The 144,179-nt window shown below is 32.8% G+C and overlaps 14 protein-coding genes and 2 long non-coding RNA genes across 23 annotated transcripts; 9 read left to right on the plus strand and 7 right to left on the minus strand.

The window, feature by feature from the left end:
* Positions 1–245: 245 nt before the first annotated feature.
* Positions 246–3,068, plus strand: LOC123699304 (putative neugrin-like protein DDB_G0288135). The gene is made up of 4 exons (XM_045646230.1): positions 246–328; positions 419–494; positions 918–1,028; positions 1,100–3,068. The coding sequence occupies exons 1-4, from the start codon at positions 246–248 to the stop codon at positions 2,999–3,001; spliced, it is 2,172 nt and encodes a 723-aa protein (XP_045502186.1). The 3' UTR covers positions 3,002–3,068.
* A 1,074-nt stretch (positions 3,069–4,142) lies between these two features.
* Positions 4,143–29,780, minus strand: LOC123699137 (titin-like). 2 transcript variants are annotated; one of them, XM_045646014.1, is made up of 5 exons: positions 26,669–29,780; positions 26,335–26,591; positions 11,644–15,032; positions 10,539–11,486; positions 4,143–10,364 (listed from the first exon to the last, which is right to left on the minus strand). In XM_045646014.1, the coding sequence occupies exons 1-5, from the start codon at positions 29,555–29,557 to the stop codon at positions 4,366–4,368; spliced, it is 13,482 nt and encodes a 4,493-aa protein (XP_045501970.1). In that variant the 5' UTR covers positions 29,558–29,780; the 3' UTR covers positions 4,143–4,365. The 2 variants fall into 2 exon arrangements, with proteins under 2 accessions (XP_045501970.1, XP_045501969.1); XM_045646013.1 differs by having other exon boundaries at positions 4,143–11,486.
* A 6,287-nt stretch (positions 29,781–36,067) lies between these two features.
* On the plus strand, positions 36,068–38,419 carry LOC123699305. Its single transcript, XM_045646232.1, has one exon. It carries the CDS (start codon positions 36,068–36,070, stop codon positions 38,417–38,419), a length of 2,352 nt encoding a protein of 783 aa, XP_045502188.1.
* A 1,722-nt stretch (positions 38,420–40,141) lies between these two features.
* Positions 40,142–56,055, plus strand: LOC123698968 (ubiquitin-conjugating enzyme E2 R2). Its single transcript, XM_045645806.1, has 5 exons — positions 40,142–40,746; positions 42,749–42,835; positions 54,577–54,809; positions 55,365–55,479; positions 55,666–56,055. Exons 1-5 carry the CDS (start codon positions 40,567–40,569, stop codon positions 55,774–55,776), a joined length of 726 nt encoding a protein of 241 aa, XP_045501762.1. The 5' UTR covers positions 40,142–40,566; the 3' UTR covers positions 55,777–56,055.
* Positions 56,056–59,081: 3,026 nt separating this feature from the next.
* Positions 59,082–63,589, plus strand: LOC123699136 (maspardin-like). The gene is made up of 5 exons (XM_045646011.1): positions 59,082–59,360; positions 59,438–59,678; positions 59,783–60,012; positions 62,694–62,942; positions 63,222–63,589. The coding sequence occupies exons 1-5, from the start codon at positions 59,262–59,264 to the stop codon at positions 63,363–63,365; spliced, it is 963 nt and encodes a 320-aa protein (XP_045501967.1). The 5' UTR covers positions 59,082–59,261; the 3' UTR covers positions 63,366–63,589.
* Positions 63,590–64,065: 476 nt separating this feature from the next.
* LOC123699135 (stomatin-like protein 2, mitochondrial) lies at positions 64,066–68,335 on the minus strand. Its single transcript, XM_045646010.1, has 8 exons — positions 68,179–68,335; positions 67,982–68,098; positions 67,261–67,468; positions 66,631–66,819; positions 66,178–66,333; positions 65,684–65,799; positions 64,623–64,751; positions 64,066–64,385 (listed from the first exon to the last, which is right to left on the minus strand). The coding sequence occupies exons 1-8, from the start codon at positions 68,224–68,226 to the stop codon at positions 64,116–64,118; spliced, it is 1,233 nt and encodes a 410-aa protein (XP_045501966.1). The 5' UTR covers positions 68,227–68,335; the 3' UTR covers positions 64,066–64,115.
* Positions 68,336–68,685: 350 nt separating this feature from the next.
* LOC123699186 (coiled-coil domain-containing protein 112-like) lies at positions 68,686–73,217 on the plus strand. The gene is made up of 9 exons (XM_045646080.1): positions 68,686–68,963; positions 69,414–69,532; positions 70,338–70,463; positions 70,808–70,997; positions 71,093–71,229; positions 71,484–71,580; positions 71,857–71,896; positions 72,131–72,307; positions 72,656–73,217. Exons 1-9 carry the CDS (start codon positions 68,846–68,848, stop codon positions 72,687–72,689), a joined length of 1,038 nt encoding a protein of 345 aa, XP_045502036.1. The 5' UTR covers positions 68,686–68,845; the 3' UTR covers positions 72,690–73,217.
* Positions 73,112–78,611, minus strand: LOC123699185 (zinc finger protein 93-like). The gene is made up of 5 exons (XM_045646079.1): positions 78,284–78,611; positions 77,719–77,830; positions 77,010–77,138; positions 76,015–76,251; positions 73,112–75,848 (listed from the first exon to the last, which is right to left on the minus strand). The coding sequence occupies exons 1-5, from the start codon at positions 78,440–78,442 to the stop codon at positions 74,797–74,799; spliced, it is 1,689 nt and encodes a 562-aa protein (XP_045502035.1). The 5' UTR covers positions 78,443–78,611; the 3' UTR covers positions 73,112–74,796.
* A 2,966-nt stretch (positions 78,612–81,577) lies between these two features.
* Positions 81,578–82,650, minus strand: LOC123699123. Its single transcript, XR_006752487.1, has 2 exons — positions 82,441–82,650; positions 81,578–81,732 (listed from the first exon to the last, which is right to left on the minus strand). It is a non-coding gene; the product is annotated as an uncharacterized LOC123699123 (long non-coding RNA).
* Positions 82,651–84,855: 2,205 nt separating this feature from the next.
* Positions 84,856–86,466, plus strand: LOC123699120 (tetratricopeptide repeat protein 19 homolog, mitochondrial). Its single transcript, XM_045645996.1, has one exon. It carries the CDS (start codon positions 85,418–85,420, stop codon positions 86,396–86,398), a length of 981 nt encoding a protein of 326 aa, XP_045501952.1. The 5' UTR covers positions 84,856–85,417; the 3' UTR covers positions 86,399–86,466.
* Positions 86,396–89,827, minus strand: LOC123699121 (peptidyl-prolyl cis-trans isomerase 5). Its single transcript, XM_045645997.1, has 4 exons — positions 89,557–89,827; positions 88,989–89,196; positions 88,391–88,575; positions 86,396–86,722 (listed from the first exon to the last, which is right to left on the minus strand). The coding sequence occupies exons 1-4, from the start codon at positions 89,647–89,649 to the stop codon at positions 86,591–86,593; spliced, it is 618 nt and encodes a 205-aa protein (XP_045501953.1). The 5' UTR covers positions 89,650–89,827; the 3' UTR covers positions 86,396–86,590.
* A 176-nt stretch (positions 89,828–90,003) lies between these two features.
* Positions 90,004–96,035, plus strand: LOC123699112 (transmembrane protein adipocyte-associated 1 homolog). Of its 2 annotated transcripts, none has more exons than XM_045645989.1 (6): positions 90,004–90,347; positions 90,425–90,720; positions 90,974–91,231; positions 93,053–93,239; positions 93,496–93,625; positions 93,833–96,035. In XM_045645989.1, the coding sequence occupies exons 1-6, from the start codon at positions 90,259–90,261 to the stop codon at positions 93,989–93,991; spliced, it is 1,119 nt and encodes a 372-aa protein (XP_045501945.1). In that variant the 5' UTR covers positions 90,004–90,258; the 3' UTR covers positions 93,992–96,035. The 2 variants fall into 2 exon arrangements, with proteins under 2 accessions (XP_045501945.1, XP_045501944.1); XM_045645988.1 differs by having other exon boundaries at positions 90,006–90,347; positions 93,830–96,035.
* Positions 96,036–96,310: 275 nt separating this feature from the next.
* LOC123699157 (serine/threonine-protein kinase PRP4 homolog) lies at positions 96,311–99,350 on the minus strand. Of its 6 annotated transcripts, XM_045646044.1 has the most exons (4): positions 99,030–99,350; positions 98,580–98,923; positions 98,323–98,461; positions 96,311–98,089 (listed from the first exon to the last, which is right to left on the minus strand). In XM_045646044.1, the coding sequence occupies exon 4, from the start codon at positions 98,035–98,037 to the stop codon at positions 96,349–96,351; it is 1,689 nt and encodes a 562-aa protein (XP_045502000.1). In that variant the 5' UTR covers positions 98,038–98,089; positions 98,323–98,461; positions 98,580–98,923; positions 99,030–99,350; the 3' UTR covers positions 96,311–96,348. The 6 variants fall into 6 exon arrangements, with proteins under 6 accessions (XP_045502000.1, XP_045502002.1, XP_045502001.1 ...); XM_045646046.1 differs by lacking the exon at positions 98,580–98,923 and having other exon boundaries at positions 99,179–99,350; XM_045646045.1 differs by lacking the exon at positions 98,580–98,923.
* A 1,041-nt stretch (positions 99,351–100,391) lies between these two features.
* LOC123699193 lies at positions 100,392–101,669 on the plus strand. The gene is made up of 3 exons (XR_006752497.1): positions 100,392–100,432; positions 100,867–101,061; positions 101,509–101,669. It is a non-coding gene; the product is annotated as an uncharacterized LOC123699193 (long non-coding RNA).
* A 3,247-nt stretch (positions 101,670–104,916) lies between these two features.
* Positions 104,917–109,548, plus strand: LOC123699219 (pentatricopeptide repeat-containing protein 2, mitochondrial-like). Its single transcript, XM_045646116.1, has 9 exons — positions 104,917–105,151; positions 105,235–105,454; positions 105,615–105,717; positions 106,464–106,658; positions 106,935–107,031; positions 107,348–107,436; positions 108,008–108,118; positions 108,412–108,519; positions 109,056–109,548. The coding sequence occupies exons 1-9, from the start codon at positions 105,073–105,075 to the stop codon at positions 109,167–109,169; spliced, it is 1,116 nt and encodes a 371-aa protein (XP_045502072.1). The 5' UTR covers positions 104,917–105,072; the 3' UTR covers positions 109,170–109,548.
* Positions 109,549–120,137: 10,589 nt separating this feature from the next.
* Positions 120,138–131,541, minus strand: LOC123698950 (diuretic hormone receptor). Its single transcript, XM_045645785.1, has 9 exons — positions 131,431–131,541; positions 130,773–130,866; positions 129,940–130,042; positions 128,648–128,728; positions 126,944–127,023; positions 124,466–124,591; positions 123,908–124,096; positions 120,805–120,971; positions 120,138–120,307 (listed from the first exon to the last, which is right to left on the minus strand). The coding sequence occupies exons 2-9, from the start codon at positions 130,824–130,826 to the stop codon at positions 120,295–120,297; spliced, it is 813 nt and encodes a 270-aa protein (XP_045501741.1). The 5' UTR covers positions 130,827–130,866; positions 131,431–131,541; the 3' UTR covers positions 120,138–120,294.
* Positions 131,542–144,179: the final 12,638 nt, after the last annotated feature.

The raw sequence follows: 144,179 nt of genomic DNA on the forward strand, positions 1-144,179 counted from the left end.
ATAGAATTATGAAAAACGATCTAAGTACCTATAACACAGAAGCCCGTTTTATCCATACATAATCGCGAGCATATAGTACCTATAATATAGAATCGGTGTTAAGTATTAAAACTCACTATCAGCTCACTAGTTAGGTAATGCAACCTTTATTACCATACTTACATATTAATAGAAAAAATTAAATAAGTAAAAAATCTAATTTTGACATTGTCACTTGCAAATATCTATCGAATGCTTAAAATAAAATGCGTCTGTTTATTTTGTTGCTCGCTTTTGGAGGATTTGTTTTTGAAATAATCTGCAGACCTCAGCCACTAGAAAACGAAGGGTTATAAAAATAATACCTATGCCTATATTTTTCATAAACATAGTTTCTTTATCACTATAATTTCCATTTTTTGTTTGTTTTTTTTTGTAGCGATGTAGAAAAAGCTGAGTATGAAGGCAACGAGGAGGCATCTAAAGATTATTTAAATGATAAGTCAGCGGTAGAGGTACTTACCTAAAACTAATCCTGATTCTTTTGTAATTTTAGAGTAGTCGACAAAAACTGACGTATTTGACTATACTTAAAAATTTTGATTTGTGTTTTAATTTTGAATAGATTGATTCCATAAAATAAAAAAAAATGTTGTGTGCTTTTATGAAACCACGGTAAAAGTGAAACTTTTTTTCACACTATAGACATTTAACTAAAAATTATCGTATTTGTACGATAATTATCGTACGTATCGTGCGTCACGCGACATGCGCTATACAGACCAAAAAGTTTGAGACGATGTAATAAAAGTTTCACTTTAAAAACAATTGAAGTATGTGGGGTGTAATCTACCTACTAAGTAGGTATATGGCACCTAGACTAAATTCATTGGGTGGTTTAAAATATAAACTTTTAGATGATTCAACGTTATTTCCAGGCTCCACGAGAGATAAATGAAGAAGCTGCTCAATGTAACAGAAAACCCACATTGGAACATGACGATTCAAGGGCTTCATATCTGTATTTACCTGAGAATAACAACGAAAATGTAAGAATTACTTGTTATAGGTAAACCAAGTTTTATAAAACAAAACTAAAACTTCATCCAATTCTCTATAGCTTTTAGATCATGAACCAAGTGGTAGACGTAGTCAAGAAAATGTCAATCATAATTCGGAGAGGGAAATTCCATCATTGACCGACCGGCGTGAAATACAACTAAATAACGATAACGAGGAAGATGACAGTGAAGAAGAAAATATTTCACAGCCACAAAAAGATAGTTCCACTAATTATAACAAAAGAAATGATGAATTAGCACTAAAATCTAATGAACCTATTTTAAATTCCAATGAAGATAGCAATTTTTATGAAGATGGTCATCAACAAATAAATTATAGGAATGAATATAATGATGAACCTTTAGACGTAAACAGGCAATCTTTAATAAATAAACATAAATCGTTTTATAAAAAAGACGATTTCTTTATAAAACCCAAGCCTAACATTAAACGTATGGGAAATAGAGACAGAAGGCAAACTGCCATAGACAATCGTGAAAAAGATAACATATTTGACAATAAAAACAATATGGATAAAAAAGATGAATCCGAGATCAGCGATGAAGATAATGAATCCGCGATAAAGCGAAATATTAAAAAACTTTCTAGGGAAGAACTAGAGGATCTCTTAAATTCTTTATCCGACGATAAAAAAGCACTATTGAAAAAAATTATCGACAGTAAGTTAGAGGGAATAAATAAACGAGAAATAACAAAAAAAGCGGGAGCAGTTGAAGAAAATAATATTTGCGAAAGTGGGCAAGCTGATTTAAGTAAGATAGATGCTGGCAGAACTATGGACTCGACACTATCTTCAGCTTCATTATCTTCAGGTGATACAACCGAAACTACAAAACATGCTGAAGTTTCTAGCCCCAAAAACCCAGAATCAGATAATGATTCTGATAAGACCGATAACAAAAATGAATTAAACAATTCAAACTTATCATTAAAGAAAGAGCCATCCGTGGACGATGAAGTACACATTAAAGAGTCTAAAAATGATATTAACGTTAAAGAAGCTCCGAAAAACGAAAATAAAAGAGAAACAAATTCTGATGATATGGTGGAAGATAAATTGGAAATGGGGAATGATTATCTATTAGCAGATAGTCAATATGCTCCTTTAGGACATGAGGAGGAGTGTGCAAGAGATGACAGTTGGTCTGAATTAATGAAGGATGAGTCAGAATTGCACAAGGCATACAACAATTTTAATAAAAGAGACGTTGATAATTATGCTAATTCAGCTGAAATTCAATCTTTAGAAGAGTCTTTCCCTAATTACGATTTGGTGGATTCTAAAAATTCTGAATCAGAAATGGCGCCTCTTGTCAGAGTAAAAAGAACCAATGGCAATTTGAACAAAAGAGTAACTGACCATTGTATGAACATGAAAGTTCCATTTTTCCCTAGAGCTCTCAATGATGACAATGATGATAATGAAAAAAGTGAATTTGACGATGGAGGCATTTTTGAAAGGGCTTCGCATTATGAAAACATGGAAAAAGATCACATTTTTAAAGCAGAGCTAGAAAAAAATAATGAACGCATACAACGTTCAAACAACAACGAAAAAAAATGTAAAACACAATTCAAGAACTACTCAAAAATTAAAACCGAGAATGATAATACAAAAATAGGTTCGGATACAGATAATATATTGTCCAATGTTGAAGGTGTTGATGATAATTTAATGTTAAATAATGGTTTACGTAAAAAACGTATTGCCGATGATACTTATTTGAACGACGAGTTAGTCAATATTGAAAATAACGAATTAACACCAAAATCTGTACCCGATTTTATAAGCATTGAAAAAAGTAATGATTTAACACATAATTCTTTTAATGCGGCTAACTGTCAAGAAAACGAAGCCTTTGGGCCTGTTTCACACAGCCCCGAGGGAGAGCTCAGTCGATTTAAAAGAGTGAGGCGATTAAAACTATCGTCGCAATGAAGATTAAATTAGAGGAAATTGTTTAATTGAAATGTCCTAAATTCACTTGATGATACTTTTTTAATAATATTATTTGTTGTGATATAGTTTGTAGCTTTTTCTTTTAGTCATATTTAAGATGAATAAAGTTATATTATGTGTAATAATGTTTATGGATATTATTGCTTTTTTTAACAACTGTATGAAAATAACTAATTTGCTAATCCAGGTGGAGAAAACTCCAACCAAAAAATCATTAAAATCTTTTCAGTCGTTCTTGACTTCAATATATTAAGTAACTAATCACATAATCGCATCGCAAGCCTGTTTCCTGTTTCATACTTCTTCTACAATCTACATGTCATAAGGTTCACTTTAATGCAAATTATTATTTATAATATTGTACCTACGTATAATATTTTAGGGCAATAAGGTTAATGTTAAATTTAACAATAGTAGTAACGGTAACTTATTCAGTGACCTAGCGAAATGGATTGCACCAGCTGGCACCAGCAAATTTTTTAGCGTAGATAGTTAGATTTTAACGGATTTTAACGCAATTTATTTATTATTTCAAAACGTCGTGATATATAATGAGTAATTCCCGTTAAAATCAATAATTTCTAAATGTAAACTCGCGTAAAATCAAACACTAGAAAATACTATAGGTAGATATAAAGTTATCAGTCTCGAGTCATTTTGTATTGGACGCCTCTGACAGTTACTTAACGTTAACAATAGATTTAATTAGTGTTAAAATTATGACGTCTTCTGTAAAATTGTCATTAATATTTTCCCTAACCGTTACTTTAACATGTTTGTTATTGGTAAAATAACATGGTGCAACCCTATGGTGCAACCCAGCCTAAAATTATTCTTTATCAAGACCACATCAAGACCGACTAGGTAGTATAAGCATGATCCATTTCAAAATTTATCGGTTTTTAAAGTTAACAAACATACATATTAGTATACCTAAGTACCTAGTTCCATAAAAGTAGGTTTTTAAATATATTTTCATGAATTCTAAATTCATTATATTATGCCAAACTACTAACCAGTTACACAAAAAAAGAAAACTGCCTATTTGCAGAAAAATAAAAAGGTACTTTTAATTTGTAATTTACGTAGGTAGGTACCTATGTTAAAAATAAAACATCGATATTTTTTATAAAAATTTATTACATGGCAAAGTTTGATAAACACAAAAATAAAATATATTAATAAGGTATAAATCATTAAAATTGCAACATTTTCTTAAGAAGGCACGTATTATCTTAGGACTAGTAGTGTTAGTTTGCGTATAAAAATTAAAGTTAAGCATCGAAATACAAAAATAATAAGGAATGATATTTTAAAAAGTAAATAGTTAGATCGACGCTTGATTATTTAGTTTTCTGTTCTGTTATTTTAGAAGCATAGAATTTATGCTCGCGAGAATCACGAGTATGTTTAAAAGGAGTGCGCGAAGATTCTAAAAGGGTTGCAGGACATGTTCCATGAACGTGGGCCCTAAATTCTTGCTTGTAACTTGTTGCACTCCCGTCGCCTAACACAAAATGAGAAGTATTCCCGTGTTGTGCATGACGTTCCACTTTTTCCACACGCTCCGTTCTTTCTATTTTCTGTGAATGATCTGAGCGTGAGAAACTTCCATAAGATCGCGCTTCAGATTGTCCGTAGAATTCACCACCAATGCGGAGATTATCCTTTACAACTGCACGAGGTTGTCTCTCGGTTATTAGTGTGGATTGACCATCTCTGCGTTGTTGACGGCGGTAATCATCATTTTCGGTGTGATGAGTTATAACAGAGGAACCATCTCGAGCAGAGCGATGCATTGAGCTAATGCTCTTCCTATCTGCGCTATGAGTGGAGTTGCTTATGTAATCCCCACGTTCAGATAAATTAGAAATACTTTTACGTTGGGCTGCTGCAGTGGAACTCGTAGAATGGTATGCTTCTGTGTTTGATGTAACTCCCTTACGATGAAGAACTGCATTGCTAGTATTAGCATCCGTTATAAAGTCTGATGTGCGTTTGTGATACCCGGTACGATTCGAATAATCCTGAGATGAAGTTGCAGTGTCTCCGCCATGCATGGCTCTTTGGAACTCTACACTTGTTTTTGTTACACTGTCACTTAACTGATTTCTATTAGACGTATGAGTTTGGTGAGACACATTAGTATTCACAGTGCTTTGTTCGTGTCTTTCAGTCGAAATGTTCATGTTATTCGATTTTCGTTGAATATTTGATGTTTGCACATTGTTGCGAGAATCATGACTAATATTATCACCAATAATATTACGTGATGTAATTGTATGGTCTTTTGTCCTGCCTCTGTTTATTTGATCGCTGTGTATACGACTATCAGTCACACGTTGGGATGTCTGAGATGTACTATTATCTGACACATGAGAAGTCTTATAATGCTGTGTGGAACTAGATACTTGACTTGTAGATTCTCTCCCAAGATTTTGATTGATATTATCATTTTCTTTAATTATAATATTCTTTTGATTGCGTCCGCTGTCAGTCACATCATGCGAGCCTTTAACCGTGAACGTAGTGTTAAGTGTATCGTGTTGGTGTTGATTTTGTAGTTGGTGATGGTGTTGGTGGAGGTGTTGTTGTTGTTTTAAATGTTGGTATTGTTGCTGGTGCTGGTTTTGCTGTTGGTTTTCAGACATATTATACTGACTCTTATGTGATTGATGATTTTCACTTGATGACGATTTAGTTTGATTTGTAGATATAACATTTCTAGACTGTTGATTAAGCGAATCTGTTGAGGAATTTGGTTGATCAACATGAGTAATTCCTTTATTATTTGGTTTACCAGAACCTTCGCCTACGGTGGTATTTACTTCAACATTCCTAGTTACAGTCACCCACTTTCCTGCAATCAACTTCTTTTCGGTAACTTGTTTTATCGTCTTCGTGGAATTTGTTATGGTAGATGAAATATTTTTTACGTTCCTTGAATCAACACTGTTTACCGTAGTTTTGTTATTCGTGTTTCGCGTCATACTATTAGATGTTCGATTCACTTTGTTTGTTTGGTCATTTGTATTTCCTGAAGACGTGCGTTCGACACTACCTTGACGTACTGTATTGTCAGTTTTGCTGATGAAACCAGTTTGATTTACGACACCTGTTTTTTGTACAGATTCGTTAACTTGGTTAACAGAATGGTCGTAATTTGTTGAAGATTTTTGGTAATCATGTTGATGAGGATGGTTTTGTGGATGACCATACGTAGGGCTATGTACATCTGTTTGATTTCTCTGGATGTTTGTTTTCTCATCGTGAGTAGTTTGTGAATTTGTAACTAAAACTTTATTAACTGTGTGGTGCTGCACATCATGTCTCACAATATTATTAGAATCTTGATTGTGGTATGTTGTCACATCTGATGAAACGACTTGCCTCGTTTGAGAAGGATCTCGCCTCATAGGACTCCATTTTTCTTGATCTTCTGGAGTCTTATATTTTGATGGCAAAGGTGACTGACCAGGTCTATCAGGACGATCTTGACCTTGGTTTCTAATTGTATAATCAGTTTGCGGTCTTCCATCAGCTGGTCGCCTATTTGTGCTATCATCGCTCTCCACGGGCTTATTCCATCTTGGTCTAGGTGATTTATCGCTGACCTCATCATCCCGTGCCGGAGAGTGAGTATGGGATGGGTGTTTACTTGGACCTTTAGCATCGACAAATATCTCTTGTATGACATTTGGTTGATCAACATGAGTTATTCCTTTATTATTTGGTTTACCAGAACCTTCGCCTACTGTGGTATTTACTTCAACATTTCTAGTTACGGTCACCCACTTTCCTGCAATCAACTTCTTTTCGGTTACTTTTTTTATCGTCTTCGTGGAATTTGTTGTTGTAGATGAAATATTTTTTACGTTCCTTGAATCAACTCTGTTTACCGTATTTTTGTCATTAGTGTTTCGCGTCATACTATTAGATGTTCGATTCACTTTGTTTGTTTGGTCATTTGTATGTCCTGAAGACGTGCGTTCGACGCTACCTTGACGTACTGTATTGTCAGTTTTGCTGATGAAACCAGTTTGATTTACGACACCGGTTTTTTGTACAGATTGGTTAACTTGGTTAACAGAATGGTCGTAATTTGTTGAAGATTTTTGGTAATCATGTTGATGAGGATGGTTTTGTGGATGACCATACGTAGGGCTATGTACATCTGTTTGATTTCTCTGGATGTTTGTTTTCTCATCGTGAGTAGTTTGTGAATTTGTAACTAAAACTTTATTAACTGTGTGGTGCTGCACATCATGTCTCACAATATTATTAAAATCTTGATTGTGGTATGTTGTCTCATCTGATGAAACGACTTGCCTCGTTTGAGAAGTACCTCGCCTCATAGGACTCCATTTTTCTTGATCTTCTGGAGTCTTATATTTTGATGGCAAAGGTGACTGACCAGGTCTATCAGGACGATCTTGATCTTGGTTTCTAATTGTATCATCAGTTTGCGGTTTTCCATCAGCTGGTCGCCTATTTGTGCTATCATCGTTCTCCACGGGTTTATTCCATCTTGGTCTTGGTGATTTATCGCTGACTTCATCATCCCGTGCCGGAGAGTGAGTATGGGATGGGTGTTTACTTGGACCTTTAGCATCGACAAATGTCTCTTGTATGACTCTGTCTGTGTAATTTTGAGTGTGATACTTAGAATCTTCTTCCGTTCGTTGAGTCGACTTGGAATACACTTCTGAAGTAACGTGATTACTCTTTTGCGGCCCTTGCTTTTGTTTATTCTTTACATCTTCTTCGTTTGGTTTTCTTTGAATTTGTTTCGGTTCATTTTCTTTTATGGCAGGTTTTCCTTCCTTAGTAGTAATATTGAAATCAGTTTTACGATTGAGGTCTTCAAACACACCTTCAATTTTTAAGTTGTCTTCGCGACGCGTTAATTTTACCCTTTGACCTTTGACTAGACGATATGTATCCGACGATCGAATATTTTCCATATTACCTTCCATTTTTAAGTTATCTTCATGTTTGACAATAGCAGTTCTTTCACCAGTCACAACTTTATAATCATTCTTTTGCTTCATGTCTATGAATTCGCCTTCAATTTTTAAATTATCTTCACGTCGGATGATATCGACTCTATCAACCTTCTGTCTAACATCAAAGTCATGTTCAATTTGTATATTATCAACGTGTCTAAATGGCTTCCTTTTTTCAGCAGGTTGAGATGGAACAACTTCAGGTTTATAAAACTTGCCATCAGGTTTCAAATTATCTTGCGGTTTAACCACAGGAGCTCTTTCTCCTTTTGTAGCACTGTAATCATTACGGGTGTGTAGATCAATGAATTCACCTTCTGTACGTAAGTTATCTTCATGTTTTTGGATAACAATTTTTTCTGTCTTGTCAATTCGTTTATAATCATCTCTCGTACGATGAACATCTATCACACCTTCCATTTTGAGATGATCTTCATGCTTAACTACATTCACACGTTCTCCACGAGTAGCAGTATAATCAGTCCGTCGCACGATGTCCATTTCACCCTCTGGTTTTAAGTTATCTTCTGGTTTCTTTTGCACAGGTCTTTCTCCAAGCGGAACTGGTTTTGGCTTTTCTGGCCTCTCAAATTTGCCTTCAGTTTTAAGATTGTCCTGTGGCTTCTTAGGCGTTGGTCTTTCACCTGGTTGCCATTTTTCTGCTGTTGGCTTTTCAAAATCACCTTCGGGTCTTAAATTATCTTGAGGTTTTTTCGGTGTTTGTCTTTCAGCAGGTTTCCATTGTTCTTGTTTTGGTTTTTCAAATTCTCCCTCAGTATGCAAATTGTCTTTTGGTTTTGTTGGAGTTGGTCGCTCTGCAGGTTGCCATTCTTTTTGTTTTGGTTGCTCAAAATCACCTTCTGGTTTGAGATTATCTTGTGGCCTCTTTTGAACAGGTCGTTCAGCTGGTCGCCATTTTTGTTTATCAGGTGTCGTGAATTCACCTTCAGGCTTAAGATTATCTTTAGGCTTTTTAGCAGTCTGCTTTTCTGCAGGCCGCCATTGGTCTTGTTTTGGTTGCTCAAAGTCACCCTCTGGTTTTAAGTTATCTTCGGGTCGCGTTTGTTCCCGACGTTCAGCTGGTTGCCATTGTTGTTTATCAGGTGTAGTGAATTCACCTTCAGGCTTAAGATTATCTTTAGGCTTTTTAGGAGTCTGTTTTTCTGCAGGTCGCCATTGCTCTTGTTTAGGTTGCTCAAAGTCACCCTCTGGTTTTAAGTTATCTTGGGGTCGCTTTTGTTCCGGTCGTTCAGCTGGTCGCCATTGTTGTTTATCAGGTGTAGTGAATTCACCTTCAGGCTTAAGATTATCTTTAGGCTTTTTAGGAGTCTGTTTTTCTGCAGGTCGCCATTGCTCTTGTTTAGGTTGCTCAAAGTCACCCTCTGGTTTTAAGTTATCTTGGGGTCGCTTTTGTTCCGGTCGTTCAGCTGGTCGCCATTGTTGTTTATCAGGTGTAGTGAATTCACCTTCAGGCTTAAGATTATCTTTGGGCTTATTAGCAGTCTGCTTTTCTGCAGGCCGCCATTGGTCTTGTTTTGGTTGCTCAAAGTCACCCTCTGGTTTTAAGTTATCTTGGGGTCGCGTTTGTTCCCGACGTTCAGCTGGTCGCCAATGTTGTTTATCAGGTGTAGTGAATTCACCTTCAGGCTTAAGATTATCTTTAGGCTTTTTAGGAGTCTGTTTTTCTGCAGGTCGCCATTGCTCTTGTTTAGGTTGCTCAAAGTCACCCTCTGGTTTTAAGTTATCTTGGGGTCGCTTTTGTTCCGGTCGTTCAGCTGGTCGCCATTGTTGTTTATCAGGTGTAGTGAATTCACCTTCAGGCTTAAGATTATCTTTGGGCTTTTTAGCAGTCTGCTTTTCTGCAGGCCGCCATTGGTCTTGTTTTGGTTGCTCAAAGTCACCCTCTGGTTTTAAGTTATCTTGGGGTCGCGTTTGTTCCCGACGTTCAGCTGGTCGCCAATGTTGTTTATCAGGTGTAGTGAATTCACCTTCAGGCTTAAGATTATCTTTAGGCTTTTTAGGAGTCTGTTTTTCTGCAGGTCGCCATTGCTCTTGTTTAGGTTGCTCAAAGTCACCCTCTGGTTTTAAGTTATCTTGGGGTCGCTTTTGTTCCGGTCGTTCAGCTGGTCGCCATTGTTGTTTATCAGGTGTAGTGAATTCACCTTCAGGCTTAAGATTATCTTTGGGCTTTTTAGCAGTCTGCTTTTCTGCAGGCCGCCATTGGTCTTGTTTTGGTTGCTCAAAGTCACCCTCTGGTTTTAAGTTATCTTGGGGTCGCGTTTGTTCCCGACGTTCAGCTGGTCGCCATTGTTGTTTATCTGGTGTCGTGAATTCACCTTCAGGCTTAAGATTATCTTTAGGCTTTTTAGGAGTCTGTTTTTCTGCAGGTCGCCATTGCTCTTGTTTTGGTTGCTCAAAGTCACCCTCTGGTTTTAAGTTATCTTGGGGTCGCGTTTGTTCCCGACGTTCAGCTGGTCGCCATTGTTGTTTATCTGGTGTCGTGAATTCACCTTCAGGTTTTAAATTATCAGAAGGACGACGGACTGGAGCCCTATCTCCAGGTTGCCACTCTTCTGGCTTCCTCCTTTCAAATTCTCCTTCCGGGCGTAAATTATCCTCTGGTTTTTTAGCTATAGGCCTCTCTGATGGTCGCCATTCTTCATGTTTAGGAGTTTCAAAATCACCCTCAGGCTTGAGATTATCTTTTGGTTTCTTGGGAGTTTGTCTCTCAGCTGGTCGCCATTCATCTTGTTTTGGCTTTTCGAATTCACCTTCTGGTTTGAGATTATCCGTAGGTTTCTTCTGTATTGGACGCTCAGCTGGTTGCCATTTCTCCTTTTCTGGAGTTGTAAACTCACCTTCTGGGAATAAATTGTCCGAAGGTTTTTTAGGCTTTTGTCGTTCAGCTGGGCGCCAATCTTCCTTTTTCGGTGTCTCAAATGCACCTTCTGGAACTAAATTATCTTTAGGTTTCTGTGCAGTTTGCCTTTCGGCAGGACGCCACACATCTTGTTTTGGTTTTTCCATTTCACCTTCAGGCTTAAGATTATCCTCCGGTTTTTTAGCTAAGGGTCTTCTTCCGGTCCACTTCTCTTCATGGATTTTATATTCTTCTTGACTGGTGGTTATATTCTCTGTATTTTCTGTGGAGTAAAACTTTTCAATGTCTTCTTTAGTCCATGTACGACGCCTCTGTGGTCGTTCTATGATAGTATTCTTTTCAGTATAGTCTTTTTGATTAGATGTTACAAACTCAATCTCCCCCTCATGAATTAAATTATCCGTTCTTTTAGTTACTAACGTAGTCCTTTCAACTGTATCAGTATAGTCAATAAATTCAGACTGTGATGTAGTTTCTGTGACCATATCCCCTTCCAATTTTGTCCAAGTATTTCTTCTAACAGGCTTAGGTCTTTCTGTTGGTTTTATTGTGTATTCACTTCGAGAAGTTGTTGTATCTGAAAATAATAGATCTTATTATTCATCTAATATTTTAAAAAATACTAAGATGTATCAATTTAATTAATATTATATTGCAAAATACTGCATAAAGAAAATACATTAATTTTATTTATTTATTTAAAGGAGCAGCAATAAAAGTAAATTTGTAATTACCTGTGAATTCGCCCTCGGTAATAATATTATCAGTACGCCTAATAATTTCAGCTCTTTCACCAGTAACGACTTTGTAGTCTTCAATTCTTCTCGTTGTAAATTCTCCTTCAGGTTTCAAATTGTCAACTGGTTTCTTTTGTATTGTTCTTTCAGCGGGACGCCATTTTTCTTTTTCCGGTGTAGTAAATTCTCCTTCTGGTTTCAAATTGTCCTCAGGTCTTTTCATTGGTTCTCTTTCTCCTGGTTGCCATTTTTCTGGTTTTTTACGTTCAAACTCTCCTTCAGGTTTAAGATTATCCTCTGGTTTCTTTTGTTTCGGTCGCTCAGCAGGACGCCACTCATCAGGTGTCTGTCTTTCAAACTCTCCTTCAGGTTTAAGATTATCCTCTGGTTTCTTTTGTTTCGGTCGCCCAGCAGGACGCCACTCATCAGGTTTCTGTCTTTCAAATTCACCTTCAGGTTTGAGATTATCTTCTGGCTTTTTAGGCTGTGTTTTTTCAGCAGGTCTCCAAGGCGTTTTTTCAGGAGTTGTAAACTCTCCTTCTGGTTTCAAGTTATCCTCTGGCTTTTTAGGTTTTTGACGTTCAGCCGGTTGCCACCTGTCTTTTTGAGGTGTTGTAAATTCTCCTTCTGGTTTTAAGTTATCTACAGGTTTCCGTGTTGGTGCTCGATCTCCGGGTTGCCACTCATCAGGTTGACGTTTTTCAAAGTCACCTTCTGGTTTTAAGTTGTCTTCTGGCTTTGTAGGTTTTTGACGTTCAGCTGGTTGCCAGCGTTGTTTATCTGGTGTTGTAAATTCACCTTCAGGTCTAAGATTATCTTCTGGCTTGCGAATTTGAGCCCTATCAGCAGGTTTCCACTGCTCTGGTCTCCTATCTTCAAAGTCTCCTTCCGGATATAAATTATCTTCAGGCTTAATGGGCTTTGGTCGTTCAGCTGGTTTCCATTCCTCCTTTTTAGGAGACGTAAATTCTCCTTCAGGTTTAAGATTGTCCTCAGGGCGGCGAGTAGGTGCTCTATCACCTGGTTGCCATTTTTCAGGGCGTCGTTTTTCAAATTCTCCTTCAGGTTTCAAGTTATCTTCCGGACGTTTTACTGGCGCACGATCACCTGGGCGCCATTCTTCTGGTTTTCTGCCTTCAAAATCTCCTTCAGGTTTCAGATTGTCTTCTGGTTTCTTTGGCTTTTGTCGCTCAGCTGGACGCCATGTTTCTTTATCAGGTGTCGTAAATTCTCCTTCAGGTTTTAAATTATCTTCAGGTTTCTTCTGCTTTTGTCGTTCAGCAGGCTGCCAAGGTTGTTTTTCAGGAGATGTGAATTCACCTTCAGGTTTAAGATTATCTTCAGGTTTACGGACTGGAGCTCTATCACCTGGACGCCACTCGTCAGGTTTTCGTTTTGTAAATTCTCCTTCAGGATATAAATTATCTTCAGGTTTTTTAGGTTTTTGACGCTCGGCTGGTCGCCATGCTTCTTTTTCTGGTGTTGTAAATTCACCTTCGGGCTTAAGATTGTCTTCCGGTCGACGCGTAGGAGCTCTATCCCCGGGTTTCCATTCTTCAGGACGTCTTTTTTCAAAATCGCCTTCAGGTCTAAGGTTATCTTCGGGTCGTTTAACAGTTGCTCTCTCGCCAGGTTGCCACTTATCTGGTTTTCTATCTTCAAATTCTCCTTCAGGAAACAGATTATCCTCAGGTCGTTTTGGCTGCTGCCTTTCAGCTGGTAGCCAAGGTTCTTTTTCGGGTGTTGTAAATTCACCTTCGGGCTTAAGGTTATCTTCTGGTCGTCGAGCAGGAGCTCTATCTCCAGGTTGCCACTTCTCCGGTTTTCTGACTTCAAAGTCTCCCTCAGGTTTAAGATTATCTTCGGGTTTTTTCGGCTTTTGGCGTTCAGCTGGCTGCCAAGGCTGCTTTTCAGGAGAGGTGAATTCACCTTCAGGCTTAAGATTATCCTCTGGCTTACGGACTGGAGCTCTATCACCTGGACGCCACTCGTCAGGTTTTCGTTTTGTAAATTCTCCTTCAGGATATAAATTATCTTCAGGTTTTTTAGGTTTTTGACGCTCGGCTGGTCGCCATGCTTCTTTTTCTGGTGTTGTAAATTCACCTTCGGGCTTAAGATTGTCTTCCGGTCGACGCGTAGGAGCTCTATCCCCGGGTTTCCATTCTTCAGGACGTCTTTTTTCAAAATCACCTTCAGGTTTAAGATTGTCTTCGGGTCGTTTAACAGGGGCTCTCTCACCAGGCTGCCATTTTTCAGGTTTTCTGTCTTCGAAATCTCCTTCAGGTTTAAGATTGTCTTCAGGTTTACGGACTGGAGCTCTGTCTCCTGGACGCCACTCTTCGGGCTTTCGTCTTGTAAATTCACCTTCAGGATATAAATTATCTTCAGGTTTTTTGGCTTTTGGACGTTCAGCAGGTCGCCATTGTTCTTTTTCTGGAGAAGTGAATTCACCTTCAGGTTTTAGATTGTCTTGAGGGCGACGTGTAGGAGCTCGGTCACCAGGTTGCCATTCCTCTGGTCGTCTTTTTTCAAAATCACCTTCAGGCCTAAGATTGTCTTCAGGTCGTTTAACGGGTGCTCTTTCACCTGGTTGCCACTTTTCAGGTTTTCTATCTTCGAAATCACCTTCAGGTCTAAGATTGTCTTCTGGACGACGTACTGGAGCTCTGTCACCTGGACGCCATTCATCTGGTTTGCGCTTCTCAAATTCACCCTCTGGGAATAAGTTGTCTTCCGGTTTTTTGGGTTTTTGACGATCTGCTGGCCGCCATTGTTCTTTTTGTGGCGTAGTAAATTCCCCTTCTGGTCTAAGATTATCTTCTGGCCGGCGTGTTGGAGCTCTATCCCCAGGCCTCCATTCCTCTGGACGTCTCTTTTCAAATTCACCCTCTGGTTTCAAATTATCTTCTGGCCGCTTCACCGGGGCTCGATCACCGGGTCGCCATTCTCCTGGTCTGGTATAATCAACATCACCTTCTGGTTTTAAGTTATCCTCAGGTTTGCGTGGACGCTGGCGCTCTGCTGGACGCCACTGATCTTTTTCAGGCGTAGTAAATTCACCTTCTGGTTTCAAATTATCTTCAGGCCGTCTGGTTGGTGCTCTATCACCTGGGCGCCATTCCTCAGGTTGCCTCTTTTCAAATTCTCCTTCAGGTTTAAGATTATCTTCCGGCTTAGTTGCTTTAGGGCGTTCGACGGGCTGCCAACGGGGACGTTCTGGCTCCTGAAAATCACCTTCCAGATACAAGTTATCTTCATGAATAACTGCTGTGGTTCGACTGACATGTTTTTCATCATAATCTTGTTTGTACGCGGAAACCACGCTCGTGGTATGCTCCACATCGAACAATGGCTCCGGGACATCGTTGTGTGGGCAACGGTGATGCCTGAAAAAAAAACAAACACATATGTTAGTGGGTTAAATAACAAATAAAAATTAAATTGAATATCTGCAATTAACTGCAAATAGGTTTAGATTTTGAGAACTTTGTTAGAGAGAGAAATTTGTTAGTTCTCAAAATCTAAATTGTAAATAAATATTTTATAATTTTTTTGTAATAAATCGAATCAATCATTAGATTTTATACTAACTGCAAGATTTATTATTGAATAAAAAATAATTTATACGGAATTACATTAAGTGTGCCATAAATATTAATTCTAAAACCGCTAACATAGTATTCAGTCACCTTTTTATTCGATAAGGATGCAAATGTAAAGGGAAACGACGTTGAAATGTCAAAGGCGGTAGCGTAAGCAATTTAGCCATCACACGCGTCCATCGCGCTCCCTACATAAAGACTTTTGATCACTACACAACTTATAACTCAATTTACATTAGACCTTACTATGTAAACCGAAATCAAAAAATTATCGTTCATGATGTGTGAAATATATCAAAGAACGAACATATTCACGTTGTATCAATTATCACTAAAGCTTAAATATTTATTGAATAATAAGTGAAGCGAGTGAAATGTCGTATCGCGCCCTCACAACTGCCGTACGTAGAAGCGTTTCAGTATGAAAAAAGACCATCCTTCAGTATTGAACCCTATGTAGTGACCAATTTCTATTAAAATACTAAGTCAATATTTAGCATGAATTAAATATATACAAGAGACTAAAATAATAACTTTATCATTGTTTAATATTAATTTTCGTTACAAAATAAACAGAATATTAAAATTTAATCAATTTGATAATCGTAAAAACGGATTTCACACGTACAGGTGTTTGGCCTCGTGCCCTGTAATAACAGTTAGTTACCATAGAAACCGCCTTGTATCGAAGGGACCTTGAAGGGACTAAACCAGCTGAAATTTCTGAGTGTCGATGAATAACGTGCGAATTTATACTTATATTAACACTGATGTTACTCATAAAGAATCGATGGAACACAAGTGGGTGTTTATTCACAAGTCTCGATTTAGCGCTGACTAAGTACCTATAAGTCCTAAATTCATGAAAGGAGATCCATCTCACTTGCTACAGACGGTCCTTAATTGACCATAATTTGTCGGACTTTCATCATTATTCGTGAAATTAAGTATGCAGATTTTAAATAATTTTTAATTACTTTCTGCATATTCTTAATATCACGTCTACATAGATTTTAGGTAAATGTTAGCAAACTTATTCGTATATTTTTAATAGCTAGACCTGTCCACCTACTTTCTACACTTATCTATAACTAACAAAAATGAATAACTTTTTATCAATATGTGTTGAATTACACTATTTGATAAAATTAATTTATTTATTGTTTACTTTTCAGGTGAAAATGTTATTGATACAGTTGAATAGCCTAGTAATTGTTTTTATGAAGATATCAATCTCGCAATCCCATTTATTATCTTATCGAGTAAAACCTAGATTAGTTTAATCTTTCCGTGTCATATTATATACAAGGGGCAAAGTATTAAGTAGATATATTTCTAACAATTTTTTTGTTAATGCTTCATTTGAACTCGAAACGTTTTCTTCTTTACTGTTGATAACGTATACCTATGTAATGTAGGTAATAAATAATAAGGAAACAATGTACATAATTATATTTGTACGTAAATAGTAAAGTGTTGGCAGAATAATCCACATAGGTAGCTAGGTACTTATTTTCCTATATTCATAATAGGTAGGTACTTAATAATAAATAATATCTTGGTAATTTTTGAATTAAAGACTGCTTCTCAGATACCACACGTTAATTAAAAGCGTGTAAATGATAAAATAAATAATTATGCATCAATCATAAAACTATTTCGGTTACACAACTACTGAATAAGGATTCCCGTACATAACATGATGCAACGTCTCAGAAGCCATACATTCATGCATTATCCAATTTCTCTACTACTATTAGAATGCACTTTATTATTAAGAAATTGACGCTGAATAACTACCAAGCATAAGTAAAAGTTAGTATGACTATTTAAATAATAATTCCTATGAAGAAATTGCTCGAAAATAAAGAAAATAAAAATAAAGAACTTTAGCACACTTTACACCTTAGAAACCTTTTTTTTAGATTTTATACAAAAATACTGTAATGCCCGGAATACGTATGCATAAATTTATAATATACCTGGTCATATGTCCATTATATGTATCAGCACGACAACTTTATTTTATGATTGCAGTCAAAAACACTGTCTTTTTAGTTTTTAGGATACGTTAGGTAGTTAAAAAAGGCTAAGATTTAATTAAATAAGTGTAAAATTTTGTATTCTCATCATATAGTCACGACCTTTCTGATTATTTCTGGAAACAGATGACTTAATTTAGCGCAAAGTACGAAAACCACAACCGAGATAGGTCATACTGAATGAGCAACGAGGGTAGACGACCATGACATAAATATTTATAAATAATTTCTTATTTTCCTCAAAATCTCCTTGGTGGCAAAAAATATTTATTGTGTGTCAATACAACAAGCCACCTGTTGGTTGAATGCTTAAATTGTTATTTTAAACCTGAATAACGATACTTTTTTCGTTTATTGTGAATAAGAAACATATAAAGGAGAGATGTTCCCAATGATGCGTATTTTCCAAACCAAAGCAGAGGTTTATCTTATAATATGATAGCACAGAGTGTACGTTACCTTCTAAGGAAATCATACAAATGATTTGACAAATAATACAAAAGATAATGATAGCATTAGATACTACGGCTACATAATATTATGTTATACCACTTTCAATTATCCTAATCATATGTTGCGATGCACTCAAAATATTTATTTATAGGCATAATTCTGCAAAATGCAAATAAACAGAGAAGGTAATGGAAACTTGAGCCCTAGCTCGGTTTTCATAAGAAGCCAGATGCACATCTGCTTCAATGCCTGACTCACAAGATGGTGACGAGATTCAATGTTTACTATATTGGGAGGATTGCTCAACACAGATTGAAGTAATGACGATGAGTAACAAAGAAACACAAATTTGGTAAAATTTCTATAGGTGTACTTTTTTAAACAGCAGGCGTGATCTATAAACGTTCTATGGGTACCTAATATATTTTTCTACATTTGATAAGCCATACCAATTAATAGCGATTACCTATAAAGCAAGGCCTATCTTACCTCCCTACCTAGTCCCTATTAATTTCTATTTAGTCACCATAGTTAGTTTCTACATTGCATGTAATCTTTCGATAATCTATAAGAATGACCGAATCAAAAAGCATTATCGTTTTATCTCCATTCCTAAATTTATACATTATCAAGTTATATAAGCGTGTACCGACTATCAAGGTCACCTTTGTTGATTCCAAGTTCGAAATAATCAACGCCCGGAAACAATTTAGCAAGTGTAGCTAAGAACATTCAATCATAGACACATAAAAATAATAATATTACAGATTTGCGCTACGTGATTTTAACACAGACAGACCATATGGTCGACGACCTTCTATAGCTGTGTTGATTAAGAACTAGCTGTGTAACTCCTACACAGAGTATACAAATAGGTATCCTACTTTAACTGACATCTGTCTTGGATTATACTGTCCAATAGATATTTAATGCAAAAAAATATATGTATATGATACAACTAATTTTTGTTACAGTGTATAAAATTTTAAAATGTTTCGGTCAAGTTATTGAACAGTACCTGTAACTTACTTAGTAAAAGTGGTAAAAGTAAAATATATTTGGTACATTCATCATACTGAAAATCTCCAATGACAACACAAGAAATGCCTACAAATTACAATGTATCGATGTAAAAGTTGTAACTGTTGTTCAACTTTCTTGCACTTCTTTTAAAATGTATGTCCACCATTTTCAGAACTGTATCCGATAGCATTGCAATTATAAGAATACATTAAAAAAAATCTCTGAGTCTCTCCATTTTTGGGTAGCAACTAAAGACAACTTTCCATGCAGAGCGCATTGGGGTCGATCTTTTTTCGAGCCTTATACGAGAATGGGCCGATATCTTGTCGGCTTAATGGATATACAATCGGATTTCTCGAATTGATTTGTATTTAAATAGCACCCACGGCTGTAGCGAAAAATGAGACCAGAGACAGAAGACACTATTCGAAAAGCATTATATTTGCTTGTAAAATACCTACCTAATTTTCTGGAATTTTTCAATCTATCTTATCAGTCAGTAAACGAAAAAGTCGACAAAATTTGCGATAAATGCACATATCAAAGAAAGCGTTAAACAGTTTTTCACGACTTAGCACCTACATAAAATGTAGGTATGTTTATGTATAGCTATAAAATTAATTTTGTTACCACAGTGTTTATAACTCTCTTAGATATAGAAAATACCGTACCTATATTGCTTGTTTTTGTCAATTTGATTGAACTTTACTAAATGTATGAAATCTTTGCTCATTAACTAGATAACGCAAAGAATGTCTGTTTACGACATTACTAATTAAAGACGAGATAAATCTCTCACTCATGTGCAACAAAGATAACATTGAAAAGAAAGTAGACGACGTTCCCGCCGATCTTCACTGTGAACACATCATTATTTTATTTAACGCTTCATTAACTGCGCTGTTTAATGTCTAGACTCTAGACTAATAGACTAGTCTCATGTTAGCAGTTTAGCACATCCAAAAGAAATGTTCAAGATACAAGCCGAAATGAAATTCGAAAGTACAAAACTGGAATATGAGGTGACGTAAGATATCGTCCTGAACTAAGTTCTTACATCGAACCAAGTAAACAAGTAAGAAACGAGTTTGAGCGAGGACGTGGGCTCCGAGCGTCGAGCGGTGAGATCATCGACGCGAATAACTCCTACCAGCCTGAGGTCGTAGCCTGCACCATTTCGCGTCGCGTCTTTCTAATTGCCATACAAATTTGTGTACCGACCGATTCATTTTGTTACCATATTTTTAAAAATGAACCGAATATTTTAAACATATTGAATTTTATAACTACTTCCTTTATAATATTACAAATTACTATATCATTTATGATTTATTATTATCTACCTTTTTTATAACAAATAAAATTCTAAGTTGATATAAATATGTATAAAATTTATAGTTTTGAGTTAATCACTAACATTTTATTGTGTATAAATTATACATAACTATATATTTGTATTTTTCTTATCATTATAATTTTTCTTTTTTTTTATTTGTGAATTAGATGCATTTGATGTTACTCTACAATTTTGACATAATTATGGTAGCGTTATAACCAGTATATTTACAAACATATTATACAATCAAGCATATTGTAAAGATTGTAAGGTCAAGTCAGTACCATCGTTTATAACTCAATTGAGGAACTGAGTTGTGGGCGAGAGTGCTCGTGCAACCACTTTACTTATTATTAGCTATTACTCCAATAGTTTGGAATGATGCTATCACAATGTAGGGCTCGTTAAAATGCAATGAAGCTTGTTACAAAGTCTCTGCTGCATACGCTCCACGGATATGCATAATTGCGTTATCCGTTACAAGTAATTAGACTAACATCATTTAGAGTTGTGGACAACTATGTGCTTCATAAATTAACTAATTTATGGCCCGTCAATTGTTTAAAATTGATCAGTTTGAGAAAAAAAAATATAAAAGGTAAAAAACGCGAAAGAAATGTATGTAAATTCTCATATTATTGTATAGTCATGTAGAGAAAAGCAACTTAATAATATAGTTTTCACTTGACATTCTAATATTCAACGAAACAATTTTCTACAACGCAATTATTCATAATTTAACATAGTGTGCACTATAGATTGTGAAATGTAAACATTTAAATGCACGTATCGCTTATTGCCATAAGAGAGGTATTGGAAATCCGTTCATGTACCGCGAATGTGAGTCCCAATGCTAAATTAACATACAATAACATGTATGTCGGAATAATTTTCTGGGAACGATTCGTGATCATAATATAACACGAAATCCACGACAGTGACGGAGGCTTATGTAAAAATATAATAATAGAGACTTTCTTTCAAATGGTGTAGAAATGTTTTATTCTTCTATAAACTAAACTTTTCAATGTTATTTTTATTTACCTATAAATAATTTGTTGTTTGCAGGTGAATTTGAAACCACTCAGAACATCAAAAGTATTGAAGGCACAAAATCCATATTGTTTCTTTATTTTCGGAAATAAATAAAAATCTTATTATTTTTGATGTTGTTTTTTTTTCAATTTGTTCCTTAATTAAGAACCTACATAGAATTTTAACTATACATTAATATACATTATAAGTGTTCATATAAAAGGTATCGGAAAACAACTATTGACAAGTGAATAAATAGGTCGACAAGTGATTCCGTTGATAGTGATAGACTTGACACCGTATAACTACTGTATCTACAACTTCTACTCAAAATCTTTAATCCTATAAAAAAGAAAATAGGTATATGAATTAAATATTAAGTAATTGATTTAAAATATTTCTTTGATTTTAATGAGTTTCTCAGGAAGATGGTCAAATGGAAAAAAATGCGTAGAAAGACTCCCACTCCCATACCTAACTTTTAAGTGTTAAATAGCGACATATTATTTGCAATTATGTACATCGCATAAATAATAAGTGTTCGAATCGCATACATGAATACAACTTGAACGTTTAAATAATAATAATTCAACGCACAGATACAAAATATCGTCCACACCTTATTCGACGAGTGAAAACATAGGTTCCCTAGAGGCTATCTAGCTTGTCGAATCAGTTCGCACACAGACATGTTGTGAATACTCATTTGGTATGTACGTGGATTTTATCGTTAATTCCACACAAGTCACGTTCGTATACTTGTTACTTAATTATTTATTGTAATGAGACATATTACTGTCTGTTTATTTTAATAAGATGCCTAGAACTCGTAAACATTAAATAAGTACTGACTTTACTTTCTTCTCACTTTTATCAATTTTAACCGTATTTAGATGTTATTCTCTAATCTAATAAATTCAAAAAGTACGTACAACCATCATTTTTTTACCAAACATCCTGTATAAGGTATTTACTCCATTAAATCGATTTTAAATTGGGTAAAACAAAGCAGAATAGATTAGTAGTACCATGTAGTACTTAGTACGATTCAAGAAAAAAAATTAAAAGTTAAAGGTTCGTAATGTAGTATAATATTATCTGTGGTAATGGCGTATAAGCCACAAGAATTAATATCGTGCCCACGTAGAAGTTAATAGAACTAGTTTAAGTTGAAATCATTAAGATATACCTAGGTACCAATACACATACATATAGATAGTAATATTCACCTACGCAAAAATATTATAATAGAGTATATAGGCCTTTGCAAGAAACGGTACTCGAGACGATTCTTCATTTTAATTTACATACTAAAATATAGAGACGAAAGAATTGAATAAATGACTTATAACTCTACATATTTGAAGGCGATTTTAGCTCTTGATTTTCTGTTGCAAAACACAATAACGGACTGTAACGCGACAATTTTATCGATTGTCAATATGATTGCCATGGTATTTGGAACAGCAGACCTACCTATGTACATATAATGTAGCACCACCTTTCATACAAGCAACGGTTGTTACAATGGCCGCACATGATAATCTTTGTTACAATCTAACTTTGTACTTGCAGGGGACTCATGTAGAGTTTTTTTGGATTAACAACTCTATTATGAAAAGGCGATAGCATGACAATGTAGAGTTTTATATCTGAAAATACATTTCATACCGCCTTTTAACCCTTTTTCCGAAAAAGAACTATCCTTAAGTATTTTCCTGGTATAAATATGGCTCTAAGGAATGAAGAAGTCGTTACAAATTATTATTAATGGTTCTCACGTGTGGCCCCTTTTAACAGGTGGATGTATCTTTTTGCGATGCGACAGCAGATATAAGACAGAACAGAGGATATGATTTATATAATAATATTTTAATATAGAGTTATGTATTTAGTTGATACAAAGATTTCTAGTACAATTTCTTTTCAGTTCATAATTATTCCTTCTACTTAATAGGTACAAAAATAATCTACGTATTTAATAAAACTATTGTGTTCCTATATTGTTCTATTCGAGTTTATCTCTAATTTTATTTTCATATCAACATTATCGTAAGATATTATAATACCAATGTAGGTAAAGATAAGTTTTTAAAATCTAAAACTCATGTAAGAATAGAAAAAAAAATTTAGTAAGTAGGTAGGTACCTTCCTATTCAAATTGAAATACATATGATTTAGTTAATTTCGATTATCGATATTTAATTGTTTCTTAACATTTCCCACATTTAAATACTTAACTTCAAAAATTAAACTTCCAAGTAATCTTAGGTATAATATGACGTTATGTACTTATGTATGTTACACATAACGTCATCACCATACATAAAAGGAAATATCCGCTGCTGGCCTTAGTGAGGACAGACGAAGGTTTTTATTTTTAAATATCTATATAATATCCTTTGCAGCATAATTAAACATTTTTACTTTATTTGCAGATAATGCAACCCAGATAATTAATTGAAATATAAAAAGACACGTAACAGCTAATATCGCTTTTTTTAAATAATTTAACAAGCATTTTATTTCATTATTCTACTGTAATGTTGATAATTAACCAAGTCGAGTAACTGATATCTGCTATAATGAAGCAAGTCTGTGGTCAGGGTTTATCGACGGACAAATATAGGTAACCTATCGGGCATGCATGACATATACCTATCGTCTGTCGAGTTCCTCGTTTTGCTAGCTCTAAATATAATAATATAAGATCTATTCAGCTCTTAAAGTAAATGACAGTAATAAAATCGAAGAAACTTTTAATACCAAATTGAAAAAGGTGCCTGATTGAGTATTTAAATCATAAATTTTTACATTATATTAGCACAGATAATATAGAATACTTCTCTTTACATATACCTATTTTAGTATAACAAGTGATTAATTAATATAGTCTTATTAGCTTTTGCTTTTGCTTATCATTTTATAGCAAGTAATAATAAACCAGTTCAAGGTCATGATCATTGCACGATCAAGTCATACACAAGTAAATACAGTTTACAATCCTAGGAGCGCGTAATTGGTCATCGATGTGGAATAAACTGTACAATATTACTGCATATTTATTTATAGACGGTCATTCCGCGTAAGGTTAATATATCGCTATTATAATAAAATTATTGTATACATATAGGTATGTTCACCTGAAATTTACTAATGATTAATCCATACTAATATTATAATTGCGAAAACTCAATCACGCCTAAACTATAACTGAATCAATTTTCATGAAATTTGGTATGGAGATATTTTGATACCCGAGAAAGGACATCTAGCTACTTTTTATCCCGCGAAAATTTCGACGCAACCCGGAAATCCCACGAGAACGGGAACTATGCGGGTTTTTCTATGACTGCGCGGGCAAAGCCGCGGGTGGAACTGTAAACCTAGTGATAACTGATAAATAAGAACAACAATGAACTAATAGTAAAATTCTGCAAAGGTGGCCTTTTAATTTCTTCGAAAAAACTGTTTAAATTTCTATTAATAATCATGAATTACCTAATATGATGTCACAATAATCTATTATTAATTACTCATTACTCATAGTCACACTATCAAGTCCTATACACATTAAAACCCGGAACCACTAGGTAAGGTACACTAGCTACCAATTTGCTCTAAAAACTTGAACAAAAATTGTTGAAGTCCGCTTTCCAGTTTACTTCTAAACTCGTTTGCGATTTCTTATGGGTCCTAATTAGAGACTGGATCTCGCCAGGAACTTTAACCACGTCTAAATTTAAAACTAAAAATCTAGAATCTCCTCTTATGACTTTTCAAATCTACTTATTTTAAAATGGCTTAAGTAATGATACATTCAGATAGCAATAGATGTTTATTGTATAAGTTATTGTGGTTTTCAATTATGTATCATTGTAGAATAAGGAATATTTTTCAATCTTTACGATAATATTCTACCTAGACGCGTCATAATACATACCTACACATTTTAAAATGTGATGTGCATAATCATTGTAAATATATAAATTTGTCCTTGTTACGTATGTATTGTTGTGCATGCTGTAATTAGGTGACTCATAATAATAAGAAAAATGTATAATATATCCGTAAAATACGTATCGAATTTGCTTCATTTTCATCACAATAAACGAATAAATGTCGCAAATGCATGTTTTTATATGAAAAAAGTTATTATCTGTGCAAAAAAATCCCGTAAAGCATTACATTGAGCAATAAACAATCTATCTAACATTAAATATCGCGTGAAGGTCACAACCACGTCACAACGCTATGCTAGTCAATTACCTATTTCAGAATTATTAGTTTAATACATTCACTGGGAAAAAATAGTTTTATTAATCATCTGTTTTATTCATTCACAAAATTGGAATGATGTCACGGAATACACACAAATAAGGATACATCGATAGTCATAACTAGTGGCTCTACATTATATACAATCATTAATTGGACTCTACATACTTATGGACAATATAATATTGTCCTCCTACGTAAATTTACTTTTAAATTTACTTCAATACTCATGTACATTATGATGAAGTTTTCATAATATAAATATTATGTATAATAAATTCCTATGTAACAGGTACGCGGAACGATCATGTAACAAGGTTAACCATGCTTTTTGGGCATTGAGGGCACCCACTTTGCATTGTCTTCAATAGCTTAGTAAAATTATGACGAGCCCAAATATAGCATTACATTTAGCTATGTTATTTTACAATTATACAAAATTAAAAAAAAAAAACATAAAATTTCGCATGTTGTTTATTGTTTACACTCATTATAATAGTAATTTTATGTATGATGCACAATTGTATTGTACATATTATAAATAGGTCTACATGGGCACATAGCCAATTGGTATTGAGGAATTGTTTCTCATCAGTGTTTGTAATAAACGAAGTATTTAAATAATGCACATTTTTCAACTTCAAAAGTGACATAAAATGTCAATGGTCAATGGTTACCTATAGATAAAATACTTTAAAGAAACAATAAACGACTTAACATTTTAAGATATACTAAAAGGTTATTAAACCTATCGGGAATGTCACGATAATACGTTTTCGAAAGAATTTTACTTAAATTATTACAGAAATGGTTTGTACCATAATATTATTTTTTATTAATTTTTATAATTATTTCCTGAGAACCATAGCTGGGCTAACAGATACAATAAATAAGAAATAAGAAAATGAGTTAGACTTACCCACAAGTACAGATTTCACAAATGCATTGTTCCTTTACTATCTTCTCTGGCTTCCTAGGGCCACCAGGCCTTGGCCTAGTTTCATCTATGTAGACAGTCTCTTCGATTGTTGTTTTGTCATCTCGCACGGTTTTTCTATCGTCTATGACAGTCTCATCATAGACGGAGCTGATGACTGTATCCTGCCTTGTGGTATCTGTAATAGCGTGATCAACCACGTCGTATTCGTGTATGTCTTTCGTTGTGCGGACATCCTTCTATAAATAAAAAAAAAGATAAGCAAGACAAAACATTCAGGTTATTTATGAAAAGATAAAATTTAAAATTTACTAACCAAATTTCTGATGTCTAACGAACTGTTATCCACAAAAACGTCGGTGATAACTTTTTCATCTTCCTTTGCATCTTCATATGTTGTTTCTTTTCTGGTAATACCATTTTCAGTATAGTACCGCGTCACTTCTATTTGACTTCTTGTTTTATCAATTTCAAATGATTTCTTTACTTTATCACCCGTTTTAGTACTTAAAACGGTGGTTTCCTCAGTGTCAATGCCTTCATAAAGGTCTTTAACATCTTCATTAATTTTTGTACCGAAAGTTACCTTATCTATTCTTTTGAATGGGTATTTTTTAACCGTATCTATAATCTCTTTCAAAACTCGATCATCAATATTTCTCCGAATAACAATATTTTTATTACTTACGGTAACATCTTTGTTTGATTGAGATGTCTCTATAATTTTTCGTAAATCACTGATAGATGTAAAGTCTTTAATATCTCTCGATGACAATATGATGTTTTCTTCAGTATCTTGACGTTTTAAATGGTGTCGTGGTTGTTCAGGTTTACCAAATGGAGACATTTGTTTTGGTCGTTTAGGTCTGTCGTCATCATTTTCATATGTGAATTTTCCATTCCACGTTCCCGTACTCCTTTCATAAGTAGTCAATGTATCTTTTGTTTCAGAACTTTTCTTTGATGTTGTTTCCTTAGATATGTTTTGTTTTTCACTTGTTATTAATTCACTAGTTTTCCTGACATCATCAGATTCTTGAGTATATGATTGCACATCATTTAGAGTACTATGTTTATCTGTGTAAACATTAGTGCTTTGATCGACTACCCTTTGTTTTCGTAAATCATCTGTGTCTGTTGTATGTTCAGTTATAGCTGGTTTTACTGGTTTTGTTAAGTCACTTGAAAATTTGTTTCTTGTAGAAGCAACTTCAATACCATTCTTATACAGAGCTGATTCCTCTTCCACATGAGTGGCACTTTTAGGAACACCATCTTTTCCAGTATCATAATATGATTCTTTATCAAGTACATGTCTAGAATATTCATGTTCTGGTTTTATTCCCGTGCCACTGATATTGTGACTTTTTTCATACGTGGCGTGTTCTTTACTATCTCCCCATTCTCTATGCTTACTATCCACTACTCTCTGTTTGCCGTCAACAACTTCAAATACATAAGACGATGTAGATGCTTGTTGGGCACTACTTGTGTTACTTTTCATTATCTTCGTTGAATAGTTAATATTTTCAGTATTTGGAACCTGAAGTATATCTCCAACTTTTCTAATCTGATCCTGAATGGTTGCATCATATCCGTAAAAATTAGAAGAATCGGTTTGATTTATATCGCGTCTACGCGTTATTTGGTTGGATGTAGTTTCATTCCTTGACGTTATATTTTCTCTTACATCCCTTTGCTCTGTGTTACTTGTGTTGCTGTAGTTACTTTGATTTGACTGCAATTTATGGTCGTTAATTGTGCTTGTATTTTGATCAACAGTTGATTGATATTGAATATTTTGATTGATATTTTCATGAACATTTTGGTTGATGTTTTGATGCACATTTTGATTAATGTTCTGATGAACATTTTGATTTACGTTCCGGTGAACGTTTTGGTTACTGTTCTGATCAAAATTATCAGCATCGTAACGAACAGTTCGAATGTTGTCTGACATATTTCTCATACGTGAGTAATCTTCATTTGTTATTTGCTCTTGAGTAGATGAAAATTCTTGCTGGATTGAATTATCTTTTTGACTAATCACGCTCGTATGACTGGTTAACTGGTTACCATCCTTAACAAATTTAGAATCTTCTTTGATTGTCATTTCATTAAGAGGCTTTGCTCCATCTTTTCCGGTATCATATTTTGATTTCATGTCATAATTTTGAGAACTATAAATTGACTGAGGCTTAATATCAGTGCCACTCACACTTGCATATTCTTCATTTGTAGAAAGTTCTTTAGCATCCCCCCACTCCCTTTTAGAGCTGTCAATAATTCTTTCCTTACCATCTACAATTTCAACAACATATGAAGATGAAGATGATTTTGCTATACTGCTGCTTTTAGATTGGCTCGACTGTGAAGTACTACTGTATTCTTTTGTTTTTGTATTTTTATCAAGTGTCCCTTCACCTCCGTAGAAATTGTTAGGATCTGATCCAACTGTATCCACTCTGTTAGAATTACCAGAAACATTTTGATGGCGTTCGTCATTACGACTACTCATACGATTTTTATTGGAATCATGGCTCGAAAATTGGCTTGAATGAGTTTGTGCTAAATTTTGACGTTCAGATTGTATGAATGAATCTGTTGCATTAGCGCCCTGAGATCTTGTCAAAAATGCATTCTGGGTACCGGAAGTACTATGTGCTGTATTATCAATAAAACCAGTATTTAGCGATTGATTTGTAGAAGAATCATATATTTGACTATGACTGGAACCCGAATGCTGAATAGATGATGATGATGATTGATAGGTTTCGCTTTTAGATGTTTTTTGTTCTGATGTTGAGGAAGATTGCTGTAATACAGAGCTTGAAACAAACTCACCAGTGGTTGACTGAGCCATATCACTTACTTGATGTTCTTGCAGGGATCGAGCTTGTGATAGGTCGGACACAGAAGGTGCTTCTGTTATGATATAATGTGGATGGCTATTATAATGCTCAGATACAACAGAACCACTGATAGATGCATGGTCGGATATGTCTGTTATCATAAGAGGGTCGTCCTCTTCGACCTTTACATCAATATATCGAACCTTCTTACCAGATGAGCTGACCTTCTGCAAGGTATTGCTACTTTTTTGCACAGACGTCGATGTGCTTGTTTTTTGTACACTAGTCGAGGCACTTTTAGATGACGTCACCTCGGAAGTATTCGATTTAGTCTTTTTATTTTTTATAGTCATTTTGGTCGCACTTCGTTTACTATTCAATTAAAATAACTATGTTTATATTGAGATTCTTAAATAATAAAACGTAAATAATTGATTAAATATTCTTAAACACGATTCTTATCACATAATTTAAAATAAAAACTTTGCCATGTAAATAAGTAAATAAATAACTGTTCGCGAGTATCGTTCGTTTTCGTTTATCACTGCGTGCGCGCGCGCTGCTTGCGACCGGCTCGCGGAGTCTGAGAGCTGGCGCCGCTGCCCCCCTTACACCTTGACGTGTGTTACGTCGCCCACCAGGCCTTCGCGACACGTAAGCGTTCACATCTCACTGCTGAAGTCATACCAAAAAAGGCACACAATTATTTAATCATTATGATTCGTGTAAATAATTCTAGTTATTGGTACTAAAAGTTACTTCAAATGTGACACATACTAAGAAATGAATAACAAACCTATATACCTAATATATAATAATACTAGCTTACCGCCCGCGGCTTCGCCCGCTTTCTCTAAAACGATTTGAAATTTAAACTATCCTATCTCTCAAGTTGGATCGAACTGCACATGGTGTGCAAATTTTATTATAATCGGTTATGTTGTTTAGGAGTCCATTGAAGACAAACATTGTGACACGAGATTTATATATATAAAAAATATGTAAATTTTAAACTTGATAGATACACAGAATATTAATAAACATATATTATTAACCAAGAGATAAGTATACCTTAATCTTGAATATTGATAATGTGGGGATAAGTACCTACCCTAATCATATACCTAGGTACTTATACCTACTTTAGTAATACAAAATTTTCATAAATTTTAAAAAATATTAAATAATTTTAACCAGTGATTTTTTTATATTTTAAAGTGAAAACGGCACAAATCTACCAAACAAAATAAAATGTATCGCCGTTCAATAAATAAGTAGATACGTATATCAGGCACAATTTTGCATAACAGGCCTTTTTTGCATAAGGAAAGTAAGTAATTAGTTTTGTTGCATATCAAATGATCTGATAATTTGTGAAAATAATTGTTTTCATACTAACCCTTTAGTTTCTGTGATCTGTGGTTCATACTTATTTATATGGCACATTCCTTGATATCAGATGCAAGTTGTTCAAATGTGGATTATTTTCAATGATAAATTAGGTAGGTACCTACTATAAAAAGAATAATCATGATAAGATAATGAAAATATGTACCTACGAAAATGTAAAGGAGGAACAGGATGGAGAAAATGTATTTTATTATGTTAATTTTACTCGTATTGCAACTTATTTTATGGAAAATGGAAATTACTAATGGAAGGTTAATATTAGATGTTGTTATTTTTTTTCAGACCGACGCGCCCGCGTCAGCAAATATTTTGCACTTTGATTCTGAAAATATCTTTCTTTATCTATAAGTACACCTACTTATTACTAAAGTATGCATATGCAAATCCTACTGTAGCGACTATCAATACAGTGCTTTGAAACTGAAAGTAATTAATAATTATTATTTCTCAATTCGACCGTACGGTCTATATACTTTTTGTCATTAACTATTATTGTCGTCGTTAAAAATATTTAACGAAAAATTATGAGAGAAATAACTCTCATTATAATTTTTGAGATAAAAGAATATTAAACACAATTATTATTTGCGAAGGATCTATGTGGGAGAGCACTATTGCTCTCCCTCTATAAGTATTTTGCACTAATTTCTTTATTAAAAATATAACATGAACACAACCTATGCCTTATAAAATATTGCATTAACTTCATTCTGCCATATTTGGTATTGACTGATTTAAGTTTTACCTAGGTCCTAGATACCTATACCTTGACTGCTTGTGTTTTAATAATAATTAACATAACTCTTTGGAAAGAAATGCAGCGAACAGCCTATAAGTTACTCTGTCAATATGTGCATATCGTGTTGACCCAATTTAACTTTTTCCTCACAACTTCACAGTATTTCTTGGTAGAATATAATTAATACGAATAAAGAAAACATGACCATGGCTGCTTCTTAGTAAATACGTTGGTATCTTTAGTAGTAAATATATTAGTTTCTACTTTATAAATTGGTCCTACAATGAATTTACAAAAATAATGTTTATTAATGTACTTAGGTAAGTATTAAGTATTTTTAATTTAATAAAAGTTTGTAGAGCTACCAAAATAACACTTTTGTGTTACTTACTACACAACTTTTTTGTTTTGTACTAACTACAAAGCAAAAGCTCTGCTACTGCTCTACAAAGCAAAAAAGTTTAAATACAGGTACTAATAATAACAACAGACAATAATATATTATTAACAATAATATATTATTAATGACGTTTGAAAAAAGGCAAAAATTGAAACTCTTATCTATTCGTGCAATCGAATAAAACTAAATCATACACACCTAAATAATGACTTACTTTTATATTTTTGGATGTAATTGTAACTACATTAATCATAAAAAGGAATTTTATGGTTGAGGTACTTTAACTAGTATTATATTATCTGTGCTTTAACTAAACCTCCTGATCCGATTATGATAATTTTAAGCGGTAGAAAGCTACGGTTGAGCAGGCTGTATTTTATTATATTAGTTGCGTAACTCAGGACCTCTCAGGACGCATTAAGAAGAGCTTTCGTTAATAATTTTTAGATAGGAATTTTTATCTACTTACCTACCTACATGAAAAATCGAAATAGGTACCTACCTATCTAATTTTATGTTTTACCATCTATTTTGCTTAAGTTTTATCCAAATAAATATTTTATTTGGACATTTATTTGGATGAATTCAGATTTAATAAATAGTTAGTAGGTAGGTACCTACCTAACTACTAACTATTACTTTTTCAATACATTCGAACTCTTTCTGTTCAAAATGGATTCCTACATCATCGATGCCTACAACTAAGTACGTACAATTTAATTTAAATCCTAAATTAAACCACGTCTTCACTCCGATAAATTAAAACCCATTTGAAAGTAATTGTGAGGCGTATATTTATTGTTCTTAATGATCAAATTAATAACAGTAAGATTACTTAGCATATTTTGTACCGTTGCGATATAAGTACAAGTGAATGGAAATATAACCTTTTTATTAATGAAACAATATGGTGCATGTACAAAAACCTTCGAAACCACAGACATTACTCGAAGCCAGACGTGGGTTGCACAAGACTCGCTCATTGCCTTTTAGAGATTTCGCGTAGGCGAATCGCTTTTTGAATCATGCACCCACGATCGATTGCATACAAAAATAATACCGCATATCCGACGATTAATCTCCAAATTTTCGATAAAAGCCTCTACAAAAATTAAAAGTTACATGAACAAGCAATTTCTGGCAGAATTGTAAGGGTCAATATTGAAATCTTAATTTTTTTAATATTGCACAAGTTACCATTCATTTTTTGCAACATATCGAAGGAAAGCCAAAGGTCACCGTTTTATAAATAACCAATTTTGTCACTCGATTAAATTTGAAGCATAATAATATTATTTAATTAGCTTTAAAATACCTTACGAAGGTAATAGCTAAGCCTAAGGCTAATAACTAATAAGCTAATTATCCTATCTATGTATTTTATATTAAACAAGCTCTGTGTTATTTATTATTACTACGTATCCTATAGTCTATATATTATATATTATATAGTTAGGTCTTAGTTAGGTAGTTAGTTAATTTTGGAGAATTTATAACGTATCAGTTATCACAGATAAAATAAAATTGTAAACAATTATGCTAAGGTTCTATATTTGAACACAATCTCATTTGAATATCACTCTATACCTATATTAGATTATTATTATTATTGTTAGATTTATAGAAGAATTTCGGTAAAGTGCATAAGTCTGAGTAGGTACATTAAACAATTAATTTTTTTCACAGTGTTAATGAATAAGTTTTCATTTCAAAATTTTCTATTCCTAAATAGATTTTCATGTAGCACAATCTGTATACATATGTACCGCAAATATAGTAGAAATTACGTAGGCTGGCTGTAAAAATCCTTCTATGCAATATTTATTTTATATTTAAGTATGTTACACCTGTATATATTATGTATATCCTCGGTATGTATTCGTTGTGTGCGCGATGACAGCTCCCCTAGTGGCCGCAACTATTCAGGACTTGTCATCTGTTAAATCATGTCAAATAAATGATAATATATTTTTATTATTATTGATTGAATTTCGACTAGTTTTTCAACGAAATTGAAAAAAAATAGTGTAAAAAGTGATTGTTTATAAGTATTATACCTAGCGATTTTCTTCCTCGTGAAAAATATGGATATTATAATACGTACGGGATTTTTTCTCTTCACAGCAGCTATCCATTTTTGTCTTTGCTGTAATGTCCACTTTGATGTTGGAAACGAATAAAACTTGCACGAACTGTTTTTCCCATTGTTTTTACAATTTAAGACACAGCATGTACTATGACCCATACCGCATATTTTTACGTTTTTACTTAAAATTATAAAGGAAGTTATGAAAATAAAGCAATTTGACACATAAAAGCCCAGAATTAATTCACATTTCTGCCACGTCGTGCGCTACGATCGATTTGCCGTTCCCCACCATCCACTTCGCACATAGCCAATACGAAAAAAAATTGCATTTAGTTTTCAAAATAGGTCTTTGAAGATGTCAGTAAGCGCGAGGTATGGGGGACTTTGAATGTAATAATTTATCAGTTCAAGAAAAGTAATTTTTAAATAAATTGATGACTGAATAATATACCCCATTAAATAAACTTTTTATCCTCATATTTCGAATTTCGAATTTATATATAAATTCCTTAGAAAAATAATAAAATATTTTTCTTTGTCATTTTTTACAATTTTGCGTATTTTGATTTTTTTGTTAAGATCATTAAATAAATGGCCTATATTATGCTTAAACTTCATGGAAAGTTCTAGAGTGGTCATCGCAGTACTTTAGAATCTACATCTATGTATGTCGTGGTCATATCGTAGATTTGATCATTTCATGATATGAGTGGCCATTTCACGAAATGGTCGCATATCGTGAAATGGCCAATTTAGTTTGGCCACATCATGATGTGGTTTGGGCAGATCAATGATAAGAAATCGTTTCACGATATGGCCAATTAACGCACGGTTTTTTCATGAAATGATCAAAATTATTTGATCATATCGTAAAATAGTAACATTAATCGTTGGTAGAGGCGCTGCAAGCTCTGTGTTTATGTGATAAGATGGCGGCCGCTGGCGAAAATTAAATTATTCGCAGTTAAAAACTTCATAATTCGTTTATATAATAACAATATTATGAAGAAAGTCAAAGCAAAGAATTTATGACGAAGAGGTACGAGTACTATGGAAAATGTGGATATCTTATATGTATTTAAGAAAAAATGCGACTTAAATAAAATAATTTAAGAAACTACTACTATATTATTATAATTGTTTTTAAAAAGCGATCCGCTTCTGGCACTCGCCGGCCGCTGCCGCGGCACGCTCGCTTTGCTCGCTCGGCTCGTGCGTTGTTTATCAAAGTCTAACCTAACCTAACCTAACTGTTTTCTATTGCAAAAACGATTCGCTTCTGGCATTCGCCGGCCGCTGCCGCGGCACTAACTTAAATGACATTAAACAAGTTTTTAGAATATAGTTATTCTGAAATTTTTTAATATTTTATTGACTCTTTATATTTTATACGATCTGGCCAAATGTGGATGACCAAATCGTGAAACGTTGACGATTTAACGATCTGATCAAACTATGTTGGCCATTTCACGATATGCGACCATTTCGTGAAATGGCCACTCATATCATGAAATGATCAAATCTACGATATGACCACGACATATATATGTAGTATAGCGCAAGGCAATGCGGCAACCCCGCGCGCCTCAAGGATTCGAAAACCGCCCGTTAGATATCGGGATGCGTCGTAGAGGTATTTAAAATAGAAAGTTAGTTAGTTACAATCTCGCCAGCGTCCAGCCATGTCTCTGCGCTTTTAAAATTATTCATTGTAACGGTTTTGATCTGATCCTTGTAGTATTTTGTGTTTTTTTAATATTAATAAATGTTCTTTTATCAGTAATAGTGTATAATTCCAATAAACCCATTAACTAACGAACCCAAACTATATGTGGCGTCCCAACGTTAGGCTGTGCAGTATTTAAGTTTAAAAGACAGTTAGCAAGTATTAAAAACTTTTGTATATAATATTATGAATATTATCGTGTGTTTTGAACATAAGTGAATAGTGAACGTCGTATTAAACGTATAGTGATCGTTTTAATTGTAAGTTTAAAGGATATTTGAAAGACTTGTGAATATTAAATGTTAGTTAATAATATTTGCTATAGTTTGGTTATTTTAAATACGTTTGACTTTTATAATTTTACATAGTAAGTGTTAATTACAATAGATACTACATATGAATGACTATTGTTATAGATTGGGTTTTTATATACGTTAGACTTTTTATAATTTACACTTTACTTAGAACATTTGTGTTTGCATAACTTTTATTATTAACCATGGTGCTTACTCGGTCACGTGCGAATAGTATCGGACACAGTGAACAGCGACCTAACACACACCCTGTTGTTGCGGAGCAGTATGACGGTTCGTTACCGTCTACTTCACATGGCAGCGCCGTACCTGTCGATGTTCGTACATCGACACCGCCGCTGGCTGGACCTATGTCCGCCGGCGTCTCGGCCCCATCACCTCCGCCGCTATACGGGCGTGAGTCGCCCGACTACTTACCGCGATCGCAGCATGGGCGTGCTCCGCCTGTCGCCTCACCTCAGCCGCCGGCTTCAGCACCTGTGCTTTTATCAGATCAGCAGTTTGTATACTTACTTCAGGCATTACGGCAGCCGCCTTACCAGGCCGCGCCGCCGCCGTCATCAACTGTAAGTAATCTTTCAAATTGCTCATCAAGATTTAACGGCGAAGGAGACATTATGGCATTCATAGACGCTGTTCAAATATACAAGGACTGCTTAGGAGTCAGCAATGACATGGCGTTGAGAGGATTACCGATGCTACTACAAGGTTTTGCTGCCACATGGTGGCAAGGCGTGAAGCACTCCATTTCTAGTTGGGATGAGGCTTTACATCTATTGCGTCAGACATTTGGACCGCGCTTGCCACCACATAAAGTATATAGAGAAGTGTTCAGCCGCGAACAAACAGATGAAAAAACAGATGTATTTGTGTGTCGAATACGATCGTTGTTTGCACAACTCCCACCAAATACACTGCCAGAAAATCCAGTGCAGCTTGACATGGTTTACGGCCTGCTTCATAGAAGGATTCGTGAAAGAGTACCGAGAACTATATTTGCGTCGTTCTCCGAGTTGTTACAACACGCCCGAGTGGTGGAAGATATTTTTGATGAAGTGCGCGCTACCGCGCCCGTCAAGGAAAATACTTATATACCCGTTACACCGGCACTTGTTGTACAATCTCCGTTAATACAAACACCTTCTACCTCTACATCGATACCTTCGTCTAGCAATACACCACCTAACAATAGACAAAGATTGAGGTGCTCATATTGCAAAACTTATGGACACAATATAGGCGACTGTAGGAAGTTATCGCAAAGGAGACTCGCTTCAGAACCTGTAAAAAAAGAAACCGCACTTTCACCAGAGTTATTGGAACCGCGCCCGGCAATCACTTGTTTTGGATGTGGTGCACCGGGGGTGGTTCGATCAAATTGTGAAGTGTGTAAAGAAAGACGAAGCGCACCTATGCCTTCCACATCTTCATTTCAATCAATAGTAGCTGACATTTCAGTATTTAAACCGTGTGTGCGACCAATTTTCAGTGTGGAAGTGTACAATACCATCGGTACCGCTTTATTGGATACCGGTGCTAAACAATCCGTTGCTAGTGTCAGTTTAACGAGATGTTTGCGTGCCAATGGGCAAGTGTTCAAATCCATAGAAACCGAATTGAAATTTGCCGATGGTACTAGGCGCGTAGAAATAGTAGAAACCGCTTTAGTCAATGTAAAGGTTCACGGAGTTGCCATAACTACGCTTTTTATAGTTTTACCAGGCGCCACCGATTCATTATTGGGGATGAATTTTATCCGGGACGCTGGCATGGTACTAGATTTTTTTAACAACAAATATTCAATGCGCTCCACCACTTTTTTTGAACTCAAATACGAACGAGACGACCACGTTGTGGCTCGTTCTGCTATGGTTCTCCGCGAGTGCGAGACAACTCTCTTAACAGATGTTGATAAGAATAAATTAACAACTATACTAGAAGATAATAGTGGTATCTTCAGTTCAGGGGGAGGACCTACTTCCATCGCTGTGAATAAGATTGAACCTAATCAAGGAATGGGTCGTTCGGGGGCAATAATCTCTGATACAAATTATTTGCCCAATAAAACGCCCTACCTTCAAGTAAAAGGGCGAATTGATCATCCACAGGATTTTAGAGAGCGTGCTGCTGATAAAGACCGTCGTCTAAGTCCTACCTATAAGGAGGGTGCTCTCGTACTCGTGGAGACCCATCGCCCAAATAAAGCTTTTAGGGGATTCACCAGTAAATTTGCTCCCAAACGCGAAGGTCCATCCAAAATTTCCAAATGCGTATCTTCCACGACCTATGAAGTCGTGGACAATAACAATACCTTCCGAGGCAAGTACCATGTCAGTCTTCTGAACCCTTATACCGGTGTTTCCACCCCAATTGTTCATGGTCGTAGAAGAGGTAGACCAAAGCAGAAACAAAGTCCCAAGCCAGCACCAGATATTGCTACTGACTTGGAGGGGGAGGATATAGCGCAAGGCAATGCGGCAACCCCGCGCGCCTCAAGGATTCGAAAACCGCCCGTTAGATATCGGGATGCGTCGTAGAGGTATTTAAAATAGAAAGTTAGTTAGTTACAATCTCGCCAGCGTCCAGCCATGTCTCTGCGCTTTTAAAATTATTCATTGTAACGGTTTTGATCTGATCCTTGTAGTATTTTGTGTTTTTTTAATATTAATAAATGTTCTTTTATCAGTAATAGTGTATAATTCCAATAAACCCATTAACTAACGAACCCAAACTATAGTAGATACTTTATGTATTGAAGCTTTTGTGTGTGGCGGCAAAAGAAAACTACAAACTCTATAGCAGGCAAATGTGCATTAGTTTTCCTGAAGCTTTCATGATACCTTCCAATTTCACTGCTGATTCTTATTATCTATGTGGATCCTTGGAAGCAAGGATTTTCAACACTATCAGCTCACTTCCATTTCTCTTAGATATTTAGAAACGTTTATCAACTCGTAAACATGCTTCAAGTGTGCTTCAAGTTTTAAACTCGAATGACAACCAATATTTACTTACTTCTTGTTGCCAGACACTGCTGCGCCTGTGCAATATAATCTTTCTACGTAGCACCTGGTACCACATGAATTATGTAGTCAATAGTCATTAAGGTGTCCTTCATAGTGTACCTTCATGGTAGGCACCTTCTAGTTAAATATAGTGACCTCGTACCAAATGTCTACCTACAAAGAAAATTATAAAAAAAATCAATAAATGTATTTAATATTTTGGTTTAATGGCATTCAAATGCTTTATAAATATAAGGGTTCGAGTCCCGCCTCGTGATCGAATTTTTTCTATTCTTTATAAATTTATAAATCAATAGATGTCAATTGGAATACAAGGAAACAAACCAAACAAAGTACCTATCATAGAGAAGTCACGAGCTGAAAGCTAAAAAATATGTAAAACTACATAATATTATCTAATCTACATATTATCATCATCATACATGGCATACAATGATTTCTATAATGAATAATATATTTATATTAATTATTATTAAGAACAGCATCAATTATCAATTATTATCTATAATATAAAAATGAATCCCAAAATGTGTTGGTAAGCGCATAACTTGAGAACGGCCGATTTCGTTAATCCTTTTTTTATAATATTCCTTGAAGTTCGAGGATGGTTCTTATGTAGAGAAAACGTGAATATGTACCACGGGCAAAGCCGGGGTGGACCGCTAGTTTTTAATAAAAATTGAGTTACGTACCTAATACTTGAACGCTCCCAAAGGCCAAAAAAAGGTCTAAGTTTATAAATTACTAGCTTCCTCGATTCCTCGATGAATGAACTATCTAACCCCGAAATAATTTTTCAAATCGGACCAGTATCTTACCAGTTTTTAGTTGTTCCTGATATTAGCGCGTTCAAACAAACAAACTCTTCAGTTTTATAATATTAGTATAGAATGATTATAATATATTTTTTATATTTTAAATTGAATTAAAACTAAACAAGTTACAATATTATATTATAGTATAAATATTTAAAACCTTCCATTTTTAATTTTTTGAAATCAATGAAATCCAATTTGTACACAATAAAATGTTGACAACGCCATCTGTGTTGATAATATTATTTAAATAACCGCCATCTGTAGAAACTTAAGAGATCTAAAACATGTACAGTTTGCGTTTAGTAAAATATATGGATGTGTATATGGAACTACAATTTTTCTGGTAAATACTACAAGATGGCGCTGTACGCTCCTGGAGTCAATAATGGCCGCGTGCGTCACATCACTGCGCAATCAAGCACGGAAATAACTACCTAACAGCTGTTCTACAATATTCGTTCGGGCAACTCAGGTAGCAGCTGTATTCGGACCAAGACGCAGCCGTTTTCCTTGGAATTGCGATTGTTTGGGCACAGAATAGTGGCTTTCTCATTGTTTAATGCTTCTTTGTATGGAACGAAGTATTTCAATTTTCAAAGTTTATTGTGATATTGTTTAATGCGATAACGGTGTTGCAAGTGCGTGAATTATTAAAAGCGTAAGGCATTGGTGATGTTTACTAAAATTCGTTCGTTGTTATTGTGAGTCTTGATTAGTTGAAATGCCTCGCGAATACGTGGACCGCGAGGAGAGCAGAGTGTTATGTCAATAGAATCTCGACGCGTAGATAGCAATATTAGTTTTATATTTGATAAGCCTAGGACGAAAAGTTTATAAAAAATGTCTAGTACGGTACCAACCAGTTCTGCTTTGAGGGCTTTGGCCTTAGAATATAAAAGCCTGCAAGAAGAACCTGTCGAAGGTTTCAGAGTGAAATTATTGGGAGAGGACAATCTATTCGAGTGGGAAGTTGCAATATTCGGACCGCCAGATACATTATACCAAGGCGGGTACTTCAAGGTATGAACACATTATATATATTTTTATTACCTTCAAGTGAATTTTGTTGGGTTATGGTTTCTCAACTGATTTTCTGTGTGAACAATTGGTTTCACACATATCACAAATCAGATCCTGCTGACTCATTGCATCTATCATACAAAGCAATTTATTAATATTCTTGTAAGTTTATCTTAGAAAAAATGCAAAAAAATGTAGCCAATAACCTCATTTAATACTATCATCGCTATGAAATATTTTAATTATGTAAAATGCTTTATTGATTGTTGTTAGCAAAGATTTTAAGTTTGCGTAATAATAAAAATAAATCAACAAATATCCCAATTTAACTGTCCTATTTAAAACTAAGTATTTACCTATTACTTTACTGTTTATATAATTTAATGAAATAAAGCATTTATTCAATCAAAAATGCAGCAGCCCGCACTTCATACAAAGCAATTTTTTTTGTTACACATATTCAAGTAATGTATCCCTAATATTTGGGTTAATCTTACTCAGTACTTTATAATTTAATTATATTTTTATGAAAACAGAAAAATATAAACTTGCTTACTTGCTATTTTTCAACTTGTCAGTCCACTTAGACCTGATGACCTCATTTTTTTTAGAAAACAAAACACCCAACACATTTTAAGACAAAATAAACCATCAAACTAACTAGCTGACTAGTTCTATTATTCTTGTATTCAGAAGTACATTATTTTGCTTAAAAGTAAAAGTAATGCATCACTTTCATAGCACTAGAAAATTTGTGTTGGCGCTTCTCACTATGTTTAATGGTATGTTTCCATTAAATTGAAAATTGAGTCATGTATTATTATTCACTATTTTCATCATGAAAAATCAATCATCAATTTGTCTGTATCAATTGGTAAGGGAAATGAAAGTAATGATGAAAATTTATTTGGTTGCATTCAGCATTGCAGCATGTATCATCCTGGCATTGGATTACTCAATGACAGTGTACTGGTTGACATTATCTAAGAAAATGACATCCAGCCTATAACTATATCTGTAAAAAATAAAGGAACAGAATATAAAAAAGTTATATGAATACAGGATCTATTTCATCTATTCATATAACATTTTTTTAATAATAATAAATAACAAATAAATAAATTATTTATTTTCCTCAAAAAAAAACTTCTAACTACATTAACAAAAGTACAAGTAAACATAAAATAAGAGGACTGGTGTCTGCAATAGGCAGTTCAACAGTAAAACGGCTTATTAATGTTGATACAGTAGTTGGTCACCGCAAGATCAGCATTATTTCAATCTAAATACAATGTTTTCACTTAAGACATAAATGGGCCAGTTCTCTGGCATCATTGTTATTGTAAATATAAAATTTTCTTGTATTGATATGATTTTATTTTCTTGTATTCATAAAAGAAACCGTTTCTTGGTCCTGAATAATTTATTTCTGTATTATGAAAATTCAAAAGTAAACAATTCAAGATTAATTACTACAAGTTTGATATTTAAGATGTTACAATCCAGTCCATTATCCACTGTTGACGATGCAGTATTGGATCATTCACTTATTTGATTCCCTATCTATGTTTTAATTTTATACAACACTGATCCAACACCAGAATTTTTGATGCTGCCGCCTGCCACAAACTACTGTAGGTATCAAATTATTATTAGTCTTATGTTTTTTGACAATTCAAAAGTGCTTCAAATGAAGTCTAATTGAACAAATAAATGTTACTTTGATCAAATCTTACATAAAGTAAAAATTACCATTAATGAAAGTTAATCAGCCATAAGTAATAAGGCATTTTATGCCTTTACAGTTCAAACTTTTCATACGATGGCATATCAGATAGCACAAGTTTTAAAAATTCCGATAAATGTTTTTAGCATATACATAATATATTATGTATTTTATTGGTATATTTACCACCACCAAACCAAACCACCAATTTTTAATAGCCAAAAAATAGAATCAAAATTTAAAACAATTTTTAACAATATCTCTTCTTGTTTGCAGGCACATATGAAATTCCCTCCAGACTACCCATATTCACCACCATCAATTAGATTTTTAACAAAAGTTTGGCATCCAAATGTATATGAGGTAAGTGCTATAGTAAAATATCATCACAATATTCTTAGCTATAAGTAATCAAAATCCTTGGGGCCTACTTAACACCCCTTCCGAAAATCTGACAAGCTCGAGTAATTTTTTTTTTGTGCATTTTTGACTAATTTATATGCCTAGCCCCACCACGCAAACCGGCAGATTAGTATAAGCAAAAACTATACTAGATTTAATTATTTGTCTTGCATTAAAAAATAATATGAGCATCCATAATTTTTCGAAGTGTAACTTATTTAGAAATTAGACGCGTTGAGAGTAAAATTTCAAGGCTACGATTTTGGTATCTTTGAATCTTGCCCAAGAAGTCTCATTTCTGACACGTGTGCTCGGTACACACGCTCTAGGTTTTAGTATATAATTTATTAGGTATTAGACAAACCGGGCGAAGCCGCGGGCGAAAAGCTAGACTACCTATATAATCTTTTATTGGTTAGACTGTTCTTTGATGGACTAATTTTAATTATATAAATGAGTTTCCGTTGTCATTGTAGGTACCTACTCGTAGTATGTTTAATAGGGTAGTGTCCGTCTTTACTTCACGTAGGCTGACGTTATCTGACAAGGTAACCACAGACCCCTTTGTAAAAATCCGGTTGAGGACCGTCAGAATAGCTCTACAAATATAAAACCTACAGGAAACAGTATACAATGGCAATTGTTGTCAACAATTCGTAAATAGTCGTGACAGCTTATTCGCTTTTCCTGGCTGGCTTTCATTTATATTAATTACTAGCGACCCGCCCTGTTTTCCTCGGCTTTAAGCAAAATATTTTTAAGTCAAAATTCTTTGTTGCTGATTCCTTCTACCCCTAACACTTCCCGTCCGTGCGTTAATTTAATCAGAAAATAAAGTTTAACCTCCTAATAAGAAAAATTTTGTCTTAAATCATCACCGTAAAATGAAAGTACTGATTAATTATTTATTATCATACACGAGATGCCTTCTACACTTACCATAATAAAACTATAATTATTCCAATTGTTTTCAATATAATATAGGTACTTTTGGTTTAATATAGTCAAACAAGAAGTCTATTGTATGAAAGTGTTGTAACTACTGTATTTTTTTAAAGAAAAAGTGACTACCGATAGATAGTGTAGCGCTGAGCGGTCTACTAAAGACAATAGTTTGGGGCCAAGTGCTGAGCGCCCTACAGTGAAGTAGATCAAGGTTCCCGATCACGACATAGACCCTTTTGTACTATAATTTTCGATCTCATGGAGGATAAAAAGATATTTAAAAGTCAAATTAAGGCCACATTTCTATGTATAAACGTCTTTAAACTGACCTCAGACCTGTTAGTAACACAGGCAATTTTAACGAATCAATGTCAAATATTCGCGGTGATGGTTTTAAAAAGAAATTTTTATATAGTCGCTTTCTATTCCCACGAGGCGGGTCATGTCTGAGTGATTCCTCCAACGTAGAGGGAGGATCCTCGACCGTACGAAACTATGAGTGACCCACCGTTAGGCCTGATAGGCTGATGATGGTGTGAATTTGTATCTGTTGCATGTCGAAGAAATTTTTTTTTGCAGCGAATATGAATATAATTTCCTCCCGTATCCGTTCTCAATGACATGGATTTCAAACCCATCCCACTTAGATACTTTGGCAGATGCATAGTGTAAGATGTTTGCAACATACAAATGTAAACGTAAAATTCTTGCATTTATACATATAAAATATGTCCTCATTCTGCAGTCTGCTAAAAAGAATGCATAGGTTTATTTCAGAATTTGTGTAATTATTAGATAGGAATATCTATGAATGTTATTGTTAGTATCATGTGTAACAAACTTAACTAGGGCAGTTTCATCGTTGCGTATATCGTATTGTTTGACAATCGAGGTTAAGCGTTTTACGTTATATCTAGTTTTAAACGCATACGGGAAGAACACGATTTCTTATTTTTGAATCAATAATTGTGAAAAGTGAAACATAAGTATCTCCAAGAATATCTGACTGAGAAGTGATGACTAATATTCTAGACTAGATTGACTAATGCATTTCCAGACGCTTCCTATTTTTTAGGATTCTTTCTTTTTTTTCAGTATATTTTGTCAACTACTAAATGGGTTCTAGAAGAAATGTTCTTGATATTATTCCTCACGAGTGTATCAAATTTATAAAGAACTACCTAATCTCAAGACCTAGCTGTACAGTTTGTTGTCTGGAAAATCCTCAATCCATATGCATATAACCATCTCTTTAAATATTAGAAATTCAAACAAGTGTTCTCGTAAAATCTTCTAAATAGGCTTTATTCCTAAACTAGGTTTCCACCCGCGGCTTCGCCCGCGCAGTCAAAGAAAAACCCGCATAGTTCCCGTTCCCGTGGGATTTCCGGGATTACGTCATTTTCCCGGGATAAAAAGTAGCCTATGTCCTTTCTCGGGTATCAAAATATCTCCATACCAAATTTCATGAAAATTGGTTCAGTAGTTTAGGCATGATTGAGTAACAGACAGACAGACAGAGTTACTTTCGCATTTATAATATTAATATGGATTGCTTAGACTACAATTTTATTTTTATGTGTAGTTAACGGGACATACATATTTACAGCGAAACAGCTGAAAACAGACGACTTCTTATCATGACGATATTTTTTTACATTACAAGAAGCTTGATAATGTAAAAACAACAATTATTTATATTGTCCCTTTCGTTAAATTGCGACACAATCTTAGCGACTTTGACCCGAACCACTGAACAGTGTGCTAGATCGTGATTTGACCTACATTAGAGCTTGATTTTAAGACTGTGCAATCTAAGTATATAATATTTACCTTAGTGTCTGTAATATATTGAATTCAGTAGTTATTTCTCTTAATCTCTACGAAGTACATACGTAGTCAAGTCAATAGATAAAGAAATAAGTAGTACAGTCATAATATATAAAGGATGGTTCAGGAATAAATCGTTTTCGTAATTCTCACGAAAGAATCCATACTCTCTCTGGTAACCTACTTTTTAACATAGTTTGCAGATCTCTTTTCGTAAAAAATAGGGTTTGGCTCAATTTCGCAGTAGAATCACGCTTGCTTTTAAAAAATTTGTTTTGAAAACCTTCAGAGAAATATTTTCTGAAAGTACATAAACAGTACAGTGTATATTCAGGTCTTCTTCGAAGCTAGTCTTGTTCAGTCTTAATAAATAATATGCAAAATTTAGGTACAAAAGAGCCACTATAATCAATAAAATAGAATTAGTGGGCAAGGCACGATTGCAAAGCGTATTTTCGTGGTAGTCGCGGATTACCGTTAACTCTGTAGAAATTCAAGCGAACAGTAATATTATCGGGTCATCAACCAACCTGCCAAGCATGATTCACGTGACACGATGTATCGAATCTCTAAATGAATAAGTATAAATAGTTATTTGCTTTTATAATGTTTACATTCCTAAACGTGTTTAAGTAATACCTACTCTATTATAATTTGTCCTACTTTTAGAATAGCTGTTCTTCTAAACCGTTTTTTAAATACATAGGTATTTGCTTCTTTCATTCAGATCTATTTATTCCACTTTTAATAACAATGCAAATGGGTGGATTGAAGTATCACAATTTGAAATTCTTTATTTCGAAATGACTATTATCTAGATGTTTCTATTCTCTATGTGTAATCTAATTCATAAAACATTTCATTGCTACAATGAACGTAACATTTGAGTCATAAGTTTGTTCCAACACCTAGGTGGAAATGCAATCAATGGCTTACCTACGGTTAATGACGGTTGCGTAAACAATAAACATTTATACAGCAATGTATCAAAATCAAATTAATCAGGACCAATATTTTCGGTAAAACCTAAAGGCATCTCTGATCATAAAACCATGAAAGTGGCAATAATTTAGATATTCAATTTCAATATATTATTGGAAAAATCTATATCAGACCTACAGAAGCTATGAAATAATTTTAAATTATACAGATGGTTCCGGCTTTGAGCCCGGAGGTGGAGTAAACGTAATAAATGTTAATACGGAAGACAAAACTTGGTTTACTTGGCTACGTAAGCATTATGTCTCGAACCATACATTAATTATTTACGCTAAAATTGCAAACGCCAACTGAAAATAATTAGAAATTAAAAGGAAAAAATAATATGATAAATTGCCTACATCTTATATTTTACGTAACGATTTTTTTTTAATAATCAAGAATGTTTATGCCACTTTGCCTGGAGCTTCCGGAAAAAGGAAATAAAAATTTAAAATAATAATATTTTTTGCCCCGTAGTCTCGGCCTCGCAAGCCACAACCATCACCATTGTTTTTATTTAATTTCAGCCACTTGCAAAAGATCTCATATGTAAATATGGTTTGTTTTGCACTTCACGCATGATGAATAAGTACCGATGACATTGAATACATCTATGAGGAGCAAGTCGCATCAAACAGGATATAGCATCGGTTGAATGACCTTTACCATGAAGGCATTGCGGTGGTTACTAACATACTTAATTTTCAAAACGTGAATCACGTTTCAGTCAATGAACTATCCTCACCACTTAACAGTATAATTGCAAGCGCTTAATGAGTAATGACGAAAAACAACGGTTTCAACTTTCAATACATAAATAAATGTACCTACCTAATCAACAGACGTTTCTTTTGAATATAATGCAATAGGAAATGGCAATGTAAAACCAAAATAGGTATGTGTCCACTTTACTAAAGATAACAATATTAAACAAAGCTTTTGCGTGCATTAAAATTCAAAAATAGACAAGGAAGCCACAGCGAAATTAAAAATGATGTCAGAAAACATGAAGCACGATATATCAAAAGTTGTACGAATTAAAATCTCATAAAGAAACCTTGATGAGATGGTGATCTAGGAATATGTATTATTTATCATAGGCTATACAGGATAAATTAAATGTAACTATGTAATAGCGACATGACAAAAGTAAGCGTTCCGCAATATGGGTTAATCTCATGGATAATAGTTCAGGATACATCGCCCATTTTTGCAAGTGACTACTATCAAGCTAATTTTCCGTTGGTAGCTTTATTTTGATGAGACGCCCAATAATTTCGTGTACGAAAGTCTCGATTGTGGTAGCTAACAGAGATAACAAGGATAAAAATTTTTGATTTGATGGTTCTCAAATATTTATTACTACTTAACTGAATTTTTTTTTGTTCAATCTCAAGATAATTACCTAAATTATTCGAAAACATATTTGTCCTACAAAATCTATGGTTGGTTCAAAGAGTCCCCCTTTCCAAAGTGTATCGATAACGAGGTCATCATAAATGATTACTAACAAGCTGTTTGTTTTGTTTTCACTTAGTTAATGTTTATATAATTCAACAGACATATTGTCCTACAAATTGCGTAATAAATATTTTGAGAACCATCAAATCAAAATTTTTTATCCTTGTTATCTCTGTTAGCTACCACAATCGAGAGTTTCGTACACGAAATTATTCGGTGTCTCATCAAAATAAAGCTACAAACGGAAAATCAGCTTGATAGTAGTCACTTGCAAAAATGGGCGATGTATCCTGAACTATAAAGTAAAATTCAATTTTTCCTTGACAATGTCCCAACGCTGGCACGACTCGGCCTTGAGGTAATTAACCTTATTCCTGACGGCCCGTACCGCAGTGGCAGCACTGAACTTGGCTTCAGCTCTAAATAGTCCCCAAGAGACGCAACATCATCACGACGCATCGACCCGTGCCAACCATTCAATTGCACGCCTATACAAGCCACGTGGTTATAAAAACGCTGAGTGACGTACATTTTGTACCGTAATATACAATGGAACTATGAATACTGACGAACTGACTGAAGTGCTGGAATATCCATCCTATAAGTTACTAGCTGCGCTCCGCGGTTTCACCCGCGTGGCTCCGCGCCTGTTGGTCTTAGCGTAATGACATAAATATATAGCCTTCCTCGATAAATGGACTATCTAACAAATCGGACTCGTAATTGCTGACATTAGCGCGTTCAAACAAACAAACAAACTCTTCAGCTTTATAATATTAGTAATAGTATAGATTATGCGCCTATAACATCTTCTAGACTATTCACGAACATTTCTAGATAAAACTATGAGGTAGTAACGCAATAAAATGTTTAATGTCATTTACCGGTTTCCAGATGATAATGGTTAAATTGTTTAATTATTATTTAAACAAGATGTAATTTTAATGTTTTAGCTGTTTAATTTTAGGGTGTTATTTGTTTTATAGATTTTTAATTTTATTTACAAATGGTCCCGATTTGGCGGTGAGCACACACACGCTTCTTTGTGAGGAAGCGGTGAACCGACGGCATAATTTTAGCCGAGGGCGTCGCACCGACCATGCCACTGCGCTATCATCATGACAACACAGTTATATTATTATAAAGACACCAACTATCAGTGGAATAAAGAATTTAAGAAAATACTTTTTATTATTTTATAGGGCGCTATCGTGGGCATTGTATAAATTTCAACCATATTTCACAAAGAGTCAAAAAAACAATCAATTTTTTTTATATTTTGCATTGTTTCTTCTTTCAATATAAAACTATGTACCATGAAAGATCATGACTTTTCCTATGCTATGCAAGAGCACAGCATATTATTATTGCCCCAAAAAATATTATATATTTTCATTGCTTAAATAGTTTCCTTCTTCTCTATTATGGAATAGTATAATAAGCTGACCTTCCTTCATTTACATTTATCACTACATAGTATAAAAGGAAGTCGCTTTGTCTGTCCCTATGTCCCTTTGTATGCTTAAATCTTTAAAACTACGCAACGGTTTTTGATGCGGTTTCTTTTAATAGATAGAGTGATTCAATTGGAAGGTTTTAGTATATACTTAATTTATTAGGTTTTAGACAAAGCGGGCGAAGCCGCGGGCGGTAAGCTAGTTAATCATTAACAGCATTAATTGCAGTATCTAGAAAAAATAACATAAAACGAAAACATAAGATACCATCATGTATACGGATACCTACTTACTTATTAATTATATACGTATTAAATGCATACGTGTTTTCACTAACAAAACAAGATTAGATTTACTTGGAATTTTACTAACAGAGAAACCAGATCGAGAAATTTGTGATTTGGTGGGTATTAAATTTACATGTTCCTAGAAATAATGCTTTGTAAAAAATATTTTAATATTATGAGATCATTTACTTTTGACTAGAATGTTCTACAAAGTGGTAGAATATGCCAAATTATTTTAAGTATAGGAATGAAATTCGGTAGATATTTAATGGTCATAAACAAATTATTCATCATACCTATATTTTTTGGATATGGGTAAGAAAAATATAATGCGATAAGAAATCGATGCAATACATGTTGTAGAGATGCACAGCGACGGTATATTCATTCTTCTGTTGAGAACAGTGATCCCACTGTTATTTGGAAATTCCTTAAAACGCTAGGCATTGGCAAACAACGAAATAATACAATTCCATCTAATATTAACATTGAACAACTTAACTTACATTTTTCCAATTCATCTCCTTCTTTCGACAGTCAATTAAAACAAAACACATTAGATTACATTTCCAAATTACCAGTTCCCAATATTCCTCCTTTTAGCTTCAAAAAATTTACCGAGTGTGATGTCAAAAGGAACATATTGTCCATCTCGTCGAGTGCTGTTGGTAGCGACTGCATTGGTCGTACTATGATCTTACCTATCCTAGACGTTGTCTTACCTGTTATTACCCATATCCTGAATTATTCCATATCCTCTAGCTCATTTCCACAGGTGTGGAAGGATTCCCATCTTATACCGATTCCAAAAAGAAATAACCCATCCTCTTTCTCCGACTTTAGACCTATATCCATCCTTCCGTTCCTTTCTAAAGTTTTGGAAAAGATGATACATCATCAATTGCAACTCTTTTTAACCACACATAATCTCCTTAATCCATACCAATCCGGCTTCCGTCCAGGTCATAGTACGGCCACTGCATTAGTTAAAATAACCGATGATATTCGAATGGGGATGGACAATAAAAAGCTAACAGTACTGACTTTGTTGGACTTCAGTAATGCTTTTAACACCGTAGACCACGACATTCTTCTCAGCTTGCTGCGTTCACAAAACTTATCCGCACCGGTAATTGCTTGGTTTCATAGTTATCTGAACGGACGACGACAGCGAATACACATCGATGATGTTATGTCATCATGGTGTGATATCTCTGTCGGAGTTCCTCAAGGTGGTGTTCTATCTCCGTTACTGTTCTCAATTTTCATAAATACCATATCTGATACCTTGCTGTCTCTCTACCACATGTATGCGGATGACCTACAAATATACACACAATTTACACTTGATCAAATACACCAGGCCATTCATGACACTAATAGAGATCTGAACACTATAGTCCAATGGAGCTACCGTTATGGCTTGCAGGTTAACCCACTTAAGACTCAGGTTATTATCCTTGGGAGTCCATCGCTAATCGCTAGGGTTAACTGGGTTAATCTGCCACCCATTATAGTTGATGGTGCAATAATCCCATATAGTGATTCGGTAAAAAATCTGGGTCTGGTTTTTGATCAAACCCTATCGTGGAAATATCACATTAAAGAAGTGAGCAAAAGAATGTACGCAGCAGCTGGATCGCTGAGACGATTGAGAAATTTTCTTCCTTTACCTACAAAAATCCTATTAGCTCAGTCCCTCCTTCTCCCTATACTAGACTATGCCGATGTAAGCTATGTCAACTTAACAATGGAACAGTTAAATATTCTCGAACGCCTGCAGAACTTCTGCATACGCTTTATATTTGGGCTCCGTAAATATGATCACGTTTCGGAGTTCCGAAGTAAGCTCAAATGGTTGCCGATTCGTTTGCGGAGGGATGCACATGCTCTTCAACTACTGTATCGAATTTTATTCGATCCTAAAACACCAACGTACCTCAAGGAAAGATTTGAGTTTAGAGGCCATTGTAGCGAGGTTCGTTCAACTGAAAGGTTGAGGATAATAATGCCTCCACATTGCACTCATTTTTATGATGAATCTTTCACTGTGCACGCTACTAAACTATGGAATTCCCTGCCAGATTCTATTAAAAATGCTCAATCCTTAAAAAGTTTTAAAACTATGGTTAAAGCTCATTTCCTTAGTCATAGCCAAACATAATATTTACTTATATTATATACTTATTATTAATTATTATGTATTATGTCATATTATGGTATTTTGTATTTCTCTTTCCCTTTCACTATTTATTATCAATAACAATATAAATATGTATGTGTATGTTTTCCCTACTATTATTATTAATTATTGCACTACCCATTTATTTTATTTTATACATTTTCCTCTACTGTACCAAAGGTTGTCTGGAAGAAATCGCTCTAAAGCGATAAGACCGCCATTTGTACTTAGTTTAAGCTATATTTAAGTGTGTGTATTTCTTTTTTATTCTCTTTAAGTGCAATAAAGAATTAATAAATAAATAAATAAATAAAAACTAAAAACCCTACGTTTATTTTAAAAACGTATTAGGTATTATGTTAACGATATATTGACAACAGGCAAGCATTTACATTTATTATGAAAGAGCGTGGTAACCTTTCGACACACTTATATTGATCTTTTCATAACACTCGGGTTAAATTTCCGTATTGTGAGAGTTGCACTTCGTTTTTTGATACTCTGTGACAATCTAAATCCGGAATATGGGTCACTGGGTTATACAATTATAAACTAAGTGAATAGTGTTTATGGCTGTTTTCAATTAGGCGGATATGATTCCAATAGATTCCAATTTTACATCGTGAGTAAAAGCTTATCTATCAGTTTGTTGAAGTGAAAACTTCTTTAGCGGCGTTGGGTATAAAATCTTAAACTCGCGTCAGGACACGTGGCCAGATCGAAAAAGCGTAAGACGGATACCATTCCAAAATATCAAACATGCTGAACGTAAATAATCAAGTTTTCACTTCTGCCGGCACTCCCGGAGTGCAACCCGTCTTTTTTTTTAATATTTTCACGTACCTATGAGCCGCTTAACGGATTTGAAATTTAAATAAAATGTAATCTTAAGATTTTGTTCCTTGTAAAAGCACGAGATGGGGATTTGTAGTTAGGTAAGTACATATAATTCAAATAAAACTAGAAATGTCGGACTAGATATTTTTAGGGATTGTCTTTCGTGTAAAGTTATAGAGCATTACAACAATGCTAACATTGATCTATAATTCAATCAAAACAAAAAAAAAGTCCAGCTGATTATATAATACACTTAATTGTCATTAATATTGTATTAAATACACATTGTTCATGATAATTCTTTATTCTGCTAACGTATCGATTGTAATCCACGTGTATTATTTTTTAACGAACTCTTTCATTCGTGTTTAGCATAACCTAGTTTTTGCATATTTTAACAGTTAGGTATTTTGCCAAACAATATTTACTTCAATAAAAAAATATTTATGTACTTATCGAGAGCTCCGCGCCGCACTATCATATTATATTTTATAACCACATCTGCGTCTGATGTTGAAATGGTACCTACATATTGTGTCAATAACAGATTACCTACTATTTGTGGAATAACATTTAATATTACCTATGTCAAATTGTTTACTATTGTTGTACCTACGTTAATAAATAAAAAAAAAAACAAAACGTTAACATGTGCATTTCGTAAATTGCAAACTTTGTTTAAATGAATCGAAGTAAATTCCAGCTTTTATCATTGCCAAAAGTCATAGATAAGCTCAATAACTCAACTGAAATACTGTGAATAACGTAACACTTGATTTTCTACATCAGGTCGTGTCAAGGTCTGCCAATGGCGCATTGACATTGGTCGATACATTAGATAACATCATTATAGTTATTGTGTACTCTTTTCGCTATAGTTTTATTGTTGATGAAATCTATAGTTAACGGTAGCCGGTAGAGGTCACATCTATGTTAGCCTAGGTTACCTATCTACTCTTGCAGCTATAATGAGGAAACAAAATCATCGTGTTGACACCAAAAATTAAAATTAAACGTCAGCAATTTCATTTCTTTTTATTACATCTCCATAATAATTATGTACATGTTTAACATGTAAAATTATATTTTCTATGAAAATAGACCTGTACCTAATAAAAAATGTACCTAATAAAAATATTCATCATTTGCCATTCATATAAGAATGTGTAATTTTACACATATGTATTGGATTTTAGATATAAATAAATTCCTTTGTGCCTAGTGTCTTATGAAGCGAGGTAACACGATAACCTCATTGTTAAATAATTGAGGTTAACCATTTTTACAGATATAAACAATACTACATACTTAAGCAATTTATGCATACCTATTTAGTATGCAAATATTATGCTTACGCATCGATAAAAGGCCCTTAGTAGATATACCAATACTTTACTGCATCATTTTCTCTTATAAGTTTAATATGAATATTAATGCGAGATGCTCTTCTTATTTTTCATTAATTCACTTATAATGTTTCATTTATTTAAAATTTTTAAATAAATAAAAATATAACTTGATATTGCATTTGATTGTATTAATGGTTAATGCATTAGTTGTTATTGAACACTGATATTATTTTATAACTTTTATTTAAGAAGAGCGTTTAACCAGTGTTGGTTATTAATTTTTGCCATAAACTGAGCAGGGAAATTCCGTACGACAACTGTGAACTGACCCACACTTGTAAACAATACAATATAAAAAAACGCATTTTTTCAGAACGGCGATCTGTGTATATCTATCCTGCACCCGCCAGTCGACGATCCACAATCGGGGGAGTTGCCCTGTGAGCGTTGGAACCCAACCCAGTCGGTTCGCACCGTACTCCTATCTGTCATATCGCTGTTGAACGAGCCCAACACCTTCAGTCCGGCTAATGTGGATGCGAGCGTCATGTACCGCCGCTGGCGTGACTCGAAGGGCAAGGATAAGGAATACGAGAACATCATCAGGTACTTTTTGCTGATTTGGTGGCTAGTACCTAGAGACTAATAGATGTATGATACAGGATAGATGCAAGCCAGAAATATTCTGGATTTATTCTAACTACAAAAATTGCTCTAAAATAGATTTTTCATTTCAGAAAAGTAGATTTTTCTCTGAGGGAATAATTTAAAGTGGTCTTTGTATTAAGAATATCATTAAAATTAATATTTATTTAGGTTTCGCCCAATAAAATCAAATTACTCAATTGATAAGTCTACTGTCTATGTAAAGTAGTAAATTTTTTTCTTGGTCACAACTACATACTGTATTAACTATTAAGCTCATTAAAAGTCAAAATATCTATGTCTTCCACAAAGGCTTGTTTTGTTATGAAAGCAGGAAACACCTTGCTTTATCGATAACCTTAGGCAGGCAGAATCTGGACTTACGAAGGTTATAATACAGACAGAAATATAAGTCGAAATATAAGAATGTATTGAACTGACTTATTCTTCTTTATATTCTATACATTTTGTAAAAAAAAACAAAGGTATATTATCCATTATTTTATTACGTTACAGAAAACAAGCTCAAGTGGCGCGCATGGAAGCGGAAAAGGAAGGAATAGTAGTGCCGCTTACATTAGAAGATTATTGCATTAAAACTCAAGTCAAGGCAACAACACACGAACCGCAGGTACTGTATTAACACCAGCTTCCTAAACGACAGCTTGTGTATACAAGACAGCCTTTTATGCAATACAAGGTGAAATACTTTAATAAATGTCTACACCACAATGCTTATACGTCCATATCCACATAATATGCTGTTCTTATTATATATTTATTTGTATTTATTATAATTTTATCTTTTGTTCCACAGCTGGATATGACAGACTTCTACGACGACGACTATGACCTTGACACAGATTCAGAAGATGAAATCGAGGGCGGGGAAGGAGATGGGGATGACAGCGGCAACGGGGAATCGTGAGGGCGTGTCCCGAATGATACAGACACGCAAACAGCTACAACTAACAAGGAAATAAACAAAATAAGCAATGACGACAAACATTCAATGCGCCATACACATGTTCGGCACTTTTTACCGTGCACGCGTGACGTTTGAAACTTTGACAGCTGTCAAACGTCTTCTCGATGGTCGTCGATTGTAAACTGTCTGCGTCATGCATATTCGCGTCACAACGAAAGCGATCTCCTGCAAACGCGTACGGATAGCCATGATTCATGACAAGAATATGATTCTTAACACACAGACGTCATTCACACGCAAAGTAAAGTTAAAAATACGTGCTTTGTCCGTAGATTATTGTTCATAGGAATACAATTTGATAATGTTCCATGCACTGCGTAGTGGAAAACGATTTTACAGCCATTTTGCAGTATTTGGTTCTTTTAAAACACGTAAAATACCATCTGCCAGCCTTGCCAATATGAACACCCATGACACGACAATTATAATAGATTTTTGACATGGATACAGTAACATACTAAATTAGATTTTAAATTTTTTACTAAATGCCAATTTTTTTGAATATTGATTATTTAGATCTGGAACTTGCATAAATATTGAATTAAGTCCGTACCGTTTGCTTGAACTGTATAGTTAATTTTAAAACTAACATAAGATATCTATAATGTTTTATTAATTTTACCTCTTATTAATTTTAGAAATAACTAGCCAATTTTGTGATTGATATTATTTGTGTTTTTGATGCATTACACATTTTTTTTCGATTTCTGTAAACCATTATCCACATACTTCCGTCTTCAATACTATTTATTTTTTCTGTCGTAGTAATATTTCGTTAAGGTTGAGATTAGACGTTGGTTAAATCAATATATTATAGTAAACTATGTAATTCATAGCCAGCAAAGTAGTATATGCCATATTTTAATGAAATATAATATTATGCTAACCACTATTTTGCTTCCAATTTTTTTAATACCTAGATAATAAATTTAAATCAACAAGAAGTGAAGATTTGTAAATGTGGGACTGCATGTTCAAAATATTTACGGTCAATTTCTCAAACAAAAAATTTCCGATCTATTGAAATTATACAAAAATATATGGCATCAATAGATTTCGAAAAATAGTGGATTATTTGTCAAATATTGGACCATAAAATTAATATTGACACCAATATTAAATGACACTGTATGTGGATAAAAAATTGGTTTTGAATTAATTTGCTTTTGATGTTATTTTATACCGTTAAACATATGAAACATAATTATCCCTCATAATAGTTGCTACATTGCGTGCAATTACATTGTATTATAATACTGCACTATGTACTAAGGTAACGCAGACTGTACAGAAATCTAACGAAATAATGTTCAGTAATTATTCAGATTTACATAATGCTCAAATCAAGAATGTGTATGATAATAATAAAGGAAATACAGTACATTTTAAGGTATAATCAAAGAGTACTTGCATATTATATTATAATTATATTATTAGCGATACGTAAAAACGAAATTATATAAGTGATTACTTTAATGACTAGTGTGCAGTAAACTAAGTTAAATTTTATAGGTCATTGTGAATTGTTTGATACTAAGGCTTAGATTACAAATAAATTGGCTTAAATGATTTGTGATGTTCGTGCATAGCGTCTGAAATCTTTTATTTGTTCATAAAACCGACAACACTAAAATACAGTATAAACAGACATGACATTTATGCTAGTGTAAACGATTTTGTATTGCTGAAACATAACTAAATATTTGTAATAGAAACCATGCAGGTATTGTAAAAACAATGGCTTTTACTATATAATAATAACTATCTCTAATCTGTTGAAATATGAACTTGATGTACCTATACCAGTGAAGAAATTTTTTAAAACCTTGATTGCTACAACCATGGCCCTCGACAAACAAGCTCACAACTTTTTCCTCTTTAATGTATTAGTGTAAATAAAAATCTTTCAAATATACTGATGTACTTTAGATATAACTGTGCTTTAGAAATATACTTTTATTTTATAAAATGTCTATTTGAATTATTATTCGTAACTTATGTTTAGTTAAATCCTTTTTAATGGCTTATGAATGTATGTAAGAGACACGTCATGTCAAAGGTCGTCCGATATCGATTATTTCAATCTGTATAGTAAGGATTATTGAAATTGAAGTAGAGAAGTTCACAATGGTTATTAAATTTATCATGTACCTATTCAGTAATAAAATCATGTGTTTGAAAGAAATATTGGTATTTATGTTATTTAAAAAAAACCTCTTCATTTGTAGTTGTTGTTTATAAACAACCAACATTTATGATCACTTTTAAGTTTTTTTATTCTTTTGTCTTTCCTACTATCCTATCTTACTAATAATAAAAATGTGAAAGTTTGTGAGGATGGATGTATGTGTATGTATGTTTGTTACTCTTTCACGCAAATACTACAGAACCGATTACAATGAAATTAAGCACACATAGGTATAGAGGGTAACTTGGATTAACACATAGGATAAGATTTATCTCGAAAATCCCATGGAAACGGGAACTATGCGGGTTTTTCTTAGAAAACGCGGGCGGAAAACTAGTCGAAAATAATCCTATTGTATATTGTTAATAACTAATGTTACATACCTGAGAAGGTAGGAGTAATGAGTCAAATTCCATACATTGAAGACATTCAAAAAATCTTTTCATCTTTATTTTACCACCGCATTCCTGAACCTGAAACTTGTTTAAATTTATTTATAGCAAGGTAATCTTATTAAAAGTTGTAACTTCAAAATAGGATAAATACCCGAATTTCTGGAATGATGGAAAGATAAAATGAGAATCTCACGCCATGATAGAAATTTCTAGATCTAATGAGATCTATGAATATAATAATGAAAACAATTTGAATTTTGAGCCTAAAATGAGAAACAAAATGTTATTTAATTTTGGAACATTTTGTTTTTTTTTTATTGTTATATTGTACCCTAAGTATGTACCTTACAATAGGGATTGGACATATACTTTATATTAGCTTTTTATGATATTTGACTCGTAACTCTCTAAGCGTAACTCTAATTATTAATTAGGCAAATTTTTTGGACATTTCTTTTTTTTATAAAAGGTGTACTGTAGGTGTATTTCTATAATATAACTTGAAGATTACACCCTGTATACCTACTTATTTAAGATATTTCTACGCAAATGGCGTAGTAATTTTCTCAAAAAATCTTTATTATGTCAAATTAGCTAGTATCATTTAGTTAAAAACAACATATGACAGTGACACTGACTTGATAGTGTGAAGTGTCTTTTTTTTCAATTTCAACTCAAGACTCAAGTGCCAAATGATTAACAAATCAAATATCAATATTTATTCTAGCAAATTATGATTTCCAGTTTCCACTTTTACTAACGAGAAATGATTAGCTCCACGTTATTATAGGCTGTATATTATTGTGGTCGGTAGTATTTTTTAAACTACTTACTAGTGAATCATGAGTTTCTCGTGTGATTTGTCGCAATCAAATGAATATCTAAGTTTCCGAAGTAGTATTCCTTTGCGTAAAATAGTCGTTGATTCCGATGGAGCCAAGGTAAATAAACCACTATCTTAGAGGTAATGACCTAGTTTAATCTCTACTCGATTTTTAGTAATGTGATGTTGTTTTAGCCTTGGAAAATATTCGACAGTGGACCCAAGTCTCTGTCGTGTCCATTAATATGCTTGCCACCTGTTTCGGGTACTGCTGATATATTTTTTAAGCAAGTTATGGGGCTCGCCTCACGAGGTATTCGTGTTATAGCTGTTGAGTCTCCTCCATACTGGAATATAAAAGAATGGTGTGATGGATTTAAGAAACTCATTGATTATCTAGAATTGGATAAAGTTCATATCTTCGGCACATCCTTAGGTGGGTAACTTCTATTACTTTCTTAAAAATACATGAAGAGAAAGGTTAAAAAGACTAAAACAATGTAAAAAATATTTTGAAAAGTTTTGCATTTATATTTCTAGGTGGATTTATGGCACAGAAGTTTGCAGAATTTACACAGAACTGTCCTAGGGTAGTATCCCTTGTACTATGTAACACCTTCACAGATACCTCCGTGTTTGAGTATAATGATTCAGCTGCATTGTTTTGGCTTTTACCATCTTTGGTATTAAAAAGAATGCTAATGGGAAATTTTGTTGCGGATAAAGTTGACAAAAGAATAGCAGAATCAATTGACTTTATGGTCGAAAGGGTAAGGTTGTTCTTATTTTTTTATAGTTGAATAACCTCATGTGAAGTTAGATAAATTTTAATATTGGTTATTGTTAATGGTAAAACATTTTAATGAGTTTGTATATATGCAAGCATTGAATATGTTTTCTTGAAGTCTAATAATCAAAAAAAAAAATTGGTTGCCTGTAAAGTCGGTATACGGGCGAAAGTTTTACGTGACAACGACTTTTTATGTCTGTCTCTCTCGCTCTTAGGCGGGCTAACCATGCCCGCGTGCCTCTTTCGGTGACTCATCGTAACGTTACCGAGCGTTACACTTTTTCATAAGTGACTCCCAGCCGCAACCTAATTTAAGACGTTGTCACGTCAAAAAAAATCAAAAATATTTATTCAGTAACAAATATGTTTACAATTATATCAGTCATTGAGACATCCTTTAAATAATAAGTTACAAATGTAATTTACTGGTATTTAAATTATGTTTTTAATTTACAAGACATAGAGACAGGTCAATTCATATGATTGGCTTTTCCTGGAATTCATTTTAAATCCATTTACATATTTAATAAGTACTAAAAATAAGTTGTAGTGATTGTCTTAATAATACTTATCTAAAACGATATGAGAATAAGTTTTGAATTATATGTAAACAACTTGTTATTATTATCTAAATATGTTTTATCAGTAATATAATACACTAATGAATTTACTTATAAATATTAAATAGCTGACATACTGATAAAATACTTTACTCATGCTTCCAAATGTCAAAAAACTTGTTTGTTCAGCCCCCCTAGCCAAGTGGCTTTCTATGTAGACAATCTACAGCTTACGTCAATCTCATACATTCGTAGTCTATTCTATTGAACGCTACGCTAATAGAAAGCCACTTGACTAGGGGGGCCGATGCCATTAAGATTTTTGATATTTATTCACTTGTTTTGTAACACTAATCTATGTACATTGGAATAATTTATATGATACACTACCATGATAAGGAATAAGTAGAGGATAAATTAATTGATTTCTTTGCCATAGTTACATACTTTAATAAAAGTTGATGATTCAACATGTCCATGTTCACCATGTCGAAGTTCCTTTCTTACTTTCATTATTTGATGCGATGGCTAGAATGTATTAGCCACATAATATTGTAATCAAAACATCAATAATTAGTTACTCCATTTTATATTTTTTGGTTTTTATGGCATTCAAATGCTTTATAAATATAAATTTATAAAGGATAGAAAAAATTCGATCACGAGGCGGGACTTGAACCCGCATCCTTCGCGCCATTCCGGGGCGGATGCCTAACCAACTCAGCCACTCGTGACCCGCCTGAGCAATCGAATTTATTCTATCCTTTCAGTTTTATGTGTCTTAAGGGACACACCGCGCGCCATCTATTGAGATGATTTAACAACCATTTCAACCAATATGAAGCACTTTTCAGTGAATACAATATTGTAACGATGGAACACGACCTTTTCTTGAATTTATATTTTTTGGTTTTTATGGCATTCAAATGCTTTATAAATATAAATTTATAAAGGATAGAAAAAATTCGATCACGAGGCGGGACTTGAACCCGCATCCTTCGCGCCATTCCGGGGCGGATGCCTAACCAACTCAGCCACTCGTGACCCGCCTGAGCAATCGAATTTATTCTATCCTTTCAGTTTTATGTGTCTTAAGGGACACACCGCGCGCCATCTATTGAGATGATTTAACAACCATTTCAACCAATATGAAGCACTTTTCAGTGAATACAATATTGTAACGATGGAACACGACCTTTTCTTGAATTTATATTTTTTGGTTTTTATGGCATTCAAATGCTTTATAAATATAAATTTATAAAGTGGCTGAGTTGGTTAGGCATCCGCCCCGGAATGGCGCGAAGGATGCGGGTTCAAGTCCCGCCTCGTGATCGAATTTTTTCTATCCTTTATAAATTTATATTTATAAAGCATTTGAATGCCATAAAAACCAAAAAATATAAATTCAAGAAAAGGTCGTGTTCCATCGTTACAATATTGTATTCACTGAAAAGTGCTTCATATTGGTTGAAATGGTTGTTAAATCATCTCAATAGATGGCGCGCGGTGTGTCCCTTAAGACACATAAAACTGAAAGGATAGAATAAATTCGATTGCTCAGGCGGGTCACGAGTGGCTGAGTTGGTTAGGCATCCGCCCCGGAATGGCGCGAAGGATGCGGGTTCAAGTCCCGCCTCGTGATCGAATTTTTTCTATCCTTTATAAATTTATATTTATAAAGCATTTGAATGCCATAAAAACCAAAAAATATAAATTCAAGAAAAGGTCGTGTTCCATCGTTACAATATTGTATTCACTGAAAAGTGCTTCATATTGGTTGAAATGGTTGTTAAATCATCTCAATAGATGGCGCGCGGTGTGTCCCTTAAGACACATAAAACTGAAAGGATAGAATAAATTCGATTGCTCAGGCGGGTCACGAGTGGCTGAGTTGGTTAGGCATCCGCCCCGGAATGGCGCGAAGGATGCGGGTTCAAGTCCCGCCTCGTGATCGAATTTTTTCTATCCTTTATAAATTTATAGTTACTCCATTCTTGCAAATAAATATAATTTGAATTTTCAATTCACATTGCTAAAGATAAACTCAAATATTGGAAAAAAACTTTGTTTTAATTGTCCAATTATCTTGTATTTGTTCTAGCTTGAATCTTTAACACAATCAGAATTGGCATCAAGGTTAACACTAAATTGTACACCATGCTACATTCAGCCACAAAAACTTTATGATATACCAATAACAATTATGGATGTTTGGGATGAGAGTGCGCTCAGTTCAAGGGTTCGTGAGGATCTTTACAAATCATACCCACAGGCTAAACTAGCCCATCTCAAAAGCGGCGGAAACTTCCCATACTTGAGTAGAAGTGATGAGGTCAACTTACATTTACTGGTAAGAAATTTGTAACAAAATATACAAGAACGAAATATCATGTAGAGATTGCATCTTTTATATGTTTTTTGAATATTTAGTTTTAGCATTCATTGCTGTATAAATGAAAATTTTTAAAGATAAAGAACTAGGCATTGCCGCGGTTTGGCAAAAAGACGTGGATTCGAATCACCCTTGTGATCTTTTTTTTTATTCTTTTAAAAAGTCCCAATAACTGCATATGTTTAGTTTCTTGTAGATTTATGCTTAATTTTTCTTAACCATATCATTTTTTCACAGATACATTTAAGGCAATTTGATGGCACAGATATTTCAGCATCATATCTGAGTTTACACAAAATGCCCAATCAGAACCAAATGAGCACTGAAGAAGGCACAGTTAGCTACTTTAATCAAAGGGATAAGATGGTCAAAATATCTTGAAGCTTCATATTTTGACAAAAACCGAATTTAATTCTGCATTTTACTATATGTAGCTACTTTGATGTAGCAATAGTCATTTTTATATGTACCTATACTAATATTGACAATTCCTATGCTATAGCTTGAAGGACACAATGTTTAAATCTATGTTATTGTTATTATTTAAGTAAATTGTACGTATAGTTTATTTATATTTGACTGATGATTCCTCTGCTAATCTGTCTCACAAAGATAAAATATTCATTCAATTTTCAATAGTTACCTATTTTAACCTATGTTTGCCAAATTAGAATGCTATACAATTTAATTCTAAAGTGAATAAAAAATAACATTCCAATAAGATAACTATAGTTATATCATAGATGAGGTAAATTTTTAAAGAAGACAATAACATCACAATTACATAATAAGGTTTAAATGCACTTTATATCAAGCTCAAATTTTTGAGTCAGGATGTAGATCATTACAAAAATAACCGCAGACAATTAGGAAATAAGGATTAAATGTTACAATAAGGCCAAGTTATACTAGTTTTGAGTATGACCTTCATTGTGTAAACAAAATGCAGTAGCAGCTAGAATCTATAATATACCTAATATTTTAATGTTATATAATGTATACAGACAAAAACATCAAAAATAATTATTTTATTATAGTTATATGACGCGTTTTGTAAGTTTATTAAATAAAAACTCTGTGAAACTTTTAAATACTTTTATTTAATAACAAGCATCTCTAAACTTAACAATTCTATGTTTCTTTGAATTCTATGGATTGTAATTTTTTCTTCTCTTTTTGTGCCTGTAACGCTTTTTCCCTTTCTTCATCATCAGAGAAATATTCCGCCAAGTCGTTAGATTCTTCGGGGACCGGTTGGCCGGCTAGGGTCGTGCCTCTCTCGTTAAGTGTATTTAATTTGAAGAGAGGGTCTTCCGCCATTATTTCTGGAACAATTGGTTCGCCGTGCGGACGTGATACCTGGTTATTGTGAGCCGTTACTGTTGAATATATTGACATGGCCTGCAAATAAAATGGAATTGAATGTAATGATGTCACAAAAAATGAAGTCTAGAATACCTCAATCTTTTGAATATATAATAAGCAATAATTTTCATTAATTATGTAAATTTAAAAGTATTACAAGTAATGATAGCATCCAACATCTTTTCTGGAAGTTGATATAATATGTTAAAACTTACTTAAGATAAAGTTTATAAGAAAAACCTTTTTTTTACATCTGTATTAATAAAACAATACCTGAGCAACAAGATTCGAGACATCACCCGCATTGGCCGGTAGAATAAGTGTGTTATTGGTTCTTGCTAGTTTGTTGAACGCCGCAACATATTGTTCGGCTATAGAAAATGACGCTGCGTGTTTGCTATCCTGTAAATATAGAGTATTTCGTTTAAAGCGTGTCCCAGACAGACGCGGCCTGCGGTGGCGATCTGCTGTTGCCTTCTTGCTTGACCGTGATAACAATATACTGCCGCGGCCGCGGTGGCGGTCATTCCAACCTACAGCGGCACATTAGCTCTCGAGTCTCACCTGCAAGTGGACGTTAGTAATGGCCAATCGTATGAAGTTTTATTGCTTTTATTGCCCATATTTTGTCTTTAATTCTTTTGTTTTTTTAGTCTTTATGTGATGTATCATACAAAACTGGGTAATTTTGCACTGTTTGAATAAACAACTCAGTGTTTATAGGCATAATTTCACGCGGTACACGCGGCCTGTTGCAAAAATTTACAACTGATCGCGTAATGACCGCCTCATGTCCGCGCGCTCATTCACACAGAAGCGGTGGCGGAGAGGGCGGGGCTTGCGGCCGCCGTAAGCCGCGCTGTGACCGCGTCCAGGCCGCGTCTGTCTATGTCGTTCCTAGAACTTTCAAGTCCTCCAACTGACCGCCACCGCCACCGCCACCGCAGGCCGCGTCTGTCTGGGACACGCTTAAAAAAGAAACTTTCTAGGGCAATATGAATTTCTCTTGCAAACACTATTGGGCAGAAATACCTATCCCACCTCTTAGAATAGGGTGGCAATTCGCCAAAATACAATGGGAAATTTCGGAAGTCAGTCCTACTGTTGAACTATGGCAATAAAGCACCCCATATCAATAATTTGATCATTAAAAACAACTAGACACACAATACTACATGAACATGAACTTAAAACTGTCCGCAAATGTGTTTGTAGTTTTTAGTTGCTGATTCTATATAGAGTTCGAAGAATAAACATTACATTTACAGTGATAAAGAAGAAATATATATTTTATAGAGAAACCCCTTTAAATTTATTATATTTAAATGACTCACGGGTGCACCAAGCGCGGCGGCGACGCGCTGCAAACCGCGAGCGCGCGCCTCCGCGATCGCGAGCATCGCCTGCGCCTCACCAGACGCTTTGTTGATCTGCTCTTGCTTCTCCGCCTCTGTAACACGTTATTGCATCAACTGCTGCATCTTCGAAAGAATTCTATCACTTTCATGGTATGCTTAGTCATGACACAGAATAATAACTAGTAACTATCATAAGTCAGGGAATCGCATCAGTGAACAGCTACCAATTTCAATAATTATTTTTTTGTTGTGCTAGTTATTGTAAATTTAACGAAAGATTTATTTAACAGTACTACCATTAACTGAGTAAAAATCGGCTTATAAGTGTTATTAACACTATTTCATGCCTTTGAAAACTAGTAGTATAAGTAAGTTATTTTTAAGCAATAAGTTATGACTTATGACGTAATTTCTGTGGCATAAAACCAATTCTATTACTATTAGTTCTATTTAAAAAAAAATTAACTTACCAGATGCCAAGATCCTTGCTTGCCGTTTACCCTCAGCAACATTAATATCTGCTGCACGGACTCCCTCTGATTCCAAGATGGCCGCGCGCTTTCTTCGCTCAGCTTCGACTTGCATTTGCATAGCTTCATGCACCCTAGATGGTAGTTTGATATCCCCTAAAATGTTCAATTTGAATTAATATTTTGTTGATAGCAAAGATTTGCAATTTAGTTTCTATGTTGTTAATTCATATTCATTTTAAATCGAAAAATATTCCTAATTATAGTTCAGTGTGCAAGTTTTCATTAATGCAAAAAATACTGGATTTTACTGAATTATTTATTTACTATTATATCACTCTTCAACTTTGTCAGGTATAAATGACAAGTAAACAATACGATTTTACAATAACATCAAATAAATTTTGTTAAATACATATTATATTCATTCTAAAATAGTTGCACTATACTTACTTATTTCATATCGTAAGCAGGTAATGCCCCAAGCCTCACTAGCTTTATTTATTGAATCCACAATAGAAACATTCAGAGATTCTCTTTCTCTAAACACTTTATCCAGAGAAATCGTTCCCAGTTCAGACCTCATTGTAGTTTGAGCAAGTTGTGTGATCGCAAACTCTGGATCTTCAACTCCATAAGATGCTGAAATATCAATTTTTTTTAGTTATATTTTAGTCATAATAACTACATAGTGTAAAACAAAGTTGCTTTCTCTGTCCCTATCTAATGTATCCTTAAATCTTTAAAACTACGCAACGGATTTTGATGCGGTTTTTTTTACTAGATAGTGATTCAAGAGGAAGGTTTTAGTATATAATTTATTATGTTTTAGACAAAGCGGGCGAAGCCGCGGGCGGAAAGCTAGTGATTTATAAAGCAATTTACAATTGCCCAATAAGTATTTAAAATACATGCATTAATACAATAAAAAGTTAATAAAATATTGAGCATATACTTATTGTGAGCAGTCTAATTAATTCTAAATTGTTGACTTATCTTATGTGTAAATGGGAAATTCATAAAATCTTTAACCTAAACAATTTCAATTATTTACAAAAAGATTATAAAAAAATAAAATGATACCTAAATATGGATCTATTATCCTCAAATACAGCACACCATCAATGCTAAGAGTAACATTGTCCGAAGTGATAGCACTTTGCTTGGGAACATCAATGGCTATTTCTTTTAAACTCTGAACATATTTAATTTTATCTACAATCGGCCATAATATGTTCAAACCAGGATCCAGTATTCTGTGAAATTTTCCCATTCTTTCAACAATCCAAGCCTAAAAATAGAATATATAGTTTAAATTTTATGTAATCTTTAAGTTTGTGTAGTAAATAGATTAATTTTAATTACATTTGATTGTAATAAATATATTAAATACAACTTGCAATAAAAAGTAATATACTATACATTGATCAATTGCATACAAAAATTTATCTATTGATAGTTTATTAACTTTCCAGTATGGAAAACTGGAAATTGTTATGTAATAATAATGCCATTCTTTCATGATATTTAGAATCAAATTAGGCATTTATAACAAAATAGAATAAGGTTCCTAAGATAAGTGTTAAATTTTAGTAACAACGATTTTAGATTTTGTTGTTATTTAGCTAGAAACAAAGCTGTTTTAGTCATGAACTGAATTCCAATAAGAAACATAGGTAAGTATATCATTTAAAAATATTCTTCCACAATCCTCAGAAGTGATTATTTGAACTTATTTATTATTTATGTAGATTTACATATTATAATCTTTGAATTCAATTCTAACAATTAATATCAAACTAACCTCTTGTTGTGGTACGAACATGATTATAGTATTAAGGGGTGTTGTCGAGCGATATCGTGCTGCTGCAACACTATATAGGAATCTGCCATCATTCTGATATTCAACATTAATCACATTCTGTAATAAACAAAGTTTAACATAAAATATCTTTAGCCAAGACACAAAAAGAACAACACTTGAATTTTTAGATTACAAACTTTTAAAGTGAAGGCCTTAGACAGAAACAATCTAGAACGCGTAAACATGTTTGCAAATTATTGTATTACAATATCTTTTATTAAATAAGCTTTTTAAACACAATCAATAAATCCATTCTCGATAAAACCCGCCGACCACTTTGTGAAATCTATTTGACAAATGACATTTGACATTTACAATCTGCAGTCTTGGAAACGTTTTGCTAGATGATCACAAATATCGGTCAAATTAAGAAAGCGAAAATAAAAAATTCGTATACATAATTATTTTAGAATTAAAGTCACTATAATATAGTCTGATATACCCTTGGATATACCTAAAATACTCTAAAAGAAAGAGAAAAAAGCAATTATTCAATATTAATATTTAAAATTCAAAAGCAGCTTAACCCTATACTACCGACGCATGCTACGATGTTGTTTGATCGATATTTTACAAATGAATACTATATAACTGTTATATTATTACATTTGATAATTTTAAAATATGGATAGTAGCTTTACGTCGGAATCTAAATTAAGTAGAACTTCTGGTACCGACGAGGATGGTGGAAATTATTATGCGAAGTTAAGAAGATTAAAAATACAGGAGGAAATTTTAACAGTTGCTGCAAATAAAAACCCGGGAAAGTGTGATAACGAAGAATTTGAATGCTCCCATAGCAATATGCACTTGGACCTTAAAAAATATATAAATAAGATAAAGAAAACTTATGCTGAAATTAAAAATCTATTTGAAGATGTGAAAGCGATTACAAACGATCATGAAACCTTGAAGAACATAGGTAGGAATATGCTCTACTTTTTTCACTAAAAATATGGTTATAAATACTTAATAAGAATAAAACTAATAAGAATAAAATGGAGTCCAGATTTGAAATCATAATATTATTAAATAATTATAATTCATTATCTCAAATAGAAATAAATAGCTTTGTTATATTTAATATGTATTTACTACCTATACATCATCACTACATAGTATAAAACAAAGTCGCTTTCTCTGTCCCTATGTCCCTTTGTATGCTTAAATCTTTAAAACTACGCAACGGATTTTGATGCGGTTTTTTTAATAAATAGTGATTCAAGAGGAAGGTTTTAGTATATAATTTATTAGGTTTTAGACAAAGCGGGCGTAGCCGCGGGCGGTAAGCTAGTACTACATACCTCGGCCAGCAAACAATATCATAATAAAGTGTACTATAACTAATTAATTACCCGTAAATTTCTTCCAGATATCGACGATATCAAAAAAGATATATTTGACTTGGATGAAAAAATGAAATCCTTTAAAAATTATATAGGTAAAGAAATAAATTTATTAAAAGTTGCTGAGCAAGAAATTGTAAAGCAGGTATGTACTTACCGACTTATTAATAGTTACCATAAAAATTATTATTGAATATTCCAGTTTATTCTTGCCTCTAGATACTTACCTTTTTTTAAATTTAAGTAGGTATATTAACGAAACGAAAATTTGATATCCAATTTTAGTTTCTGGCCTTTGGGTTGATTTCATTCAATGCATCTGTTTAATTTCAGTAGGTAAGTAATAAAAAAGCTAGGTACAGCAATCATTTATAAATAGCGAATATAATTCTGTATCCATTTTCCTCAGGCCTAAGCGACTACACCGATTTAGGTGTAATTTGGGATAGTAGTTATTTTTAATCCAGGCGAATCTACCTACATAGAATAGGTAACTTTCTCATCAAAAATTAATCCACTTCCGATTCGCCATTTTTGCACAGAAAAAATCGTTTAAATCACATTGAGATAATATTACTACGTATGGAGGGCCTCCTCCATACCACGAACAAAATCTGTGCGCCATTTTTTGCTCTAACTAAGTTTTAAAAATGATTAGATATCTAGTTAGTTAGGTACTTACCGATGAAAGTTATTCCTTTGCACTTTTCCGTATTATTTGTATTATTTGTGCAATATCGTAACACACACGAAGGCATATTTGATGCGTTTCACTTTAAAACAAAAAATGAGCGTGCAGTTACGCCATATGGCGTATGTTGAGCGGAACATAAGTGATGTAGGCGGTGTCGTCTCCATAATATGTATATCTCAATGATAAATCATAATTTATACGTTACAAAGTTATATTATTACTTATTTGTAATTTTTCCATAATAAATTTGTTTTAGATCCAAGAGAAACCAGATAATCAAAAGTATATTAAAATGCAGACAAAAGTACACCCAAAACCTCATTACAACGAAGTTGTGCCAAGTCCAGTGCGAGCCATAATAAATTCACCTTTTAAATGTGTTGTAAGTCTAAGCTACACTTAATTTTATATAATTATCAATGTATAGTTCTAAAATCTAAAAAAGCACATATGAAATAATTAGGTATTATTTATTACGTATTGTCACCGATCTTTTATACAAAGTTTGAATTAAAACCGTCCTTTTAAACTGGATCAAAATCTAGTCTAAAAGTTGGAATCAAAAAACAACATATACCTACAAGTGAAGCAGGAAGCTAATAGGCATAAGCGTGATAAAAACTGTATATCATTAAACATACGAAATACGAAAAATACTAGACTAACTAGTTACTTAGGTACCTATTACTTACTTATAAGTACTTTAAAAATAATTTGAATTTAAAGGAAGTTCAACGATTCCAAGAATTCATGAAAAACAGTTGTAACCGTTATGGTGGATGGGATGAATATAATCATAATATTTTTGTAAATATTTGGAACAAACACTACAACTGCGACGAAGTATTTGAAACACCGCCATTTTCAGAGGTTTCTTACACGAGGTTTCAAGACGAAGTTCTACAAAAGATATTTGGTATGGTATTCATTAAATTAAAGTTAATAAATTACCTACTAGGAGTAATTTGACTTGTATGTTTTATTTTAAAATTCCGTATTTTTACGTTTAAGGAGTAAAAGTCGAAGATGTAATGGCACACACACAATGGTATGTCGAATATACAAAATTGAAAAGATGCCAAGAAGTAGCTCTTAACAAGTGGAGAGAAAACAAAAGAAAAATTAAAAATCCTAAGCAAATTTGCAAGGTAACTGGAAACGAAATGAAAACGAATCAATTATATGCTCGAAGTCAAACTTGACGAGATATCAGAAAATACGCTCTGTATATACTCCAATGCTACCTTGAGTACCTACCTATCGTGTAAAAAAAATTCGTTACACAAAATATCCGATTTCATTGCATGTACCTACCTACGAAGTTAAAAGGACTCATCACATAAAAAAAAATCCGAAAACAGAGTTCAGTAATTTAATATTATTTTTTCGATTACAATTTCAGGAAAGCATTAGTGACACAAACACTAAAGCTAGAACTAGATTATGTAAGAAGGGAACTTATGCTGCAGTTGCAAAAGGAAATAAATCGAATGAACAAGGTACAACGTTCTCCTATTTATGTAAAGTATATATCATACTTTGATGTTAAAGCATTTTGATTGATAGGATTGATAATAATAACTAGGATTGTCGATTAAAAAATGCCTCACAAATCGGCTCATACATTTTGATACCTACCTACCTAACTATACGTTACAACAGTTAGACGACGCGACGTGATGAATTCATATGCACCCTCCAATGTCCTTAGACAGATTAAATTTGTTACTATTTTTTTTTTATAATTAATAGGTACTTATTGTGTTTAATTGCAGAGTTCGGATTGGATGAACTCTTACAAGAATTAGATTTGAGGTAAGATAAAATAATATGTAGACCGTACTCGGCACTCGCATTCTCCCCTCGATATCTAAAACTTAACAAATTATATTTTTTTCTCTTGAAACAAGATCCCGCTTCAAAAGCCTAGATCTAATAATACATAGTAAGGGAGAGACTTTGTTTTATACTATGGAATGATGGTTATGTACTGATTTGTTGCTTAATTACATTAGATAACTACCTACTAAGCTTATCATTAATTTTCAGTGAGAACTGTGCAGAAACATTTATTCTAGATAACACATCCGGAAATAAAGGAGATAATTTTAAACGAGAGCGTGAAGCTTTTTCTACTTTTTATAAGCCAACAAAACAATGGAAAAATCGATGCCAAGGAAATAGCGATTTTATTGGCAATCTTAACATAGATGATATGAAAAAACTGTAAGATTTAAAATGGTTTATATGTTATTAGAATCGTTATAAATTGAATTAGTATTGTAATTTATTTATAACACCTGAAAGTGGCAACTGCCTGTTACGAAGAATGGTATACAATAGTATACAATACTTAACCAAGTACATACCTACTTTATGATATTAATATATTTTTATTATTTTTTTTTTCAATATTGGGTTCGAAGGTTCGATTCCTTTCATTCAAGTTTTACTTTTCGCCAAATCAGCCTCGTGATTTCTATTCACGTTTTTCGTTATTCCGAGATTTCAATAGATATTATTTTCCTTTACAAAAATACCTATTAAAATATACCTAAACATTTTTGTTTTCAGAAAAACACCGTTGTGGCGTATAGATTTAAAGTAATTAAACCTTAATCACTGCTGATAGTATAAATAAATATTAAATCGAAGAAGATTAATATAAGAAAAAAATATATTGACTAGAGCCTAGACTAGAGCCCTAGACTCTAGAGGCATCAAAGATAACAGTCGCAATAATTTTGGTGTTGGTGAGATGGGATGGGAAGCTTAAGAAAGAAAGAAATGCATATGAAAATTTAGATAGATAGATAGATAATACTTTATTGCACACACACAAGATTAACAATACACACAGAAAAAGACAAATAAATGCAAGTATGTACAAATGGCGGCCTTGTCGCTAGGCAGCGATCTCTTCCAGACTACCATTAATATTAACAGGGAAACAGCTACCATTAATATTTACAGGAAATACTATGGACATACATTATTGTTTGGTAGGGTACTTGTAAAAGAAACAACGTAAACGTTTTACAACAAATTTATTTAACAATTACCTAACTTATATTTACAATACTTACATACTATTATATCTAATGTGTTTAATATTTAAAAATAAATTAAACACCCGCCCAACATTAACCATTTGTTTTTCATTTCAATTCATATAAATCAATTTATATAAAAAAGAGCGTGTGTGCCGAGCATACGTATCAGAAGTGAAACTTATTTGGAAAGACCATGAAATTTTAATCTCAACGCGCCTAAAACAGTTTCACTTCAGAACACAATAACCTATTATCTTGTCTTGATGAAAATTTTTACATTATATTCAAAATAGATAACAAGGTTATATATCTACAAAAGGTACCTAAAAACAATCTTTGCTATTCATAATATTGCCTATTATGAGCATAAGAGCGTGTCCACATGTCCACGGCACGGCAGCCTTGGCAGAGAAGTGGCAGTCTGTAGCACAGTGTGACCAGATTTACCAGAATTCTGTGATTTTAGCAGAATATGACCCCCGCAGAAATTCTGCTAGTTGCTTGGCTAATCTGCTAAAATATGCTAAACATTTAAAAAAGAATGCTGAATTTCTGCACTGCTGGAGGATGGCCAAGGCAAACACACCAACAAAAACGTTACATAAAATGGAAATGGTAGATTTTTCTATGTTTCTAGCACAACTATTTCAATGAAACCTAGTTATCGTACAATAAATGTTGAATTATGTTAAAATTATGTTAAGATTATTAAGATTCTGCTAAAAATTGTCAACTTTATCTATTCTGCGTCGTATTATGCTAAGCCCTAAATCGGGAGTCATATTCTGCTAAAATCGCAGATTTCTGGTAAATCTGGTCACACTATGCTACAGACTGCCACTTATCTGCCAAGGCTGCCGTGCCGTGTAACGTTGCGGCATCGTGACGTGAATTTTTACGATACGGCAACGTTAATTTCTACAACGCAGCAACACACCGCGCCGCGACATCGCATCGTTGCGCGTTGACGGCGCCGAGCCGCGGCCGTGGACATGTGGACACGCTCAAGGCAGTGATAAACTAAAAATCAATATACATCATAAAATGTTATGACATGAATTTCAATTAGAAATAATTAAGGTTCGATTGATCAATAGGATCAATAAATAATTTTTACTTTGATAGATTACACATTTTCTTTAGATAAATATTAGATATATTATGTAGGCATTATGATAATCACTATTACTTTGTTGATCATTAGAATGTGACATAAAATATGAAACATTGCATCAATTGATTACTTTGAAAACCTATCTAAATATAAAAATATGTATGAATGTCTATGAACTATAAACATACCAAATTACAAACACTGCATACAACTATTTGATTTTGTTATGATGATCTAATAATTTAAAGATGTATGAAAATTTAAAAAAGTATGTATAACTTGGTTAAAATGCAGTAACAAAGCTTTTGAAATCAAGCGGTATTATAATATGACATTAGCTCATGGCAATGTTTGCAAGAAATGCCTATATGTAATGTGGCATATAGATTTAATTTTAAATGTAGACTTACAATAAATATAACACACTTTACTTTTTACTGTAAATATATTCCTTACGTTGTATACCCAAAGTATTCCGGTCCATTCAATCCAGTCTCTATTTGGCTTATTTTAAGAAAATTAATATTGTATATATCAACTCTTTTTAATTACTCAATTTGTTCCTCTTCTTTAAAAGTAATTTGTTCTTGGTCTTCATTTAATGTAATTTCAACATTTTCTTTCTGATGAATTTTAAAATGATTGTTAAAATTAGCTTTTCTCCTATAACCTTCACCACACACAGTACACACATATTTCTTATTTTGCTTGTGTCGCAACATGTGGAGACGTAATTCATATTTTTTAATAAATGACTTATCACACACATCACACTTATTGTTCTTCTCAATACTGTGCTTCCTTTGCAAATGTTTTATGAATTTTGGCTTATAATTGAACACCGTACCGCAGAACTCACATGTATATTCCTTAATTTGATCTTTATGCTTTTCAACATGATGCAATTGTCGCAGCACTGCAGTGCTGAATTTTTCAGGACAAAACTGACACTTCAATACATTCTGTCGATGTACTAAATTGGTATGCTTCACTCGATACTTTTGCAGTGAAAACACTTTACCGCATTCATCACATGGAAATTTTCCCTTACTATGCACTTGAACATGTTTTTCTAATCTGCTGGACGCTACAAATGTATCGCCGCATTCGTAACATATATAGTTATTGTAATGGGCATTCATATGGCCATCTAGCTGATGGAAATTATTAAAAGCTTCGTGACATAATACACATCTGATGTTATCGCTTATTATATATGGAACAACTCTTGTATAGGCTTCATCAAATTCAATTTCGTGTTCATTAGAAAAGTGCTGGAACATTCCATTCCAGTCTGGCAACTTTGTTTCACATAAATTGCATGCGAGGTTATCAACATCGAGTTTGAGTATTTCATTGAGCCAGTAAGGTCTCATGAAATGGTCAACATTGTATGTTCTATGTTCACTGTGTTCATTTATGGTATGAATTCGTAATTCATCACCATCTTCAAACATAGGTCCATCTGTAGAACAATATGCACAATAGTATTTTGCGGTTTTGGTTTTGAATGGTATGGCATTTGTTAATGTTAGCAGTGCTTTAATCTCTTCAATGAGCTTAAAATTCTTCTCCTTATTGGAAGTTTCCTCCGTGGAATCTAGAAAGTAAATATTATATAAGTAGAAAGTAAATATTATATAAGTAGTAATGTGAAGTGATATACCTATTTCGTAGGTACAAAAAATTTAATCACAACAATTTTGCCTTTTCTCCTCAAACCTAGCAACACTATAGCAAGGCAGTTAATTATATTAAGCACTCACCATTATGAGTTTCAATTAATGAATTGTATTTATTCAAATTGTTCGCGATAGTATTCCTAGGAATGTTGTAAATTTCAGAAGCTTCTGTGCGGGTCATCTTGCCACTTTTCACTGCGTCCATAGCTTCTCTAAGCTCAAGCTGCGTGTATTTTTTGTAAACTTTCAAACGATCTGCACCTTTTCTCTTTTTTGGCCATTTACGACTAGGCAGTTCTGTAGCTATCTCAGTCGCATTTGCTAAAATGCGTAATAAGCATTATTACCTGGGTTACTCACTTGCTTGCAAACATTCATCCATAGATTTCTCAAATTTGTTACTATTCATGCAGTAATGTCTATTCACTCCATTTTACAGTTAAATAAGAGATGTGAGATATAGATAACAGTAAGATCTGTATATTATATTTTATCTTATAACATTTTTATTTTAAATTCTATGAAAAAAACCTGAGCTATGATTGACTTATGTTTAGGAAAACTTATATTAATACAATTGATGTTAATGAGTTAAAGTAATTTTTCAAATCTAATATCTAACATATAATCTAATATATAATATATATATTATAAAGCTGAAGAGTTTGTTTGTTTGTTTGTTTGAACGCGCTAATCTCGGGAACTACTGGTCCGATTTGAAAAATTCTTTCGCTGTTATATAGCCCATTTATCGAGGAAGGTTATAGGCTATGTGTCATCACGCTACGACCAACAGGGGTGGAGCCACGGGGGTGAAACCGCGAGCAGCAGCTAGTATATTATAAAGGCGAAAGTTTGTATGGATGTATGGATGTTTGTTACTCTTTCACGTAAAAACTACTGAACCAATTACAATGAAATTTAGCACACATATAGAGGGTAACTTAGATTAACACATAGGATAGTTTTTATCCCGGAAATCCCACGGGAACGGGAACTATGCGGGTTTTCCTTTGCAAACGCGGGCGAAGCCGCGGGCGGAAATCTAGTATTATAATATAACAATTTAGTATTTTTACCTTCAGTTGTAGCAGAATTATCACCTTCTAACTCTAAGTATTCTACATCATGATATTCATCAATGTCCTCTGAAGATTCAACTTCAACTTTGACATCCACACTAATATTATTTTTGAATTCGAATTGCACTGTAAGGTGAAAGTGTTTTTTAATCATTCCTATTATATTACATATTTTAATCTAGTATCTATTAATTATTAAGAATATTTACAAAAAGTATTACTACATAATTATACATTATATATCAATAATATATACAGTAGAATCCGATTATAATGACATTGAAGGGAAATATCAAACACGTCATAATAAGCGGACGTCATACTAAGCATTTCGTTAGAAAATAAACATCTCTGTTTTTATTAGTATTTATTTATTTCAATATGGAGAAAAATAATAGAGATAACCACACATTGAGACAAATAACAAAAAAAAGTGTGAGCTTTGTCCATCGTCAGATATCACATAATTCTCCCAAACACTGTTGAAAGTGTGAGAAATCATTTCGGTCACTAACCGGACAATTCATGAAAAATTGGTCACAATAAATGACATGTCACTATAAACGAAGTCATTTAATCCAACTTTTTGTAAATAATTTTATGTGAAAATCAAAATTTGCTGTGTAATGTGTCATAATAAGCGGTTGGTCAATATAACCGGAGTCATAATAAAGGATTCTACTGTATAAATAAATGAAATTTATACCTTGCTGAAGCACTTGGTCAGATGCAATAATCTCCCTTTTGAAGTTAAGAGCATCCCGCAAACGCACTATGCATGCACTGCATATAAATTCATTTCCATCCTTTCTTTCCCACTGCAATTATAATTAATACAAGGTAAGTATTTGAATTAAAACCCTAACTATCCTAAATAATCCATACTAATATTATAAATGCGAAAGTAACTCTGTCTGTCTCTTCTTCGCAATCGCACCTCAACCACTGAACCAATTTGCATAAAATTTTGTACAGAAATAGCCTGAGACCTGAGAAAGGACATAGGATACTCGAAAGGTTATATTGCACGCGAACGGGAACTATGCTTTAATCATGCAGGCAAAGCCCCTGGCGGAAAGCTAGTTACCAATAACCTTAAAACGTTAGTGATTAGACAATACTTGAACATAACTTTGTTTTTGGTCTTGAAATTATCTCGTAAACCAAGTATTAGAATAATTTTAGTGTAAATAATTTAATCAGTTTAAATTTTTTGTTTGGAATTTGGTGTAAACAATAATATGCTAATACAGATATATAATTTAACTTACATTCAACGAATAGCATTCTTCAACCATCGCGCCATAAACTTCTACCTGACCATCATTATCATATTCTTCCCATAAAGATTTGAGATTAACGTCATCCAAACAACACTTACAGCGTCCTAATAACTCCACATTTTCATGTTTTACTAAATCCAAATCCATTATTTAAATTTATGTCTACGTTACGTTATGCTATTAGATTTTCAATAAAATGTTCAGTTCTGATATATAATGTATGAGGATAATGTTATTAAAACTTAGAAATAACTAGGAATGCTTGAGCATTCAGCACTTTTTCAGCATTCCGAATTCATAAAATAAATTCCATAGCCATTTGATCGAGCAAATGTCATCAATTGTCAACAGCACAGATTAATAATAGTCAACAGTCAATTGTGAATTTATGGGAGACATGCATAGAGTATATAATATATCATATTGTGTACAAGCCGGCGCATTCTTTTTCATAATCCAGAGCGCATTCTAAATTTCAATTTCAAAATTAGAATTCTGATTGGTTTTGTTTTTGGTCGATTTTTGTATAAATACGGGTCTTAGATTACAAAATAAAGTACAGATGTAGCATGACAACCGCCCGTCGCCCTTGTCAAAGAAAATACGAAATCAAAAACAAATACGTCGCTGCACCAGTGCTATAGCGCATAGAGTGTCATGCAATACGTCAAAAAGGGTTTGCAATTTTAGTAAAAAAATGCCGTCTTGTGATAATAAAACGCTGTAAAATTTGTTCCCGAAAACAAAAAAAAAGATAAACCATCGTTTCACAGGTTTTCTGTAGATTATTTGGCTGATTTATTTCTTTAATACGAATAATAATTTTACAGATATGAAGGAATACAAAACTTCAACGTATGTTGCCAGTATTTTGAAAATGAATTTGCCATTTTTATTGGTAAAACGGTAAAATGGTTAAAAGATCTTCAGGGTAATGCTGTTGGATTTTTCGATCGTGAATGTGATTATTTGTATAGTGCACTAAAGGTTCATGATAATTATTAGATTATTTTAATAAGCATAATACATTATTTTGTTACTTTTATAAAGCTTAAAAACGTCATAGTCGTTTTCGCTAGCGATTTAATTTATGTGAACTCCATGATGGATATGATGAAAATAAAATGTCCCGTATTCTCGACTAAAAACTACCGCTATTCGTATTCATATATTATGAAAAATAAAAAATAATATAATTATTATAGTTATATTGAAACTTTTTTTATGTAATTTATTTAATAAAAAATTGAATACAATTATTTTGTCCATATACAGGGTTACTTGTAAAACACCAGCAACCTCGCAGGACAAGATAGCTAACATCATAAGCAACAACATTTGTTCTACGACTTTTGGCAGAACACAATAAATTATTTTTAAATGATTTTTGAAACTTTTATTGTACTCTCCTAACATTTGTAAGTCTATGTTCTATTCATTATCGGATGGACGACGCGGCGCCCCCTTCCCCCTCTCGTTCGCTTCTTGTTTACGTAATTCTTGGGAGGCGTAGAGTTTATAATATTCAAACGGCAAATTAAATGAATATTTATTTTTGTATGAAAATAAAATCTAACAAATTATCAAAAGTCGTAGAACAAATGTTGTTGCTTATGATGTTAGCTATCTTGTCCTGCGAGGTTGCCGGTGTTTTACAAGTAACCCTGTATAACTTTAGTAGGCAGGTACTTTATGTAATAAAAGAATTTAAATAAAAATTAAAACTTGACTTCTCATTTGTGTATATAGCCTACGTCACTACCGCCACTAACATAATAATTCAGATCATTGCAATGAAACCTCACCACTCAAAATCGGTCCAACGGTTTATACTGCAGGGCGTGTCAAAGAAATATTATACATACATACATAAACTCGAAAAACATAACCCTCTTTTTTCCGTAGTCGGGGAAAAATTTGGGAAATTTTTCAATATCTGGCAACATTACACGCACACAGAAGCACCGTGTACGTACAGTGCAGCGGTGAAATGACAGCACACATGGCTTTATTGAAAATGACGATAAATTATTCGGTTTAGTTCGGCAACGCTCCATCTGTCTTTTATTTTGTAATCTAAGATACGGGTATTGTGTGCAAATAAAATCATTACGAATTACGATCAGAATAGTCTTTGAGTTCACAACCCCTCTACAAATTATAATTATTTGTATAAAACTTTATGGCAAAGGCGGGCAAAGGCAAAGACTTCTGCCTATATTACTCGCTCTGTGACTTCTGCGGATGTCCCTAGAGTACGCGTCACGTTTATTATTCAATATTTCAATATAAGCCAAAGCAGAGCTGAGTAATTTGTAGACACATTTGTTACGTATTTAATGCACAGAGCTCATAATGGCTGTTTTCCAATTACATAGCATAATGCTCAGAAGCATAATGCGACTCAGTGGCGCACAATGCCGAATTATGCTGATGCTTAATAATTTGGAACGTGAAACGCACCAGCAGGTTGCGCTAAGTTCAGTGTTGAAAAAAAATATATTCATAGAGTTAGCAATAACCAGAGTATATATTACAATAGTATAGAGCGAGTGTATTGCACAAATTGCATCAGTAAGGAAACTTCATACAAAATGTTCGAAATGGCTCCCCCCCCATCAAGCGTGTTTACGAGGGTATTGAGGGGGATCGATAGTAGCGGGTGACACTTCCACAGATTTTGAATATAGTATGGAAAAAAGTTTAAAGTGATATCAATTCACATTAAATAAATATCGATTGTTTCAGTTTGTAGCCCTTTCAATAAATATATTTGTAAATATCTTAACTGACTACAAGTTAAAAAGAGACTATTTTTTAATTTCTATAGATATGGCAGTATGAGTTTTAAATTATGTTGACATATTTTCTATCAAAATGATAGCTACAAATAGTACCTATTAGGAGTCCAGTCTGTTTAAAGATCGCATCTATCTATTTTTTACGCAATCTAGAAGAGCACTAAAAATTAAAATATAAAAAAAGGAAACCTGAAAAAATCTTGTTTAAATTTATGTGCATAATTACGTAAATATTAGGGAAGAAAAAGATAGATATTATAATTAGGGCCGATTTTTCAATGCTTGGATAAAACCCGTCCAATAAAGTATTACGCCTTTAGTACACCGACGCGTTCGCGTGCGGCAGCGAATCTTTGCGAAACTACAGCGTAGCGAAATATCTGCGAAACGTTAGTACACAGCAATGTTTCGCAACTTTTTCGCATTGATATGCCATTGTCATTTTTGACGACTGCAGGTGCAGACGTAATTTCAGAATGTCATCTCAGTCAATGTCATTTTTAGCAACTGGTGACACATACACAACAATATATTTTTCTTATCGTTTGGGTGAATGCACCGTTTCAAAGATAGTAACTCAAGTATGCGAACAAATTTGGAAAATACTACAGCCAGAGTACATCCCGGTTCCTTCTACTAAAACATGATTGGAAATAATAATGGGGTTTTCCTAATTGCCTCGGGAGTATTGACGGCAAGCATATTGTTATTAAATTTCCACCTAACAGCGGCTCACTGTTCTATTGCTATAAAAAACGATTTTCTACTGTGTTATTGGCAATAGTTGATCCACATTACAAATTTACTTACATAGATGTAGGATCATAATTATGGTAAAGATTCCGATACTACAATATTTGAGAACTCATCATTTTATCAGCTTTTAAAAAGTGGACGGTATCTGAATTTGCCAGCTCCAAAACCTTTGCCAGGTTTCAAACAGACTACACCACATGTATTCATTGAAGATTTAAATTAGAAACCTTTCTAATGAGACAAGAGACGCAGCAATGAATGACAATGATAAAAAAAGATTTAATAAATCATTAAGTAGGGCACGAGTAGTAGTAAAATGTGCGTTTGGCATTTTAGCACAAAAATTTAGAATATTCTTGAGGCCCTTTGAAACAGATTTGAATAATACTATTAAAATTGTTAAAGCTGCAGTATACACATACGAAAATAAACAATTTTCGGACACTTTAGGAGCATTCGCACCAATGCATGCCAATTATAGACATAGGGCAGACTTAGCAGCGCTTAATGTTCGATCACAATTTGTAAATTATTTCAAAGAAAATTAAAAACATAAAATGTATGAAATATAAACAATAAATTTTTTACCATCTATCAGAGTCTTTTCTTGAAGTTTTCTCCATGCTACCTCTTTTTTGTACGTATTTTTATAATCTGCGTGTCCAATTGCGTATAATACGGGATAATCTCGAATAGAATGCAAAAATAATTCAGTATTTTCGGCATCCATGGCCAATGATATTTTATGTATAGATACGTTATTATAATACTCACAAATCACAATATAGTATATAAATAAACAAATAGTTGCCATGGCAACTGGCATTTTGGCACGTTGGTGGCGTATCTAGGTACCTCTTGTCTATATCTATACATATAATAAATCTGTAGAAGGATCAATTCTGTACATTGAAAATATTGAAAAAATAAATAGCAGGGGGTGTTACTGGATCGATACCAAACCCAAATATGTGATTAAAAAAATTTTTGTCTGTCTGTCTGTCTGTATGTGAAGGCATCACGTGAAAACTAGCGGTTCGATTTCGATGAAACTTGGTATAATTATAATAATTACCTTATTATCCTGGGCGTAAAATAGGATACTTTTTATCCTGGAAAAAAACGTAGAAAAAAAATAATCTTCATTTTTCAGTTTTATCCATAGACGTTGTTCCGTAGAACCGCGAACACACGTTGCGTATTATTATAGGCCTAGCCGTATTTGGGAATTGGGTCCAATAGATATTTATAAGATGTTATTGTCAGAGGTATTCAAAATGGATAAATAAACCATCCACGCGAAGACCGACATCCGCGCGGACGGAGTCGCGGGCGGAAGCTAGTATATATTATTTCTATATCACTTCTATATAATATCATTGTCCATGGACGCGAAAATCTGTCCTCACCGACAGAATGCGAGCGGACGCTATGCGATGCGAAACTCACGCGAAACTTCACTAGCGAAACTTATGCGTCTGTGTAATGGCCATTTCGCAGTTCCTTGCGAAACAATACTGACAAGGACGCAACTATTTCATCTATCTATGTGCTAGAGTGAGACATATCATATGCGAAAACCTTCCATACTACTGACAGATTTTTCGTTTTTTCGCTGCCGCTCACGAATGCGTCGATGTACCAAAAAGGCGTAGTACACAGCAATGTTTTCGCAACTGTTTCGCAATGCGTCTGTGTAATGGCCATTAACGTTAATATTAAAATGTCACGTAAACTGTCAAATACGGGCAATTAGAATACGTTTTTAAAATGGTAGTTTCATACCTTAGATTAAGGATTGGTCTCCGCGCGCGCGCTACGACTAGATACCGCTCCACCTACAAACAATAGCTCCGTGAGTGCGGCAACTCAGTTCTGTAGTGTGTGTAAGGCAATTTGTAAGGACGCTAGTGTGTGTGAAGAATTGTACTGCCAACTACATAAATTTTACCCCATAAATGGGAAATGGGCTATCTTGGAAAGAAGTTTGAAAAATATTTTTATTTCATTTTGGCCTCGCCGGGAATCGAACCCATGAACATGTGACTCAAATCCACTTGCGATGCCACTATACTATCACAAAGGTTTTTTAAGTAAAAAAGCGGTAATAAAAAAAATAACATAATATATATTATATGAGTCAGTTAAACAAGGTTAAACAGAAATAAATTATTGTTATTATCATTTTTTTTATAATATGCGTTAAGTAGTAATAGTATTGAAAAAAAAAACATTATGAATAAAATAAGTTCAAATTAAAAGTGTGTTTTTGGGATATGCAGTACGGCAACACTAAATGGCGTCGTATTTTCGTAAACAACATTTTCAAAGTACAGGTGAAATATTGAATAACACGATTATTCCTGATGGTACGTGATCCCAGTGTCTTTCTTATTATTTGTTGTATTTTTTTTAAAGAGTTTTATGGCACAAACAGGCATTTTACTTCAGGTTTTGTCCAAAATCTTTAGAAACTATCGGTACGCCCTCTCCACACAATGCTTGTGACACGACTGGCTCGGGTACGCCGATTTCGGCGTACTTTTAGTTGCCGCATTTTTCGAGTACGCCGGCGGTATCTAGTCGTAGCGCGCGCGGAGACCAATCCATAATCTAAGTTTCATACATTATTCGACGAATAAGTTTTATCCAAGCATTGAAAAATCGGCCCTTATTGTATTTTTATCGATACGTGGCGTCTCCACTTTGTCTAGCACTAATAGACCGGGAGATATTGACACAAAATTTCGAGTCATTTGTAACAGGATGGCGGTTCTACAGGGGTCTTAGTACTCAATGACAAAAAGAAAAATGATGGTGTGAACGCTGGTACCGGCGGCTAAGTCGCGTGGGCGTTAGTCGAACTCGTCGGAAAAATAGCGATTTGTAATACAAAAATTGAATTAAAGCCACCAACACCAACTTGCCAAGTTAGGTGTGAAAGGGACAAAAAACAACCAGGCGTCATTCAAGGTCATACTTTCCCGTGACTTGTCAATATGGGATCGGAAAGGGATCGTAACCGTAACGCCTTTCGCCTCGCTGTCAACCAGGCGTCAACCTACCGTATGCACGTGACGAAAGCGTATCAGCAGCGCCTGCACGTCAACTCGGCTACGGCTAGGCGACACCGGCGTTACGCCTAAAAACGGTAACTACGGCAAGTCGTAGCAGGCAGACACGTAAGCGCGTGGACGGAGAGACGTAAGCGCGGGGACGGAGAGACGTAAGCGCGGGGACGATGAGCCGTTAGCGCTGGAATTGCAAATTCGGAGCCTGTTCCGAGGCGAGGCGATTACGTTACTATTCCGATTAGTGTGCGTTGCAGTAGGGAGTTTAATACAAACCATTCTGAACGGCTCGAGGCGATACGGTTACGATCCCTTTCCGATCCCATATGTGTGCCGAGACCCATAAGCTTCTTGTAGGTACCTAATCGGTTACGGGTTATATACATAGAGGTTATATACAAACACTTCACTTTCTGTCACTCAGTCACTTTGTGAGGTTATTTTTCAATTATGTAATATTATATTATAAAATTTTCGAACTTTAAGATCCTATAATGTCTAGTAGATACAGAATTTTTTTGCGAAGTATATATCAATTTTCATTTTCCCATAGACGTATTATATCCAATGTATCATTTTCTCAAATACCGGACAAAATAAGATTACCATTTACTTTAGGATTTTCCATTCTAACACTAATTGGATTAGAGAAAAAGCTTAGTGCGGAAGACGAGTTGATTTTAATGATAAAACATTGTGTTTTATTCATACAAAGAAATGAAAATGCAAAGGCAGAGCAGTTGCTTCATGTAGCATTAAGACAAGCACAACAAATGAATCATGAATCGGGAATTACATATATCTATGATGTGATGGCAAACTTGGCGCTTCAACGAGAACGCCTAGATGAAGCAAAGAAATTATTTGTGGCTGTAGCCCAAAGGCTTATGGCGAATGGAGTCAAAGATGATGACATACGTGTTGTTCAAGTAAGCGTAAAGCTAGCTCGAGTCAGTCATTTACAAAAGGAGTATACTACAGCACAGTTAGGATATGACTGGTGTTTAGAAAAAATTAAGGAAGCATACAATAGTAATCCTTCTGAAGAACTAAAGAAGCTTTTTGCCATGACTGAGGATTGGTATGGCCGGCTATTTGTTGATTGTAAAAAATATGAGAATGGTTTTAATTATATGCTGAGTGCTTATAATAAAATGATGGAATTAAAAGAGTTGGATCCAGAACATATTGTTGTACAATTGAATGACTTGGGAACAGTTTGTGATCAAATGGACAGGGTCGATGACTGTATAAATTATATATCGCAAGCAATTGATCTTGGCAAGACTCTTCCTGAAATGGAAGATTTAGGTGCAATGTATGTTAATCTAGGAAGAGCATATATTAGGAAAAAAATGTTGGATACCGCTCGTCGCTACTGTGGACATGCCTATAAGTTGGGAATTGTTAATAAGAATAATGATATAAAACAAGAAGCAGAACAATGTATGAAAGAAATAAAAAATGTAGTATAATATTTATTTAGACCTTTATTTTATTGTTAATATTATCCAAGAAAATAAACTGTGATGGTTAACTTTCACACTTTTTTTATTTATTTGAAAGAAATAAAAAGATCTTTTCACTAAAAGTTATGCTTAGTATACAATCAAAGTATTTTGAACTGGAAAGAAAAATTACTTAACTAGTAAATTATTGCTTAAAAATTATTGAGCACTCTCTTTTGTGACACTGAATGGTTCTTCAACAACTTCTGTGTGGGTGTTTGAAATAACAACATCCTTGACGGGCCGATCGTTGGCTCCAGTTACAGTCTTCTCAATCTTGCGAACAATGTCCTGTTGACAATTTAACCAATTAATGTTATGCTTTTTAAAATCATACTCTATTTAAGGTGAAATAAAGCACAGTTTATGAAAATTTCATAACAATGAACAATTTCTGGCTATAACTGGCCACTGCAGATTGCCATCAATGACTTAAGTACCCTGTCAATTGGATTCTATCCTACTTCCTAGTATTCAAGAATTAAATAAACTAACTGCTACTCAGGAGCATAATAGACAGTAAATTTGTCTATTAGGTGGGCCTAGCTTAGCATTAATCTTCATGTATTAAGAAATATTCAGCAATTCAATAATTTTAATTGAATATTTAGTCTATGTACTGTCTGAAATATTTACTAAATAGTTAATACCACAGAACAGTAAGAACATAATAGAAGTGCGATGTGGGCGTGGCCCACGTGTCACTAGTAAGGTAAGATCACCTCACTCGCTCTCAGTTGTGCGCAGAAAAATATTCGAGTCGGTTGTCAACTGTCAAACCTTATTTCCATATTTATTCATTATTTAGAGCGTGTTGTTCGGTATTAGAGTGGAAAAATGATAGCAGACGAAATAATATCAGCAATCGAGGCATTTCATACCATCGGTAAGTCTTATTTTAATTTATTTTAAATATATTTTATGTTACAACTTCGCTTGTCGTAATTTGTCAAAAATTTATAAAAATATTAAGTCAAAATGAACCTTAATCTATAAGAAATAAGTACTAATATAGATTGAACAGCAAACAAGACTTTCTGGAATATTATTGAAATAAACAAACGAATGTCGGATTAGTGATGCATGTGGCGCATATCGACAGTATCGATACTTTAGAAAAGACAAACATTTCAAATATTAAATTTTATTCTATTTTTCCTTAGCTTTCATTTGTCCTATTTATTTATAGATTTTCGAAAGAGCCTAATTTAAAAGAGAAATGGATAATAAATGCAACGTGACGAGTTAACTGGATGCCGAACAGCAATAAGCAGTCTAACAAAGGCCACCGATACATCAAACCTACGGCAGTTCCAAGATTTAAAATAATGCATATTTGCTGTTTGTTTTGTAAATATAGATTTATACTATTCTATTCCGTTTATTATTTAAATATAATAATATGAAAAGACGTACTTAGTAGTAATAAACATACTCCAAAATGTGACACATTATCCTATACTCATATAACAGAAAGAAAAAAAAAATGCACAAAAATATATTTATTTGTGAATTATCGATAACAAGGCTGACATCCCTTAGAGCATAGCATCAGGTTAATGTCATTAATTTAGAGTGACACAAATTTCAACCTTATCTTTATGTGTAGAGGTTCAAAGTTATATGTATTGAAAACCAACGCCATCTGTTGTGGAATAGCTGAATGTTTTCGAATTTGGAATTTCTGAGCAAAGAGAAACAAAACAGCTAATATACCTAGGGATGTTATACTAAAATAAACCGTAACTTGGTTCGTTAGAGTACATATTGAAATGCTGAATTTATAACCTAAGTCAGTTTTTACTCAAATTAAGCTGTCCAATCAAAGGCATAGTTTACTTGTAGTGTACTGTATAACTATCGGTTTAAATGTGTGGGTTTGGCGACACTGGTTTTCATACTAATGATGACATTATAGCACTTCTATTATGTTCTTACTGTTCTGTGGTTAATACATACCATTCCTTCTAAGACTTTGCCGAACACTACATGTCTGCCATCCAACCAAGGTGTCTTTGTGGTAGTAATGAAGAACTGGGAACCGTTCGTGTCCTTTCCAGCATTGGCCATGGACAACCAACCAGCACCATAGTGACGGAGCTTGAAGTTCTCATCTTCAAATCTTTCACCGTAAATACTGCGTCCTAAAAAGTAATTTGTTTATTTGGTATTTCATTAAACTGACGATTTACAAGAGTTACATTGTTATACTACATTGTTACCACACTATTATTAACCATTTTAATTGCCTATTAATTCAATCTTGATAAACAGTTGTTACTAAACCCAATAAGTTGTGATTGTAGTAGTTGTGTGTTGCTAAGGAGTAAGGACTAGGAATGCTCTATTTCTATGGTATTTTCAAATCTTAAATATATGGAAATAAGTATTAAGTGTAACTATCTTATTAAAATAATTCTCTCACAAAAAAAAAATAATATTGATTATTAATAACATGAATAAATTTCATATTGAATATTGATATAACCTTGAACTAAGAATACATCCAAGAATGTGATTGTATCAAAATTTTATTATATGACAAATGATAATATACCTCCTGTTCCATCTCCTTTGGTGAAGTCACCCCCTTGAATCATAAAGTTATCAATGACTCGGTGGAATTTGCTGCCCTTGTAGCCCTCTCCCTTAGGCTTTTGTGCTAATTGGAAGAAGTTCTCGGCAGTTTTAGGAACAGTTTTACCAAAGAGACCAATGGTAATGGTACCAAGTGGTTCATCACCGACAGTTATGTCGAATTTTACCTGCAACAAAATAATATTATTAAACGTCAGTTTTGAATGTATGTTAAACGATTTGTTTACAGAAATATAACATAGTGCATAAGTAATAAATATATTATTATTTATTAAATTATATAGTAGTAATAAACAAAAATGTTTTTATAACAAGCTACATATCCTATAGCTGACAACGAAGGATAAAAAAGAAACGACATCCGGAGCTTTATTTCTAAACGTCATCACAACAAGGTTGCTGACCTTTTCAAGTTTATCTCACCTTTGTTAGACCTCATAATAATTTATAGAGAAACCGGTATGATGATATTTTAAAATCTTAAATAGAATACAAGAAAATATTTATTAATAGTGATATAATATTACCTTGTGAGTTACTTTAGGACCTTTGGGAGCTTCATCTGACCAAGCGACGGTCGCGATTAGAAGAAGACCAAGCCCCGTGGCTAGAATACCCATGATTATAATTAATTTAAATTTTCGTTTGAGTATTTTTAAACCTTAAATGTACACTTTTTCTCAAATTCGTAATACTTCTAAGAAATAAAATAAAAAAGTTTATAAAAGCAACCGTGCGTCGACCAACACGTTTAATTTTCAAATGGTATTCAAAGATGGTACCTACTACCTATTTCAAAATTCAATTTTCAAATAAAAAATTACTGACAGTTTATGGTACACGTCATGATTACTGGTGATGACCCGATAACCGATTTCAACTCGAATCGAACTTTTTATGTCTATCTGTGGACGTTCTATCTATGCTCTGTGGTTAAAAGAACATTTTGATTTTTGACAAACAAACACATTTTACCTATTTATGGTTTATTGTGTCTTTTTTATTTCGTCAGTCGTCGCATACATTATAAATTAAGTTAAAAAGGGAGAAAGTAAAAGGATTCGCTTAAGATAAAAAGCAAAAATTCTACATCTTATAATGCCAGACGAGAGCTGACGCTATTTACTATCTACTAATTTGATTATTGTGGTGCAATTAGTGATGATTCCTTTCCACGAACCTTAACATAATTTCGTAACAAACTAAATGGCCAAGCATTAAGTGTAAAAATGTTTGGTATAAACGGTACTGATTTCCCACCAGTGAAAGAGGATACTTTTTGCAAATATGTTTTGTATTACGAGATAAACAACTCAAGGTGATTAACGTCATATTATTTTGCTAAGATTTATGTTGTACACAATTTGTTATAATGTATGTCATATTTGTTTACAGGGTTCGTATTTGGGATTTAATTATATTGATACCGAACGCCCTTTTTGTACTATTCTTAGTGGTTAGATTCAATAAAGCTCAGTTAAAATTGCGTGCTACTAGTAGTCCGATTTTTCTGACTTTTTATTCATTAGTATGGGGAAATGTTATCATCAGTCTAATAAGATGTGCAGTGTCCATGACTGTGAATGCAGCTATGCCCCTTGGAGGTCTAATTGATAAGATCCTGTGGGTCACTGTAAGATTCTTCCTCCTTGCAACTGAGATGAGTGTGGTAATTTTTGGACTTGCTTTTGGTAAGTTAAATGAATACCTTTATTAATTTTGATACAATACGATATTTTCTTAAGAAATTGTAGCTACTGGATCAAAATATGTCCAATCTGAAAAGACCCGTTAGTGTTAATCACATAAATAGGTACTTAAATTTACGCTATCATATTATTTCATTCCAGTAAATGGTGCATACATGCACCACGATTGTTATTTTCTATGTTAATCTTCTGCATAATATTTTGTAAGATTATTCTTAACCGAGCATTATTTCAGGTCACATGGATAGTCGGAGCAGCATTAGATATGTTTTATTGGCAACATCGTTTATATCACTGGCATTTACCGTGACCCAAGGAACTTTGGAAATTGTAATGCCAGACGACATGTTCCACATTGATTCCAGAGATTATGATTTGTTTGGACACGGCGGAATGCTCTTCTGGTTCACTTCATCTCTCGTATTTGGTATCATTTATTTAGTCATCTTGCTCCTTCCGTGGATACCTATCAGAGAGTATTTAGCTTTGCCAAGTAAGTGTTAATTTTCAGATATTTTGTTTCAAAATAAATATGGATATGTATTTACTATTAAGATACATAGTACATATTCCTGTATCAATTTTATGTTAAGTTCAATTCTCAAAAACATCTGAACAGATTTTATTTTTTTGGTGCATTTGTTACCACTTGGATTTGGATAATAATTAAAAAAATTCACAAATTAAACATCAGAACAAGATGAGCCGATGAAAATAGCTCATAATGTCATCAAAATACATATTGTGTGTTTTTTTTCTGATTGAGTTAATCTTATTAGAGCTTGAACCTGATAGATTCAGATAGTAAATAAAAAAAAAATTAAAACCAAAAAGGATCAAGTAACAAATATAGAGTTTCATGCATTCAATATCTCTTGAAATTTATAAAATCTTTTATGTAACAGTTAATTTCTATTTAGACATTAACTTGTCCACCACAATGACTTGTCATTGTAAAAAATAACAAGGTTGTTACACTATCATTTACACTTTTTATGATTATTATTATAGTACCAATGCTGCTTGTATATTTTTTCGTTACATTTTGTTTTATCTACTTAGTTATTACTTTGATATCATATTGTACTAATTCCTTGAAGTAGCTTCAATTGTTTATCTTGGTTACTACAAATCATACAGGGGTTAAAGTTTATTGTTAAGTGAATTGAAGCATTATTTCAATGGTTTTTTAAACCAGTAAAAGTAGGTAAAAACTAAGAACCAAGGTTATAAGAACTAGAAACAAGAAAAGGTACTTGGATCTGTTAAGAGCTGCAAGGTTAATATTTTAATTATTTTAGTTTGTAGTTAATAGAAATAGTAATAAAGAGTCAAGGTTAAGTTAGGCATTTATCATGTTATTTTAAACATTATTACAGTAAAATAAATGATCAATTATTAGTAATAATATGTTTGATAACAGTAAATTACTCTTTTTATCACTTTGTAAACAGTTTCTTTTACATTCTTTAATGTAGGTTAAAATATGATATTCAAGTTCCTGATTAATTTCATACTTACATGTTCTTCCGATTTCATTTCCTTATACTTAAACTTTATAAGGGTATTTTTTTTTCGTAACATATTTACACATTACATAATAAAATCAGTTACTTACATAATCAACATAATCTACTTGTGGTGTTATAAAATAAGATATGAAAATATAACAATTAATTTATGTGAATATAGCTACTAACACATATTTTATTTATTACTCATTTAATAGTGATCATCATTTATATCATAGAACAATTTCATTTCTGGACAAAAAGATTATGTTTTCACACACATAAAATATGCAAATTAGTGACAATGAGAAACTGATGCATCACAGAGAGTAAAGTAACAAAGACATATTATAATAAACTAGCCGCCCCAGCTTCGACAATAATAGATATAAGCATTCAGGAATCACATATTCTTAGATTACACTGTTAGAACGAAATAATGGTTTAATTTTTATTGGTCTAGTAGGTAGTTTATAGCATGTAAACATTAAAAAATTATAAAGGTTTTTGTCTTTATAATATTACCTAGTTAGTTCAGATGTTTTAGATTAATTGCAATTCTACTTTATAGCATACTAGCTGCTCGCCCAGGCTTACCCAGGATAAAAACGAAATAAAATGTAGCCTATCCTACTTCCTAATAATGTAGCTTTCTATTAGTGAAAAAAATCATTAAAATCGGTGGGAACTGGGAGCCTATTCAATTCAATCAAACAAACAATCAAATCTTTCCTTTTTATATAATATTAGGGTAGATAATTCTGTAATGTATTATATTTATATCCATTGTTTGTTTGTTCCAGCGAAACTCTCTTTTTATTTTTACGTATTACTTCTGGCTTTACTTGACATAACACAGGCAGTTGGAGCCGGTCTCTTGATTTGGGGTTCGATGCAACCCGGTCTATGTGTTGTTGATGTTACCACCTGGCTTTATTTCTCTTTGTATACGCCACTCGTTTATCATACGTTCCTCAGCGAATTTTTCAGGTGAGTACATAAATGTTTATATATGCATGCAGGTGTTAAGACACGCGATGTACGTAGCTGATGTAAAAATCATTTCTAAATGTACAGTTTTAAATAATAAGATTTTCAGTAACTTGTTACTATTTTAAACTGTCAAATCGTTGAGTTCCCACATGATATGAAAAGCGAAACTTTTTCTCAAAGAATTGTACTAAATTGTCTAACACAAATTACAAATTGTACTTATATTATTATTTTTATTCATTGACAATTTCAGTGTATCACAGCCAAGTATAATGTTCTCATACAAAGCTCAAATGGATGAGCCAATGGATGACGACCAAGTCTCTCTACCGCATCAACAAAGTTTCAGCTCTCTTAAAACGGATTCTGATTACATTTACCAGGTATAGTTGCTAGAAAATTTTATGTTGGAGGGGGCCTAGTCTCAAGGCCCTAAATCCTAAATCTCATCTTATCTTACTGAATGAACGTGAATGTAATTTATTTTTCCCTTTTTACAAAAGTACATAATTATTTGTGTTGTATGTCAGTGGGAAAAACTCTTTTAAACCAAACTACATCTTGTTAATGTGATCTATCAATTTTAGCAGAGCAACAGTGTATACGACAGTACTCTATTTGAGGCAGGTGGGACGACTCCAATGAATCCCATGTATAGTGCATCCTTACAGAGTCCCGACTCAATAGCATCCGGCCAATCAATAGACATGCACACTGGTTTCGTGAACCAAAATATGTTATCAACATAACAATAACAGTATAATATCGAACATGTGAATAACACAATAGCAGTGGAATCTTTACCACAGTTATACTATGATTGCAGCTACAAACTGAACAAGCTGTGGTAATTATTCCATTAATTTTAAGTCATTTGTAAGCCTCATAACATCTTTAAATCCAAAGATATCTTACTTTAAGATTTTAACGACTATTTACTGTATAGTTTTTAAGTTTGCGTGTCCTAGTTTTTCTTCGAAGAATCTCTTTGTGTGTTTGTTTAAAAGCTTGTTTTGGTAATAAGTGTATCCAGTGATCGAATAGACTTGAGACTGTTACATCCCATCACTGCTTTAAATGTATGTAATGGATCCATCCACATAATTTCATATAAGATTAAGGTTATTGTAATATTGTCGTAAAAGTGTGTAATTTTGGACATCGAATCCAAGCCTAATTATACATTATACAGTGGGAAATCCAAATTGTCATGAAATTTATAATACTTTAGTGTTTTTCTTTGAATGAGCTACACTCGATCAATTGTTTAGATTTATAATAACATTACTAGCAACCAATTCGAACATCTAACAACATTATTGCAGTGAGTTGAATACGAAAATTAGATTTTTTATAATTATTTATTAATTGTAATTTTCTTGTGTGCATTCAACTTGAAAATTCAGTGCAGGTAGATGTGCTCCTACTAATTTTATTCCATATAAATTGATTATGATACTTACATAATATTGTTTTATAAATATGTAAAAGCAGTATTTTTAATTAGGAAAAATCCTTAGTAACAACAGCTATGTTGCAATTTTAATCAACATAAATTATAATCTTTTAAGTATATTATTGTACTATGAATTTTCTATAATAATTTTATTATCGTACTGTGATGTTTTACCTACTTATTTTATTTTTGTTGTTGATTTATTATTTTATATTGTTTTAAGTTCTCAAGATCAATATTTAATACAGCTAAGCTGGTGTATTTAGATTAAGCTATGCGCACTCTAAATGAAAATAAGGTTTTATAACAATTATTATTTTAATAATATCAATACATTTTCGGTCATCATCACTAAGTTTTATGAATATAAAGATTCATAAAGATGCCTTAAAATATAAACTTATAAAAAAAAATATGTTCATCAGACAATGTAATAGCAATAATTGGTAATATCCTCAAAAAATAATAAAAGCGTTTTATCAAATCACTTCTAGGTTGAAATAATGAATTAAACTAATATGGCTATGATGAATTAATATATCTGTTATGAAACCAATCAATTTATATATTTTGCTTTAGCTTGATCGCAACCACTGTACCGCGCCCTAGGTATGTGCGGTGAGGCGGGGACCGGGTAAGAAAGAGTTAGAAGTAAGAAAAAAACGGAACGGTCGGTACATTCCCCGGCCTCGCCGCGCACATACATATACAGCGGTACAGCGGTTGCGGTCAAGCTATAAAGCTATTTAGTTAAATGCAACATTGTCTGAATTAATTGAACGATACGATTACTATCAATTAAAATCTTTGGCGGTAGATTATATTTCAGTGCTAGGGAACTTTGTAAGCTTGTCATGAAATTTATACAACTAATTAAGTAACATAGTATAAAATATCTAGTAAACAGCAGACAGAACACGTTTTGCAGCTAAGTCGTCATTTAACTAGTCTTAGGTTTTTATAAAAAACTATAGAAAGGGGTATAAGAACTTGTGTAGATTTTAGATTGGCTCTAGAGGCAGCATATGAACTATTAAAGTTTCTGTACGTGTAATAAATAGGATTTGATCACAAAAGATTAATAGGTCAATATGTAAAGAATTAAAATTGTTCAAGGATCCATTATGCCATGGACAAAAGCTCCATCGTCAATTTGTTCTCGCAATAAATATTATAATATCCGAACGAGGCGATTGTCAATTTTCTTTTGAAAAATGTGATAGCCCACATGATGTATACTATGCACCTATGTGAAACCTTATATAAGTGATATTTTAGTTAAGTCGTAGCTATATTTTTGTTATTTTCAACTGTGAGAAACAAATAAAGTAAGAAATTTAATCATGGTTTGTTTCATTTTTCTATAATTTCCTTGTAGTTCTATTGTATTGGTTCTGCCGCTGAATAAATTTATCGGTTTAGACTAAGTTTAGCTTAGATTTGGTTTGAGATGAAAAAAAATATATTGTCATCATTGAAAGTCGATGGGCCTTTCAGACAATTATGGTGTTATTTTTTTATTATTTAAATAATTAACCAGAGAAACATTAATTTAAAGCCTGGCACTTCAATATTAATTATATTAAGGTGAGTGAAATGAAACATGTTATTTTTATTACAAATTATATATATTTCAATTAGTTGAGCAATTTATTTTTCTATCTCTTCCTGTATAAAAAGATGTTTCAGACTGTCATTAACAGATATTCTTTGACCAGGATCTAACATGAGCATTTTGTCTAGTAAATCTCTAAGTTGTCCAATTTTTTTTTCCTCACTGGCTGACATGTCTTTTCTACTCTTCTTCAGTTCTTTAGACAGGTCTCTCTGAACGGTCACATATGAAACCTCTTCTAATTTTTCCCTACCGGAGAATTCATCCTTTCTATGCAATAAAAAATTATTATTATAATTAAAATGTTGATCCTTAAATTTTCCTTTTCGCAATAATCTTGCTGGTATTTTTCCTTTAAGGTCCATGAAACATTTTAACATCTTATTGTTAGAGTTGCCAGTAAAAAGAATTTTTCCGGTAGCCATTTCATAAATAGTGCAAGCTGTTGACCACATATCTACACCATGGCCATGTGGTATACCAAGTATTATTTCTGGTGCTCTATAAAATCTGGATACTAAATATGGTGTTGGCTCATTATCATTCACTTTTGAAGCAGATCCAAAATCACACAGCTTTAGGATATTTTTCTTTTCATTTACTATAATATTGTCAGGTTTGATATCAGCATGAACATAACCTATTTTTTTAAGGAGTCTCAAGGCTAATAGTAACTGAATTGTGTAACTTGTGAGTGCCTTAATATTTAGTCCATGATGCTTACCATATTTCTTCAAAACACTTCTTAAATCCATATGAAGACATTCTAATACTAAGCAGAGGTGATTTTTATGGATAAAATGACCTTCCAACCGTACACAATGGTATTTATTATTTGGGTCTGCATTGCACAATTCTTTTAAAGTAGTTATTTCTTTAAGTCCAGTTTTAAACATTAGTTCATTATTCCTCATTATTTTAATTGCAACTTCATTGTTTGTTTTGTTATCTTGAGCTTTAACAACATTAGCAAATACACCCTGTCCCACTAAACATTTGATTGTATATCTGTTATTGTTTATAATATCCCCTATTTTAATATTGTAATATCCTTCTGCATCATCCCAGTTGTCTGTCAATTGAGAGCTGGTCTTATTGTTATCTTGTGTCACTTTGTCTGAACTATGTTTTGTTGAAAAATCTTCTTCAGCAAACATATCTGTAATTTTATTTTCTACTTCTATTTTTGTTTTATTTGAAATTGTGGAATCCTCATTGTTTGTTAATGGTTCATTAGAAATTTTTTTTGTATCTGTTTTATTATTTAGTTCTTGTATTTTTCCATTATTTGTTAATTGCTCTAAAAGCTGTTTTCTTTGTTTTCTCCTCAGCTCAATAATATGTTCTTCATCTTCAGAATCCAACTGAGAATAATCATGGTTAGGTGATGTTTCATCATCAAGAATAATTTTTGGTTCAGTTACATTTTTTTCACTTTTACTCTTTTTACTTTTTTTACTCTTATCTTCATTGATATTGTCGGAGCTTCGACGTTTAGAATGTTTGTGACTTCTACCATGTTTAGAATGTTTTGTTATATTTTTAAGTTCATTTTTTAAAGTCTCTCTTTGTTTGATCAAATCATCAATGTTAGAGCTGTAGTTTGATGAAAAAGGTGGTGTTTTTGAATCACTAATGCAGGATCTGGAATCTTTCTTTCTTCTGGAGCTTCTTTCTGAACTTTTATTGTCATGTTTTGAATATTTGCGGTAACTGTCGGACATATTGTATTCTATTTGTGTTCAATTTTGATATCCCACAATTTTGGCAGCCAATCTGTAAACAATAATAATGAAACTTTTAATAACTTAGAGATAATAAAGAGAACAATACTACATTAAAATAATAAGATATCATTCAATATAAAATAAATTTATTATGATGCAAGCATGTTTACAAGGGAGTCAGATTTATGATACACAATTTGATATAAGACATGTTTTGGTATCATAAATCTGTGTAAATGTAGGTATAAAATATGTAATGTTAACTATTATAGCACTGATTACATTTCCACCCATTCTCGACATCTGTATTGCCAACATTACTGTTCAACTTTTCATGTTGCTATAATCAAAGTTTGTGCCATTCCAAGGGTTGCTTGGTCAGTCAAATTCCAACTCATTTTACTTTTCCATCCATTGTTATCTAAATTGGAATGAAAAATGTTATTAGTTGTAAATAAAAATGTCAAATTAAATACATATTAACAGATAAAATACTCAAGTAGACAGTATCTACACAAAATTAGGGAATATTTTATTACTTATCCTTGTTCTCCCTTTTTGTTATCATTCCAATAATACACATGGAGATAGCATGAAAGATCCTAAATATAAATTAATAAGAATAATTGGAAAGTTTGTCTCTATTTGTGCAAAACAGTTAACATTTATTAACAAATCACAAATTAAATTATAAATAGGTAAGTGATGATTTGGTGACAATTTAACGTCAAAATGATTATGAAGAGCCCTGTAAAAGTCACTGATGAACACCTAAAAATAATATTTGGCAGTAGCACTATTTCTGCAGCATTTAAAAAATATAAACTCTTAGACCGTTAAAATGTAGTTATATGTATTTTATTTTGGGCCTCAGAAGTACAACCTGCAATATAAAAATATATATAATACAAATATTAACAATTGTTAGTTTCCAACTAATATAAATACAAACAGTTAGGAATTACTAACTGTATTTTTTAAATGCTTACCTATTTTAATTGAACTATATCGCAATCCAATTCTCATAAAATAGGTGTACTTAACAGGCCATTAGCTACACATACACAATTTTTTTCAAGTTTTATGTCACTGATGTATTTAAAAAAATTATAGCATTTCTAAAGTTGTAACAACTCACATTTTTTGTAGAACACTTTTTTTTTAAATGGCCTACAAGCATTTATTTAACACAAATTTGCCAAAAGTAGATAAATAATTGAAAATTGAAATATAGTTTGATCAATGATAAAATTGGGGAAAATAACAATTTGACGTTTGACAACGAAACGGAGTAATGACCAATGACCATAGAGGAAGGATGTATAACTGACCAATGACTAAAAGGCCCTACTCACGGTTCAACACAACCCACAATCTGCTGACACAATTTGTTGAAGTCGCGATTGAGCGTTCTCTACTCACGATTCATCCAACCCTCAATCTGCTGATACAATTTCATTCCGCGATTGCTTGCCACAACGTGTGCACGTCACGTTGATGCCTGGCCTGATGCTAAACCTCAACGCAATAATACGCATTATTAATGGATATACTAATTTATGAAATATAAGATAATTATCTTTGTAAAGCTTGTATTTTTTCCAATTTTATTGATAGATTTCAAGGGCTATAAAGTATAAACGGCTATAAAATATAAACATCTTCCTCAAATATGTAAAAATGTCTTTCCCGCGTTTATCTCAAAACCGCCATTTTGAGATTACTGCGCAGCGCGATTGAGCCGAGATTGGAGCAATCACAATACTCACGTTTCAACACGCACACAATCTGCTGAGACAATTTGTCGGGTTGCTTCCGCGCCGATTCAATACGCAACATGTTGGGTTACGCCCCCAACGTGCCCTCAACTATACTATTCACGACACAATCTGTCAGCTCACTGCAGATTGTGTCAACAGATTGTTACTGAAATTGAATCGTGAGTAGGCTACTTAAGGAATCCTATGGACAGGGCATAATGTTCTATACAAACAACTGATTATACAAATATCATGCATTTCGATACCGAAATAATAAAACGAATACTGTCTCTTTCTAACTAATGAATATTCTGCTAAGTGAAAATATATGACTATACGTCAGTCAGTGCTAATCTAAGGTGCTAATTCTATACCTTTTGACATTTGAAGTTAGCTCAAATACCTACTGTGGCCGGGCGCCATTTTATGTTCTCGTTATTATGATGTACATGCTCTGTCATTGCTCCGTAGTAAACATTGAAAAATATTGAATATTTTTGTGATTGTGACAAACATTTGTGTCTAAAACATATAGTGTGGTCAAGGACAAATAGTGGCATAATACCAAAGCGCAGTATTGTGGGATGTGGCTCCGGAAAGAATGAAAACTAGAAAAGTTTGTCTTTGCACCGGTATGTATACGTTTTGACTGAAATATTAGTTATTACTTTGCTGATATACTTATTTTCATGTATATTGAATTGAGGAGTATTCACAGACTATGTTCAGTGTAAAATTGTTACCAAATATAGCTTTATTTTGTATATTTTCGTTCTAGTAAAATAATGAATTTGGGTGCTAGGGATGACTTATAATATCGACATCAGCAAAATGTTCGATGAAGACTTAATCTTAAGAATAGTTGCTTTGGTGAATACACTTCCAAAATAACAAATTAATTTTGCCAAGAGCAGCAGAAGGAAAAATAAAACACTTAAATTTACCTAATATGAATTTTAACTTAAGTAAGATTAATCGCTTTTATAGTAGGTACTTTAAAAATGTATTTACAAATAAGTCAGGTCAGGACTAAAATTATAATAACCTAAAAATTCATTTTTTGAAGGTTACCAAGAAGTGAAAATAGAAAAGGAGAATGGTTAGAAGCAATTGAAACTGAAAATATCAAGCCAAATGTAAAGGATATAATATCATAGTATGTTCCCTACATTTCCCCGAAAGTGCTTTCAATAGAACAATGGATGTGATTAGTCTGCACGATGATGCTATACCAGTATGTCTGCCGTTGCATTCACACAGGGTGAGGTTTTTATCTGTAGACACGTGATGTCTTCCAATTTACTTTTGGTCTTTTTGTTTAGATTTAGGGCTGTCATTTATAATCTAACGTTTCTCCTATTTTGAAGGAGGCCTGTGAACAAACTGAGATGGTTTTATATGATTTTTTGAGTACAAATTTGGGTGATATTTGGTTGTTGAAATGTTATTGACTGAGGGAAAGTGCAATTTACTTTAAATATATGGGGTGTTTTAAGTTATTTTTCTATTCTTTATAAATTTATATTTATAAAGCATTTCAATGCCATAAAACCAAAAATATAAATTCAAGTTCCGCTATTGTAAGCCCTAATGTTGATATTAATTTCAAACCATCAGCATTGCCCTTTTAATTAAAATGTATTGCATTTTAGTTTAAATGTAAAGTGAACAATGCTAGTAAATGTAAACTGTGACATTTCATTTCCAGGTACCAGTTGAGCCTCAAATCCCGAACTCAAAAATGAACAGAGTGTATCCGAGTGCATTCCAGGCTGCACAAAATAGTTTAGCTCTATAATTTTCTCTATTATTATATATTATTGTTTTTTTTTGTCTATTATTTATAAATAAATAAATACAATTACTGTATATTGTGTTGTTCATCGTAATAAAATACTATTATATACCTATATTAGTATATATTATGTTGTTTCATTATATTACATTCCTCAAAACTGAAATTACCAAATTGTAAGTCTACCGTAATCCTTATATCGAAGTCATACTTAATTTTATTAATTGGCATTGTCATTTTTTCCATTTGTAATTTTACTTCTATGTTTTGTACAATAAAGTTAAAATAAATAAAAAAGAGTGTGTGTTTATGTACACGCGTTAGAAGTTACGCGCCAAAAGAAGTATAACTTCAAAAAAAATATATTAATATTATTTTTATATCGATAAACATAATAATGTTTATCGATATATTCTCGGCACTAAACACCGCCATGTTTTGTTACAAGCAATATGGCGCCGGCCATACTTTTTTTGTAGGTATGTCACAGTTTCCATGTGATTCCATTCATTGGTAATGACTAATGAGCACAGATTAAGTATTAATGAGTAGTGCTCTACTGTGCTCTACGGAGTCTACTCTCTATGGATCATGTCAAAATTGCCACGAAAGAAGAACCAATGTAAACTTAGCACCCCATCAATGGATTTTTGGGTCGAAAATGACCTTGATCGATAGGTCTCCGTTAGGTCCTTTAAGGTCCCACAATTTTTTCGTTAGGTCCCCTTTAGTTTTTTTTAAATAATTTTTTAAATTTTGGGTATAAAAAAAATACACTTTAGCACCCCATCCATAGAATTTTGCGTCAAAAATGACCTTAATCGATAGGTCTCCGTTAGGTCCTTAAAGGTCCCACAATATTTTCGTTAGGTCCCCTTTAGTTTTAATTTTGGGTATAAAAAGTTACACTTTAGCACCTAGATTAAATTTGTATTTTTCCAAGATAGTCTCGTGGGGAATGCGGTTCAATATCGCGTTTTAAATTAAACTTTATCTCTTAGTTCTTAAAGATTAAATTTGAGTATATTTTCTTTCCATGATAGTCTCGTGAGGCCACATCAATGATCGAGTAAACATGACACGATTATTTGTCTTGATCAAATCGCTAAACGATACATCGACGATTATCGATATGCACAGGTTTTGATTATTTTATAATAGTATTTTCTAGGGTTTGGTTTTACGCGAGTATTAAACATTTAGAAATTAAAGATTTTTTAACGGATTTTAAACGCGATTTATTCATTATATTACTGACGAGACTGTGTCGTGTCGTGTGTAGGTCTCCCCGTGACCACGCTCGCTGTAAAGTGTTCGAAACGTCGGGAAAATAATATAATGAATAAATCGCGTTTAAAATCCGTTAAAAAGTCTTTAATTTCTTTTATTTTATAATTTTAATAACATAAATAATTTAACAATTTCAATGATGGACCTATACGGACCTAACGGTAAAGAATACGATTTTGATAAAATTCACCAATTTTGCTATGGATGAGGTGCTAAAGTGTAATTTTTTTATACCCAAAATTAAAAAAAAAATATTTATAAAAAAAAAACTAAAGAGGACCTAACGAAAATATTGTGGGACTAACTAACGGAGACCTATCGATCAAGGTCATTTTCAACCCAAAATTCCATTGATGGGGTGTTAAGTTTGCATTGGTAAAGAAGACCCACGGCAAATTAATTTCACAAACCTCACCAGCTTAAATTGGATAGTGCGCACATATTTGCAATCCTAAAATTTGTGTTAGGTACTAATACATTAAGTGCAATATGCAATGTTTGTAATATATAATATATTATTAATATTAATGTTTTTTCCGTGTTTGTGTTTGCACCGGTTGATACTGGGTTGATACCAACCCTACTATTATTTTATTAGTTGTCATTAGTTGTCAGTTGTAACTTGTCAGGTGTTGTCAGGTCAGGGCATAGAGGAAGGATGTATAACTGAGATAGAGTGGCTACTCTGTGGTAATAAGTGCATGTATGGAACGTGCTGCCATCTGCAACTTTGTAGGATAACTAATGCTTTAAAGGGGTATATATATATTATATATAGCTATGCAGTATGCATATCGACATTAATTAGCACCAGATATGGAGCGAAAGTATATTTACAAAAATATTACTAACACCAAGAAAAGCGTCGTTTTCTTGACAACACTCTTTTTGTGGCGTTAGTAATATTTTTGTAAACATACTCTCACTCCATAAGTTGCCTTGTAAGTTGAGTAAATAATAAATAAGTAATGAGGGCAACCAGGGGTGAGAATAAAAAACAATTTATTTAGCGGTATTCACGTTTATTAAATTGAAATTGAGATTTATATACTATACACTTGCTAAAACCTCTAAAATCTGCTAAAACCAAAAGCTTTAGTTATTTCAGTGCAGTCACTGAAATAACTAAAGCTTTTGTTCTAAATAAATAAATAAATCATTTATTGCATAAAAACATGGTACATACAAAGATATTATTAAGATCAGAATTAAGGAACATTCATGTTTTTACTATAACTACATAGCATACAATAATTATTATTAATTGACATAATGAATGAAAATGATTAGATATTTATAGTAAAAATACGAGTCAGGAGTATTGTCACTTAAAATTAGGTTATACATAAATCATTAGTCATACAGTCAATCAATTAATATCAATATCATTATTTTATATTATTTAGACATTTTTCATATCATACAGAAATTCATTTAGGTTGTAAAAACAATTCTCTAATAAGTATTTATTTAATTTATTTTTAAATCCTGGAAGAGGAACCCCTTGCAAGTCTTTTGGGATTTTATTAAATATTTGAATACCTAAGGAACATTTTTTTTGTACAAAGTTAATTTAGGCCTCGGTAAAAACAAATTGTTTGGATATCTTGTTAATTTTCCTATTTCTTTATTAGTTTTAAAATATTGAGGATGTTTTTTTTTATGAAAATACAAATTTCTTTGATATAAATACATGCAAGAGGCAGGATTCTCAAGTTTTCAAAAAGTTCTAAGCTTCTAGCGTGTTTTCTCCTCCGTTGAAAACTCATGATCACAACGTTCACAACAGTTAACAACAATAAAACAAGTAACAAAATAACAAAACAAAACTTAACTAAAACAAAAACATAACCAGATATATTTAACAAAAACAAATGAGATAACCTCGAAATCGCATCAACGTCCGTCCGAAAGTTGAAAACTATGGTTGACAATGACAGTCGCACATCATTACAAGATGGCGGCTTTTTTTTAAATTTTAGTTATACCACTCACCGCCCGCGTCGCTGTCGTCTATGCGTTTACATGACAGTTTTGAGTGTGCCCCCCCTGGGTCAGGGGAAATAATATAACCTATAAAATTTGAAACCAAATTTTAAATTTTAAAAACTAAATACATATAATTTTAATAGACAATACTTTGCTGGTAAAAATTTCTGGAGTAAGCAAGAAGAATAAACTTTCATTATGAATATAATAATGAAAACCGTTTCAAGGAATTACAATGTTGGGTTATCTCCTATTAGAAATATTCACATAACCAAGGGTATGAATTATATACATTTTTCACTGAAAAACTATGTATCATCTCTTGATTTTTCTCTAATTAATACTTTTTTTACCCATCAGTACAATACCTGTATTCTCAGTCAGCTCTCGGTGTTGATTCATATTTAATCTCAAGGAAGAATATCAAAGAACAATTTGCGCAATTTTCTGAGAATTTTAAGGCAAAAATGAATGACTTCGTTCAAAATCCTAAGCATATGATTTTTACTGAAGACTTAAAAAATATGGTACACATGGCTGAACCTTCAGATTTAAACTTGGTGCTGGATATGGTTAAAAAGTAAGAGTAAGTTTTTATTATTACGTAAAATGTTAGCCACAATCTACTATGTTACACAATAAACTAATAATAAATCATCTTCAAAATTCCATGTGAATTTACAAATTGATTATATGCATATAAATAAAAATTGAAACTATTATATTTAATTTTTATTTAGATTTAACACACAGAAAACAGAATTCCGATTTGGGTCCTTTGTATTTGGTCCAGTAGTGATGAGGATGTTCTACTTCCTTGATGCACCTGTAGATGCAATTAAAGTAAGTTATTTTAGTTTGTTGCCTAATTAAAAAAAAAAATCATTTAAATAAGTATTTCCTCTAAGTTAAATTATTCTATAAAGTATACATTTTGGGAACTATATTTTCTATCACCAAAATTTTTATTTGTCATCAAGTTGTATCACCTAATAAATAGATCTATCACCACGAAATATTTTCGTTCTCAGATAAACAAAAATTGTTCCCAGGTATGAATTATCAAATTAATGTTAATATATGTGTAAAATAAGAGATCAATAACCAATAAAATTATATTGCATTACATGAATACAAACTTCGTTCTTATAATAACAGTTTTGTTACTTAAATAATAGCTCTGTGCTCAGAATGGTAGATCTGTCACCAAATAAATTGGTTATTATCGATCCCTGACTGCGACTCCTTTTTTTTGATATTTTGTCACCAATACAGTAGTAACATTTTATTTCGTTCAGATATTAAATTAATAGTATTTGTTACCAATTTAATACATCAATTTATAATTTTGATGAAAAAAAAATATCTCAGGATTTTAGGTGATTTATTGTGGAACTGATTTTGCATTGTTTGGTGACTACATTTTGGTGACAGATCTAATATTTTGAGGACAAACCCTATTATTTAAGAAACACAAAACTAATTAAATTGGTGATAGCTTAAATGATACCCATACATTTTTCTTGATTTAGTCATAGTCATAGTAGCTTTTTGAATCATTATATAAGTATATTTATTAATTATTTCAGAGTTTCGAAGATCCTGCAAATGAGGGTTTCTTTGATCAATTGATCACATATCAAATTTTACTTGATTTGTTGTACAACCATGCGATGTATGAAGAAATGTACAAAATATTTGATAAAATACAAGAGCGTCAGTTGAATATGACAAAGTATCCTAAGTATCCAGTAGTGTTGGTGCTTGCTGCCTGCTACAAACAGGTTAGTGTATATTTGAATTTGATATTTAGCTTTTGTAATATTCAAAATTTTTTACGAATATAATATAATTATTAATCTCCAGAATGTCGAAAGACACGCATTTGAATCCCGAGAAATATTTATTTGTTCTATACTTTAATAATGTATTTATTACAACCTTACCATTTATGAATTGAAAGAACTAACAAGTAGAGTAATTTTTTTCTAAATATAAAAAAAAAATATTTAATGAAAAATGATCACCATTAGGTATCTACTTAATATTTTTTGTTCAAGAACACAGCGCAAAGTTATGAATATGCGAAGAAATTGTGGAATGAGATGATGCAAGTGGGTTCTGTACCACTCAGGAGAGCTTGTACTTTAATGGCTGGTAAGTTATAATTAAAAACCGTCTTCTAAAAATGGAGGTTCTCAATTCAATTGTATAGTTTGTTTGGGTTTTTTTATCATCTTTCCATAGAAGAAATCAATTGCTTCGTGCCGGAGGCTAGGCGTCGTCCCGATAAGGAAAAAGTGGTTTTGAATCCTACCTTTTCATTTCAATTCATTATTTTTCAATTCTTTAAAAATTGAATTTCTTTACAAATTTTTTTAAACTCACAATATATAATATGGTCTATGATAGATTATATGTATTATAACTCTTTTTACATGAACATTCTAAAGTAATGTGTTAATTGTTACAGCTTTAGCATTGAAGAATAATGAGCCACACGTAGCTTTGGAATGTGTCGCACTGCAAACTCCACACTATGTTACAATAAGGAATATTAAGGTAAGAACTTTTAGTATTTGTTTTATAAAACTTGCAACAAATAAGCCTACTCTGAGAATTTATTCAACTTGTTTAAAAAATGTTTCTTTCTACATTAATCTATGTTTTTTTATATTATCATTCATATATAATTTAAGTATGAAATGAATACAATGGAATCATTGACATATTATAAACAACTAGACTCTCATTTCTCAATCCATTATTTCGCGACATTCGAAAGTTACATTGAAAGAAAACACTGCCGAACATTCGCGTAGGCAGAGTTTTGCCTTGGACACTTTTTGAGCGTTATTGTGTCTCTAGTTTATTGTATTACAATGAATGGAAATATTTATTTGTTTAATATCGTAATATGATTAAGGGCCGATTTTTCAATCCTTGGTTAAAATTTATCCGTCCAATAAAGTATTACACAAACATTTTAAAATGTCACCTGTAAACTGTCATATACGGACAATTAGAATACTTCATCAGAATCAGATTCAGAATTAGTTATTCGATGAATAAGTTTTAACCAAGGATTGAAAAATCAGCCCTAAGATAAAGTAAATATCCGTTAACATTACAGGTAATGGCATTATCTAAAATTGAGAGGATAGATGATGCATTGCCCATCCTGAGAGGAGTTCTGGATGTTGACAGTCCAAGGATGGAAAAACATACATTCTTTGAAGAAACTGTAAGTTAAATTTATTTTTGTACTTGTTTTTGTAATAATATAGTACCTTCTCTATATAACAGCATAATGTACTGTTGATACCTTTGTCACCCCGTTAGCTTAAAGATCAACGAGAAGTGAATTAAATTTAAATAAATATAAAAAAAATCAATTTATTTCCTCTATAAAAGTATCTGACATCTCGAAATCCAAGCAGCTGACAAAACACTATTGTATGGACGTAAGGACAACATTTTGTAAATAAGATAAATGATAATGTGATGAAATCATAACAAATGTTCTATGAATTACAGATATCAACAGTTAAAGAAGCTGTGAACAAAAGCAGCAACAAAGATTACGTCAAACAGTTTGCGGATATACAGAAAGCTCTCAGGGATCGTGGCCTCATTGATAACCAGGTAATTAGGAGTAATTTTTTTACGTAAATATACTTTATATATTAACTTATTTCCAAACGTTAAATAAATAGGATAAAAAATAGTTATACTTAGAAAAAAATAAAATCAAATAAACATTAAAAAAATTCTGAGTAATAGATTTTTTTTAATATCTTCACGTAATGCAATGCACATGTATGCAAAATTATAATAATCAGAATTTTAAAATGCAGTTTTACGAACAGTCCTTCTATATCCATATAATATTATGTATTCAGTTTGGAAGGATGTTTTTAGATGCAACAACGTTTTTTTTATTTTTTTTTGGTAAAAGATTGCAGAAACATGTTACATGTATAAACAATCGCATATTAAAAGATCATCAAAAATGTCCGATTGTCGATAAATAAAATAATCATTGAATTGAACACCTTATTTCGTGACAATATTGTCAAAATCTATTGTATTAGTAAGCTCTGCCTAATACGCGTAGGCAGACTTTTACTTCGGATATTTTTTGAGCGTGATTTTAATTATTCTTTATTTACTTTTTACAGACATTGGACAAACTTGTGACAAGTGAAATAATATTATCACCGAAGGCTAAGAACCCAGCTAAGGGTATGCCCAGAATGCCCTACGGACAACGACAGAAAAGAAATATAAGCTAATAATTGTATTTTTAATATGCATCTGTGGAAAACGTTTCATTTGTGGAATAAAAATGTTAATGTTTAGAAATACTAGCAAAAAGCGAAAGGACACACAATGATAAATAATAGACTGAATGATGAAGAATAACATAAATTGTAGATTTTTCTATAATATTTATCATCCAAGTTATTTATCATGGTTAGGTACATTAATATTTTTGTTCCATTTTATTGTGGTCATAATATAAGTTAGTACAAAATTTAAATAGATTTTTAAATGAAATGTTATTCACATGCTGAACCATTTGTAGATTCATTGATAATTTCTGTAAATTATGTGTGTTTTGTCTCGAGTGTTGTTTGAATGAATGAATGTATCAATAAAATATTAAATCAATTTTTTTTTTGTTTTATTCCTATTATACATCTTGTTGGTTACACTTTATAGTCTTTATGTGACTCAAAAACGAAATTTAAGTGATTTGCTTCCGATTGTAGTAAGATAATAGTCAATGTGAAAATATTACAAAAAACGTCAATCCTGGCTGAGTCGAGTGTAGCTAGTATTTTTACATAAATATAATTACCTTTATATGGTGAGATAGAGGTAATAGTACCTACGAGATCCGCATTAAGATCGCCCTTCACCCATCTCATAACCAGGTGAGACGTATATTTTATGAAATTAATAAATAAAATATATGCCTATGCCTTGCCTGAAAAGTACTCTACTTTTTGATAGCTGAAGGTCGATCTTATTCCGAATCTTAGACTTACAGGAGTGAGAACTAGATTATATTTAAATATGTTTTTGTCTGTAAGCATGGTTGCGAAAATGCTGAAAAAAAAAAACTACCAAAAAAAGAACTATATTGTATAATTGTACATTCTATATCTAAACCAGGTGAGACAGGTGTTTCAAGAGATTAATTGATTATGTAATGATAATAATTCATTGCATATTATTAACTTAGTACCTAGAGTATAAGATGTCATGTTGCAGATAAGCTAACAGCTAATAATTATATTATTATTGTTTAATTTATTAGCTGTGCCTCGCGTTTTCACCCGCATTGCTCAGCCCCTGTTGGTCTTAGCATGATGATATACATATATCCTATAAGTTTCCTTGATAAATGGGCTATCTAACACCGAAAAAATTTTTCAAATCGGGCTAGTAGTTCCTGAGATTAGCGCGTTCAAACAAACAAACACTTAAGCTTATAATATATTATTATAGTATAGATTTGTGTTCATTTCAATCAGAACGAATGCTGTCTCGTTCATTTTCGAGTCTGCTAAAGTTGACTTATATAATAATTTATTTATTTCCTATTCATCACAGCTTAACAAAACGTTATTGGCCACCACCTTTTTGCAGTTGACGTTCCATTTTACGCACAAAACATCCCTCGTCAACCTAATTGCTAAGAAATGAACGTCTAGCCAACAACTGTCTTCCCAGAGGAATACATCTAGACCTATTCAAGGATAGAGTGAATAGGCTTTATCTAGACAGGCATAGGTACTCTTTCATAGACCGCAATCAAATGCCTGTCATTCTAATAAAAAGGAAAATATAGCTTGTAACATGAGATAATATTATCCTGTAAAAGCCTTGGTTGTAACCTTAGTTGTAATGATATTCTTCAAATAATATTATCTCCCAGATAAAAAGAGCTGTATAGAGCTGTATAGTTATATCTACTATTAAAAATCAAAGGCATTTTAAAATCTCGGATAATCTTTTGGGAAAATGGCTTCGGTGGTTTTAATATCGTAAAAATATTACGAATTGCGTCGTTTGATGGTAGAGCTCTGCTTAACGCTTAAAAATTTTATCATGAATAAAACATTTTTAAACGGGAATCGAGCATCATTGATAATTTGATAGCATGATTCAAGCATTTTCAGACAATTTCACGTTTACATCATAGACCCGAAATTTTGTGGATCATTTGTAACAGGATGGCGCGGTTCTACAGGGGTCTTAGTACGCAATGACAAAATGAAAAATGATGGTCAGAACGCTGATACCGGATACCTTAAGATACTATAACGTTTTATATCAGAGAATCTTAACATAAAATATTGTATAGTATCTTCACCGTGTTGAATCTGTCTAAAATAAAATTAAAAATAGGAAAAACTTATTAATAACAGAAAAACTCTCAATTGTGGTTGTGTATACTGTCGTCGTCAAACAGACGTGTTTAATATGGTGCTTCAATCAGAAACAAAGAGGCAGTGTTAAAATAAGCTCCCTTTGAGCTTGACGACAGTCGAGTCATTGTTCGCGTTTCAAAATAAGGGGAAAGACCGTTTACACTTGCTAGCACGCTTATAATGCCTTTTTTGTTTATTATTAAATACTTGTGTACAGACTACTGCAACTGCTATTACGTTCAAACTTATAAAATTTAGGTTAATCTTCGTAATATCCGCTAGGTAAAATTTTGTTATAAAGTTGAGTGAACACGGTAATAGATATCTACTCTATTAACAATTTCTAAAAATACTTGTCAAATTTAAAATCACTGAACTCTTGATAAGTTTACGCACTTTTGAATTTACTCTCCTAAACGACGTTGTTTACCTTTTACCTAATATCAATACACATAACACTTTCACTTTCATTGATGAATACATTTTAACAATGACAGTTGACAGCGCCGGCGTTATCGTAAAAAATTAATAGTGAAAACACTAAATAATTTATAAGGCCTAGTTTTTCCGTTTAAATCTATTCATATTAAAGAGTAGAACGTTCACAACGAAGTGAAACCCGATAACTTTCAGTATTTCATTATTCACAATTCCATTTCCATTTGCACTACCTCTGCACTTAGCGTTTTCCTTTTAAGTTCCATTTAAAGTGGCTCAAATATTCGATTACTTACATTTGCATTTTGACCTTCGTTTTAAAGCCCTTTGATGACTGTTCAAGCGACCTCTTAACAATACACCTTTGTTCGACATTCTTTCTCTATGAATTCTAGAAATTACAACCGTGTGGGAGTTTGATTCAAAATATAAAATACAAATAATATTTATTATTGTTATGAATATAAACTGCACTGAAATAAAGGCGTTATAGGTAATTAAAAGGTGGATTCAATTCCATTAAAAAATCTTAACAAACCTCGATATATAAAACAGATGTCCAAGGAATGAAACTTTGCTAAACTAAATTTTTTAATGAGCAGCTCTTTTCAACGTTTGAAATTTATATTGCCAATAATTATCTAGGTACATCATACCTAGCAGATAGAGGTAAAAATCGCATTTCAAAAACTCAGAAGAGCTTTTCTGTATGTTTTATCGACAGTAAACCTTATCTTAATGGTCTTTTATTAAGAGGTAGATATCTTTACAACTTTGTTTTCTACATAAGGGATTGAAGGAAGTAAATTTTCATATTAGATATCATAGATATTTTTATATAGATTCATACTTAGATTAAGGATTGGTCTCCGCGCGCGCGCACCGCGATCAATCCATAATCTAAGGATTCATAGTTGTGATATTATATTAATTTGAAAATAGAAATAAAAATGAAGAATGAAATTGAAATTTAATTAAAATCTTCGATTGTTCCATCCTAAAATAGGAATGAATTTCCGTAAAGTCTCAAAGTTCAAGGTTCACATAGCTAAAGAGACTAGTACTTTCGCCTATTTCATTTACACATAATATAACTTGCTCTGTGACTTCCACCAAACTTTCTTGATCGTGGTTACGTCTGTTACGTAGGTACAAGGGTGATTAATGGTTATAATATGTATATAGGCTAGACAAATTAATATAAACTTAATCCCAATAAAAAAAAATGTCATTAAAATACTGATTGGATCTTGGTTTTATTATAGAAAAATAATTATAATTAGGTACGGTTTGTAGGCCTATATATAATAAAAAAAAAATATTAAAGCTGTAATTTTTTTTTCCAGAAACATCCATTATCATAAAATCGTAAACCGTATGCGATAATAGACTCAACACTTGAAATATTAAAATTACTTTGAATAATTTTATAGTGTTCTATTTTAATGCCTCTGTAATAAAAATTTGAAACATAAGAGCGTCGTAATGGATCCATTACTTTTAATAACATTGTGGGACTCAGTGGGACGTCTCAACGAAGATAATATGGGAAAAAGGTAAGGAATAGCGCATAATTCTATTCCCATTTGATAATTTTGACAGCCATTTTGTAAAAATGAAATTTGATATTTTAAGATTTATAATGAAGAAAGGACTAACATTTACGTGAATATAATGAGCTTTAAAGTTTAAAATAAGGGATTCTCAATGAATAAGTTTATACCGATAAAAGGTGCCTACATTTTCTGCGTATTGATAACATAAATGTTTTACTTCAGTTACCTACTTGTGTCTCCCTTAACTTTATTTAATTTCATTAATTTCATTTCATTTCATGTCATCTCATTTCAACATTTTGGTACATTCCGGTTTCCTTAGTAACAATAGGAGGAAGGTTATATAATTTTTGATAAGTTTCAAAGTTCAAAAACTCATCTTTACAAAGTACTTTTAGTCAAAGAATTTTAATTTAGGAAATCCGTTTACTTTAAACTGTCAAAAATTCCAACTACCTTTAAAATACTGCGAACTTTTGGAAAGTTTTTGTTATTCACAAATGTAAAATAATATTGGATTTCAGGTACTTTATGTACCTACAGTTGCTGCATAAGTGTAACACGAACTATGAAAGTCGTGAAAAGTTCTATCCAGAGAAAACGACAAAAACGATGACGTTGATGCTTTATCAAATACGATTTTTCAGTTTTTCATAAACTAGATCCTTTTATGCTTCATTTAATCACAATATATTAGGTGAAATTAATCTCATATTATAATATTGCAACTAGTGCCTACATATATATATTTGTAGGCACTAGTTAGTGGTTAACAATGTATTAATTAAGCTTAAGGTAACTGATGCCATGTGTCTTTGGTACTATTATATTATGCAATATGTGTAATCGACTCGCACAAATTATGTGACATCTGTTGTTCTAGGGTTGTCAATTCTTGTATTTTGTATTATTGAAAATATCTTGAGTTAAATCTACGTCCAGAGGATTTAAATCCAAAAGACTAGTTCTTAATTCTTAAAGTAAAAATGAAGTTCACAACGGTATTATCGTATTTGGTTTTACGCGAGTATGCTAAGAACATCAATATAGCAATGAATAATTTCAATATTATGTATCCTGATATTGTGTACTTTCTGATTTTTTTCATACTCTACTCTTTTCAACGAAGTATTCATTATTTCATTATTGTTTAAAAAAATGTTTAGGCATAAGCCAATTTATAACTTACTAGCAGTCCGCCCCGGCTTCGCCCGTGGTAAATGTTTAAGTTTTCTCTCCATAAGAACCATACTCGTACTTCAAGGAATATTATAAAAAAAGAATTATCAAAATCGGTCCACCCGTTCACGCGTGATGCCGTGACCAATGAAAACGGGTTTCATTTTGACGTGACAACGTCTTATAATTCGATAAAGCCGGCTGCACGCACGAAAAAACATGACTCATGCGGCGTTACCTCGCTCTGACTCATCTGAGGCGTTCCATGTAAGGCTTGAAGTGCGGGCGAGAGCGCGGAACGAGCGACAAAGAAGCACAATCGGACGTTGTCACGTTCAACTATCGTCAGTAAACCGACTTTACAGACAACCAATTTTTTACATATTATATATAGATTAAAGTTAAAATATAAGAAGGTACAATTTTGTCTTTCCACAATAATAATACATCATAAAAATGTTTCTGTAAGATTCAAATACCTTGAGATTTCCGTATGGCATAGCACTCTGATAGCCCTGGTTTTGCTGTGGCGTCAGCTGTTTTGATTTATGCACGGTAAATCACCGTCTAGCTTTTCCTATCTCACAATTTAGAAATGAAAACTGGTATGAGATTTTAAAGTTGCTTTTAACGGTTCTTGTGTTTAGAGATACTCTCATATAAACTTAAATATAGAAATAAGAAAAGGATAATTCTTATATAAATGTTCTTTCTTTCTATAGTAGTGTTTCTTTCTATAGTATGAAATTATTATTAGTCTGATCAGACATTCGAAAAACAAAATGTGACATTCATTCCCATCCAAGTGTTTGCGTGTCTGTCTGACAAAGACATTGTGTGTCCAAAGGATTTCATTAAAGTGTCGTTAAAAAGATAAAAAGTGAACACTCGCTCGCTCTACAACTCGAGCGTACAACTCGTGGGGAGCGTGAGGTTTTTTCGTTACGGAATTTCTCGATTCGGTCCCCGCGCTCAAGGCCCACGATAGAAGCTATGCAATAGCTTAATAAAAAAACAAGAATAGACGCAAATTAAATACTAAACATCAGATTACCATGAAAATGGCTCCTCTTGTTTTATTTCATATTTAATATCATTTGCATAACATAACGTAGGTATGTAGAACATCAAATATTAAACTTTATGGCTTGCGGTAACGGACGACCCAACAAACATTTAACATGCTGCTGCGCTTTAACAAAAACTCTCTTTAATATTTCAAATTAGTAAAGTTTGGAAATCAACCTTTTTGTTATGGAAACGTGTTATCATGAATTTGGATATTAACATATATGTATTTAGATCGTATTTTTGTTATTAAAGGATACATTTTCCTCATTTTCAATTACAATAAAGGTATTAATTAACTTTTATACAGGATTCAAGAAGGATATGTTTATTAAGGTATGAAATGAAAAGAAAACAAATGCTTATTTTAGGTAAGTATTTATTAAACATACAAACATACATATATATTCATTTATAATTATCTAGTCACAAAATTCATGAACGATAGAAATATAATGAGAATTTACAATGATATATTATTTATAAATAGAAACAGTTTAGATATATGAACAATAACAATATTAGAGCGACGTTTTCAAATACATATCAATAATTTTAGATTACACTATATTATTATTAAGGATATTCTTATACTATGTTAAATGCTGTTACATTACTTAAATTTAGTAAACGCAATAGTAGTAAAATATAAGAAAAGGTTACCTACACGTGTTTATATGTGAGTTTCCAATTACCAACAAGGGCGAGGTCTACATCATTAGAAATTTGGCATTTATACCTACATTGATTGTGTTTTAATACGGTGGCCTCGACGTTCAGTCTAATCGAATCCTGTGAAAGCTATAACTGAAGTATCTAAATAATTACTTTATCAAGAGTAGCAGTTTGATATTACCTCTATACACAACAGTCGACGCAGTTTCTACAAAATTTACGTGGCATCATTCATAAATAGAAAGAAAAAGGATTATTTGATTGAAATCAAGAATTGCCAGTGTTGATAACATTTATTTTTTATTACCTACGTATACGATAAATCGAAAATAATAAATCTTAATTTTATTGAGTTACCTACAACAGGCAAATTGTCATAAAAATGCAGAATTAGGTATAATATTATAATATGTATTTACACAGGTACCTAAAGTCAGTTTAGACTTTAGCCATAGTTCTAATCAGAAGCGTAGCGTGCCTTGGCGGGCCCCGTATAAAAATTTGTTTGGGGGCCCTTAGGAAGGGTAATGATTTCTCACAAAAGAAAAAAAAAATGTTTGCATAAAATTAAAAGAAAATTCATCTTAATTATCTATCTGTCACTTATTCCAAAATTTTTACAAACAATTCAAATTAAATATACACACAGGAGGCTTTTTTTGACTTTTATCATTTATGAAAAAAAAAACAATTTTGGGAAGTTTTTAGTAATTTTTGCTTACGTACGTTGGGGGCCCCCTTGGCGCGGGGGCCCCGTATAATTGATACGGCAGATACGGCGGTAGCTACGCGCCTGGTTCTAATCAATATCAGAAGTAGTTACATATGCATCATTAAAATATTTTAATAATAAAATCGTATCGTCCCGTATCGTTCCACACACAAAGATGTCTTAATTAAACTTAGGTTCAATGATAAAACTTTAATATATGTTTAAACCACAGAACTATATGTTTAAACTCAAAACTAGCGTTGAAACTAACAAACCAAAATTTAAAGTTGTTTCTGGTAACTGGTAAGTGTCGTCAGAATCCGACTGAGAAAATTTAAGGAATTGATGCTATTTTACAATATAAGAAATCTAAAAATGTGTTTTAATTTACAGCCAGCTGAAACTTCGGTAATTAAAAAAAGACAAACATATATAACATTAAACATTTAATAATATAAGTACCATATATTTACATCCAATTGTGTTTTTTATTAAATAGAATTAAAAATATTTAATTGTGCTACATTATACAACCGTAAACTACACGTAATGCAAAGCCTCACTTGGGAGTCGAATGTTTTTTTTGCATTCAGGTACGTACTAGGTACATTAACTACGATATGCTAATTTTTTACAAGTAGCGTTTTGTTTCCCAATTTTTGCCTTATTTATAATTCCATACGATATATCTTTGGCAACACTTAATAATAACTAATCTAATTAAAGATTATTTTATTCTATTTCTGTCAGTATAAAGCGCAATTTATGAGATTTTACCATTGTAAATAACCCGTAGAAAAAAAATATATAGCGCCTTAGAGATACCGGAAAATATATTTTACATGTTCATGAGAAAAGTTTTTATGCTATGCTTATTTACGTATTTCTTGTCTCAAAAATAACAGTTTTATGGAATAGAAACTATAATATTATGACTTAAATATAATTTAAAGCTTAAGATTTGTTTGTTTAAGAATAGATGCTGTGTTATATTTAGACATTTAGCAATTAATTATGTAGGAAATATTTAGACTGTAACAGTATTTACCTTTGTTTTTTAAATTATTAAACTACACTACCTAAAAGTTTCAAATGTAATATTTTTTTTGGTAGAGAAAGCAAGCAATTAGGTATCATTTGGAAAATCAAAATACGAGACTGAAATATTTTCTAATTATATCAAACAATATTTCAAATATGAGGTAACATGGTAACATAATATCATTCTCCTAACAAGATTCACTAGATAGTATTATGACGAAAGACCATGTCAGATAAATATATGTTTTAAAAAATACATTTATTTATAGTATAATTAATATTATATAAACAGTACTTAATATACACGGTAATAAACATAAATACATAAATTACACACTTACTATAAATATTTACGTAAAATATTATACATCAACTTGTTTGTATAGGTACTAAAGATATATTCTCAAAGATAATTTTAACGTTAAATCACGAATGGAATAAAATATATGGCCGAACAAATACCTATACGTGTTTTAAGATTACTAGTAACTAAATAGAGCATTATAGACTATAGTCCATATTTATAATTATTCTTGTGTGAGAGTGTGTGTACTTTTGTGTGCGATTTAATAGGAGCGTTCATTATCTACAATTACGTACATTCAATTTGTTAAATATTTCTTATAAGCTGGTAGAAGTGAATAAAAATAGTTCAATTTTTATAATCTTATTATAATGATATAACCTAATAATCGTTTTGACCAGTGTTCTCAATGGGCAAAACGTACAAACCGTTCAAGCATTTTTGATCAGTTGTCTTGAGATCATTGCGTAAAATGGATATATCGATTGTGTTGGAATTGTTCGATGACGATGACAATTTCCCATTTGATTCGTGAGCGGAATTCGACGGAGAATGACACATTTGGCTGTAAGGTTCTTGGTTGGCAGAGTATAGCGTTGGTTTGTGGCAAGGCGAGGAAGAGGACATTAGTGACGTAGGCGTCTGTGTGCAGGCGGGAGGGGCGTCCTCTTCGGGCAGAGTGCGCAAGCGCGGTAACCTCTCCCGCCCCCCGCCTCACACGGGCGATTGCTCACCGCTCGCACTCCCGCTCGTAATGTAATCCTGCGCATACATAATAAATAGTGAGATAAGCCGTTGTTGAATAGCTTAAGCTTGATTGAAGATAGTTTGCGTATAGAAGTTAAATCCACCAAACGGGTCATATGACACAATTACACGACACATTAGACTTTGAAGATTTTTTCTCATAGGTATACGAAGAGATTAGAAAATTAAATAAACATAGAGAAGGAAAAATTTTGTCTTTGTGGACTGTTTAAAATTATGAATTTAACTTATTTTAATAAGCTCTTACATCGAATACACATGAATAAAAGTTTCTCGCATTTCAATTAATTGAATCCATGTTTCAGAAAAGCACTTTACCTACTCTATTGTATAATATGACTATGTACTTTTATGAAATAAAGGGTCTTTTGCAAACAAGAAGTGTTTCTTACCGCATGTAAATGTCGAGTATCATAGTGTGGCGCTAGTGACATCCTTGGAACCAGTAATGTGGTCGTTGTAGTCTCTGACGCTGCAGACTCGCGTTTTGAAGGCTGGCTATATAATCTGTCCCATATTTTACTTGTTAAACTAAATATTTTATCTTTTTCTGAATTGTTTCTGAAATACAACGGTGGCTTGCTTTGATTGTAATTAGGTAGTTGGTAAGTTATTGCAATAAAGTGTATCTATTTTATCTTTCTATCTATAACAATTTTTAGTAAAGGTAGGTACTCTAGTTTTCAGTAGTAGGTATAGTATGATATCTGTGCTTTTAATTAATGAAATGGTACAAAACCATAATGTTATACATTCCAATGTAAAATTATTCCATGCTCCCCAAAACTCTATGTACTTATCCTATGATTATTATTACAGTAACAGTAGTAATTATTACTACTTTTTCAAAATATAATATGTTATTATTTATGTTCCTTGTCTATTTTTATAGTTTATATTGTGTTGAATGACTAATAAAAATACTAAACCAATGTATAAATACTTATTTACTATATAAAATATAGATAGTATAATATAAATTCAAAAATAACAATGTATCCTAAGCAATGATTGAAATTAAATTGAGCATGCATAAAAAGGCCGTTCAAAGCGAGGGAGGATGAAAGAAAACATTCACGGAAAGCGTAAAAACATCCAATTTATTAAAACAACAAAAAGATAATAATAAAAAAACGTAAATAAATTTCAATCCAAATGCATATTACGATCTTCTAATGTCTTCTGAAATGCGTCAAGTTATGTGAGCCTCGTTCTAAGCTGATACTGAGCAAGTCCTTATACGGTGAGCCTAATGGAAAAACATGATCAGTTAGGCTTATTAGATATGCGTGTTTTATTACAACTTGATTCATGTTTAGATGCCTAATGTAGGAAAAACAAATGCTTTGTGAATTGTTTAATCAAAACTTTTCAAATCATCCTTTAAATAATGTTTAAAACTTTTGTAAATTAAGCAGTGCATTGATAGTGTCCAACATGCGGTAGGCATTGACGCATTAAACATGCAACTAAATAAATAAAAACCAAATTATATAATATGATAAGATAGGCAAATAAGATAAGTGAAGATGTTCATTAATATACATTAATATACTATACAGCTACGTTTGGTGCAAGATTTTATCATTTTACCTATGTCCAAAATTGAACGATAATGCAACAAAATATGGTCAGAACATCTATTGTATTTTTTATTTTATTAGTAATTAATGCTTTTTCAGAGGTATAGGGAACATATTTATTTTTCAGGGAAAATAATAATGCATTAGTTGCTTTTCAACTTACCGAATACTTTCAGTTCTGGACCGAGGGGACCAATCCTTAGAATACGAGGCGCCTCTCCGGCGACCTCCGCCTATCGTCCGACCGGTTTTCCACCTCTCAACGTGGTACCTTATCGCATGACGAACTTCTGTGTTCATGAAGCAGTAGAATAATGCTACTGTGAAACCCTGGTGGAATAACATAGGTACTCTCTATATTACCTTACAAAAGCACTTACTAAAGAACAATGGTAATGATAAATGGCACATGCTATCCTTATTGCTTATGTCGCAATCAATAGCCTAATCAGCAGTTTAAAAATCGTTATTTAATGCCGTTTAATTAAAAGTGTAAAAATCTGATTAATTATTAACCATATTTATTTTGATTAAAATAAAAGTAAAATGTAAACAACAATTGTGCAAAAATGATTGTGAATAATGTTATTATGAAAAGTATTCCACCCTACAATTTGTAATTATTGCTGAATACATTATTAATATACCGTTTACATAATTGAGTAAAAGAAACCTTTAACCTCCAAGGTACATATTTTCGAGACACTGCGATTAAATATGCAGGGAAAATCGGACAAAACCTTAATAAGATTTGCGCATAAGAAGTACGAGTAACTAGCAAACCGGCTTGCTAATAAATATTGCAAACTTTGCTCATTTATTCCCTAAGTGCTTCGAGTTAATCGTTCTTCCTTTGAGCTCCGGTTTGTGGCGGGAAATATTATTAATACTAATTATTGTGAAGAAAATAATAGGACCTATTTCTAAATCTGCACAATAGTTTAACAAATTAAAAGAAAAGGATACATTCATAGTATATATATATATTCATATCTTATCGCTTATCAGCGATCTCTTACAGGCTATTAATAAACTAATAGTAGTTTCCAAATATTCTAACTCTTTTCTTCTATTTTTTGCATCGTTATTAATTAAAGATCGCAAATGTATTTTTTTTACTCTTTTGAAAATGTTGAAAGTTGAACGTTGGCACAACTTTTCTTATTTATTCTCTTTTGTAAATCGGTAGAGATTTGCCTAATCCTACCCCCGTAATTAGTTATATCTTAAGAAGGATTAAAAGTCAAGAAAGATTGTGATAAAGGTAAGGTTCAGCTAAATTATTTCGAAATTATTAAGTTACATTAGATTGATATTTAAGCTTGGCTAACTCTAATGGCCAAGTCTTGTTATATTTGTAAAGAATAAGTACCTAGTTTGTTTAGTGAGACTGTTATAAAGAATCTGATATACAAAACTCCAAAATTTCATTTGTCAATCTAATTCATTATATAGACACTGTAATCTGTTTAATGATTTTCATAAATAACTTAAGGTATGTGACTAACTAATAATTTTATTTATTTATATCTTATATTCCTTAAAAATTAAGTATAAAATTTGCCTGAATACTTCTATTACGTAATCAATTTCATAATATTTTTGTTCTAGTCACGAAATTACTCAACATTATTTAAAGAATGATACTTTTGTTTGAGTTGCTTTATCTAACTTGACACATGTGCACATACCTAATATTTATACGCTTATTTTTCCTTATAAAAAGACGAATCTATCTTGGATCTAGCCTGCTTGTGAAGTGAGGTCTGTGCTAATTTATTGAGAACAGTCCAATAACTGAGTAATCTTAGTGAAGTAATTTATTCAGTGAATCCTTCAATCCATCAACAACAGGAGCAAATTTGATGTTGAATAAAGCATTTTCAACGTCATAAACAGACTAATTATTATAGCGGTTTCATCCCGGCAAGGAATTTGAGCAATGTACAGAAAATTGGCTTCTAATATTTGAATTTTGGCAATATGAAAGGTCCAACGATAACTATTAGGAAAATGTTTTGTATACGTTTATAGTAGGTAGGTATGTTCCTCAAAATTTTACGCAATATAACATTTTAAATTTAACCTGTGGTTGAAAAATGTGGTTGGCATGTGGCAATAGAAAATTCTATAAAATAATAAAATTAAAAAGTTTCAGTGTATTAACTTCGTTTATGCGAAGTCAGCAATAATAAGATTTATTTTTGGAAAGAAAAATGTGCTGAATTTGTGGATAACTTAGCGACCAATTTCTTAACTTAATTATTTTATAGTACGATTTATAAATTAAAGCAAAAAATATTTGGCCGAATTTCAAGGCGCGCTCGCTAGTAGCTTCAAGCTACGGATGTGCTACGTTGCATTCTACGCTGTAGCGAAACATATAGTGCCACAAGGTATTTTGCAAATACACGTAAAATGCAGAGGTTATTTATTATTCGTTTGTTCGTGTTTATGTAATGGTATTTGTCACAAGACAAGAATTTTATGAATATTTCCGGTCTTTTTGGTAGCGTATTGTAGTTGATGAAAAAATTTATTTATTTAGATTTTATAACAAAGATTTAAAGATAAAAAATACCATGCTTCGTAGATAATAAACTCAAAAATTATTTTTTCGGTTTGTTATCTTAGAAACTTCACGGGGTAAACCGATTTTGGTGATTCTATTTATAGAAAACACGATTTGTTTTCCCCTTTGACAGTTGCTAAAATATCTCTATTCATCGATAAAGATCGCTCTACCTTCCAAATTTACCTGCACTGCACGTGTCGGGATGAAAAATACATTCGAGAAATCTGCATTGTAATACGAAGAAGGGGATATATTTTACAACCCGATACGTGGAGGGAACACTAAACTGACTGCGTATTGAGTTTTTTTTGAGTTAGGTATAGGAACATTTAAGAAGATTATGGGCACTAATGTATTTCAACATTGGCTAAAATGATTTTAAAATTTAGCTTGAAAAACAAGTATGAAAAAGATGATATATATTCATTCAAATTGTTTGTGCACGTATCCTATCCTTCTAATATTATAAATGCGAAAGTTTATTACTTATTCACGCAAAAACTGCTGAACAGATTTTCATGATTTTTGGAACACACGTAATAACTTGGATTAACACAGCATACTTTTTATTCCGAAATTTCACGGAAACGGGAACTAAGTATACGGGTTTTCCTTGAACTACGCGGGCGAAACTGCGAGCGCAAAGTTTGTATTATATTGAATTTTAGGTTTAAAAGTATGCATAGCTTACCTGTGTGGAGAGCAGAAGCGCTCTCATATAATCGAATGTGTAAGCGAACCAGGAGTCATCACTTGGCCCGCACAGCACAAGCAAGTTAGTAATGCCCAGCAGTGGGATTAGAACTAGAAGCGCTTTAGTCGCTTTCCTGTATTGTTCTGTTTCTATTGTGTTCGCTGAACGCAGTTTGGTTATGAGTACCTGTCGGAAAAAAATTGACCTTTTTATTGTTATTGAGTCTACATGCTATTCTAAGGAAGTCTAAAGTTAAAACGAATGTTCAGTTGGTAAGTTCAGTTAATAAGTTTGTTTGAATGTATTTAATTCAACATGTTGGACATTTTTATAACCCTCTATTTTTATAACAATTAAAGTCATTTTCTGGGGTATCATTATGCTAATCTTTAAAAGATGTAAGATACCTCTTGTATTCAATTGAAAATTTCATTCAATATTAACACAGGTTTTACTGTCAAGCTATTAAGATAACTTTCTTAATGTGATCCTAAATCCGTTCAATTTGGCAAAGACGTCAACAGTTTTATTATCTTTTCGCACGTGTACACTCACCCACATAATTCTAATTAAAAAAAATAAATTGAGCGCAAGTCCGACCAGCGCGGGCGCCTTGTGGATCCAGTCTACTTGGTGTTCGTGGATCCAGGTGCACATCCGAGCCTCGCCTGCTATGGACAACTGGAACAACATATACCATTCAAACCTTTTGATTCTCCACGAATAGGGACAGCTTTCTGTAGAAACTGCTTTCTTTATGAAGATTCAAAGGTGCTGGAAGTCTAATTGAACAAATAAAAGTTTTAGTTTGATATCGCACCGGGGAAGATCGCCCACACATTGTATACGTGAGTGTGGCACTGAGTCTGAATCTGAGTATATTTGGGTGTCTGAGTGTTAATTATCTATAGTATAAGTATTTATTTAAAATTATATATGTACGTTTATCAGCCATCTGGTTTCCATAACACAAGCGAAAGCTTAGAATGAGATCAGATCGTGCCGTGTGTGAAAATTGCCCTGAAATATTTATTATTATGTAATGTTCATAGTATCTATGTCAATAAATATATAATATACTCCTGTAAAGGTTTCTGTAAGATCACTAAATGAATAAATGAAACATAATATACATTGTCTAAGCTAGCTAGATAAGCATATTAATTCAATAAAAACATTGTTCTATAGGTATATAGCTATAAATAATTTGCAAGACTTTCAATCTTCCTTTTTACAATTCGTTCACAAAGAGAAGTAATTTGCAAAACTCCAAAAGGATAAGTAATTTAATGGACGGTGAATAGAAAACTTATGAATGGTATCAATGAAACGCTCTTCGTAGGGATTGTTAGAAACTAATTATAACCCTTGTACTCGGTTGAGAGCAGTCGAAACAGTGACAAGGCCGCAGGAGTTATCTAAGATATTATACGTATTAAACTTTACTAATTTCAGTTTCATAAACTCCAGGTAATATCACTAAATTTGTATTTAATACAATTAGTTATTATCAAGGTTATTATGAACATGTTTGACATAATATCAAAAAAGCCAATTGAAAAATTGCTTCTTCATAAAAGATTATAGTGCATATATTTTAATTAATCAAATCGGTAACAGTATTTGTTTGTTATATTGTTACGAGGAATGCACTAATAAATTAAAATTAATTTGATTCCAATTAAACCTGATAAACAAAAGCATATCGTACACAATAGTATTCAATATGCGAGTAGCGCGAATGTAACTAATTGAATTCATCTGTCAAACTAAAAAAGCCGGCTACTCACGTACCTGCATCAGGGGCAATATTGAATTGCACCCTTAATTGGCAAGCAGGGGGAATTTAGAGAACGACTGATTGCTCCAACCACCGTGCAACCTAGATTTTCCAATAGTGGTAAAAAGTAGGTGAGTAGCCGGCTTTAATAAATTATTGAATAAATAACACATAAACATAGATAATAATATAATGCTATACTCTTACAAGTATACAGTAATATTTTGGATTAAATTAAACGTAAAAAATAAAACTATACCAAATTTATTCGGAGAGTTGTAACGCAAATGATTTGTGCTGATTTTCCTCCGCCATTCAAGGTTCTACATTTACACAACAATATTGGTTTATACCTAAGTAAATAAAGCAAGAGATAATATTTTCTGAATGATAAAATTTGTTTGTTTGTTACATTGACCTGAATGAGATTTACAAAAGAAACTTTGTTCATATTTTTCCTGTCCCAGAACAAAAACAAGGAGTTTCGTGAAATTATTTACATTTCAACATTTATGTAATTTTTCTCATTTGAATTATTTATGTGGGGTTGCCATAAATTTGGTACAATGAAATCAAAGCGTGAATTGCTGTGAGCCTATTAGTTTGATGTTTAAGTTTGGTCTTGAAACGATTTATTAACATTATTTTTTATGTTATCTGTGAAATATTTTTGCATAACTTTTCACAGTGAATAAACATTCATTATGTTCACTGAAAATATGTTTTATTTTTGATGTTGACATCTGTGAAATATGTTTGCATAATTTTTTAAGAGTGAATAAACATTCACTTTTAAACCTGCCTACTTAAGATTATGGAATGTAATCACGAGCAGAGTGAAAAATCATTTATTTTTACGGCAAAAGAATACAAATCACTTGAGATAAGCACTCGTCGTTAAGCATGCATCTCAATTGGATTCAGATGTGCTGCCAACATAAATCGAACAGACTTTGTTTCTGGCATTGTATTAGTGTGACCTAATTACTATTTTAATATTGACTTTGAGAAGAATACTGAAGAGGTTGAGAGTCGAGTATATATTACTTATTTGTCAGAAAGATTTAGGATTGAACAAATGTTGGCGAACATCGATCCAGGCTATTGCTAACTAATACTTTTGATTGCACATATAAATAAGATTTATTATCATATCATATGTGTATGTTTAAAGATACACTTTCTATGGTTGTTTTCTTGATGTTTATATAAACTGAACTAAATTTATGAAAAATGAACGAAGTTTTACATACCCCATCAGGTCCTGTTGACGGAACGACGGTAACAAAGCACCTTGCTATCACCCATATTGTGATGAATATCGCTGGAGCTCCTGTGAAATTAATTTTGATTTGATGCAAATTTGGAAACTTGGATCATATTTTTTCATCTATGTTGACTATGATAGAGAAATAACTGAATGTCTCTAGGCACTATGAAAGGTATAAATAAAATGATGTTATGAGGAGTATAAAATAAGGTGATCTTACATTCAGTGAATGATTCGTTGATTAAGTGGAGTAATTTTGTTTAATTTAATAAATAGAATATATGTGTGTGTTTTCTGACCAACTTTGATATTTACAGTTTTATATTTTTGTATGTGATGTGTTTAAACTTATGCAAAAACAAAATCTCAATATAGCTACGCAGTTTGTACATGCCCTTGGCTCTTAATTTAGATTATCTGACCGATACTACCAACTACTATTTAGTGGTCAAATTAAAGGAAGTATGGAGATGTCTGCTCAATGGTGTAAATTAAGTTCACTCGTGGATATTGGTCCGACCGCAGCGTGGTTTAATCACGGACCGATGCCTGCATCCACCGCAGTTAGCTGTTAGTGTTGCCCAAATGCAAGAACAAGACGAGACTTAGCCAGTCTTGGTCTTGGTCTTGCGCCAATACATCTGGTCTTGGTCTTGGTCTTGGTCTTGCGCCAATACACCTGGTCTTGGTCTTGGTCTTGGTCTTGCGCTCCCAGTCTTGGTCTTGGTCTTGGTCTTGCAGCAAGAGTCTTGCAAGTCTTGCAAGTCTTGCAATTACCTATTAGTCTATTACTATTTATTAAAGTTTACTTTAAATCTTAGAAAAACCTATTAGAATTGGAACATTGTGACCTAACTACTCAGTGAAATAGCGCTAAGTCCTAGCTGCAAGACGCAAGAGTCTTGCAGGCTATGTCTTGTTCTTGCTCAAGTCTTGCACGGTCAGTCTTGGTCTTGGTCTTGCTAAAAATACGCGGTCTTGTTCTTGGTCTTGGTCTTGCAAAAACGCAAGACGCAAGACCAAGACTGCAAGACCAAGACTGAATTTGGGCAACACTATTAGCTGTACTTAGCTTTTATTTATAGGTTATAGCACAGACTAATAATAATAATATACTATAGTTTCAAGGAGGTATCAGTTAATTGAATCTTATTTCTAATGTACTGTCTGCAAGATTATTTTGTCTGACACTGAAATTGCTTATATGTATAGAAATTGAAGAGTTTAAGGGATTTTAAACGCGATTTATCTATACTAATATTACAAAGAGGAAAAGTTTGTAATTATGTATATGTATGTGTGATTTCACGCATAAACCTCTCAACCGATTTTGATGAAATTTGGCACAGACAATCTTTAGACCCAGAGAAAGAACATAGGCTACCTTTTATTGCGAAATATGTACCACGGGCGGAGCCGGGGCGGACCGCTCGTTCTTTATATTATAAGTGAGTAAAGTGTTCCAAGCATCGGGTAAAATAATTTTATGAATACAATTTCTAAATGTAATACTCGCATAAAATCAGACATAAGAAAATAATATTAGTTGCTATTGCTTCAATTGTTTTCTAATTAGAGCGTAAATAATTGTGTTAAATATCGTAAATGTCATACTCGTTTCATAACATAATATTGTTGTTATAGGACTTCGAAATTTGTGCATTATAAATAAATATTAATAACTTACCCCATCCAATTGTCGTGTACACTTTCAGCTTTATATTTTCAGCTGTAAAAGTTTCTACAACCAGCATGTATAAGTAGAGTCCTGCGGGAATACATAAATGTATTAGTTTCTAATTCATACAGAGAAATGTGAATGCATTAATGTGTCAAGGTTCGTTATCATATAAAAAAGAGCGTGTGTGCCGAGCACACGTGTCAGAATTTAAACTTTTTGGCAAGATTCAAAGGTACCAAAATCGTCGCCTTACTCCATGACGTGACGGTATTGCCATGGCGCGACTTTGGAATTTTATTCTCAACGCGCCTAAAGAAGTTTCGCTTCAATAATTTCTGTTATGTTTAAAGGAAATTTAAGCTCTATTAAAATTGTTGGCACCATAAATTGGATATTGATAATCTGTGGTACACACAGCGTCATCTGGCAACACTATATTTCGGGAAGACATCTTTGATTTTACATTGGTCTTTTATAAACGGCATTCTATACAATCCTTTTCTGTTAATTACTATTTACAATTGTTACATGGAATAAAATATACATTGAGATTAATTGCTTTCTATTATACAACCCGACATACATAACAAAAATATTCATTAAAATGTATTTTTATCACAGAAATCTATTACAAAATAACGATAGTCAAGGTTAATATAATGTAGCAACGAAATCTCTTCATAGTTTCGACGACTTGAACTAAACAGCTTATAGTAAGTAGAGCTTAAAGTTTGTAAAGGTCTTGAGGTCTCCATGGTTTCCATTGTCGTATTCTATGTAAATATTGCAATCTTGTTCTGATGTAAACCTACTCTTATCATTAAAGAGCAATTACAAGAGACAATTATTTAAACGTGGACTTTGCAATCATTATCTTTTGTAAAATAATATATATGAATTTATTTATTATTTCATTTATTTATTAAGGAGATTTAGCAGCTGTACATAGTTGAATTAGCAAAAAAATGTTGTGTGGTTTTATGAAACCACGGTAAAAGTGATACTTTTTTTTACACTATAGACATTTAACTAAAAATTATCGTATTTGTACGATAATTATCGTACGTATCGTGCGTCACGCGACATGCGCTACACAGACCAAAAAGTTTGAGACGATGTAATAAAAGTTTCACTTTAATAAAAAATATATAACATGGTGGACAACAAACAAAAAATGGGCACTGCAGTATTAAAATTCGTTAGGTACAATAAATTCATTACAAAATAATCAGTTTATAATTATATTATAATTAACTTTAATATCTTAATATATTAAATTAACAAGAAAAATAACTTACCTTCAACAAGCATCCAAAAAAAATTCGTGAGGTAGAAGTAGTGCATGAAAATCACAAGAATCATACACGAGGTTTGGTCTGAATGCGCCTCATCAGACCAATTCTAGGATAAATAAGCATCATTATTCTTTTGAGAGAATACAACAAGCAAGCAAATTATATACTTTTTAACTGATTTTAAACGTGATTTATTCATATTTATATATAACTAGCTTTCCACCCGCGGCATTGCCCGCGCAGTCAAAGAAAAACCCGCATAGTTCCCGTTCCCGTGGGATTTCCGGGATGAAACCTATCCTATGTCCTTTCTCGGGTATCAAAATATCTCTATACCATATTTCATGCAAATTGGTTTAGTAGTTAAGGCGTGATTGAGTAACAGACAGACAGACAGAGTTACATTTCGCATTTATAATATTAGTAGATATGGATTAATTTATTTTATTTCATTTTCAAATCTAGAATATTTTTATACATACTTAACATAATATTAGAATACATAAATTATTAGTACTGTGCATGAGAATATTCTTATCGGTAATGTATTCGATCGTTAAAACTACTTATATTATTTAAGATTTGTTTCCAACATTTTCAATACAAACGATCGTTATTCCATTATAAATAGCTCAAGAATGTTTTCATAGTAATTGTTTTAAGATAACAAATAAATGATTGAAACAATAGCGTTTCAGCATATCATTAGGCTATTTGGTATGTAAATACAACATTATTTTAATGTTAGAGACAATAACTGTACATTTTTCTATTCATACGCGAATGTAAAATTGTTATTTATGATAGTTATTTTATATTTCAGTGAAAATACTTACTTGTAAAGCTAAGTTTAACATCCAACTACAAGCTGCTAAAATATATGTGGACATTAAATTTGTGTGTATTGTATTTCGAAGACATCTGAGGTCCCTGTAAAAAAAAGTAATATAAATTTCTCGTACACGTGAATAAAGTAAGAAAAATGGAAAATCTTTTTCATTTTTGAAAGTTTCATTCAGTCCATAAGTATAAGCCATAAATATTACATTCAAGATATCTTTATTTTAAACATTTGTTGGTATGAATGTACCTATACCGTCGAAATTCGTAAAGGTGTGTATCTTCGTTAAAAGTGATTAGAGATGAGTACACAATACATAATATTATATCACATAGCGTAAGATTTGTTGACAATTAAAATTCCTTGTATAACACAACTTATCTACCTCTATATTCTTTTTACGATGTATCAAATACTTATCAGTAACCTTTTGTATCTCACTTAATTGTGCTTATAGTGTCTATTTAAACTAAACTTAATTTTTTTTTCCTTTGTTAAATTAATTTTAATCCAAATCTTGGTACCTATACATTCGAATACTAGTCTTTAAATTCGAATTTCGAACGTTCGATTCTTCACAGATAAAAAATAAAATTTTGTCGCCAGCCAGCATTTCAATGCCTCGGAAAAGTTCCTGTTAAAATAGAACTTACTTGAAGTATAAGAACACGAATACAGCCAGAGACAGCACGGCGAGACTGAGCGAATAGCCAGTGAGGTAGATTAGACTTGCGACGTCTGTCGGCGAAACGTTGGCGATTCGTTCCGTGCAGTTCACGTAGTTGGAATAATTATGCCATTCACCCTCCAAGCATAGACGCGTGGCGTTCTCTGTGAAACGACGGGATTAGTAGGCTAAGAGCTTGTACTGGTTTAACGTGCAATAATGTTTTGGTGTAGCCAGTTTGTACGGTACTGACGTTTATTGAAACGATTTAAAGAAATTTGTAATTGATTTATAGACATTTAGATGGAAATGAATTACATGACCTACTTGCAAGATGAAAGAGTTTCAAGAAAAAAAATCTTGACATTAAACCGTCTCTATCAACAATAAATAAAAAGTAATATTTTTCTATTGGTACAACATTATGAGTAAAAAATATGTTAACATAAAAATACTTTGCTCCTAAACTAAACGATCATAATGACTCTTTTCTATTATAGAATAGTATACAATTTCTTTTATGAACGTACGATAAACGTGCTCCGATATCAGACTTTACATACAAACGAGAAATGTCTAGCAAATTTCCATAAATTTATTAATATTGACAATTTATTCTTTATTGTAGTTATTATATTCATGTATTTCAAGGTATAATAACTAAGATATGCCCAGCAGAACGTTGTTTCATCAGAATTATTTTTAAAACAAAATAGAGCAACTTCATTAATAACTCAGGCCCCGGAATATCAGATACAATAGAAAATTTATTGTGCCTGGGACCGATCGGGCCGCTTGGGGCTCAATGGGTTAAAAATATTCTAAGCAATTTATTTATGAAACTTATTAGTAAGTTAAAAATAGATGTTAGGCTTTGTATAAACGACTTTGAAAAAGTTAAGTGAAAAGTATTAAAATGTAATTAATAAAACGAAGCCACAGTCACACCTATTTGTATTCACAAGTCTAGTTGAGTCTTAATAATAAACTAAAGATTTCACTTGAAAACAAAACCTATTTTGAAACAAAGCCTTTTTGTTTTGCAAACAAAAGTTAAGACTTGATTGCGGCGACATTCATAAAATATTCAATGTCGTCTAAGTTAAAAGTTTTTTCGCGGCGATGTAAACAAAACCAAAAATTTCTTAAAAATCAAAGTCGCCTTAACGTTTATCCCAGACTTTGTTGATGGATTAATAAATTTGAACTTGTTTTGGCAAAAACCTTGTTAGCCTTATCTTGTTCGAGGGTAAAAACTTTTATGCTTTGATAGGAAATATAATAAGTTTGTAACGCGGTTCATTTAATTTTACGAGGTAACAAATATTTTAACTATTCATCGAGATTGCTGATAAAGATTGTAGGATACTACCAGAATGTTTTTTGTAAAGAGCAGCGAGGAACGACTTTAAAGATATTGAGCTCCATGAACAGGAATTTAACAAGAAGTAATTAGATATTTCATTATCATAAGATTATTAAGATAGTAAACAGAAGTTGTTATTAAGCTTTTATTTTCTCTTAATCTTATGGATTTAGCGGAGTCATACGTAATGTTTATATATGTGACGTAAGCAGAATCTTTTTTTAACGTTAGTTCTTTGGCACTTTATTAAAAAAAATTTGATATATTCTTTTAGGAAATCTGCAATTTTGTAAAAAGAGTTGTTTGTCGAAGGGGAGATAAAGATAAGGCTAGTGTATACATATTTTTATCTTTAAAATAGTAAATGTTGTTATTAATTAATGTATATGCTATCTTATATTATTTCAATATAGAGACGACTTTGCAATAATTAGTTGTTATGAAGCCTACTGAGCAGGGGGATATTGATATTTTAAATCAAAGTAAGGGGACAGCAAATTGTATCGACTTATAATGTATATAGCTACTAACTAAAATATATAATGATGGGAAAGTACACTTACGAGTATCATCATATTGTACGCCATGGAACTCGCTGAAACATTTTTTGATGGCCAAAGTGTTCCAGGGTGTGGGGTCCCAGCATAACAGTCCATCGTAATACGCTGGGCAAAAGTTTGCTGATAAATTGTGATTTTTCGCAAGGCATTCCTCACTGGCGTTCTCGCCCACGCCCTCAGCGCTCTCCAAAGTCTGTAGGTCCTCCAGTTTGATGCACTTCTACAACTTCCGACTAGAAATCACTCGAGGTTACTTCGGTATTCCCTTTGGTTGCGTTTACACTATCACTTCTCCGATCTATCCGTCTTTTATGCAAACTTCCTGTTCCATTACGAAAGTTTAAAAAGGAGAGAAATACTTAAGTATTCTGTACGTCGCGGCGGCATGCAACAGATTCTGCGGGACAATTTCGCGTCTCCGGCAAGAACGTTGGCATGATAAGGTTGTTTACACGCGGCTTGTGTTCTAACTTATCAAATGATAAGGCTCCTAGAGCAAACATCGGCAGTCTATAAGAGTATTTGTGTATCGTGCAAGGAACTCGTATTTTTCTGTAATTGCCTTCCAACTTGTCCGCTTAACCTGTAAAAAAAAAGACATTGGTTATGTTTTCTTAAGATAAGACAAGTAAATTGTATTTGACTTTCAGATACGTTGGTTATAAGACATACAGTATGTACAATTATACAGGTATGTATAGTATCTACAACGAAGTAAAAATAATTATGCAGGTTGTGTTACGTAGTAGATTTAGCAGTATTACACCTTGACACTTTCTTTTCAATACTTTTGCGAAGGCTTTACGTCTACTCGAGGGTAAGCAAAAGATCTATAGGCCTATGAAACATCTGCAATTGATTGGTTCCGGATACACTGAACATTTGAACCTTTTAGAGTTATTTGAATACGACTGATTCGAGCCGGAAAGATGAAAGTCTTCTTTATGACGTATTTTATTAAAGGTATTTGAAAGTCGTTGTAACATTTATTGAAGAAAGTTTTGAAAGATGTTGTAACATATCAATTTTAGATTTAAATCTTGTCTTTATGATAAATAAATTAAAAAGGTACAGTTTATTACAGCACATAGAAAATAATGCCTCACCGGAATAATTCAGATAGATTCTTGTATTACAGAATAATAAAACCGAAAATTTATTTCAGAATACAAAAATAAGAAGCTTATAACAGATCAATAATGGCCTACAAAATAAAAGGCTGAGCAACCTCAAATTTATTACGATCCCAAGTAATTTACCTTTTAAATTGGTTGTTATTTACATCGACAAAACAAACGATTGAACTTTGTCCGAAAATAACAATTATTTACTCTATCGAATAATCTTAAAAATGCCACTGAAATAATAAAAAGATGATGCAACCGCAGAAGGTATTATAAAAGGTGCATAACATGAATATGATAACAAATAATATTGATATAAAATATCTTATATTTCTTAACTTTATACATGTGATTTAAAAAAAAGTAATAGAGTCACCCCTAAAAACTGTTAAAATATCTGATATTTTCTTACTAACGTAGATGTTGATTTTTACGTAATATCAATGACCTCATTCATATTACTGTATTTCAATTTCGTAAGAAGCAAATGTTTTCTTTATATTACCTATAAAAATGTCACGATAACGTCTCAATGTATACTCTATTATTATGATGCATATAAATTAAGACATGCATATAATAGGTATGAAATTATATGTAAAATATATATACTATATCATATCATAATATTATGATTGTGAAAATATAGTCATTATAAAGTTCTTAAAGAAATTTAGTAGACGTAAAAAATGAATATTAAAAAAATTAATATCATGAATATCACTAGATATCACTATCACTACATAGTATAAAACAAAGTCGCTTTCTCTGTCCCTATGTCCCTTTGTATGCTTAAATCTTTAAAACTACGCAACGGATTTTGATGCAGTTTTTTTTAATAGATAGAGTGATTCAAGAGAAAGGTTTTAGTAGATATATAATTTATTAGGTTTTAGACAAAGCGGGCGAAGCCGCGGGCGGTAAGCTAGTAAAAAATAAATATAACATCGACAATTTTATGCTTGCTTGAATATTATGAGATGCCGTTATGTGGAGAAAACGGAATGACATAGTTTTGTTCAAAAATATCGATCTTTATAATGAGTGCATAGCATATTCAGTAGTCGGTGCAGTTATGCAGTTTCCTTCAATTAATTTGAGCCTTTAATACAATAAATACAATATTACGTAATAACAGTTATATTATCATAATTAAAAACAAATATGTATATATCAGATAAATAATAAACACCTTAAAATTGTTATAATATATATCTTGAAGACATAAACTCTAGGCATACGTTTTAATTAACGTGAAAGGCAATTAATCTTTAATAAATAGAAGTTATTTTCAGCATGTTGAACTCGTGTGACAAAACCGTGAACGTTGTAATTAATTAGGGAACGGTCAAGGGTGTCTTGAAACTTGTTACGATGTCAATATTTGCTAAACTAATTATTACGCTAAGCTATAATATATCGCATGTTTACTCAGTAATGCTCTCTAATTTATGTGTCCTTGGTGCTTAATTCTAGAGGACATTGCTTTGATTTTAAACGGAGATGGAAAAGGACTGTTAATTAATTATGTAATCAGTAAAACTCGAAAGCGGCGAAATTTAAGGACTCAAGTTTTTCTCAAAAACAAGTATCTGTTTAAAAGGGGCTTAAATTCTGAGACGTAAACTTTCAAAATATTTTTTTTTACGCTATTGCATAGCTTCTATCGCGGGGACCGAATCCAGAAATTCCGTAACGAAAAACCTCACGCTCCCCACTCCGACGGGCACGGAGGTGTGGCTTGAAGGCATAGCATCAATATCACCAATCATAGCGTCTTTTTTTTTAATACTTAAACCGACAAAGGAGCGGGCGGTAGGTATACTGATGAAGGTGATCACCGCCGCCCATAGCAATTGCAACGTTAGGTAAAGAATATTACAGATAAGGGTCTCAGCACACATATGGGATCGGAAAGGGATCGTAACCGTATCGCCTCGAGCCGTTCAGAATGGTTTGTATTAAACTCCCTACTGCAACGCACACTAATCGGAATAGTAACGTGATCGCCTCCCCTCGGAACAGGCTCCGAACTTGCAATTCCAGCGCTAACGGCTCATCGTCCCCGCGCTTACGTCTCTGCCTGCTACGACTTGCCGTACTTGCCGTTTTTAGGCGTAACGACGGTGTCGCCTAGCCGTAGCCGAGTTGACGTACAGGCGCTGCTGATACGCTTTCGTCACGTGCATTCGGTAGGTTGACGCCTGGTTGACAGCGAGGCTTAAGGCGTAACGGTTACGATCCCTTTCCGATCCCATATGTGTGCTGAGACCTTTATATAACGTTTACTAGTTTGTAATATATTTATCTACGATTGTTTTATTTACAAAACGATCCTATGTTATTCATGGAATGATCATAAAATATAAGCCTCTGGAACGTGACTATAAATAAACGCTTATTTCTACAAATATTATGTAAATAATACTGTGGATAAGAAAAGGTTAAATAAAACAAAGATTTGCAGGTAAAATATATTTAAGATATTCATTAACTACCATGTAAAATGTTTTACTAAAAAGTACTGGCTACCTTAATATGTCACACGTTGATTGTATTTAATATTTTTGAAGGAAAATCAAACAGGCTTGTTTATTTCAATTAAAAAATGTAATAAAAAAGGCAAACATAAAAAGTACAATAGAAAGGACTCGTTTCAGTGGCTTTATTTAAAACGCAGGCTAATTTGGTTAGCGGGAGCTTGAAAGTAAAAGCGAATGGTTTTTATTGTACGCTGTTTCCGAGAAATTGCCGATGAAAAGACCATAAACATTGAAATCTTTCAAACTCTACGATCTTTCTTATTCATTTGGCAATTTTGGGACAATATATGACGTATTTACGTTAGATTTAACGCGAGTATTATACATTTATAAATTAAAGATTTTTAACGGATTTAAAACGCGCTTTATTAATTATATTATTTTTCCCGACGGCGACGTTTCGAACACTTTACAGGGAGCGTGGTCACGGGCAAACTGCTCGCTGTAGTGTTCGAATCTAATATTATAATGAATAAATCGCTCGATTTAAAATCCGTTAAAATCTTTATTATTTACTAGTAAAATTCCCAATACATTTTACTAGTTTTATTATTTCGACTTCAAAATATGAGTAATTACTGTTTTCAATTTTCATATCAATGATTGAAAGTTATAACCACAGATAATATAATATTATTCTAGTATAACTGTTTAAATCTGAAGGTCACGCCTGACCTCATTTCAGTTTTTAGTGATTATTATTAGTTGAGTAGTGGACTATAAATGACTAATGAATGCACTTAAGCATCGTCTACGAAGATCACTAGTCAATACAATTGTTATAATAACCAATATCTATACAATTATGGCTATTTTATAGTTTAACGTTAGTAGATTTTATGGAGCCTGTTAAACTTTATACATTAATAATATTTGATCACTTGAAGCCGATACTGACGTCTTCATTAAACTATAATGAAAGTATATCGTTTACAAGAATTACAAGCAAGTTTTAGAGCGTGACCTAATATTTGGAACTTGTATGAAAGTTTTTTTTTATGCTGGATTTAATTCTATGATTGAAACACTAGCGAAAACTGCGGTTTTACCAGCATTAATCCCGTTGGTCTTAGCGTGATGATATAAAGCCTATAGCTTACTTGGATAAATGGACTTTCTAACACCGAAATAATTTTTCAAATTGGACCAGTAGTTCTTAAAATTAGCGCGTTGAACAAACAAACATACTCTCCAGCTTTATAATATTAGTATAAATGTACCTACTTAATTTTATTGACTTAATTTAATTTTATATATTGTACTTTATTTTACTGACGATGACGTTACGTTAGGTACGTATTTTACTAAATTGCACGATCATTGTTATAAAAGGCACAGGATTTTCTATAAATTTTTGCTCATTTTTATAATCAGCATCATCTTTTTGTTGATATCTTTACTTAGCCCATTGATTTTCTATTGTGTCTGTGATTCCGGGGGCTGAGTTATTACGATTGTCTTTTAAATGTATGTGAAAAAAACACACATTATAAGTAATAAGTCAAACCTACGCAAAAAACAATTTCATACCGCATTATAAATGTAAGAGAAGCCAACATAGACAAATAGCGATTTACTAATATGTAAATCTAAATAACTGGAAAGGGATCGCGCCCAAGTTTCATAAAATATGATAAGAATATTCAATGAGAAAGTATATTACTTGAATATTTCTTTGTTATTTACCGTGCCTTGTTTATATATTTTTCCTCCAGAGGCCGAGAATATCTTTTAAAATCGGAAAGAAAGAAACGATAATCCCATATCGAATGTCAATGGGAAAATAAAACGTACAATCCTGCATAAATTCTGACAGTGCTTCCATTTGTTTTTGGTTTTATTTACAATTAGTAGGACTAGAGGTCCGCCCCGGCTTCGCCCGTGGTACATATTTCGCATTAAAAGGTAGTCTATGTCCTTTCTCGGGTATCAAAATATCTCCATACCAAATTTCATGCAAATTGGTTCAGTAGTTTAGGCGTGGTTGAGTAACAGACAGACAGACAGAGTTACTTTCGCATTTATAATATTTAGTGTTGCCCAAATGCAAGAACAAGACGAGACTTAGCCAGTCTTGGTCTTGGTCTTGCGTCAATACACCTGGTCTTGGTCTTGGTCTTGGTCTTGCGCCAATACACCTGGTCTTGGTCTTGGTCTTGGTCTTGCGCTCTCAGTCTTGGTCTTGGTCTTGGTCTTGCAGCAAGAGTCTTGCAAGTCTTGCAATTACCTATTAGTCTAGGTATTACTATTTATTAAAGTTTACTTTAAATCTTAGAAAAACGTATTACAATTGGAACATTGTGAGCTTGAATTAACAAAGCCATGGTAAAGATCAAGCAGATTAATAAATAACTGAAGATTTGATAAGAAATTCGAAAAATCAAAGTCCTAGCTGCAAGACGCAAGAGTCTTGCAGGCTATGTCTTGTTCTTGCTCAAGTCTTGCACGGTCAGTCTTGGTCTTGGTCTTGCTAAAAATACGCGGTCTTGTTCTTGGTCTTGGTCTTGCAAAAACGCAAGAACAAGACCAAGACTGCAAGACCAAGACTGAATTTGGGCAACACTAATAATATTAGTATGGATTTGTATGAGCGGATAACATCGGCGGATAAGTAAAACATCAAACCGATTAGAAGAGGTAATCTTTTGATTTTGTACATAGTTTATTTTCGAAAAATTGTAACTTCTATGTATTATATTGGATTGGTATTCGTAATATCTTATACTACCTGCTCCGCGCGGTTTCACCCCCGTGGCTTCACTCCTGTGTGCCTAGTGCGAGTTTTCATCGAGTACGAAACGTTACTATCGCGTTTGCGTCACAGCCGAATTAGTATGGGAAATCGAACAGCGCCCCTAGCGGACGTATGGGGAAGCTTTGATTCCCCATACAAATTTCGCTGTGACGCAGACGCGATAGTAACGTTTCGTACTCGATGAAAACTCGCACTAGGCACACTGATCGTCGTTATGATTTATATAGCCTATATAGACTTCCTCGATAAATGAGCTATCTAACACCGAAAGAATTCTTCAAATCTTAGTCAAATCTTTGCTCTGTATATAATTATTATTTTCGAGTTTCGGCAGAATAAAAGTAATTTTACTATTCTAGTTCCCGATATTAGCGCGTTCAAACAAACAAACAAACAAACTCTTCAGATTTATAATATATATACATAATATAATAAATCTTTAGAAGGGTCTGTACATTGAAAATATTGAAAAAATAAATAGCATAGGGGGTGTTACTGGATCGATACCAAACCCAAATATGTGATTAAAAAATTTTTGTCTGTCTGTCTGTCTGTATGTGAAGGCATCACGGGAAAACTGACGGTTCAATTTCGATGAAACTTGGTATAATTATACCTTATTATCCTGGGCATAAAAAAGAATACCTACTTTTTATCCGGGGAAAATACGTAGAAAAAAAATTGGTTGTCTGTAAAGTCGGTTTACTGACGATAGTTGAACGTGACAACGATTGTGCTTCTTTGTCGCTCGTTCCGCGCTCTCGCTCGCTCTTCAAGCCTTACGGAACGCCTCAGAGCGAGGTAACGCCGAATGAGTCATGTTTTTTCGTGCGTGCAGCCGGCTCTTCGAATTATAAGACGTTGTCACGTCAAAAAATTGGTTGTCTATAAAGTCGGTTTACTGACGATAGTTGAACGTGACAACGATTGTGCTTCTTTGTCGCTCGTTCCGCGCTCTCTCTTGCACTGGAACGCCTCAGAGCGAGGTAACGCCGCATGAGTCATGTTTTTTCGGGCGTGCAGCCAGCTCTATCGAATTATAAGACGTTGTCACGTCAAAAATCTTAATTTTTCAATTTCCTCCATAGACGTTGTTCTGTGGAACCGAACGAGAACACACGGTCACATACGGGTCTAATATTATTTAAGTGAGAAACGTCTTCCCAGTTCAGAATGGAGAAATAAACCATCCACGCGAATACCGACATCCGCGCGGACGGAGTCGCGGGCGGATGCTAGTTATAGTATAGATTTTCAGAAATAATGATAAAGTACATATATACATACTTCTTATACCTATTAATTGTTTTATGGAAATGTAAAATTGTATACAGTAGGCATAACATTATATTCCTCATGTAATACAGTAATAGTTACTAAATCAATTATACTACAATCGCTGTTCTCTAAAAGGATAACTTTCAACGGTAATGTTTGTTATTATTGCTCAAATTAATGCCATAAGGTAAAATCTAAGTGCTTGTTTAAAGTACTTCTCAATGCCCTAACGATGTTTGTTTAGCGAAAGCACTCAAAGTAAGGAGCCATTAAACTATCAACTGGTTACTGAGTTCCTTATCAGTTTACTGCAGATTCTATGTTAAGAACTAAGAAGTAACTAATAACAATGTATAAAGCTAACGACGATAACTGTGAGGAGAACAGTAAAAATATGTGTATTTATTGGAAAGTTCCAAAATTAAAACTACTGAAGTATAGTATCTATGCTATAGATTACTACTGTTGTAATAATTGTACCTAAATGCCTTATTATAAAAACGAATTTTAAGTATTCTTAAAAACAACTATGGTTTAATTTCATTTAAATAAAAACTATACTGTATTTCTGAAATCAAGTTAGTGTTGCTTATAAAGTTGAATACTGTCTCATTATTTCGTCACCACCGTTTTCATCTAAACCATACTTAAGGCTCAATAATTTGTTTGTTTTCTTGATCCAATATTCTTAGTAGCTACATAGACCAATTTCAAATATTCTTTCATCGTTGGATACAGTAATTGAATCGTGAATTCTATACTTATATAATAATACTAGCTTTCCGCCCGCGGCTTCACCCGCGTTTTCAAACCCGCATAGTTCCCGTTCCCGTGGGATCTCGGGGGATGAAACCTACCTATCCTGTGTGTTAATCCAAGTTTTTTTTTTTTTTAATTTATTTATTGATATATAAAAATCTTTGCTTTTACAAATTTTCGCCAAACTGTAGAGCAGTTTGTTGGCGATGCGCTCCTATTACTAATATTACAAACCGCTTTAAATACATACATATTACATAGTATAAAACAAAGTCTACAAAGTATAAAACAAAGTCTACATAGTATAAAACAAAGTCTACATAGTATAAAACAAAGTCACGTTCTCTGTATGCCTAAGTCTCCAAAACCAAGCAACGGACCTCGGTGCAGTCTCTCTTCAATAGTTAGAGTGATTCAAGAGGAAGGTTTTAGTACAATATATTAGAATCTAAATTCTACTAGGTTTCAGCCAACGCGGGCGAGGCCGCGGGCGGAAAGCTAGTACTAGATATTTGACAAAATGTTTTTAATTTAGTCTTTACAGAGCCTATCTTTAATTTATTATCATCTAGTAAAATCGGATACATGTTACAAATTTTTGGTATATAATATTTTCTAGATCGCTGTTCATAACACTTTTTTACTGGTGGTACACAAAATTTACTGGTGGTACAATTTTTTACTGGTGGTACACAAAATTTACGTGGTTACTCTCTATATGTGTGCTAAATTTCATTGTAATCGGTTCAGTAGTATTTACGTGAAAGAGTAACAAACGCACACACACACACACATGTACACACACATCCTCACAAACTTTCGCATTTATAATACATATTATTAGTATGATGTAGGTACTACAGGCGAAGCCGGGGCGCACTGATACTTCTAAATAGTAAGGATTATACAATAAATAAAGACAATTAAACTTGTTTAAATAATTTCTGTACGTTTTCGTTGTCATAAAACATTAAAAATTACCCTAATTTATATGATATAGTTATTAAGCTTTCGACAAAAAAGCAAACAATTTGTTTGAAAATTGGCAAATAATTCTTCAATTAAAATGGAATTAATGAATAAAATTGTAATTATCGTTGGCCGTATAAGGACAATGCGGCTGCCTCAGTAACTGTCTAACATTTTAATTGTGAAAAATTCAATTACAGAGGACTTTTCTGCGGGTACTCGCCTTTTGTTTACACTTAAGATGAGAATGAGCAGTTCTGTACATCTAATTTGATTTTAATTAACTATATAGTCTTCCTTCTGCATATTTAAATTAGAAACTTAACTTTTTCTGTTTCCAAATATTTCTACACTGACAGGAAAAACTTCAAAGAGCGGTCCTAGGAATTTCAGTTATCTAATGCGTGTGAATGTTCTAAGGTCTAATAATTTCTATAATCTAGATGAAACGTTCAAATAAAATATAAAGATTCTCATTTTGTAAGTATGTACGAGTATTTTTCTTCGCCTATTTTATTTAGAAGGTAATTGTATTATTCGTATACGAAATACATTAAGTATTCATGAGTACCCGTGTCAAAAAATAATTGAAAACCAAGTACTGTGGTCGTATAAGAAATATTTTATATATCCATGAGTGGAAATGTCATCACATCGTATGACAAGTTTTTGTGGCTTGTACCCTTATGGCTATTCTAAGAAATTATTATCTTTTCTTTCACTGAACGATATTGAACCGCATGTCAGAATGATTTATTATGTTCAATTATTTTAGTTAATGGAAGTTTGCTTGGTAAGAACAATTTTGTCAAACATCACCACGAATTTGATCTATTGGATGCTGAATTTCGTAGAATAACAGTTAAATTAAATTCTTATCTCAATACCTCATAATTAAAGATGAAGCGTCTTGTTTATAATTTACAATTCCTTTCATTAACCTCTATCTTGATCAATTCATTCGAATATTTTGCATTTGCCTCCCCTTTATTACAACAACATAAGAAGCATTAACAGATAGAAATGCTTCTCATATACATAAACAAAAAATGTTCAATGTGCAAGCAATAAGATAAAAAAGTTTCATAACGTTCAAAACGAGTAAAGTTTGTTGGGAACTCGTATCGATAGCATAAGTTTAGTAGTCGAGCGTATTGTGACAGTTTCAAGACCACTCCAAATATGGATCCGATTCACAAGTTATGTCATATGGGAATATCAGCTTTGAAGATATGCGTCATACAAAGGAAGACCGAAATTGTTCAAATATAATTGCTTATATTAAATGAACTCTAATGAAACTGAACCGAATATGAAGTCTTTATGTATAAATAATATTTCCAGTGGAGTTTTCCAACAGTTTTTTTTAGATTTTTCAATA

The sequence above is a fragment of the Colias croceus genome, chromosome 17, assembly GCF_905220415.1.
Source record: "Colias croceus chromosome 17, ilColCroc2.1".
In the NCBI taxonomy this organism is placed as follows: Eukaryota; Metazoa; Arthropoda; class Insecta; order Lepidoptera; family Pieridae; genus Colias; species Colias croceus.

What these genes read in the sequence shown, in the direction of transcription:
- LOC123699304 (XM_045646230.1), top strand. Translation starts at nt 246, where the DNA reads ATGCGTCTGTTTATTTTGTTGCTCGCTTTTGGAGGATTTGTTTTTGAA. An exon ending in ATGATAAGTCAGCGGTAGAG is followed by an intron (nt 495 to 917) that starts GTACTTACCTAA and finishes CGTTATTTCCAG; the next exon opens with GCTCCACGAGAGATAAATGA. An exon ending in CTGAGAATAACAACGAAAAT is followed by an intron (nt 1,029 to 1,099) that starts GTAAGAATTACT and finishes AATTCTCTATAG; the next exon opens with CTTTTAGATCATGAACCAAG.
- LOC123699137 (XM_045646013.1), bottom strand. Translation starts at nt 29,557, where the DNA reads ATGACTATAAAAAATAAAAAGACTAAATCGAATACTTCCGAGGTGACG. An exon ending in CGTTAGACATCAGAAATTTG is followed by an intron (nt 26,592 to 26,668) that starts GTTAGTAAATTT and finishes TTTTATTTATAG; the next exon opens with AAGGATGTCCGCACAACGAA. An exon ending in TGTGAAATCTGTACTTGTGG is followed by an intron (nt 15,033 to 26,334) that starts GTAAGTCTAACT and finishes TTTTTTTTTCAG; the next exon opens with GCATCACCGTTGCCCACACA.
- LOC123699305 (XM_045646232.1), top strand. Translation starts at nt 36,068, where the DNA reads ATGGTGCTTACTCGGTCACGTGCGAATAGTATCGGACACAGTGAACAG.
- LOC123698968 (XM_045645806.1), top strand. Translation starts at nt 40,567, where the DNA reads ATGTCTAGTACGGTACCAACCAGTTCTGCTTTGAGGGCTTTGGCCTTA. An exon ending in ACCAAGGCGGGTACTTCAAG is followed by an intron (nt 40,747 to 42,748) that starts GTATGAACACAT and finishes TCTTGTTTGCAG; the next exon opens with GCACATATGAAATTCCCTCC. An exon ending in GGCATCCAAATGTATATGAG is followed by an intron (nt 42,836 to 54,576) that starts GTAAGTGCTATA and finishes GCATTTTTTCAG; the next exon opens with AACGGCGATCTGTGTATATC.
- LOC123699136 (XM_045646011.1), top strand. Translation starts at nt 59,262, where the DNA reads ATGAGTTTCTCGTGTGATTTGTCGCAATCAAATGAATATCTAAGTTTC. An exon ending in TATCTTCGGCACATCCTTAG is followed by an intron (nt 59,679 to 59,782) that starts GTGGGTAACTTC and finishes TTATATTTCTAG; the next exon opens with GTGGATTTATGGCACAGAAG. An exon ending in AGGTCAACTTACATTTACTG is followed by an intron (nt 62,943 to 63,221) that starts GTAAGAAATTTG and finishes ATTTTTTCACAG; the next exon opens with ATACATTTAAGGCAATTTGA.
- LOC123699135 (XM_045646010.1), bottom strand. Translation starts at nt 68,226, where the DNA reads ATGTTTACGCGTTCTAGATTGTTTCTGTCTAAGGCCTTCACTTTAAAA. An exon ending in AGCAAGGATCTTGGCATCTG is followed by an intron (nt 65,800 to 66,177) that starts GTAAGTTAATTT and finishes AACGTGTTACAG; the next exon opens with AGGCGGAGAAGCAAGAGCAG. An exon ending in CCGCCGCGCTTGGTGCACCC is followed by an intron (nt 64,752 to 65,683) that starts GTGAGTCATTTA and finishes CTATATTTACAG; the next exon opens with GATAGCAAACACGCAGCGTC.
- LOC123699186 (XM_045646080.1), top strand. Translation starts at nt 68,846, where the DNA reads ATGCACTTGGACCTTAAAAAATATATAAATAAGATAAAGAAAACTTAT. An exon ending in AGCAAGAAATTGTAAAGCAG is followed by an intron (nt 69,533 to 70,337) that starts GTATGTACTTAC and finishes AATTTGTTTTAG; the next exon opens with ATCCAAGAGAAACCAGATAA. An exon ending in TTACAAGAATTAGATTTGAG is followed by an intron (nt 71,897 to 72,130) that starts GTAAGATAAAAT and finishes ATTAATTTTCAG; the next exon opens with TGAGAACTGTGCAGAAACAT.
- LOC123699185 (XM_045646079.1), bottom strand. Translation starts at nt 78,442, where the DNA reads ATGGATTTGGATTTAGTAAAACATGAAAATGTGGAGTTATTAGGACGC. An exon ending in AAGAATGCTATTCGTTGAAT is followed by an intron (nt 77,831 to 78,283) that starts GTAAGTTAAATT and finishes TTATAATTGCAG; the next exon opens with TGGGAAAGAAAGGATGGAAA. An exon ending in ATTAATTGAAACTCATAATG is followed by an intron (nt 75,849 to 76,014) that starts GTGAGTGCTTAA and finishes TTTACTTTCTAG; the next exon opens with ATTCCACGGAGGAAACTTCC.
- LOC123699120 (XM_045645996.1), top strand. Translation starts at nt 85,418, where the DNA reads ATGTCTAGTAGATACAGAATTTTTTTGCGAAGTATATATCAATTTTCA.
- LOC123699121 (XM_045645997.1), bottom strand. Translation starts at nt 89,649, where the DNA reads ATGGGTATTCTAGCCACGGGGCTTGGTCTTCTTCTAATCGCGACCGTC. An exon ending in GTCCTAAAGTAACTCACAAG is followed by an intron (nt 89,197 to 89,556) that starts GTAATATTATAT and finishes ATTTTGTTGCAG; the next exon opens with GTAAAATTCGACATAACTGT. An exon ending in CAAAGGAGATGGAACAGGAG is followed by an intron (nt 88,576 to 88,988) that starts GTATATTATCAT and finishes ATTACTTTTTAG; the next exon opens with GACGCAGTATTTACGGTGAA.
- LOC123699112 (XM_045645988.1), top strand. Translation starts at nt 90,259, where the DNA reads ATGTTTGGTATAAACGGTACTGATTTCCCACCAGTGAAAGAGGATACT. An exon ending in TTCCTCAGCGAATTTTTCAG is followed by an intron (nt 93,240 to 93,495) that starts GTGAGTACATAA and finishes TGACAATTTCAG; the next exon opens with TGTATCACAGCCAAGTATAA. An exon ending in ATTCTGATTACATTTACCAG is followed by an intron (nt 93,626 to 93,829) that starts GTATAGTTGCTA and finishes TATCAATTTTAG; the next exon opens with CAGAGCAACAGTGTATACGA.
- LOC123699157 (XM_045646048.1), bottom strand. Translation starts at nt 98,037, where the DNA reads ATGTCCGACAGTTACCGCAAATATTCAAAACATGACAATAAAAGTTCA.
- LOC123699219 (XM_045646116.1), top strand. Translation starts at nt 105,073, where the DNA reads ATGAATATAATAATGAAAACCGTTTCAAGGAATTACAATGTTGGGTTA. An exon ending in GTGCTGGATATGGTTAAAAA is followed by an intron (nt 105,455 to 105,614) that starts GTAAGAGTAAGT and finishes ATTTTTATTTAG; the next exon opens with ATTTAACACACAGAAAACAG. An exon ending in TTACAATAAGGAATATTAAG is followed by an intron (nt 107,437 to 108,007) that starts GTAAGAACTTTT and finishes TTAACATTACAG; the next exon opens with GTAATGGCATTATCTAAAAT.
- LOC123698950 (XM_045645785.1), bottom strand. Translation starts at nt 130,826, where the DNA reads ATGTCCACATATATTTTAGCAGCTTGTAGTTGGATGTTAAACTTAGCT. An exon ending in TGTTAAACTTAGCTTTACAA is followed by an intron (nt 130,043 to 130,772) that starts GTAAGTATTTTC and finishes TATTTATCCTAG; the next exon opens with AATTGGTCTGATGAGGCGCA. An exon ending in TTTTAATTAGAATTATGTGG is followed by an intron (nt 124,097 to 124,465) that starts GTGAGTGTACAC and finishes TTTTTCCGACAG; the next exon opens with GTACTCATAACCAAACTGCG.